This window comes from Tiliqua scincoides, chromosome 1 (genome assembly GCF_035046505.1).
Source record: "Tiliqua scincoides isolate rTilSci1 chromosome 1, rTilSci1.hap2, whole genome shotgun sequence".
Classification (NCBI taxonomy): Eukaryota; Metazoa; Chordata; class Lepidosauria; order Squamata; family Scincidae; genus Tiliqua; species Tiliqua scincoides.
This window is the reverse complement of record NC_089821.1, coordinates 133,973,222-134,097,216: the sequence shown is the minus strand read 5'-3', so window position 1 is coordinate 134,097,216 and position 123,995 is coordinate 133,973,222. Positions and strand designations below refer to the sequence as shown.

At 42.9% G+C, this 123,995-nt stretch overlaps 4 protein-coding genes and 2 pseudogenes across 7 annotated transcripts; 3 read left to right on the top strand and 3 right to left on the bottom strand.

Moving 5' to 3' along the window:
* Nucleotides 1–2,607: 2,607 nt before the first annotated feature.
* Nucleotides 2,608–13,689, bottom strand: TNFSF13B (TNF superfamily member 13b). The gene is made up of 7 exons (XM_066637607.1): nucleotides 13,340–13,689; nucleotides 13,154–13,250; nucleotides 5,380–5,436; nucleotides 4,141–4,253; nucleotides 3,897–4,047; nucleotides 3,235–3,348; nucleotides 2,608–3,094 (listed from the first exon to the last, which is right to left on the bottom strand). The coding sequence occupies exons 1-6, from the start codon at nucleotides 13,652–13,654 to the stop codon at nucleotides 3,236–3,238; spliced, it is 846 nt and encodes a 281-aa protein (XP_066493704.1). The 5' UTR covers nucleotides 13,655–13,689; the 3' UTR covers nucleotides 2,608–3,094; nucleotide 3,235.
* A 10,844-nt stretch (nucleotides 13,690–24,533) lies between these two features.
* On the bottom strand, nucleotides 24,534–33,127 carry ABHD13 (abhydrolase domain containing 13). Its single transcript, XM_066637594.1, has 2 exons — nucleotides 33,040–33,127; nucleotides 24,534–26,055 (listed from the first exon to the last, which is right to left on the bottom strand). The coding sequence occupies exon 2, from the start codon at nucleotides 26,018–26,020 to the stop codon at nucleotides 25,007–25,009; it is 1,014 nt and encodes a 337-aa protein (XP_066493691.1). The 5' UTR covers nucleotides 26,021–26,055; nucleotides 33,040–33,127; the 3' UTR covers nucleotides 24,534–25,006.
* A 277-nt stretch (nucleotides 33,128–33,404) lies between these two features.
* Nucleotides 33,405–40,573, top strand: LIG4 (DNA ligase 4). Of its 3 annotated transcripts, none has more exons than XM_066637582.1 (2): nucleotides 33,405–33,422; nucleotides 36,743–40,573. In XM_066637582.1, exon 2 carries the CDS (start codon nucleotides 36,758–36,760, stop codon nucleotides 39,497–39,499), a length of 2,742 nt encoding a protein of 913 aa, XP_066493679.1. In that variant the 5' UTR covers nucleotides 33,405–33,422; nucleotides 36,743–36,757; the 3' UTR covers nucleotides 39,500–40,573. The 3 variants fall into 3 exon arrangements, with proteins under 3 accessions (XP_066493679.1, XP_066493670.1, XP_066493661.1); XM_066637573.1 differs by lacking the exon at nucleotides 33,405–33,422 and adding an exon at nucleotides 33,435–33,525; XM_066637564.1 differs by lacking the exon at nucleotides 33,405–33,422 and adding an exon at nucleotides 33,435–33,540.
* Nucleotides 40,574–50,276: 9,703 nt separating this feature from the next.
* On the bottom strand, nucleotides 50,277–75,806 carry HTR2A (5-hydroxytryptamine receptor 2A). 2 transcript variants are annotated; one of them, XM_066639074.1, is made up of 4 exons: nucleotides 75,785–75,806; nucleotides 73,165–73,590; nucleotides 64,026–64,226; nucleotides 50,277–51,076 (listed from the first exon to the last, which is right to left on the bottom strand). In XM_066639074.1, the coding sequence occupies exons 1-4, from the start codon at nucleotides 75,801–75,803 to the stop codon at nucleotides 50,277–50,279; spliced, it is 1,446 nt and encodes a 481-aa protein (XP_066495171.1). In that variant the 5' UTR covers nucleotides 75,804–75,806. The 2 variants fall into 2 exon arrangements, with proteins under 2 accessions (XP_066495171.1, XP_066495163.1); XM_066639066.1 differs by lacking the exon at nucleotides 75,785–75,806 and having other exon boundaries at nucleotides 73,165–73,579.
* A 20,244-nt stretch (nucleotides 75,807–96,050) lies between these two features.
* Nucleotides 96,051–96,166, top strand: LOC136637754 (5S ribosomal RNA; annotated as a pseudogene).
* A 103-nt stretch (nucleotides 96,167–96,269) lies between these two features.
* Nucleotides 96,270–96,389, top strand: LOC136638289 (5S ribosomal RNA; annotated as a pseudogene).
* Nucleotides 96,390–123,995: the final 27,606 nt, after the last annotated feature.

Genomic DNA, 123,995 nt, shown 5'->3' with positions numbered 1-123,995 from the left:
TCCTACTCTCACACTTGAGAAAAAGTCCCTCGACAACAAAGGAGCTTATGTTTGAGTTGACATGCATAGGACATGTCAGCTCATGACATGATGACATCATGTTGACCTGATGGACATGACTTCTGATAAACTTCATACTTCAGAATAGCATCAGAATGTTCATCAGAACCAGGTGACCAGTTCCAGTCAAAGACCATGTTTTCTTCTAGGCTGAATGTGATACCCCTGTAACATATTGCCTTACACAACTGCGTTGCCCAGGATGACTTTCTCAAAATTGACTTAGAGCCCAATCCTGAGCTTGACGCACCAGCTTACTGCCTGCGCACACTGTTGCCAACGTGCTGTAAGGCACGTTTGCGAGTCCTAATGCCAGGCAAGCACCCGTGCTAGCCCAGTGCTGGGCTAGTGCTGGGCATGCACTATATATATGTTATATATATATATAACATGATGGGATTATTCCTCCACACTTTGATTTTAGTGACTTTGAAAACTTGTAGTCTCTCTCACACACACACATGTCAACTTACTAACACCTTATCTCAGCAGTTCTCAAACTTTTAGTACTGGGACCCACTTTTTAGAATGACAATCTGTCCAGGACCCATTGGAAGTGATGTCATGGCCAGAAGAGACATCATCAAGCAAATTAAAATAAATAATTATAAATAATTAAATTAAAATAAAAGAAATAAATAAGGGGGAGCCAGTCCTGTTCCACCAAATGAATCTGAAGTAAGTCCTATTGTGGTCAATGGGGCTTACTCTCAGGAAAGTGTGGGTAGGATTGCAGCCTGTGAGCCCAATCCTATGCATGTCTACTCTGAAGTAAGTCCCATGGTGGTCAATGGAACTTACTCTGTAGTCTGCCTGCAATAACAACCCCCAAAAAGAATCAGTGAGATTTCCAGCCCTCCCCAGTGCCCAGTTTAAAGTTCTTCTATTTCAAGCATATCAAGATAAGGACCCACCTGGTTTTGCAAGTACAAAATAAAAAACTTTCCCCTTACCAGCTGAAGCCTCTTTTCTTTGTTCTTTTTAGGGGGGGGGAGGCTGCCTTCTGGAGCATTTGTTGTGCTCCAGTTCCATCAGATTGGGACCCTTCTGGTGGCCTCACATTCCCCTTTGCCTGGCCTGACCAAAAGGCAAGGCACGTCTGCCTACTCATGAGTAAACACAACCACATGGCTGAGTTTGCTTTCCATAGTGCTCAATAGACTGCAGGAGGGAGGGAGGGACTTCCTTCTCAGATGTTTTGGGGGCTGCATTCGTTGGATCAGGACCAGTCGGACGTCCTTGGATTCCTCTCAGCCTGCCCTTTCCGACAGACTATGGCAAGTACGCCTACTCATGAGTAAAGGCGTGATATGGCTCACTTTCACTTTCCATAGGGATCCATGCATTTTTTCCTTCCGGTTTTTTGGGCATAACTTTTGAAGGAAAGGAGCGATTTCAATTGTTTTTGCATTGCATTCCACTGGACATTCCACATCCAATAGTGTATGGCATGATGCAGTAGCTCCTAAAGTTGCGATGTTAGCATGTCCTCCCCCCAGGGCTAATCGCCCTCTCTGGCGCATCATCCGGTGTGGCCCTGCACCCCCCTAGCAACACCAGTGCGTGTCCAGTTAAGGATAGCACACACTTGTCCATCAGATCCATGCAACCCATTTAGCTCAAAGACCTCTTTGATTGCTTCTAAACGAATGGCTGAATGTGTTGCATCATTAACTTATTGCTTGAGACATGTGCACAGCCTAGAATGAGTTTAGATGAACAGCTGAACAAATGACTCTAGACCAGTGGTGTCAAACAGAAGGCCCATGGTCTGGATGTGGCCCCCAGAAGCAATTTATCTGGCCTCTGTTATAATTGAGTTCTCCCAGCGTGATGATTGGGCTCTCTCATACCTTAAAATTATGAACAAGATTTGCAGTTTCTCTTTTGTCATTTGCAGCTAATGAGTTTCCATGTAAGAACATTGTGCTTATTTCTGGCCATCATGTGCTTAATGATGTCACTTCCTGCTTAATGAAGTCACTTTCTGCTTAATGCCGTCAGGAGGCATAGCATGAATAGAGCTTGACACCCCACTCTAGATGGACGGCTGAATGTGTTGCATCGTTAGTGCCTGAGTGAGGGTGAGAGAGTTGTCAAGGGACTTACTCCTAGGTAACTGAAGGATTGTGCCTTCTAAGCCAGTCATGTGAAGGTGATCCTGGGAAGAGTAGAGGTCTGAGGTGCTATGTTACAGGGCAACATGTTCAGCCATACAGCTAAGCTTATACAATAGTATGCTGGTATTTGATATGCTTGGAGATTAGAGTGCATATGTCATCTCTGAAATAATTCTCAAAATTGTGACAGCATCCAAATAATACAACACATATAGTGGACCTGTTCTACATTACAGTGGGTTTCTGAAAACAAATCTGCATTTTATCAGAGAATCACTAGAATTAAGTGGATTCCATTGTAGTCATTTTAGGATACCTAGAAATGACAGGACAGATGCAAGAATGAAATCTATCATTTGTCATTTTGATTGCTCAGAACTGAAAGAAAGCTCAATCTTTATTCAAATGGGAAATGAAAAGCTGGAATAATTCTTAAGATCACATACCTGTACCTGTTCGAAACGACAGTGGGAAATAAATACAGTATGTAGACAATGTTAGGATACTCTAGTACTTAATATTCCTTTAAGTATTGGTGTAGATGCAGTACTGGTGTGGATACTTAAAATTCCTTTATTGGTATAGAATAATTATGTAGTGACTAGTCAAGTAGAGATTACGAACAGCTAAAATTAAAGAGATTACTGAAAAGCTGTAAAGTTAGGTTATGAAGTTGAATTCTATTGATGGCATATGTATTAATTACCTCTTGTTGTGAAGACCATACACAATTATAATTTTTGATAACATTTTTAAAAAGAAACAGGAGTTTATTAGATGGATGCTTAGTCTGATCCAGCAGGGCTCTTCTTAGGTTCCTGTGTAACAGCTACTATTTATATCCTTCTAAAACAAGTTTCATTTCTGGTAATCCACATGAGAATGGTGTACCACAAGAACATCTGTTGCGGTTCCTGTTTTGAATAAGTTAAACAGAAAAGTACTCCGTAAATCAACCAACTATTAAAAAAAATACACAAGTACTACTACTGGCAAAAATATATTTGTCTGAAGCATCAAAAGAATATGAAAGATTGAAGAAAAACAAAAGAACCTCAAAGAATTCTGACTGCACCAAAAAAAGTGGCATCTCCATCCAAAGCTATGTTGGCTCCTCTCCGTGGGATGGTGAGGTGAAGTTCATCTCCTTCTTCTAATTTTGCAATACCTGGCAAGAGATTTGGATATCTGTAAACACATTTTATTCACAGCTCTTAACCATAACAACACTTTAAAAAAATTCATGTATGCATTTGTTGGAGTTTGGGTTGGAAGCCTCTTGTAAGCCACCATGAAGGTTGCGAATTTGCTGATATCCCAATCAAAAGTTCAATTTAAAAACGGATGACGAAACTTCATGATGTGGAAAGACAGCTCAGCTCGTGAAGCAAACATCCAGTATAATGAATGTATCAGATGTGTGCGCTTTCCAAAATATACTGAGAGAAATTTCCAGGATTTTGATGGTGTGAAGAAGTGATTGACATCTTCTCTTTAGCAGGGGAGAACAACAGTTCATGTTTACTGCACTATAGTGCATTTTCAGAGGCTGATGGCAGGTGCCTCTTTTGCATCAAAGGAAGGAAGGAAGGAAGGAAGGAAGGAAGGAAGGAAGAAGACAGTGAGCCCTCTTTTTCTTTACTTTGTAATATAAAATGGTTTGTCGACTTTTTCCCTGAAAAGTGGTCTATACAGTACACTTTTAAAAATATTTACCAGCTGTGTAACAAGAGTTGTTGGGATTAGCATGAGGCATGTTTTGGACGCAACGAAATAATGTAACCAAGCTGAGATCATCCCCAACTACATGGGCCTTTTTCCTCTGGATTAAGTGTCCCATGACAAACAATTCATCTGTATATAAAACCTGAATAATAAAAGATAGACAGATTGTATGAAATGTTGAACATTTCAGGAAAATAGAATTAAATTCAATAGTTTTATTGAAAAATATATTTACCTGACCATATATGAAAAAGTAGCCAGTTTCTCTGACCAGTATTTTATTCCCTTGCTCCTCCAAAGCTGTTCCTCTTTTAAAGCTAAGCAGCCAGGGAACTATACTTGAATCATCTTTAAAAATAAAGAATTTCTCATAAGAAGTGAGTAAATATATGCCAAGAGCCAGTTTTTGAAAGGGAACAATAAAAATAGCATCTGTGTTGGTTTTCTTGATATCAGTAGTTTTAGCACATATGATGAGAGTGAACCAAAGAACTGTGGGTGGAAGTCTCTTAAGCGGGCCAGGTTTTTTGCAGGTTTCCTGGGACAAATACCTCTCTTCCCATCATAGCCACCATGGAAAACTTGGCAAACCACAAAGTAGCCATTGCAGCAAGAGCTGCAGAAGAGAAAATATGGACAGTCCTGATATGCCACAGAATGTTAGTATGTGTGCCATTGAATCAAACATGGCATATATGAATGAATACTGTGTTATAGGTACTATATTTGGAGTGAAGGCCAATTTACTCTTAGGTTCTGGCACAAGACTACACTGACAAATCCCTATTAAGCATTGGAATATAGGGATGTTACATACTCTTAGCAGTATTAGATTGGTCCTCCCCTTACATATGGCCAATACAGGATGGCACATAAGCATGTGCTTGTACCTCAACAACTGAAACACAACCACAGGCTGCACTACCCATTTGTTTACAACACTGGCTCTCAACCTGTCATCCACAAGACCCTGAGAAGTGGTCCATGAAGTCTCAAAGAAAGAATCCCCTTCAATCACTTTGAGCATCTCGCCAGGTGAGTGGTTCCCCATGGGCCACCAGAGAGGGTAGAGAATGGACTAGCCACAGTCACAGCTGACACTTCAGTGCCACCTTTGGTTGTGGGCAGTTCATTCGCCACCCTCTTTGGTGGTCCATGGGGAACCACTCACTTGGGTGACGCTTCCCCATGGACCCCCAGAGGGGGTTGAGAACAGACTTCTTGCAGCCGGCAACAAAAGCAGCAACCCACAAATCTTATCTATAAATCAGTGTAACAAATCTCTAATAAATCTTCTCTAACAACTCATAGAAAATTGTATTTTTGGTGTGCTCAGAGTGGGGGTGGGGTTGTATGTGGTCCACAACTATTCCAATTTTTGCCTCAGTGGTCTGCAAGCTCCTAATGGTTGGGAACCACTAGTTTACAAGTATTAGTTGCTAGAGTGCGTTAAGACAAGAAGATGTTGCATTACCTTGTTGCTGAATGTTACTTCTGCTGTCAGCCATTAATTGCAAACATGACTGTAGTACTGAAAGAGAGAGATTTTACATTAAAGGGGAAAAATGTTCCAAAAGGAAGCAACTAAAATATTTTCCCCAGCTCCTGAAGAAAACATAATTCCCCTGAGGTGCCAGTAGCCATATCATGACGTTCCATTGTACCCCCATCTGCAGTGAAATCCTTACCCAATTAATTCATCTCTAAGCCAAGCATTTGCCATTATCAAAAGTTTCCAGATAGTTTATGATTAATGTAAATAATTGTTGCTGTTGTTGGGCCTTTACTGCTTGCTCTCAGTAAATAATGAGAATTGGATAACAATTTATAATTTGTAGCATTAGTGGCACTTTATGACATTAGCTTTATACGGGATATGCACGGATGCTTTGGAATTGCATCAATAATTACACAGGCCAACAAAACTGAGGGTCAGAAAAGTTTTTCCCAAACTTTATGGTGGTTTGATATGAATTTGGGGTGCTGATTCAAAAAATGGCATCCATTTTGCCCTATCACATCTAGTTTTGGAGATATAGTATAGCCTCATTAGTGAAGGGCTCATGGTGTAGGCTTCCTCATGAGGACGCTGCTTGAACCATTCACTAAAGAGGTTATGACGTGTCTCCAAAACTAGATGTGATAGGGCAAAACGGATGCCATTTTTTGAATCAGCACCCCAAATATACCCAGGAATTGGTGTAACATTTAAGGAAGCAAAACGTGTGATGGCCTGTGTTATTTGTATTTTAAGACTGTTTAAGATGTGAATTTGTTAGGCATCTTGAGTTCAGGAAAGGTGGAACATAAATATTTTAAATAAATATTTCGTAAAATATTTCAGTGGTATTGGAATTGTAAATAGTTACATCTAGCATGAAATGAAGATAGCTGGAGTCTAAATCAAATCATTTTGTAAGTTGTATAGAATAGAAAGGTTAAAGAAATCACATGAGGCTAGGGTGGCAATTCTAAAAGACTATATTTAGGCTGCAATCCTATTCACACACCACTGATAGGAAGTCCCATTGAACAAAATGAGATTTATTTCTGAGCAGAAATGCAAAGGATTGTGCTGCTACAGAATAAGTCCCATTGGGACTTAGTTCTGATTAAACAGGCTCACAGCTCAGTCCTAACCTGTGCTGGAACAGGCAGGCCAACAGTCCTGTGCCATATCCACCACAGGTTAGGAGGTGGCTGTGGCACAACTTTATCCCCTTACCCTGTGTCATGTGCCAGACACCCCATGGGGCTATTTGAATCTGTGCCAGCCAATTAGACAAATTCATGGAAGAGGAGAGATCTATCACTGACTGTTAGTCCTGTTGGCTATATGGAACCTCCATGTTCAGAGGCAGTATACCTCTGAGTACTAGTTGCTGAAGAAGGAGCAGCAAAGCAGGCTGTTGTCTTCATATTTTGCTTATGGGCTTCCTGAAGGCTGGTTGACCACTGCTGGGCGGAATGGTGGAACTGAAGGACCTTTGGTCTGACCCAGAGGGGCTGCTCTCATGTGATCTTTCTGAACTAAATATGGCCTAACAATACATTATGCTTGTCTCCCCTCCCTTCCCCTCCATCTCACAAATTACAAATGGAAGCATTTTTAGCAGGCTCAGAAATAATGATTTTTTTCTACCCCCTCCAACTTTGATTTTTTTTTTTATACTATCAAACAGCATGTAGAGTTTTGGGGCACTTGAAAATTTCTCTTCTACTAAGTGATGTTGGGCAACCCAATCCTAAGCTGCCTGGCACGTGGGGCTCCTGCAGCACCAAAAATGGCTGCCACGGTATCCTAAGTGAACCAGGCAGACAACAGTGGGTCCTCAGGAGAAGGGGACATTCGTCCCCTTCACCCAGGTGAGGAAAGTAGCCCCGCAATGGGGCTACTTGATTCTGTGGCAGCCCTTGGGCTTTTCCTTGGGCTGCCACAAAATGAAGAGCCTCCATGTCAGGTCTTGCGGCCTGACACGAAGCTCAGCATCCAGTGAGCTCTACAGGTCCCAACCTCCTCCCACCCTGCCCTGCCCTCCCTGGCAGTCTTCCCGCTCTGGAACACCCCCTCCCCACCTCTCCCCATGCCCCCACCTACCTCTCTACAGCCCTGTGGTTCAGGTGACTGCTGAGCAGTGAAGTACTGGCTTTCCACCTCTGGGCTAGCTCCGGTGCTAGGCTGGTACTAGGGGCTCGCAAACATAATTTATGGCACATTTGTGACAGTGTGTGCCGGTGGCGAACCAGCGCACACTGTTTAGGTTTGGGCTCTTAGGTGGTTCTAATAAATTGTCCTCCTGTTACTCTGCTGGGATGTCACATTGGTATTGCCTGGCTACTGTCAGCCCATTTTTCCCCCTAAACTTTGGCTTAGTTCTCTTGTGACAAGACACTTCCCCCTGCTGGACTTATTTAGAAACTGCTATTTCCTCCTGAAACACGTTTAATGGACTGACCTGTCCTCTTAATTCTCAGTCTGTAACAAGCAGCAAAACTATGTCCCACTATTTTTCCTCATATGAAACTTTCTAGTTTTGTGGTTTTGAGCTGTGCAGTAAAATGGGACAAAAGACAGATATGGTGCCGTTTTTGGACAAAGGACTCCCTGGGCAAGCAGAAAACTTAAAAGATAAACAAAAAGAAGACTAACCAGCTCAGTGAGGACTTGGCATGCTCAGTGTAATTCTGAGCTAATGCTAATGCTAATGCTCAGTGTAATGCTAATCATGTAATGCGGAGTGCAATGGAGTGTCAATATTTATTATTATTATTTATTATTAAAAATATATATTACCACTTTTAAACGAAAAGGAGTTCACAAAGTAGTCTACATAACAAAATAAATCAATAAATGGTTCCCTTTTCCTAAAACACTCACAATCTAAAACAGATGCAGAAGAGACACCAGCAACAGCTACTGGAAAAGATGTCATGCTGGGGTGAAGAGGGACCATTGCTCTTCTTTCTGCTAAATAGTGCCTTCTCAGTTGTGACGCCATGACTCTGGAATCAGCTGAAAGTACATCTGAGGACAGCCTCTTCAGTATATGGTTTCTGGCAGGGTTTGAAGACCCATTTGTTTTGCCTAGCCTTTTGGGAGAGAGGCATTTCTTAGGGACCCCTCTTAACTTTTATGCTGTTGACATTTTAGAGCACAATCCTGTGCTGGGCTAGTTGAGCAGTTGGCGCCCAGTGGTCTCCAGCTTCCGTGGGCACAGTAAGCGGGGTCAGGGATGCGTGCAGGGACAGGGACGGGGAGGAAGCATTCCGGGGAGGGGGGGAGGCCGGTGCGGGGTGGAGAGAGGGCAGGGGCAATGCGTGATGTGGAGGCGTGATGTGGGGAGGGGGGTGGGCTGGAGGCGTGCTGGGGGAGGGAGGGAGGTGGGTCCACAGCGCTCTGCTCCGCAGGATCCAAGGCACTCGTGGAGGGCTTGGTGCCCTACACAAGCGCCTTTACTCTACTGCCGACCTTTTGGTCAGCGGTAAAGTGAGTAACCCCTCTGTGGGGCTGCTTACCTTACCCGGGAGAAGGGGATGAAAGTCCCCTTCTCCCAAGGCGCCTTCCCTGGTAGCCCAGGATGTGCAGGATCCAGTGGTAGCCATTCTTGGTGCCGCTAAGCCTGGGCGCCTAGGGCAGCTCAGGATTGGGCTGCCCATCTGCTCTTTTATTGTTATCTTTTAAATTGTTTTAATGTTTTTTATTTTAATATTGGATTCTAATGTATTATCTTTATATGTTTTTTGTCTTTACACCATTTTGGGTTTTTAGAAAAGTGGCACGCACGCACGCACATATGCACATATGCACATACATACATACATACATACATACATACATACATACATACATACATACATACATACATATAGCCTGGTGTAATGCCAGGCTGGCCAGGAAGGGTTTAGGATCTGGCCTTATTTGCTGAGACTGGTAAGCAAGAAACATAGAATGGACTTGAAAGGCTTGCTAAGGTTCCATTTTGCTATATAGCCATAAACCAACAGCTTTAGAAACCTCTTGCCCTTTTGAGAGATCACGTGGGGGAGTTAACATGGCGGGCCGAACTTTCCTGCTTGGGAAAGCACCAGGAGACTTAAACCCGGCTGCTGTTGACAACTTGCAGCTGAGGACTTCCCTGGATCAAAGGGATAACAAGAGATTACCTACAACTCTTCAGAGGTTGCTCCTTTTGGGGGGGGGGTATCTCTGGCGAAGGCTGGGGAACCCTTCTTTAATTTGAGCGATGGAAGAGAAGGGCAGAAATCTAGCTCGAGTCTTCAGTGGTGAGACAAAGCCTGACCGTTCCCCCGAAATTTATTACTTTTACTTTGGCAAATTGCGGAGAAATATTGTAATTTATAGAAGTTGTTTGGACATTCAAGATAAGACTGCTAATTAAAGGATCTTGAAACAATTTTAATGAGATTAAACTCTTATCGGTCGGACGGAATGGAACGTTGGGAATGTGCAGCAGGCGTGGTGACAAGATGTGTTTCAAAAAATTTTAATGGCCAAATGGTCTCCAAGTGCTTTCTTAGGATGTTTTTCTACTGATTAATGACTTTTTATGGACTTTAATGATTATGTTATCTAGGGTGCTTATATTTTACTTTTATTTGATATGTCATAGCTTACGAAATTCAAGTAAATGAACTATAGTCCGGAAGAACTTTATTTCAAAACCATAGAGTGTGTAACCACAGAGTTCTTGAATTGTTTGAGTTAGAAATGACATCTGCTAGTGAAAACTGAAACGAAGAGCCAATACCATGGAGCAAACAAAGGAACAAACAAAACAGCCAAGATTACTAATACAGACTCCCAAGAGAGAACTTAGAATCCAATCCTGAGCTTGGCACCATGGCTTCGTGCTGCCACGCACTGTCGCAAACGTGCTGTAAGGCACATTTGCAATACTTACTGCTGGGTTAGTGCAGGGCGGTCGCCCAGCCTCCACTGCCCAGCCTCTTGGACTGCCACAGCACAGTAAGCGGGGGCAGGAAGGAGACATTCTGGGGAGGGGGGAGGCTGGTGGAGGGCGGAGAGAGGATGGGGGAGGTGTGACGGTGAGGCGGGGGTGGGGATAGGGCGGGCAGGAGGCGTGCTGGGGGAGGGAGCAGGGAGGCAGGAGGCGGGTCCGGTGGAGCTCTGCTCCACCAGATCCTGTCCATTCATGGAGGGCTCGGTGCCCTACACAAACGGCTTTACCTGTAAAGTGAGTAGTCCCGTGGTGGGCTTGCTTCCCTTACCCGGGAGAAGGGGACAAAGGTCCCCTTCTCCCGAGGTGCCACCTGCGATAGTCCAAGGCGCACAGGATCCAGCGGCAGCTGTTCTCGGTGCCGCTGAGGCTGGGTGGCCTGGGCAGCTCAGGATTGGGCTGTTAATGTGGAATTTCCTGTTTCAGTAGTTTCAGGATAAAATTGAATTAAAAATAGACTTAATTGAGCAGGAGCTTAAAGACCTGAAATTTGAATTGAGACAAGATATGGCTCAGCTGGAAGAATCTGTCAAACATATTAAACAAGAGACACAGGAGATCCAGAACAAAGTCAGTATCACTGACTGTAGAATGGAAGTCCTGAGTTCAGAACAAGAGAAAACAATGGATATGATATCTTTGATGGAACAAGTAAATAAAGAAAAAACATTGAGACTAAGTGCCATACCAAAGAATTTCGGAGAAGTTGGAGAAGATTTGAGACTACGAATGGTACAGGTCCTAGTTCAGGTATTTACAAACAGATGAACAAATCATTGACTCAGAAGTTAACCAGGTTTATAACAGACAAAAAAACTACTGGCTGGATATGGTTCGAAAGGCAAGAGACTTTATGCAGAAATTTAAAGAACAGGAGGGTTTAGGAGGATAAGAGGGAAGATTAGAAGATCAATGTCAGGAGGAAGAGGTTTTGATGGATAATGGATAAATTTTATTTACAATTGTTGTTAAGGACAAGTCAGTAAAAAATTTTATGGATAATTGGAAACCATTCATGAACTTACTGTGCACCGATGGGAAAATGAGCTAAATAACCCATGGATTTGATGAGTAGATAGGGGAGTTAATTTTCATGTTTCTCATTTTTCTTCTTGTGTGAATTTTTAGTTAGACTGTTTAAGATTTGATAATTTTTTTTGTATGATTTTGTAGTAGAATAAAGAAATGTATAATATAATGGGCCAAATTATGGATTTGATGAGTAGATAGGGGATTTAACTTCTATGCTTTTTTCATTTTTTGTGTTGAAAATGTATTTTTTAATGTGTAGATTGTTTAAAAATTGATAACTAATTTTTTGTATGATTTTATAGTAGAACAAAGAAATGTAGTTTGAGATTTCCGCATTTGCCACACAACCTGTAATATCTTTATTTTTTAATTTTTTCAGTTTATATTTGGTTTTAATATAATAAAATAAAAACATTTAAAAAAAGAAACCTCTTGCCCTTTTAGACGCATGTTGATAGTAATTAAAAATCTTTAGATTCTTATGGCAATGTGGAACTGCTTGCTTACTCAAGTTTACAAGGCTATGGGCCCAATCCTAACCACAATTCCAGCACTGGCAAAGCTGTGCCAATGGGACGAGTGCTGCATTTGGCAGTTGGGCACTCATGGACGCTTCCTCAAGATAAGGGAATATTTGTTCTCTTACCTTGGAGCTCTACTGCCCTTACCTTGGTACTGGAAAGTTGGTTAGGACTGAATCCTATGTAGTAGTAAGTTAATTTCTAATGTATCCAGTTCTAGGACTTATACATCTAATCAAATTTTGACTGGTTATTTTGAGCGTGAAAAATATTACAGTTGTCCACCTTTACAAATCATAGCTACCTCTCTTCTCTCTCTGGCTTCCTTGCAAGTACAGACTACAACTGGAAAACATGTAAAAATTTAGGAACTCATTTTCATCTGCATTTCAGTTCTAGTTTGCACAAATCCAAAATGGAAGATTACTCTCATGCAACAGTATACTCTCAAAATAATGCGAGGCTTTTGGGACACAACTTCTTCATGGCACTGAAGTAAGCTACTTACATTCCTGTTACGAATGTGAATTAACTTGGTTAATACTTCTGATAATGTAGCAAAGCAAACTTTGAGCTGAATTCCTCTATAAAAGGGAGCTGTTGTGAAACGATTCTTGCTCATTAAGTGGTTAGACGGAATCAAAAATTCAGTCTTCCCAAGTTGTCCCTTTGGATAAAAACAAACACAGTTGCGAAGCAAAAGTAACTTGACAGAGGCCTGCATCAGAGTTGCAGAATTAATGTGATTCTAATACAAAAATTAGAATCTTGCATAAAATCTTGCTAGTCTTGCATAAAAGTAAAAATAGTTCTCTAGACATACCTAACATCAGCTTGGGATCAGGGAATGTACTGATCTATTTTTCTCTTTATTTGAGCAGATTAGTCATCATTTTATGCTATATTGTTGGCAGATTTTTCAGATGCTTTAATAAGAAGTGGCTGCAGATATAAACTGTTGCACATTTCAAAAACAAAATTGTATCAAATTATAGTTTTACTGGTTCTAGATAATAAGAAACATCATTTTTAGCATTGTCATTGTAAAGTGCCCAGTAGGGCATTTGAGCCCCAATTTTGGTCTCCACAATGCTAAAGGAAGCAAAGCAAGTTCTTGGTTATCTGTACATTACAGATGGTCCTTTTACAGTTCTTTATCTCATTGACTCTCTGGGTTCTTCCCAGTTAGCCTGTCTAATCAGGTCTCTTTAATTACCTGCCTCATTTGTATGCTGGGAAGATCTTCTCATTCTGTGTTTGCCTCCACTCCATGTTACATCTTGGCTACTTCGGTGTGGTCCAGAAGTTATACCCTGGCAACAAGTGCAAGCAATCACAATTTGTGCTATGGCTCAGTCATTCCAGAAAACCAAAGTTGCTCCCAGAAGATCTTGTAACTCACCTGGCTAGAAGCACTTTCTGACATCTTCAGATAGGGAATGTAGGGACGAACCTCTTTGCTCTTTTCCTGAGATCTCAAGGACAGAGGAAAGGAGGTCCTTGTCTGGACCCTGCAGTTCAGCTTGCTCGTCAGAAGCGCTAGTTCTGCTTTTAATTCAATAACGTAGTAGAGAGAGACTGCTGCAAGACATGATGCCACAGTCATTGCAAGTCCCAGAAAGAGCAATAAGAAAAGGCTCTTGTGGTCCAAGCCATTAAAAGGATGGGAGGCAGAGGAAGTATAACCCTTTCCCCCACTGTGGCTGAAAGATTTCATGTCTTCTTTAATAAGGCCAGACAGAAGCTTTAGCTACTTCTCATCCTGGGGAATTATAAATACATTTTGCCAGTTGCATCCAACATGTATGGCCAAAATGCCCACAACATACACTTCCTGTCATGTGGATCTGTTGATGCAAACATTAAATGTCATGTATACTGTTTCCGTTCTGCAGCTCTACAATTATCACTGTTCCTCAGTCTACCTTCCTCATTTCAGTTTCAGCTCCATTTTACAGCACTTTGGCCTGGCTGTTGTCTATGATAACCTACGTTCAGACACCATGACCTAGACTGGTTGCCTTGAACTGTTTTGCACTCTGATTCATTCCAGACAGCAGATAGAGCAGGGTGCTCATGGCAAGGTGCAGCAAATACAGTTTATTTGTTCTTTGTACCAAATGTGTTGTAGCTTTGATATTTTCAGTTTATTCTTACATTTACACCTAGGGGGGAAAAGATTCAGAGCATGGCAGGATTCCTGTGAAGGCAGCAAATTGCAGGGTTTAACAGAAGTCAAGTTTTATTGCAATCATCATCACTAATGGTCTTGCGGCTCCAAGGTATCCCAAGTATTCCAAGAGTCCAAACAAAAGTTCAAATCGTATGGAAATTTATTCACTTGGGATTTGTTCTGTGGTGGTTTTTCATGTGAAAATATACTAAAAGTTCAGAGAATTGAGTTACTCAACCATGGAAAACCTCAGGCGGGTCCCTCTGCACCTGTGTTAATTCTTGTGCTGAGATTTTCAGGTCTGCTTTGCTAAACACACTTGCATGTGTGTTTAATTCTGCAAAAAATTATTTTCCAAAAAATAGGACACTAGCCTTTAACTACATAATTTCATAACTGCAGGATCCCCACTCCACGTAATTAACATGATAATCACAACTCACAGTGCTCTGCTTCATTTATAAATAAGGCATCCCTTGACCAGTTTCCTCCATTATCAGGTGTGCTGCTTCACATCCCCACTATAATATTTATATGTTGAGTTTTGAACAGTGCTTCACAAGATGGCCAACAATGGTTGAAATAAAACTGCACCATTCAATAGATTAATAAAATCATCAACTTAGGTGAATGTATCTTAACAGGGGACAGCATAAAACTAAGACAAAATGATGAAACAAAATTATGAACACCATTTGAAAAGAGCATGGGACTTGGTGGATTTTCCTCAGGATGAAATTAACAGAATGGAAACCACTGATGAGGTAGATTCTGGCAGACGATATTGCCCCTGGTGGTGGCGGCGGCACTTCTAGGAGGGTCTCTCACTGGATCGCAATTCTCAGGGGATGGGTGAGAGAAATTTCACTTCTAAGGACTCAAGTCTTTAAAGCCCTCAATTGTCAAAACTGGACTTTTGAATTTAGCTCAATGGGTTCTCAGAGAATATACGCAACATGATCTCTGCAAGCAGCCCCAGAAAAGAGCTATGCTGCTGCCACATTCTGGATCAGATAGTTTCCAAGCCATGTTCATGGAAGCTCAGTGTAAGACACATATTTACAACAGAGAAATTGAGAAGCTAGACCTTCTCTCCACTTGGCACATCTGAGCGAGATTCATACTAATTTGTTTTAATTCCATGGTGTTATGAGAACAGACGTTTGACACAACAGGAATCACCTACACAGAATCAGTTTAGATGACATTCTTATCTGATTAGCCTCATATGGTAAACAAGGAACATGCTCATGTCCTGATCCTTCTCCTTGCATCTGGGGAAGTTTGAACAGCCCCTCTATTTGCACTCAAAGTAGGCTTATCAGAAGGCAGACAGTTCGCCCAAATTCTCACTTCTGCATTATTAAAGAAAACACCCCAGAATTTTCTCCGGATTGAGGGGTGGGGCCAGGGTGCATGCATTCTGTGAATGTGCACTTCTTTTACCACATGGAGCCTGTGGGACATTTAAAGTATCATCAAAACTGGCAAATATTCTTATCCAGAAGTCTTAGATGAGATTAGTCCTTTAGTCCTTTTAAATACTGGAAAGTTCCAGCAATTCCTGCATTGGAAGAATGGTGGCTAAAGGTATTGGATTTGGCAGAAATGGATAAACTTACAATTCTTCTTAAAGATAAGTCAGTAAAAACTTTTATGGACATTTGGAAACCATTCATGGACTTCCTGCACGTTGAGGGGGAAGTGGGCCAGATAAGCTATGGATTTGATGAGCAGATAGGGGATTTAACTATTATGTTTTTCTCATTTTTCTTTTTGTGTTGAAAATGTATTCTTTAATAAGTGTAGACTGTTTAAGATTTGGTAACTAATTTTTTGTATGATTTTGTAGTAGAACAAAGAAATGTTGTTGGAGGTCTCCGCGCTTGGCACACAACTTGTAATATCTTTGCTTTTTTATTTTTTCTATTTGCTTTTAATAAAACAAAAAAGTATGTAAAAAAAGAAAGAGATCAGTCCTTTAAAACTGGTTTCTGTATATTAAAGTGCAAAAGTCCAGAATTAGTTTACAGCATGGGCAGCAAACACCAAAACAATAGCATCAGCAGTTTATTATTTCCTCTCCGCTCTCCCGCCCCAACACAGATGGGTGGCTTTTATGGGAGCAAACATATTGAAACCTGCATATATTATCTGAGAAACTACAAGAGGTTCCTCCATTCCTGAGAAATTAAGAAGTTCCTCCAGTCACATAATTTAATATTTATCAGGCCACAATGAGGCAGCTGGGGCACATGATGCATGTCACATGTCTAAGGCTGTTATTTTACACAAACCTGCCTGGGATTGAGCCCCACAGAGCATAACAGGACTTTGGGTCTTTCCACACAACATGCTTTGTAACATGTAACGGCATTGTTACATGTAGGAAGCAGGCAATCCTCACCTCTATTTGTCAGGAGTGGTATGGAGCAGTGGTTCTCAAACTTTTAGTGCTGGGACCCACTAAAATGTAGAATGAAAATCTGTCAGGACCCACCAGAAGTGATGTAATGACCGGAAGTGACATCATCAAGCAGAAAAATTTCTAACAATCCTAGGCTGCAATCCTACCCACACTTACCCAGGAGTAAGTCCCACTGACTATCATTGTTAAAAGCATATACATAGTAACCTGTAAAAAGTACAGAGCTGTCACATTTTCCCAAATGCAGTCACATAACATGGTAGCATCAAGTCGAATATATTAAAATAAAACATTGAAATGAATGGAGAGCCACCTGAAATTGGCCCGCAACCCACCAAATGGGTCCTGACCCACAGTTTGAGAAACACTGGTATGGAAAATAAGCACCCAGCCAGTAAAGCAAACCAGTGCACATGAATGGCAAGTAATTGAGTTTGTTTACTATGAATTCTCGTTCTACTCGTTTGTCTCTTTCTACTTGTTTGAGGTTGATGCAATGTTATGCTTTCCCTGCTCCTGTACAGTATATTGTATGTTCAGAAGGGTTCATTTGTTAAGATATAGTGAAGGACTAATACACTTCTAAACTCAAGTGTCAACCTGATGACACCACCACCACCACCACCATGTCCTCTGGTTTCTGAGAAAGACAAATCAAGTTGATGATGAAGACAAATCATTGTTGAAGTTAACCAGACCAGATTATTTTTTAGCACTATTTGTTCCAGCTTGTCTTAGAAAACCTCAACAACAATGATTCAACTCCTAACAAAAAAGTCATGATGTAATTATTTCCAACATAGAACTTAAACAAGCCAGCCTGTGACCAAGCACACATCAACCCCCAGCTCTTCCACTTCATCTCACCTGCGTATTTGCATTCTGTAACCCCCTTCAAATTAAAAAGGCATGCAGACTTTTCAGTGACTTCAAAGAGGTAATGGAGAGAAAATAAAGCGTGCTTCTAGGTCCATATTTGACAATATTTCTAGATTTCCTTCATAAACACACCAAATGAGAATTCACAGTTCACATACTGAAAGGGCATAGACAGAGTTTCCCTGTTTACATACAGCTAGCACTTTGATTCTTCTTTCTGAGGATACTCAAACAGAACAGGGCTAAAAACAGTATAATAGTGGACTCCCTAGCTCCACAAGACAAGTTTTATCCCATTTAGGCTGCAATCCTATGCACAATTGTCAAGGTGTAAAAGTCTACTGAACAGAGTTTTCTTCAGAATGAACTTGAAAAAGACTGCAGCATTTATACATTTTGCTCCAGTTTGAGGAGCTGGACAACTATTTTCAGTAACTGCTGAACATGCTAAATAACAATGATTTGTGTCAAGCAAGCAGCACCCAAAGCAGCAACAGATTCTCTTCTTACATGCATGGGAATATCCTTCTGCATGCACAGAGCATGCTACTCTGAACATGGGGAGCTTGGAACATGAATCTGAGCAAGTGGCCAGTGTAACAGTTTTTCTTTAGTTTACTCCCTCCTGCCAGCCTGATGGCTTAATTTAGAGCTTATACCCAAAAAGCAAACATGCCGTGCAGTATGAAGCATAATTATAATGAAAGCAGACCACACAGAGGAAGTGGAAGTTCATAGCAACTGTAGATGTATCAATTTATTGCATATGTACGTACATAAAAATAGAAGTTTTGCAAAAGGAAAATCAATGTATTGTAAAAACCAGATTGGAATGAAAATGTAGGTGTTTCACATAGCCTATAATATTAATGCTTACATTTAAACACACACAAAGTTATGAGCATAGCTTTCCCTTTTTTTACCATCTTTAGAAAAAAGCACACATATACCTTGAAACATTTGGAACCAAGTCTGATCCTAATCATGTTTCCTTGAATGTCGCATCAAATTCTAGGCTATCTGCTAGATCAGGGGTGTCCAAACTTTTTGGCAGGAGGGCCACATCAATTCTCTGACACTGTGTCAGGGGCTGGAAAAAAGAATTAATTTACATTTCAAATTTGACACATAAATGAATATATTAGAGATGGAACTTATATGAATGAATGAAGGTCTTGCAGTAGCTCAGGGCGTATAAAAGGCCTTGCAAAAAGCAAGGCCAGCCTTTCCTTTGCTGCCACTGCTGCATCACAGATGTGAGCAAGCTGTGGAGGGAGCCCTCATCCCTCTGCTCATGTGAGAGGTCAAACAGTTGGCTGAGAGCTGAGAGCAGTTGCATCAGGCCAGCGCAGGCTCCGGCAAGTCTCCCGAGGGGCAGAGGCTCATTGGAGACTGGGGGCTCCCTGAGGGCCGGATTGGGAGTGGTCAGAATATGTGGGCCTGACAGACCAAAAGGCATGGCATAAATTTGTATTTACTGAAGGGGTACTATAAAAAGACATCAAATGTTTCACCCCTAAATATGTTTGTTTGGATTTCAATGAAATTTTCAGATAGATAATGCTTAAAATTGCAGCCTAGTTCTGACATATACAATTATTGTACTCCAGATCTTTCAGGAGGGTTCCATGTACTATTTCAGACTAAGTGGCTAGTAGATTGGACTCATCATATTTAAATTCAAATCAATATCTGCCAATATAATTGGGTCAAATCAACTTGTGCTACTGTTTTTAGCTTTACCGGAGAAGTGCATTGCAATTGCCTGTTTTAGGAGACAAGGTAAATAGCGCAGCATTTTATAAGTAGAGGCAGTCTAAAATTGTGAGTAGGCAACCTTGACGTGCCTTGGTCCATTGGAAAGGGCAGGCTGAGAAGAATCCAACACCCCCAGAATGGTCCTGATCCAGTTGCTTTTATTTTTTCATGGATGGTGGTGTTATTCTAAAAAAAGTTAAAAGCCGTTTTACATGTTTTTTATTCCAAATTAATACTTTAATCAATTTTAAAGCATTTTTATCAAGTGTAATCACTGTCATATAGGTGCTGTGTGTGTGTGTGTGTGTGTGTGTGTGTGTGTGTGTGTGTGTTTTATGACTGTGGCTATCAGCAGACAGCCACAGGATAAAACAGGCAAAAAACACCACTCTCTTTCTCACACTCACTCACAGTACATAATCAACTACTTGAATTAAACTTATAGGAACCATTTAAGATTTGCATGCTACTTGTACAAACAACTACAGTGAACCTAAAGCTGCCAAACACAAACAAATTAAAACACTGAGAAGATAGCAACTTGAACCAACAGAATTGAACATAGCATCGAATTGCTATGGAAACAAACTTTTAAAGTGCAGAAAAAAACACACCAACATAGCAAGGAACTATTCAGCATTTGCATTTGCATTATTTGTGAGTAAGTGCAACCATGTTTCATTTTCCATATGGTTCAATACAGTTATCAGCTTGGAAGGAGGGACTTCCTTCTTGAGCAGTGTTTCTCAAACTGTGGGTCAGGACCCACTAGGTGGGTCACAAGCCAATTTCAGGTGGGTCCCCATTCATTTCAATATTTTATTTTTAATATATTAGATTTGATGCTACCATGGTATGTGACTGAATTTGGGGAAATGTCACATATTTGTACTTTACCCATTGCTATGTATATGCTGTTAACAATGATACTCAGTGGGACTTAATCCTGGATAAGATTGCAGCCTAGTATTGTTAAAAATTTTCCTGCTTGATGATGTCACTTCCAGTGGGTCCTGACAGATTCTCATTCTAAAAAGTGGGTCCCGGTGTTAAATGTGTGAGATCCACTGTTCTTGAGTGTTTATGGGGCCTGTCCCCACTGGATCAGGACCATTCTGGGGGTGTTGGATTCCTCTCAGCCTGCCCTTTCCAATGGACCAAGGCATGTCAAGGTCGCCTACTCACAAGTAAATGCACACTGTGGCTCAGCTTTGCTTTCCATAAGGCTCCATGCATTTTCCTTGGCAGCTTCTAAGCATGCTCAGAAGACTCTACAACCGGTTAAAGCAACAGTGCTCTGAGGGAGTTAGGAGCTCAGAGACACAGTCAGAAACACTTGGGACAATCCACAGATGCTATGCAACCACTTTAATAGGTACATGTTGGTGTTATTTCATTAATTGAGAAAGATATTGGGTTTGATCATTTTATAAGCTAAATTTCGTGTTATAGTGGTGTTATTTTTTTTCTCATTTCAGACTGCCCCTATTTATGAGAGTTTGGCAGTGTGCTACTTAGTCCAGTTATTTTGACACAATTCCCATACAATGCACATAAAAAAAACACGTTAAATTGAATCTGAATATCAGGCTCTAGCCCAGCACACATACAGATCCGGCCTTGTTATAGACTGATTTTTTATACACAGATTTGACTCAACATGAATGGCCACTGCAAAAGAGAAGGAATGTGCTGATCCCTGGAGAAGGGGAAAAATGCATCCCTTTAAAATCAGTTTTAAAAACTGAACAGTCCTTTAACAATAGCCTCCTTAAGGAGAGAGAGAGAGAGGGCAGCTGGCTGACAATCCATCAATCCTCCTCTCTCCAGGGGACCCCTCCCTTTCCCCTGAGCAAGTGAAAGAAAGGTGATCACTTTGCATTGGTGAAGAGAGGGGACTGAGTGAAGCGTCTTTGTAAGTGCTTGGAGGAGGACTGATTGATGGATTGTCTTCTTAATGACTCTTATCTTACATCACGAAGGTCAGCAAGGCTGTTTTTAAATCACTGGAGCAAAGAAACTTTGTTTTTTAAATAGATTTGCTATAGTGCATTTTTTTGCCATCCAAGTGAGTGCTTGGAAGGAACCCACTCGAATAATGAGGCTCAACCTGTACTTACTTTTATGCATGAGCTTCAGTTCCCTTTAGGCTCATGGGAACCAATGAGTCATTTTGTACTCAGAAACAGATAATCCACAACAGAGTAGGTACTTCTCGAAAGCACCATGAATTCCAAAAGTGAGGTTTCAGGCTATTGTCTCATCAGAAACTGCCCATATTATAAAAGAGCTTCAAAACTTTTTTTTTTGGACAAGCTTCAATCAACAAAATACACATAACTCAAAAGCACATGAAAAAACAAGGACACATTCACAAGTATCTTATCAATAAGCTGCACTATTGTGGCAAACTTCCCATTCAAAATAATTATCACCCCAATCATATTTCATTCCTAAACATCTCTAGCTGGGATGTTCTAAAGTTCCTGCATTACTGTTAATTCTTTTGTAGCTGATGACCTAATAGTACACTCCATGCTGCGCAGTCTTGGAATCAGGATGGTGAACAGATAACTGTTGGAAGACAATAACTCTAGAACAGTGGTTGCCAAACCCACCAGCCAGGGAAGCACTCTGCTCTGGCCCGTTAAGGGGCGGGACAGGAGGATGGAGGCAACTCGATTCCCATGATCATACTGCTGCAGGGCAGATCAGCGGAGGGGGTTTACATACCTTCTGCAGGGTGCTGGGAACCCCACAGAGCCCTCCACAGGGCTTCCCAAGCTTCTGTGTTTAAAAAAAAACATAATTGGAAACCACTTCTGGTTTCACAATCAGAAACTGGAAGTGGTTTCCAACCACATTTTTACACTTACAGAGGCTTAGGAAGCCCTGTGGAGAGCTCCGTGGGGCTCCCTGCACTCCCCAGAGGCTGGCACTGTGGAAATAAAAAGAAACCAGATCAGCCCCCAGTAGCAACTCAATCCTGGGGATCATGTTGCTGCCATCCCCCAACCCTGCAAAGACTTAAGTGGTTTCCTCCTCCTGAGGAGAACTTTGGGAACCACTGCTCTAGAACAGTGTTTCTCAAACTGTGGGTCAGGACCCACTAGGTGGGTCGCAAGCCAATTTCAGGTGATCATCCATTTCAATATTTTACTTTTGATATATTAGACTTGATGCTGCCATGATATGTGACTGCATTTGGGGAAATGTTACAGAAGTATACTTTTAACAAGCTACTATTTATATTCTTTTAACAATGATAGTAAATGGTACTGACTCCTCGGTAAGTGTGGGTAGGATTGCAGCCGAGGATTGCTAAAATTTTTCTGCTTGATGATTTCACTTCTGATCATGACCCACTGATCATGACATCACTTCCGGTGGGTCCTGACAGATTCTCATTCTAAAAAAGTGGGTCCTGGTGCTAAATGTGTGAGAACCACTGCTCTAGAAGGATGTTCCCCCATCAGATGAAGCTGAACATCATGGCACAGAAGAGAAAGCAAGTGTAAATGCTGGAGCTGCTGAGATATATAAAATATTTCTATGATATGCTTTGATTACATCATAGAGAAATTGAAAGAAGCTGGAAAAGACAGACTACATGTTTACTTGGGAGTAAATCCCATTTAACTCAATGGGGCTTTTTCTAAGTAGACATACATAGGATTGTGCTGTTAGAGAGTTAAATTAAGATTAAAATAGCTGTTCCCAAACATACCATGGTCATGGTGCCCTTCTTTTGTGGTAACCTTCCTGGCTCTCCCAAGCACTGCCTTCTTGGATCTTGTGGGAATCATGTGAGATCCAAAATGGCAGGAGAGCTGAGAAGAAAAGGCAGGTGGGGACATCCCTCAGTGTTTGCCATAGCGCCTCAAATGGCATGGTACACAGTTCAGGATGCACTGGACTAAATAACAAACAAGGGGGGGAAAGATATCCCCATTTAAACATTATGTATTTTTCAAAAATGTTTACACTTCCTGTAAATACATGCAAGTGCATATCTTAATTTCTGCTCTCTCCAAACAAGATGCTGAAATTCTTACCATTTCAGTAAGAATTTATGGAAACAGACTGCCAAGGAGTATGCAAGTGAAAAAAGGTTGGGAACTACTGCAGTAGAACCATTAATCAAATCCTTCTTTAAGGTGCCTGGTGTATTAAGCCAGAGGCTCTACATATAACATACAGTTTATAACGCATAACTGGGAGTGTGCAATTGCATTCACAGCAGAGAGACAAGCAACAAGAAATGACTTGAGCAAGCGCAGCTGCACATAGTTGCAACCTTATTTACACAGAAGTAGACTCATTGCTTTCCATGGGTGTTATTCTTAAGTAATGCTGCACTGAATTGTAGCCTGGGACTTCGTCTCAGATGGAAAGGTTTACTTCCTGGTGTTATTTTAAAACAGACCTCTGCAAAATGCAAGCATTTGCAGAATAGAATGAGGCTTGCTTGATTTCAGTGGAAGCCTTTAGCCCTTTTCTCAGGAGAATAAAAGGTTAACTTTGTCTGGAGTTTCCCAGGGAAGTTACTGTAGAGATTAACAGCCCTCTAATGATCTCTGTATTGCTTCTCTGGTGCCATGACTTAGTTGAAAAGCCGTGACCGCTTAGCGACCTCAGAGATAAGATGAGGTGATCTAAGCTTCATTTATTGGCAGAAATTTCTCATCCTATAGGTGGGTATCTATGGTAGCTTAGTGGAACTCCCTTCCTGGTAAACATACTTAGGATTCTGATCTTCACCAGTAAGAGTATTTTATATTCATGTTAAACTCTGGAGGCACAGCATAGTCATTTACAACCATATGATTAAGCAAAAAAATCTATCTGTACACAAGTCCCAATGTCCAAAAAGTGCTAATGCCCATTGATTATTCCCATCAAAGAAAGTGTTCTTAATAAATTTTGCATGGGAAATGCAGAGATAAATGTAACACAACTGACCGAAAAAGTTTCCTTTCTCCCATTTGACTCTAGTTTAATGAGATCCATGTTTCTGCAGTCTCAATGTTGAATAATATTTCAACTGGACTGTTAAGCAAGCTGTATTTGCTACATCAGGACTTCCAGTGGAATTTTTATAAGTGGTTCAACCCATAAGCTTTTAAAAGAAAAGCAGTAATTCCTCCAGTATAAGGAGAGCAAACCTAACAAACCAGAAACAAGAAATGTCTGTCTTTGTGACTGGAAGTCAATAAAATACTATAACAACTTGAAGTGCATTTTCCCCCTTTTGTCCTTAATGTGGCTATAAAAATTCAGTTATTCCATATTGAATGAAATGCATTTCCACTAGTGCTATTTACAGTCTTAAGCACATTACAAGATCTTAGTCATGCATAACGTAAGAGTTCAGGAATTTATTGTGCACATAAAAATCGAGCTGCAGAATAGATTTTGCTTATGGAACCAAAATGTAAGCTATACTGTACTTACAGTGCAATCCTATACATATTTACTCAGAAGTAAATCCCATTGTGTTACCTACTCCTAGGTGAGCATGCAGAAGATTGCACCTTTAATAACTTTGTTCATTTCTTAAAATCAGTGTAACAAAGCTGAACATGTTTATTAATATGTTTTGATCTAAGAAACAACTACTCTTATCAAAGGTACGCAGAAGTGTTAATTCATTTACAGTGCAGAGTGTAAAAACTATCTGGATCATAAGTTATTAGACCTCTCCATGTTTAATTTTCACTCTTTAGAGAAATACAGATACAATATATATTTTTAAAAATGGACATCCTTTGCAACTTCCCACAAGTCCAGGTACAGTACAGTCGTAGCAGAATGACAGGCTGGAATTAATGTTATATTATTGTTACATTAGATGACATCTTTGCCATTTCTTCAGGGGAGTGGCTCTTGATCACTTCTTTGATGAACTGTTCAAGTGCAGTGAAGTAGCCCTGGCACTGCCAAGTGTCATTATGAGTTCCATCGGGAAAGATTGCCAATCTTTTAGTCCGAGCAGGGGAAAGTTCATAAAGCTGCTTCATCATGACTGGAGGAATCAACTGGTCAGAAAGCCCAGAGATGAAAAGGGAAGGCATTCTGCACTGAGATATTTTTCTGTAGGACAAAAACTTGTTTTTATAGCACCACAAAGGAAGGTACCTCATTGGGAAGAAAGAAAACAGTGTACTGGCCATGTGTGGGATGCTCAGAAATGTGTTCTCCACCATGATAGCAGAAATCCTATGGGAGTTCTCAGATGCTAGATGAATAGCAACTGCTCCCCCCAAGGATCGGCCAAACAGAAAAATTTTAGTCTTATCAAGATCAGATCTAGTCATCACATAGTCTAGGACAGCTTCAGAATCTAAATAAATACCTTCTTCATTTGCTTCTCCTTCACTTTTTCCATAGCCTCTATAGTCAACCAGCAATATATTTACTTTCAAGTTTACCAGCATCAACAAAGCATTTGGTAGTCGGTGACCAATGTTTCCTGCATTCCCATGGAAGTAAATGATAGTAGGCGAATATGAGGAATTGTCCCCAGTGAATCTCAGAAGAATTAGATTGAGCAACACACCATCTTTGGTTTTGATGAAGATATTTTCATGTGGAATACCAGTAGGCATGGGAACATAAAGCCGTGATGAAGAAGGTTGCTCAGGGAAATAAAGCAGCACATCCTGGAATTTATATAGTATACCTGCTATAGATATAAATATCAACAGAAGCAGTATCATTCCTCCATACAAATGGAAGGTTACTATCAACGGTAACAGAGAAATACGGCAGAGACCCCAGGACCAAGACCCCAAGATGAGTAACCATTTTTCAATGAAAGTCCAAAGCATCCATGATTTTTCCATTATAGTAGTCAATTAGTCTTTAGTCCATATGACTCCTGAAAAAGAGAAAATAATAAGGTTGTCAAAAATTTCCAACATCTTTTTTTTACAAAAAGAGATAAGATATTTTATCATATAATTATATCTCAAAAAAGTACGAGTTACTCACATTGCCCAATCCTACGCACTTTTAAAAAACAAGTGCTATTAATATCAATTTAACCAAGCACAGAAACGCAGCCCTTTTATCGATAAATTCATGGCCACTTTACTTCAAATGGTATGCAAAATAATCACAGAGGTGGATCCAACCCAAACACCACAATTTCACAATGATTACGAAGCCTATACAAAACATACAGGATAACATCCAAAGTGTAGCTACGCATCCTAGAAGCCACGCTCACAGAAGCCCACTTCTCAACTCCCTCCTCAAGAAATTCAGTCACACTTTTTGGTAGAGATTTCAGTTCTAACAGGGACGTTTGTCTCTCACACTGGTACATTTTCCAAGTACTCCGGTAGAAAATGAAGAGTGCACTTGACTTACCTGGATAAAATCTAGTAGAAACCTCCTCACTATATTTTAGAAGGGCTGTCATTTCCAGCTTGTTTGGTTTCTAGTGAACAGTGTGTTCTAGCATTTAATTCATTTACAAAGCACAAACTAAAATAATCTTGGAAAGAAGTGTACAGTCATTCCCATTTCTTTAGCAGGGGTGTCCAAACCTTTGGCAAGAGGGCCACATTTCTCCAACACTGTGTTGGGGGCCAGGAAAAAAAGAATTAATTTACATGTTACAGCAACACTCAGCAGTTGCTAGCTAAGGGCGAAATCCTTGCTGTAGGAGGCAGTTATGCTTCATCTGTGTAGGTTACAGAATACTTCATGGATGCTTTATTCTCTCTTCCTCAGAATTAGAATAACAAGATGCAGTAAAGCGAGCTTTAGGCAATGACAGTAACAGTGCAATCCTAAGCTCCACTATGTTCAACACTTACATTCAGATAAGTCTGTATAGCAGTGGTTCTCAAACTGGGGCATTGCAACGCCCAGGCAGAGAACCCTGGCCTCTGCCCCCTTAAGGGGTGGGGGGAGGAAGCAATGCAATCACCAGGATCGCGTCACTTTGAAGGAGTGCAGGGGCTTGGCTGGACTAACCACAGCCTGTTGCAGCCTCCCAGGGGTGCGGGGAGCCCCAGCTCAGCCTCCACAGGGCTCCCCAACATGCGGTTAATGCAAAACTAACAAGCGCAACCCACTTCTGGTTTGTGATCGCAAAACTGGAAGTGGGTCGCAATCGTTATTTTCACAGTCTCTGTATGTTGGGGAGCCCTGCGGGGGCTGGCACAAGGCTCCCCACACTCCCAGGAGGCTGCAGCAGGCTGTGGTAATTCCAGACAAGCCCCTGTGCTCCAGAGACACGATCTTGGTCTTACAGGAGACTTACAGGACTTGAGAGACAGGACTGAGACTAAAGTACTTACAGCGGAGCTCGAACTTCCTGGGAGTTTAAGAACCACTGGTGTATAGTATTGCAACCCAAGTCTTAGTTGCTATTTTCTTCCACAGACTTGCTGGATGGAACAAAATACCATTCTCACCAGTCATAAAAATGAATCAAAAGTTGCCAATAAGGATTGCACACTTCTATCCGAAAAGAGACCTAGGTTGCTAATCACTCAGCATCTGGGAACTAGCAATTTTTTAGCACTCTTGTTTAAAAATTGATCCCAGAATAGCAATTAAATAATAGGCAAGCCCCAAACTGTTTCTCCCACAATTAAGAGGTGTGAGTAGAAACATCACCCAATTATCCCTATCCCTGAATTCACTACATCCCTCACCTCACCATGTGACTAGCACAATGTAGCATGTTCTGTAATTGCTGCTTTGTGAATAACTCACAAGACTGAAACATTTTTAATTTCTAGAAACTAGGTAATCGGGCATGTAGATTTAATTATAAGTGACTGATGCTATAGCTATTAACTTTTGGCTACAATTAGCAGTCACAAGAACAAAATGTGCCCAGAAGACTATCAGCTGCCAAACAAATGCCTACTTCTGCAGAAGTACATGAATTGGAAAATTAAGAAATAAAATCTCAACAAAAATGGAAACGGGGGGGGGGGGGGAGGACTGCATACGTGCAGGTTCATGTGGGAGAGGAGAAGTATGCAGAACCCAGTGTCATGGGCTTGCTGAGTAAGGGCAGCCACTACAGAATCTAACTAACATAGAAAAAGTTAAAATAGAAGGTGGTGGGGAAGGGGAATGACTGCAGAGAATGAGCAAATATTAACCAACTCACGTCACAAAAGATACACAGAGGGGAGACATCAAATTGCAGATAGTGAGTAGGTGGTGTGACAGACAAAACAATGTCCTGCCTGCTAATTGCCACCCACTCAGGAATGGAATGCACAGAGCTTGAGAGTGGCCAGTCTCATGAGGTGCCATCAAAGCTGAGGTGGGAGAAAGGAAAGAGCAGGAAAAAAGAAAAGTTATATGGAATTTTAGATCTGTTGGTGTTAAGAGGAATGAGAGAGTTTTAGGTCTGTTGAAACTATGTGGAAACTAGAGTTAGGGAGGCTCACCATTGTCAGAGACCTAGACTTGGACTGGTCTGATACTGTATTTAAGCACAGACTTAAAAGCCCAGGAACTGCTTTTTGGGAAGAAAACCAAACTATAGGGTTTACAAAACTGTTTTCTATAGAAAAGAAACAAAAAACTATTTTCCACATCCTGGAAAACAGTCTATTTGGCTATAGCACTATGAGGGACAGAGATCTTACCAGATCTGTACATACTCTCAACACAAAGAATGCCTGCACAGAGATCCACATCAGCGCAGCTTGCCAAACAGAGACTCCTTAACCCTTCAGGGCATATTTACAGATGGGTCTCAATACCTCTAAAGCTCTATGCTGTTTAGCCTGACACAAGAAAAATAATCTCCCTATTTACAGGATATTTTTAGTATGATGGTGTTACCCCCTCCAAATGTATATGCCAGTGCTACAGATTCCCAGCAAAAGAAGTTTTAAAAGCTCAATAAGGGAATTGGCAAGAGTTGGTAGTAGCACCAAGGGATTCAGATCTAACAAAGTTTTACTGAAACAATTATCAATGATGACTACAAGATAGATGGAGAAACAATTAACTTTTGCAAAACAAAAATATCTTGAACATCCATATAAACCAATTTTTACTTTACAATTGGCTCACGTGGTGGTAAATGGAGATTAAACTAAGACTTTAGAGCAGGGCTTTTCAAACTGGGGTGTTGTGATGCCCCAGTCTGTGAGCCCTGGCCACTTTCCTCTTAAAGGGAGGGGGTGGGAGGAAGGTAGCAACGCAATTGCCAGGATTGCATCGCTCAGGGGACTGCAGTGGGATGCACTCACCAGTCCCTGCAGCAGCCTTCCTAGGGTGCAGGGAACCCTGCGTGAGGGTCTGCAGGGCTCCCCAGGTCTTGAAAAGTGAAAGCGCAGCTATTGCGCTCCACTTCCGGTTTTGCGGAAGGTCTTTTCAAGACCTGGGGAGCCCTGCAGATGCTTGTGCAGGGCTCCCCGCACTCCAGGAAGACTACTGCAGGAACTGGTGAGTGCATCCCAGTCCCTGCAGCCCCAAGTGACACAATCCTGGCAATCGCATTGCTGTCTCCCCCCCGTCCCCACAAAAACTTACTGCAGTTCAAACACTCCCTGAGAGTTTGAAAACTGCTGCTTTAGAGATACAAAAAGGATCAAGACAAGTATGTCCAATGTCACCACTTTTATTTATGTTGCAAGACCAGTCAGAGTTGATGAACAAGACATGCTTCAAAGTTAAAAAGAAGGTTAAGTACTATTTGACAAGTAATAATTGTATGTTATTTCAAAATAACTATGTTAAAGTACAGAATGAAATCAAGAAAGGATGTTACAAGATGGGAAAGACTGAACTTGCCTTTCATGGGAAGAATCTCTGAAATTAAGATGAATGTCCTTCTGAAAATGTTTTTATTTCAGTCAATATCAGTTATATTATCCAATACCCCATTTAAACAATGGCAAAAAGATATTTCAAAATACATCTGGCAAGGTAAAAAAGAGAAATATAAGATTTTGCAGGATGAGGAGAATTAGGTGTACCAGACTTGAAAGTATACTATGCAGCATGTGCTTTTCTTTGGTTGAATTTATGGTTATTGTTACAAAATAAGAGACTGTTGGATTTGTAAGGGTTGAATATAAGGTTTGAATGGCATAGGTTCTTATGGTATGATAAACTAAAAGCAAACTTGATAAAACACAAAATCTGTTGATAAAAGAAAATCTTGATAAAAGAAAATCTGGAGATAACAAAGTTGGGGATGGTTAGTTAACAGGATTCAAAAGACTCATTGGCACCACATAAACAAGATAATGTTCAATGGAGACAAATGTAAAATCCTACACATAGGTACAAAAAACACACACAGATGCAAAAGTACAGGATGAATGTAACCTGGCAGGCATACACATGAAAACGATTTAGGGCCACCAGAATGGTCCCGATCAGATGAAGCTCATTTGTTGAGATGAGCTCAACAAATGCTCCAGAAGCCCCTCCCTCCCGTTCTTGAAAAGGATAAGAGTAGAGGCTTGAGCAGCTGGAAATGCTAAACTCCCAATAGAGTGTCATTTTAAAAAACGGGTTCCAGTGCGAAAAAGTTTGGGAATCAGCACTACTCAGATTTCAACTGCAATACTGAGTCTAGTTTAGGGCATCACATTTTAAGAAAAAAAAAAATTGGGTTGGATCAGAGGTGATAACAAAGAGCTTGACAAAAAATATTTTTCCTGTAATGATTCACTTTGACTTTCCAAATTGTGTATATTTCACACACATTGCAAAAAGGCACTCTGAGTAACAGTGTAAAGGTAACTATTTTTAGGTCATTTTCCAAAAGGCCACCATTTAAAAAATTGCTTCTAACGATTTTATGTATGACTGAGTGCCTGTTGAAGTCAAGAGATTTTTAGTCCTTACTTTTCAAAGTCACAAACAGCTCTTTGTACAATAAGAGTACACTTAGCAATAATTATATGCCAGTGTATTCTAAGAAAGTTAAAATCTCATTTAAAGGCAGAAATTGGATACAGTTAGTTTCTGCTAAACTAACTTGTGATGATGCTTTTAACTGCATAAAAGTGACACATTAGAAACAAGAGCTGGCTTTTTTGTAGTCTTCATGTTGATGCTGTCTAGCCATCACATACTGTCAAGCAGGGTCCAGCACCTACTAGTCAAGTATTACCTTAGAAGACTATGCATAGGCCACTAAGGACCCAATCCTATCCAACTTTCCAATGCCAGTTCAGCCGCAATGCAGCCCTGAGGAAAGAACAAATGTTCCCTTACCTGGAGAAGACCTCCATGACACAGACCATACTGCAGGATGTAGTGCTCAGCCCACTGGCAGGGCTGCACTGCAAAACTGAATAGGATTTGACCCTAAGCTGGCAACTGCTGAGTGGTGTTGTAGCAGGTAGTTATAGTTCCTCTGTGTAGGTGACAGAATACTTCATGGATGCTTTATTTTCTCTTCCTCAGAATTAGGTTGAAGTGTGGCAGGAGCATGTTTCCTGTCACCAGCATTTGGGGAGGGGGGGGTTAACAGTAGAACATTTAATACAGAAGTCTTGGGGTTATAGTAGAAGACACACTGAAAATGTTAGCTCAGTATGCCATGGTAGTGAAAACACAAACTCAATCTCATAAAAGGAACTGCATCAAGATGTTACATAAATAAGGTGCGACTGAATTTGAAGTACCATGTACAGTTCTGGTTGTCCCATAAAAGGAAACTGCACAGTGGGAAGTGTTAAGAAGAGGAACCAAAATGAAGTTGGCACACCTTCCCCACAAGCACTTGATGCTTTTTAATGGAGAAAAGCTGACAGGAGAGAGGAAGGAAGAAGGACATCGCAGGAATCTGAGTTCACAGTAAGGAGAGATGAAAATTCTTCCCACCGAGGTGACCTTGGGCCAGTCACTATCTCTCAGCCTCACCTGCCTCACAGGATTGTTGTGAGGACAAAAGGAGGGAAGGAACCACGTACCTCTCCCCGAGTTCTTGGAGACAGTGCAGTTTAGAAATGTGAAAGACACATACAAATAAACCAGCACCTCCCTTACGTTTGCAGTGTAATTTCTTCCAGTAAAAACAATTTTTAAAAAAATATCTAGAATAATCTTTTCCTCATTCCTGTTATTACCAAGCCCAGGTCCTACCAATACTAACCTGAGAGGAAGCCCCATGGAAAGAAACAGGATCTGCTTCCAACGCAGCAAATGAGACTGTAACCTGCATTCAAAGCACTCTGGACTGGAATTAAATAGGGTCTTACAGCCCAAACCTCCCCACACTTTCCCGGGAGGAAGCCCCATTGACTCTAATGGGACTTACTTCTGAGTAGACATGCATAGGGTTGGGCTCACAGGCTGCAATCCCACCCACACTTTCCTGAGAGGAAGCCCCATTGACCACTACGGGACTTATTTCAGAGTAGACATGCCTAGGATTGGGCTGCCACTTGGCTAGGATTAGCCAGCAAAACATCTCTGCGCCAGTACTCAAGTCCTGCCAGTTTCCCTTCCATGCAGCACACCTCGCTGCGCCTTAAGACGCGTCCAACACGCAGCCAGAAAACGTCAGGTGGCAGCAGGGCCCCGGAAGCCGTGGAGTGGCTCATGCTGGGGACGGAGTGGCCTTCCGCCAGGCGGGAGGTTACCGCAGCGCGCCGGGATCAGACTTCCAGGCGAGAGGCGGTGCGCTCCCTCTAGCTCCGGGCCCCTGCTGGGTACCGGCTACCCTCGAGATAACGAGGGCTGCCCGGAGGCCTCCAGCCGGTCGCTTGGCTCTCCCTGCACGAAAACGGCGCCTCAGAAGTGCCCGAGCAGGGAGGGGGGGCGGCAGAGCAGCCCGGAAGCCCGGCCGCCTCCTCCGCCTGCCCTGACACGAACCTGGCGGGGCGAGGGCTCCCTCCCGCCCTGCGCAGCCTACCTGGGCCTCCGGCGCTCCGCTTCGGTTGGTGGAGTCCCCGCACACCGGCCGCATCGCTCCCCGCCGAGCCGCCTCGCCTCCCCTCGCCGGCAGCGCGCCCGCCCGCCCGCCCGCCCGCCCTCTCAGGCCGCGGGCCCCCTTCCGTTGCCAGCCGCCGCTTCCGAGCGCCCGCACAGGGATCAGCCGCTCACCAGCTGCAAGAAAGCACTTCCGGAGCGCAGCAGGAAGGAAAGACCCAGGAGGCGACCGGCTCCTGTGACGTCAACGCACCTCCGGCACCGCGGGGCCAATCGGAAGGCCCTTCGCAGGCCGGCCCTCGTGGTGGGCGGGACTTCCGCGACGCTCAAGCGGTCACGTGAGCTGAGAGGTAGGTCACGTGAGAGGTAGGAGCGCCTCTGGGGGGAGGCGGGTTTGTCTCTATGGCAGCGCCTGAGCTGTTCTGAGAGGGGTGAGCCGCGCCTTGGCTGCCCCAAGCACTGCGCACGGGTGAGCGGGGAGCAGGTGCGTGTTAGAGCGCGGGTGGGGGGAGGGGCGGCGGGTGCTGGTGCTGCTCTTAGCTGGCAGCCAGCCAGCCAGCCAGCTAGGCAGGCAGGCAGGCAGGCAGCCAGCCTCTCTCGAGGCAGAGCGGCTCAGCTTTATACCAGACCCGTCGATAGGGGGTGCGTGCTGGGGGAGTGGTGGTGGGGAGGAAGCCCCCTGGTAGGCAGACCCTTGGGGGCCGACCCAGCCTCTGCACTGGGCCTCCTGGCAGCCAAGCCCTGTACCTGGCACAGTCGTGCAAGCGCTTCGCGGCCTGGGCCCCCTGAAGTAGCCTGTCTCCCTTTATGAGACCTCAGGCAGTTCCCTGGTAAGGGAGTGGAGGGCACAGCTGAAACTCCAGGGCCCCAGTCCTCACCCACTTCCCAGCACTGGTGTAGCACCGCCAGTGGGGCACGTGCTGCATCCTGCAGGTGGGGGCACTCAGAGGCCTCTTCAAAGTAGGGGACTGTCTGTTCCCTTCCCTCGGAGCTGCAGTGCCCTGATGGTGCTGGAAAGTGGGTGAGGATTGGGCCCTGGGATGAGTTTTGTGGGGATCTGTCTCTGTGCCGCTTGATCATGCAGGATCTTCATTGTCAGTGTGGGTTGCTGTTACAACTTCCTGCCCCACAGTTCAGTTGCAATTGTTTTAAAGTTGCTGTTCTAAATGTAGCTTGAGAACAGAAGAGGCTTGCGGATCTGGCCAAGTGTCCATGTATCACAGTGGCCCACCAAATGTCTCTGGGAGCACGCAAACCAGATACCTATATCCTCCCTTGCATCTGGTGTTCAGAGATAGGTTGCTTATTGTTAACATGACTAGTAACCTGTGATGGGCTTTCCCTCTGTAAATCTGTCCCATTCCCTTTTAAAGGACAGCAAGCCCTAATGCCATCCTGTGGCAAGGAGTACCATATATTAATCACACACTGGGTGAAGAAATATTTCCTTTTGTCTGTTCTGACTCATCTGCCTGAATTTTTGTGAATGACCCTGCGTCTGGTATTGGACAAGAGCAAAAAGAACTTCTCTCTATCCATCCTATGCATAGTTTTATATGCCTCAGTCATGCCCCCTTGCAGTACCTTATTTCTATACCATTGTTTCTTACCCAGTGGTATGGGTCTCACCAGTGATACGTGAGGTGGTGTCAGGCCTTGGGACCCCTTGACACCTGCTGCCTGGCAAGAGACCATGAACATGACATAATAAACAGCTCCAAAGCATGCTTTTCTGCACTCTAAAAAACCCTCCCATACACCCTGAGCCTCTTTCTGGTGTTTGTCACATTGCATCTGGCCTCCCAACCCAGAAGTAACTGGCAATGATGTCATCGCCAGTTACTTCCCATGGTACTTCAAATATGTGGACCATGTGAAGTGGTACAGTGGAGGACAAACTTCAAGAAACACTGTTTTAGACCAGGGGTGCCCAAAACCCGGCCCGGGGGCCACCTGCGGCCCTCGGAGGCTCCCAATCAGGCCCTCGGGGAGCCCCCAGTCTCCAATGAGCCTCTGGCCCTCTGGAGACTTTCTGGAGCCTGCACTGGCCCAATGCAACTGTTCTCAGCATGAGGACAACTGTTCAACTTCTCATCTGAGCTGTGGGACGAGGGCTCCCTCCACTACTTGCTGTTTCATGTCTGTGATGCAGCAGTGGTAGTGAAGGAAAGGCTGGCCTTGCTTTGTGCAAGGCCTTTTATCAGCCTTGAGCTATTCCAAGATCTTCATTCTCTCTATAAGTTTAAGTTCCCTCTCTAATATATTCATTTATGTAAATTTATTCAAATTTTAAATTGTAAATTAATTCTTTCTTTCCTGGCCCCTGACACAGTGTCAGAGAGATGATGTGGCCCTCCTGCCAAAATGTTTGGACACCCCTGTTTTAGACCAAAGAGCATTGTTCCCTCTACGCACCTCCCAGCCAAGCTCCGCACAGTTCAGAGCTCAGCAACCTGGAAGTTCAGTGATACATGATTATGTCATCACCAAATTTCCAGAGGTGGTACTGTGACGAGTCATGATGCCACGCAGCTGCACAGGTCCCTGAGAGGGAATGTTGCCAAAGGGCCCAAATGCTGTAGCCTTTTCTTGTAAGGTAGGTGCCCCAACCCATGCATCGTTTTGGTCACTCCTTTTCCAGTTCCACTGTATACTTTTTGAGATGTGGCAACCAGAACTGGACGAAGTATTCCAGATGTGACCTTCCCATCAATTTGTTCAATAATACTGGCAGTTTTATTCTCAATTCCTATTTTTATTATTCTAAGGATGGAATTGGCCATCCTCGCAGCAACAACACACACACCAAGTCAACACTTTCATCAAGCTATCCACCAGCACTTCAACTGATCGTTAAACTGGTAAAATTTGCAGGCTGGCTTGAAGTGAAAAGAACAAACAATACCAAAATTAATTCCCTGAATTAATTAATTCCCATATCTATCTAGAAAATCCCTACATGTGTTTTCCAAAGAATCCCAACCCCTGTACTTACTGAAGAGCACATAGTTGTGCTTTCTGCAAACCAGCAGCTAGTTCCAGTGGCAGCCCTGACAGAACACACCCAGTCACCCCTGTGCTTGAACTTAAGAAACCTATGGTGTTGATGTTATCAGATGATATGATTAGATGACTGGCATATATCTGGCTGCTGCATTCCACCCTTGTACTTAGGTTTGGCTGCCCAGTTGGTAGGCACATACCAATCTGACAAGCTTTGGATTCCCCAGACAGAGAGAAACACATGACTGATTTGGAATGGGGTTTTAAAATGTTTTAAAACAAAAGAAGCTGCTGAAGGAGGGTGTCTCAGCAGCTTGGTTGCTGAACCAACACAGAAGTGCACTGCCTCTGGGAGTCTCAGACAACCCTCCAGAGGAGAGGGGAGCAGAGCTTCCCTAGCTTTCGGAAGGTTGGATGTGTGCCCCTGATGACCACGTGGCCACACATAGTCATTGGTTATGCAGTCCCAGCGTAAGCCAGAATGTTACAATGTAGTGCACACCTGTAGTCCACAGCACAGCTAGGTCCAAATAGTAGCTACTACTGTGACAGGCTAATAAAAATGGCATTTTAATTCATTTCCATTGTGAAGGCATTTGACTAGTCTGAGAAAAATGTCCAGAAGTAGGGTGGGTTTTACTGTTTTGCAAGTAAAGATTGGTGTGCATTTTTCACCTTTGCAGTGAAAGAGAATCAAGATGTCCTCCATTCCTGCTTCACATTCTCCTTCCCAGCTAACTGTGGCATCCCAAGTTCCTTTTGCAGATCTCTGCTCAACAATGGAACGAATACAGAAATGCAAATCCCGTCCAGAGAAAACAAAATATTTCAAAGATTTTTTAGATTCTTGGAGAAAATTTCATGATGCCCTTCATAAAAAGGAGAAGGATGTGACAGATTCTTTTTATCCTGCAATGAGGCTTATTCTTCCACAGTTGGAAAGGCAGAGGATGGCTTATGGAATTAAGGAAACCATGCTTGCCAAGCTCTTTATTGAACTGCTTAATTTACCCAAAGATGGAAAAGATGCTTTAAAACTTCTAAATTATCGAGCACCTACTGGTTCACGGGGAGATGCTGGAGACTTTGCTTCAATTGCCTATTTTGTGTTGAAACCAAGATGCATCAAACAAGGTCAGCTAACCATACAACAAGTCAATGATCTTTTAGATTCTATTTCTAGTAATAATGCTGCCAAAAGAAAGGATCTGGTTAAGAAGAGTCTTCTTCAGTTAATAACACAGAGCTCAGCACTTGAACAGAAATGGTTGATCAGGATGATCATAAAGGACTTGAAACTTGGTGTCAGCCAGCAAACTTTATTTTCCATTTTCCATCCTGATGCTACAGAATTGTATAATGTTACAACTGACTTGGAGAAGGTTTGCAGACAGTTGCACAATCCCTCTGTATCCCTTAGTGATGTTTCTATTACATTGTTTTCTGCCTTTAAACCAATGCTTGCTGCTATTGCTGATGTACAACAGATTGAAAAACAAATGAACCACCAGAGTTTCTACATAGAAACCAAATTAGATGGTGAGCGAATGCAGATGCACAAAGATGGTGATGTTTACAAGTATTTTTCTCGAAATGGGTATGATTACACTCAGCAGTTTGGTGCTTCTCCTCTGGAAGGTTCATTGACTCCATTCATTCATAATGTTTTTACCAACAATATTCAGAACTGCATACTGGATGGTGAAATGATGGCATTCAATCCCACCACGCAGACTTTCATGCAGAAAGGAAGCAAATTTGATATCAAGAGAATGGTCGATGATTCTGAATTGCAGACTTGCTTCTGTGTGTTTGATATTCTAATGATTAATGACCGAAAGTTGGGTGATGAGAAATTGAACAAAAGATATGAAATACTGAATAAGACATTTACACCAATAGTTGGACGAATGCAGGTTGTTCTTAAAAGGCAAGCTAACACCCGGAAGGAAGTAGTAGATGCTCTAAATGAAGCCATAGATAATAGAGAAGAAGGAATTGTGGTAAAAGATCCCATGTCAACTTATAAACCAGACAAACGTGGGGAAGGATGGCTAAAAATCAAACCAGAGTATGTCAATGGGCTAATGGATGAGCTAGACCTTTTGATTGTTGGGGGTTACTGGGGAAAAGGTCTTCGTGGTGGCATGATGTCACATTTCCTATGTGCCGTTGCTGAGACTCCACCATGTGGTGAAAAACCATCTGTGTTCCATTCAATTTGTCGTGTTGGCTCTGGTTATACAATGAAAGAGCTGTATGATCTTGGCTTGAAATTAGCCAACTACTGGAAACCATATCGTAAAAGGGATCCTCCTTGTAATATCTTGTGTGGGACTGAAAAGCCGGAAGTCTACATTGAACCGTGTAATTCAGTCATTGTTCAGATTAAAGCAGCTGAAATTGTCAGTAGTGATATGTATAGAACTGATTGTACATTGCGCTTCCCTCGCATTGAGAAGATAAGAGATGATAAAGAATGGCATGAATGTATGACTCTTGACCTTCTCGAACAACTCAGAGGTAAAGCTTCTGGGAAGTTAGCAACTAAGCATCTTGACATAGATCATGGTGGGCCACAAGAAAAGAAGCGTAAAATTGTGCCAAAGGTTAAAAAAAGAATTGGTGTAATGGATAATTTTAAAGCCCCTGATCTTTCTAATATAAACAGAGTTTCCAGTGTATTGGAAGATATTGAGTTTTGTGTTATGACTGGGACAGAAAACTATTCAAAATATGAGCTAGAGAGTAAAATAGCAGAATATGGTGGCACTGTTGTGCAAAACCCAGGTATAGACACTTATTGTGTGGTTGCAGGATCTGAGAATGTCAGAGTGAAAAATATTATTTCTTCCAATAAGTATGATATTGTGAGAGTGGAGTGGCTTCTACAGTGCTTTCAAACCCAACAGTTTGTGCCCTGGCAGCCTGCTTTCATGATTCATATGTCTCCGGAAACAAAACAACACTTCGCCTGTGAGTATGATTGCTATGGTGATAGTTACACAGTTGATACTGACAGGGCCCAGTTAAAGGAGGTGTTCTCAAGAATGACTAACTTTAAGGAAGAGATCCCTCAGGGTGTCATTGCTGACATAGAAGCACGTTACTCATGGGAGAGCTCTCCACTCTGTATGTTCAGGCAGCACACCATTTATCTGGCCTCCTCTGCCAGTGCGAATGATTCCGATACAAAGATTAGTCAAATAAGACTGTCAACTAGAGCTTTGATACTTCGCTTTCATGGAGCAAAAGTAGTCTCACAGCTTAAGGAAGGTGTGTCCCATGTAATAATTGGAGCAGGTGATCATGATCAGCTGAAGGAGATAAAGACAACCAGAAGAATGTTTCAAAGGAAGTTTAAAATTTTGTCTGAGCAGTGGGCAAAAGATTCCATAAAGGCAGGAAAGTTACAAAATGAAAACGATTACTTAATATAAATTCAGTTTTATTTGGTAAGATGGAGGAACATTGATTTGCTTCACATCTATTTTAGGAAATTCTATGAGAACCTTTTAAATTATTTCATGTCTACCTGAAATTTGTACATTAAAAAAATAAGTGCAGTAGTAAAATGGAAAGCTTTCAAATACTGTGCTTAAAGATGGGGTGGGGTTGTTTTTAGTTTTCTCTGTTTTAACTTTATAAAAGATCCAGCTGTTCTGCTTAAATATTTGTTAAAAATATTCTTGGACTGCTTAGAACCTAGTCCACAAATGAGTTAAGCATACAGTATGTGAACCTGGAGCAATTTAATCCAGCTAAATCCCTTTGGGACTACTTGGGCTTCAGTTCAAGTACTGTGATTTAACCAGTTAACAGGACGTTGGTTCAAAATATTAACCTGTAGTGTTTTCTTATGAGACAACTTTTAAATTAATAATGGATAACAAATATAAAATAGTTGCCCACTATAATGAAATTTTATTTGAATTATAAACTCTGTCATCAAATGAAGTGGCTTGTCAGGCATACTTTAAAAAATACTCAGGACTGCTATCTCTTTAATAACTTAGGCAAATACCAGTTTTTATTAATGTTTATAAATCCAAAATGGAACCATTAAAAAATAGAGTTCATTTTTTATATATGGTGTCATAATTATATAGGCATGTTTAATTAGATACAGGAAAACAGGGCAGTTCTTTCTAGAATTTCTAACCTGTGATTATTTTGTACTTCTGAGATAATGTACTGATCTCTTTTGTGGCCTTATTTCAGTGGCTAACTTGGTACAACTGCAGGATATTTCAAAGCTTCAACTTGTAATCTTAAAGGCACTGATAAAGTCATAGAGACTCTTCCGACAAGGAAAGTTTAGGTGTTCTAACCTGAATTTGAGTTTTAACAAAAGAGGATCAGGACATTCATCTTTGAGACTATGGAGGTCTTGAAAGAAATGGTTTTAATTCTGTTTCCACGTATAATGTACCAGATTGTATTTCCAGATTGATTTGTAATTTAATAGGTATTCTGTACAGAGTTAAACAAATAAAACATTTTTTAAACATTAATTCTGTTTGAACTTAGGAGTGGAATTTATTATTCACATTTTTATACTATCCTTCCTCCAAGGTGCTCAGGGTATGTACATAGCTCCTCTCTTCCTTTTGTCCTGTGAGGTAGGTGAGGCTGAGAGATGATCATTTGAGAGAAGAATACTTTTTGGAATGTGTTCTGAAACATTTGCAATTCTGTTGGTTTTTTAGATATTCATTTTTCTAGTAGGTGACAATGTTATATAGTGCTCTTAGTAGGGGAAGATATGTATTGGTAGGCCATGTACCACAAAAACTTCCTAGTGTACATTGTTTATCAAATTATATTCCATCAGCAGGATGGTTGTGGGAGGATGATCCCATTTGACTCTTGCAACAACCCCATTCATTGAGAGAAATGGGTGAGAGAAAGTGTTGAACCCGTGGCCATCTAATGAGCTTCAGGGCTGAGCAGAAGCCCCAAACTCTCTGGCCTGAGTCCAGCAATTCTCTCATTTACAGGCACAGTCAGTCTCACAAGTGCTTTTGTACGTGTGGGTATGTGCCATGCACAGACTGCACACAAACATTTATGTACAGGAGAAGCAATGGAACTGGATCAGTGATCTCTTCCTAGGCCAATCAATAGTTTAAAGATGTGGTAACTAAGGTTACAGAATTTCATCTACAGTGGGCACTCCTCATCCAGGAGTTTGAAACCCAGGATTTGATTTACCATTTATTCTAAATCTTCTGGTCATGTCTGGGAGGTCATCTGAGGCAGGCAGAAGTTGGGCGTGGCCTCCACCACTCAGAATATGTCCTAGAGGCACACTTGCAACTGGAAGTGCATCACAGAAGCCTCTGGTACATATTCTGAGGTACCGCTGTTCTTTGAATCCAGTCTTGGGCAGGGCAACCGGTTCCCTCTGGAAATCTGGGTGCAGAGCTTTCTGGTGCAATGTGCTGTGAAAGCAGCTGCTCAGTGTGACTCTCTGCCAAACCTGGGTGTGAAGAACAGAGGGTGCAATGAGGAACAGTAAGTCTTCATTTTGCAGGTGGGAGCACCATGGGCTGCAGTTTGGAGACCACTGCTCTAGGCCATTCCATTGTCTTGTTCAAAAGTTGTGGAAGAAACAATATGTTGTATTACAGCTACAATCCCTGTGCAAATTTGCCAGAGAGTAAATCATATTGAATAGCATGCATAAGATTTCACTTTAAGATACTCGACGGATCTGGGAAATTACTGCAGATACTTGCCTATAAGTTGATCTCCCAGGGCAGGTTTTTGAGACAAAAATCATGAAATTTTCTATGACCCTCGGATAAGTTGGGGGTTAAGGGGGTGTCTGACTATTGTCTGATTTTACCTGAGGCCTTAACAGTAATTGTTACCTAAGAACTGTACAGTCTCTAATTTATTTAAAAAAAATAGTAAAAGATCATAAGATACATTTTTGTTCAACTTTTTAAATTCTGAACTTCACAACCTTTCTGTAAACACTATTACTATTAAACAACATACCAGTAGAACAGTGGTTCCCAACCTGGGGTACATGTACCCCACAGCGGCACTCGACTGGATTTGAAAAAGAATTGAGTAGTGGCAGAAAAAGACAAGGTAGTGCTGCAGAATGCCTTGCAGAACCAGCAAGACAGGAAGGGAGGTAGCTAGTTGGCTGTGAAAGCCCCACCAATAGCTAATTTTTGGTCATCAATTCATGTATGAATCAGTGATTGAAAATCAGTACAGTAAAAAAGCTGAAACATAATATGAAAAGTGACCAATCACCAAGGACACTTCTGGTGCAAAACAGTGCAAAGTCTTAGTCTTCAGTTCTTCAAACAGATAAAAAGAGAAAATACTGTGATGAATACATGAAGTATGAGTTTTCATAGAGAAGAGTTGAGGGCTTATATTATTCATATTAATTACAAACATTTAGCTAATACAAGGGGTACAATTTATAGAAACAGACCGCCAAGTAGTATGCAAGTGAAAAAAGGTTGGGAACCACTGCAGTACAACCATTGAACAGATCCTTTAAGGTGCCTAGTGTGTTAAGCCCAGAGGCTCAACATATAACATACAACTTATAACACATAACTGGGAGTGTGCAATTCAATTCACAACAAACAGACAAGCAACAAGGAATGACTTGAGCAAGTGCAGCTGCACATAGTTGCAACCTTATTTACTAAGTAGTAGACCATTGCTTTCCATGGGTGTTATTCTTAAGTAATGCTGCATTGAATTGTAGTACTTAGTTTCAAAGTACTCTGTACTTTGTTTCAAATGGAAACAAGGATGATTTCCTGGTGTTTAAACAGACCTCTGCCTAGCGTTTGCAGAATGGAATGAGGCTGCAGCAGATTCTGCTAAAGAGAAGAAGGCTTGCTTGATTTGAATGGAAGTCTCAGGCACAGTGAAAAGATTAACTTTGGCTGGAGCTTGCCAGGGGTTGCCTCGGAGATTAACAGCCCTCTAATTATCTCTGCATTGCTTCTCTGTTGCTGCTTGGAACCTAACTTCTCTGAAGTTGGTTGAAAAGTCCTGACCTCTGAGCGACCTCGGAGATAAGGCCAGGTGATAATCTAAGCTTGATTTATTGGCAGAAATGTATCACCCTATAAGCAAGTATCTATTGTACATTTATCTGGGATACTTTTAATTGATTTTAAAAAAAATTTATATAGTACTTTTGTTTGAAATGATTGTAAACCACTCTTAAGAGTTGAGGATGAAATGAGCTGGAGCAATAGGGCCTTTTATTTTCCTTGTCAGCAATCAGTTTCATTACCCATCAACAGGTCCCAAGCACAATATGGGAGAGACTGAGCTAGAGCTTTAAATTAAGTATACTAATGCTGCCATTGTATACACACTTATCTGACAGTAAGACCCATTCAGTTCAGTGCAGCTTACTTTTGTATAAAAAAGCATAAGATTGTATTGTAAATGTCTAAGTGGCAGGAGAAGCAGACACTTAAATAAGGAAGTATTCAGTTTATTTTTTTCTATAGCTGTAATGATACGTGGCCTTAATAAGGACATTGTTATGGGAGATATGATTAGTGCCTACAGAAAGCATAGTATTAGAATCAATTTTGACTGTGGGCTGGTGTTACGGTTTTACTTTTATAACATCTACCAGAAGATGGCACTGCAGTAAAGCAGTTCATATGTCTTTTTTTACTGAACTGGCTTGTGAAGGTTGAACTGCTATAATGTATATTGTTTATGTGTGAATGTCTTCTGACAATATACATTGTTCATCACAGCATCTCCCATTGCCCATGTATACACAATAAAAAGATTAAGAACTAATCATTATTCTGAAGTCGCTTCTTGATGAAGACAGTAATTATTTAGTATAAAGCCCCAGATGATACAAAACAGACATTCCCCCCACCATTTTGCCAGTTCCTCTTTGTCATTAAAAACTGGGCTGCATCTTGAAATAGTTGTTCATGCAGAAATATTTATCATACCGATAGTTCACACTTCAGCTTAATAGTTCACTGAAAACAGATGTCTGTTTGTCCTGCTCATTGTGAATAATCCAGTCCTCCATTTTGTGCTGCAACATACAAGGAAGATTACACTGTGTACACAGTGCCTACAAAGTTCTTTTAATCTTTTGGAATTGGATGGGAGCAGGGGAGGGAAACAGAAGTTAGTACAAATCAGAGTTGCAGAAATCCCCCAAAACTGTCACCTTCAAGTGACTGATGGCAGTCACTGTAAAATCTCTCCACTGTGACAACAAATGCAGCAAAATATTTTTTTTCTCTAACCCTTCTTCATCTCTAAAACTTTGCAAAAGCATTTTTTTCTCTTCCAAAAGTTACCCCTCAGTCAGTGGCGGACATGGGGTGGGACAAATGGGGTAGATATCCCAGGCACGGGGCCAGGCAGCCTGGAGAGGGGTGCTGCTGCGATCCCCATTCTTGGTTCTTTTAAAAAAAAATTTGTCGCATCAGCTTCTTCATGGCCTTTTTTTAAGAGCTGCAGTTTGTTTGGGGGGGCAATTTGGCTTTCCCCCACTCTGTTAGCCCATTGACCATCACCCTAGCCCACTGACCTCATGTGTGGCTGTTCCTGGCTGCTCTCAACCACCTCAACCTGAGAATCAAGCTCTGTGGGTTTTTTTTTTCTTTTGAATTGTTTTGCTAAGCTCTAGGTTTTTGTTTTTTTTAATTGTCTAGCCAGCTTAGCCAATAGTAATCTAAAAAGCTCCCCCCCCCCCCCCACTTTTTCCTTTTGGAATTGTTCAGGGCACTTCATTGCCTGATCATCAGCAAATGAGCTGACCTCCTTCAGTAGCCCTCCCCCCGTCAGCCATTCATGCTCTGACCCCATGCTGCTGGCAGTTTCTTACTTCCTGGTCAACACAGTTCAGCTTTTTTTGGCATGAGGGTCTGGACTGTAAAAGGGAAAAAAAGCATCCTAAGACTGTAAGTACCACTGTGTTCAATTATAATTGATGTGCTTATGTAGTTTTTACCAAAAATAAAAAATAATTCTTTCTTGGGTAGTGAGTAAAGGCAAGGTGTTGCAGCCAGCAGCTGCTAGCCAGTAATAGAGGCCAGTAAACATTTGTAATTTGGTGGGAGGGGGAGAATTGTGTGTCTATTATATTGTTATTGTGTACTGCTATTAATAATTTAATATTATATGCACTAGAAAAATCATTACATGAACTTAATGAGTACTGCTGTTGATGCTTTGTTCTAATGCTCTAATTCACCTTACTGTTGTTTAAAGAACAAGTCCGTAGAAGCCCAATCACGCAGTTTTGCAAATAATAAATTTAATTAAATGGGGGGCAGCACCAAAATTTTAGGTTGTTGTGGGTGACAGATGGTCTAGGTACGCCACTCCCATTTGTTCATTAAACAGTTTCCACATTAATTTAAGAGAAGCTTACACCATGAACATGTTGTTTGAAAGTTTTAATATGTGCTTCTGTTCTCAGATGTAAAAGGCATTATTACATGTTACATTATAGTACAAAATGCAGCAAATATTTCTTTCTGTGATGCATACAGTATATACAGAAATGTTTATATTACATGTATGCAAAATAGAATGCATCTTACCACTTTGCAGCAGGGTTAGGGACTCGACACGGATGCAAGTCGTGAAAATGCCTGTTTTTGCTGACTCTGACTTGTGAGTCGTGCATGTAGATGACTTGTAAAAACACTTGAGTGAGGGGCCCCCTGACTCAGCACTACATCCCCACGCGTAAAGATTCAAGTCTGCCAATGTCTGCACTTGCTTACTGTTTTCACGTGAAAAACCTCTTGGAGCCTTCATTCAGACTGGGTGAGCAGCAGGGCAGTTCCAGCAGTGAGGCAGGGAAGGGTTAATGTTTCCTTTTGCAGGCAAATGGGAGGGGGGAGGCAGGAGTGGGCTTTTTGCCTGTCTCTGATAGGAAGGAACGGATGATCATTGGACACAGGATGGGAGGTTTGGTATTTTCTTTGGCTGAGGGAGGACAGAAGGAGGAGCCAAGGGTGTTCTTGCCTTATGATTGACTGGAGAAGCCCAGGGAGGGTGAGGGAGGTGGGAGAAAGCTCCTTTCCCCTTCTCTGACAGGAAGGAAGGCATGGATGATCATTGGACGCAGGATGGGAGGTTTGGTATTTTCTTCGGCTGAGAGAGGGCAGGAGGAGCAAAGGGATTCTTGCCTTATGATGGGCTGGAGAAACCCAGGGAGGGAGAGGAGGCAAGGAAGGGGGAAGGAGTTCATAGCAATTATGCTTTCCACTGCACGGCTGGTGGGAAGGGGAAGCCCCACTGAATGACCGACTAGGGTGGGACTACTTCTGAGTAGAGTTGCAATGGATTGGGTTGTCCTGGAAAGCCTTGCAGCTGCTGCACATGACCCTCCTCCCTCTTGCCACTCCTTTCCTCTCTGTCTTGCAGTCCCGCCCACCCCTCGCATGCTTTTTACAGATAGGATGGGACAGCAGAGGAGTATCAAGGGGAGTATCAAAGGAGAACTCTGATGCACCCACCCACCCACCTCAGCAGCAGCCTCTTTTTTTTTTTTCCACAGCTGGGTTTTAAAAGAGGATGACTTTACTAGAGTCCTTCAGAGTTGCAAAAGGGTGACTTGGAGACTCAGAAAGTGCCCCCATTATGACTCGTTTTCAAGTCATGTTGCAGGGGGGTGATGACTCTAGACTTGACTCAAGTCAAGCCATGCTGGACCTTTCCATCCTTGCTTTGCAGTAATTATAGTACATACATTACTTAATAAGAAAGGGGGAGTTGATTTGGGGGACTATCTTCCTAATACAATATAAGACCATGATCTTTCCCAGTGATGGTACTACACTTTTACAGACAAGAACTTAACACAGCCCTCTTCTTGCATCTTGTGCTCTTGCACATGCACAAGGTGGCCCTGGCTATAGGAACCTGTGTACACCCTCCATATTTCCATGCACCACCACTCTTTGCTTAGTTTGTCAACATTAGCTCTGGAGCTCATGCTCCTTTATTGAACAGAGGCAGGAAGCCTAGGTGGGGATACAGGAGATGTGTACAGAGTACCTGCTCCCTCCCAGTGGCTTGCTGTGCTTACGATATAGAAATACATGCAAGACAAAAGAAAACTGGGCTTTGTTGCGGCCTTAGAGCAGGGGCCTCCAAACCCCGGCCCGGGGGCCAGATGCAGCCCGTGGCCAGCCTCTTGTCCCCTGAAAGCTTCTGGTCCACTCAACTGAACACGACCAGAGCTGTGCTCTGCTTGTGTCTGGAGGGTGTTCTGAGGTCCAGAGAGGTTGAATGAATGAGCCCATTCATTCATTTATTCACTCATCTATGTTCCATCTCTAATTTATTTATTTAAACATTTTTTCTGACCCTCAACACCACACCAGATATTTGATGTGGCCCTCTGGCCAAAAGGTTTGGAGACCCCTGCCTTAGAGGATCCCTTTGAACCGAAGCAGTACACATGCATAGGAGACATTTGTGACATAAATATAAACAATAGTAATATGTACAAATGCTGCAAACCTACCACATAAGCAGGGCAGGAAACATCTGAAAGTGTTTGAGGATTCTTTTGAGATCTTACAAGATAGCAGTACAGTACTTCATAAGTTCTAATCTTCAAATGGTCAAGTCCTGGAGTCAGTAACTTTTTTTACAAATATATAGCTGACTCTTTGTTGTCTCCCATATCAGTACAGTGAATTTTCCAACCCATTTTTCTACTATGTCATCTTTAATCTGGCACTGAGCACTGAAATGTGTTTGTTTCATTGTTACCTGTGGAAGACTGCAGAAATAAACACTGCAGGAATAATAAATGAGAGAAAACAAATGTCAATGTTACTGTACTGTTAGCATACAGTGAAGCAACCAGGCCAAGAACTGGAATAGCTCAACAATCTGTGCTACTACCCCATTTGATTAGCCACAAAACTGCAGATTACTGAACAGTGAAGTATAGTTTTCTTAGGCCTGAGACTGACCCTGCTCACTCTGGCTTCCCATAGGACCCCCCCCCCCCAATGTAAGAAAGGCTATAAGAACTTCCAGAACGTGGCCACCCGTGTGGTTGCTGGGGCTCATCGGTTCGACTCAGTCGGGCCACTGCTTCAGCGGCTACACCGGCTGCCAGTTCATTTCCGGGCTGAATTCAAAGTGCTAGTTTTGACATTTAAAGCCCTACACGGCTAGGATCCAGGGTATTTGAGGGACCACCTCCTTCCATACAATCCAACCCGTCCTCTCAGGTCATCAGAGGGGGCCCGTCTGAATGTGCCGTCACCAGTGGAGGTGAAGGGGATGGCGGCAAGAAAGAGGGCCTTCTCGGTGGTGGCTCCCTGTTTGTGGAACTCCCTTCCCCTAGAGCTGAGAACAGCTCCTTCTCTAAAGTCCTTTCAGTGGGGGCTTAAGACCTTTTTATTTACACAAACCTTTTAATGCTGACACAAGGGGCCTTTTCTTCTTTTTTGGGGGGGGGGAACCAATTGTTTTGTTCGTGTTTATTGTTTTTAAATGTTTGATTTTATACTTTTTTTCATGGTTTTCATATTTTATTTGTTAGCCGCCTTGAGTGCTCCTTTCTGGAGTGGAAAGGTGGGATATAAATTCTATTAATAAATTAATAAATAAACTTCCCTATTTGTGCTAGATCTTTGCCTGAGCAATGATCCTGACAATAATGCAAGTTGCCTCATGTATCATTTGCTTAATTTGAACAAGTCTTTATGAAAAATCTCCATTGATATATATTTTTAACTTGTATATTTTTAACTGAAATGGAACAGAATTGAAGTAGCAATTTTCACACCTTTTGAATATTTAATAATTAACAAAACTGAACATTTGTGCTTTGAACCCAATATGATTGCCATGATAGAAATGTTACAAATGTTACAGTTCATCTCCTCAATTCATACAATACTGGTCCCATTACTGAAATTAAGTGATACAGCTACTGGGGGTGAAATGTTAACCCAAATGTGAATTCATGACTGCCATCTTATTTTTTTTTTTACAATACAACATTGGTAATTTCATTTCAACAAAAAAAAAGAGAGAGGCTTTTAAGTCCATGCAAAATTGAAACTGACCACCCATGCAAACCTGATTGAAGAAGCAAATCCAATTATTGATTCTTGATTGTGATGAAAAATAGATATGGTCTGAATCTGAATTTGGAGTGAGAGTCACAATTTGTATCATCATCATCAACTAGAGCTGGGGTGTCAAACTTATATATGGGTCCAAATAGCATAGATTGCTGAGGGCAAGAAGTGATGTCCTTAAGCAGGCCATGACCAAAAATAAGCACTTTTATCTCACTTAGGAATTCATTGGCTGACAAAAGAGAAATGACAGAAGAGAAAATATGCAAATCTTGATTTTCAAGATATAGGAGAGTCCAATTATCATGTGGGCTGCCCTTTGGCAGCTGACAGAGGTGCTTGAAGAGCCCGAAGTCTGAATAAAGAGATTCTGGGAGCCACATTCAGCCCACTGGCCTTATGTTTGACATCCCGAAACCAGAGCCTCCACAACACCTAGGTTGCAATCCTATATACATTTACTTGGGAGGTACCATTAAATTCAATGGGACTTCTGAATAAACATGCATAGGATTGCACTGTGACTTCCTTTATTCTGTAAAACTGTATAAGATGTTCATTCACTTTGTAGTAGCATCATTTGCAAATGTTATACCAAATCCAATATGTAAGTAAGTGAAGCTCTGAATCCTGCAAATCCCTTTCAAAGTTGCCTATGATCTCTCAGCTTCCCCCAGCCTCCAAAGCATACACTGTTTTTTTAAAGCTCAGGGGAGTTTAAATTACACTTTGGATGAGGCACCAAAATCCTTCCATGTAGATTTAATGAATGACAAAAACTTTAGGCCTATAGCTTCACATTTAAAAAAAATTCCAAAGAATTTTTCATGGTTTGTACTGCCATCATATACCAGAGTTTCTTTTAAGGAATATATTATTTATGATATTTAAAAAGTAAATAAGAAAGCCTGTTCTGAAGCGTAAGTATTATATAGAAAACCTGCATTTCACAGCATTTAAACACAAGTTCTCATTAACCACAGAAAATGGTTGATTTATGATTATGTCAATGGTTCTTTTACAGTGGGCTGTTCTTCCTAAGCTGGTAAAACATAGGTGAAAATGTCTTAAGGAACATCATATGGTTGCCATGGTAGCTGTGAAGAGGCTCATGCAGTCATAAGCAACTAACCTTTTCATTCTGTTGGCTGACATTGCTCTCTAAGGTTCCATCCAAACAATGTATTCCGATTTGCATTGTAGAGTAGTCCTTGGTCAGCAGTTTAGACTCCTTTTTAAAACATTTCATTTGTGCTAACTGAAGTTGGCTTGAATTATATGCTATAGCAGGAATAGTATTCACTAAGATTAATTGCAATGGTTTCTTTTCCTCTTTGTAGTGACACTGGATATAACGTGAGAAAGCAGATCTGTAGGTTTTGTTGAACAGAGTGTATACTAGTGGGTTGACAGCTGAAGAAAGGTATCCAATCCACACAAAAATGTTAAGCAGCCCTCCAATCACATCTTCATTGCATGATTTCTTGCAAATGACTGCCATCACATTTGTGATGAAAAAGGGGCACCACATCACAACAAAGAGAAAGAAGACAATCCCAAGCACCTTGGATGCTTTTTGTTCATTACTGATTGTTTGCATCGTTCTCCTTCCAGAGGTTCCTAGTTCTTTACTCAGTGAGCGCTGGAAGAGTTTATCTGAAGAAAGAGAACTTTGAGGGAAGAAACTGAATGAAGTAAACTTGGTCTTTGAACTAGGATCATTAATGCATAACGTCGCTTCTTTTTGGAGTGATTTTATGGTTAAAAAATAGGAGATCACCATGATAACTAGTGGAACAAAAAATGCCACAAAGGAGCCAATGAGGACAAAATTATCATCCGCAAGTAAACAGCTTCCATTCTTGAAAACTTTAGAATCATCTCGCAATCCAAACACAGGAACTGGCATTGAAATACCTAGAAGTTTGGTTAGGAAAAAGGAAGAGGCAGCTTAAGGCATGTCTTTTAAACACCTACTTCTGAACTGATGGCATGCTTCATATGTTGCTTAGCATGCCATGTATTTACTGTGCAACATTTGCACTGGAAAACAATGACCCAAAGCAAATTGAAACCACACCAACCATTACAATGAGTGCACAGCTATTCACAAATAACATTCCGGGAAATCATGGAACTTAGGGAGTCGCTGTAATGGGTCAGTGCTGCTGTCTGACAAGCTTTCATTTGGAGTGATCCAAAGTAGTATTTGCCTTCATCCTACCAGTAGCCAAGAAGCAGAGCAGGGGAGCAAATGCTGACATTCAGTATACTGTGTATAGTATTCAGTATACTGTATAGCTGCCATGACACACGAAGAGTCCAAGGTCCCAAGATAATGCTGATGTACAGGGTAAGAGAAAGTATTAGTGCTCAAGCAACTCATGGGCACTCTTGAGTTATTAGCACACAGTACGGTTTGGAGAATCACACTATAGTTACACGTAAGTAATGTTCCTGTTTCCCAGGTGACATTTGTCATTTTTTAATGTCCCCAGAATATCTTTTATTTGCAGAAATGAACTAGGTTGTGTCCACTCTATGGTGGCAAATTCAAGCATACCTATCCCGCTTAATAGACTGACAGCATAATCCTATGCATGTCTATGAAGAAGTTAAGTCCACTCAGTTAAATGGGACTCTCAGCCCATATAGAATTTCAGCCCAAGAATAATATTGAACCTGTTAATAAAATGGTTGCTTTGAATGGTAAATACTGAACATTTTATATTACTTTTGTTCTGCAGCATATTTTATCTATAGCTCCAAATACAATCCTAACTTGCAGAAGTGTGCTGCTGTTATCTCTGTAGAACACACTGCAGGCAAATTTCTTTTTATGGCAATGCTCTTATCTCTATTGCACTAACAGACATAGCTGAGCATTCAAAGTAACTGCAACTGTAAGAGGGCATCTAGAGAAGCTACGGGTTAGTAACTTGCATACCATGCCACACCACCAGCAACATGTCTAGTTTCTCCCTTGTTCATTCTGGCATGACCACCAATAAGCCTCATTTCCTTTGAGCATAATGAGCAAATATGCCTAGTCCCAACTTCTCCTGTTTCACCCCCTATTTCACTCCTATTTCACCTCCTTCAACAACAGGAGAAAGAGCAGCCAGAACATAAATGGATTCTGCCATGCCATTCCAGCAACAGGTTCCCATTGGTGGTGGTGATGGAAAAAAATATGGAAGGTTAGCAGAAAGCTGAGATGGGAATATTCTTAAACCAACAAAGAAATGGGTCCTTCATATTTATGCAATTAATTATATTATGAACTGAAAGGAATCCTCCCTCAGGTTAGATTGCCTAGTGTTTTGCCTTCCCCTGTTGGTTCAGTTGCTTGAAGTAGCATAGCTGGGGGAGTGGGTACCCTGGGCTGGGTGACACAATGACGCCCTCATATCATTACATCACTCCCCATGCCTGAGCTGTCACCCCCCCCCCCTCCTCAGCACATGTGCGGCCCTGGCCCTGGAAGCAGCTCCATTTGGAGCCATGCAGGGGGAAGGGCTTTGCCACATGTCTCCAATAAGCGCTGCCACCCCAGTGGAGACAACAGAAAACTGCCACTCTGTCGTAAGGGACAAGGTTCCTCCCCACCCTGGCTTATTTATGCCACTGGTAGCTTGAGTCTTCTAGAGTTATTTGCTCTCATGACATGAAACTTCATAGAAATTCATAGAAAACCAATGTCACAATTAAAACTCTGCATTGTTCATTTGGGCAGTAATTACCCATCTGCTTTGTTTCCTGTTGGCAACATTTTGAAATCTGATATCTTAACTTCAGATTTCTTCATTATGACTGAATAGACATCAACTTCAGACTGTATTTGCATATTCCATTAGCTTCTTCCCAGGGCTGCTTCTTAAATTAATTTTGTCAAGTCAAAGTCATCCCAAATTACTTTGAGCTCTTTGGGTGCTTTGAATTAAACTTGATTTGGCAAACATAGATTCTGTTATGTGTGTGGGGGGGTTTCTGGATGTCATGTAGTTTTCCTCTTCCCAGGGCATGCTAGCATAGTATGCCAATCCTCTAAAGCTGAATGAGCAGTGTGAGTGAATCTAGATGTCAATGTGGGACTGAAAAACACAATTGCATCCTGTAAGTATTATGATTTCTGTGCATCAACTATGAATTTGTGAGTGCCTGTGAGACTCCAGGGTACAGTACATCTGAACCCTCAAGTGTCCTGACCTTGACACTTGGTCACTTGACAATAGTCACTGTATAAAGTATCATTTTAGCATCATCTGATGGTTGAAAAAAAAGAAGTCTGCATATAGTTTCATTAATATCATAAATGTTTTCAGAAGCTAGTAATATGGCTCTCTCTAAATAGAATGTTGGAGGGTGCCTGAAACAACAGGAAGTAGATGGAGTTTTGTATTGTTGCCTCTAGCATAGTTAAGCACCCGCCTCATGATCCCTTAAATGCTATATTTATTAGGGGAAAATTTTCTTCAATAAAAATAGTGTGCAGGAGGTGCCATCAGGCAACTGCAGCAGGGACAAAGTGTTAAAGCTCCCTATGTCTCTGCTGTGATTCTGCACTGTTTCAGGCCCCCTTTGGAGCACTACTTAGAAAAAAAGAAAACAAAGGATCACACATTCCAAAGGATATCAAGTTTGATTGCAATTTGTCATAATAGTGTCTATCTTTAATACTCTTGTTTAAAGATCTTTAATACTCTTGTCACATGGTGGTGACAAGGGCTGAAAGAAGGGCAGATTGGGACAAGCAAGTTGGTGGGTTCAGTGGCAGTGGTGCCCACTGAATCTAAGCCCCCATCCCAGGCTCAATCTGTTTTTATAGGTCCATGCAGATTTCTATAATAGCAAATGTTCTCTTGTGCGAAGGAAGCTTCTGATGGCTGAAACTCTCCGTATGCTCCATTGATGCCAATGCATCAGGGAAGTTGTACTTCAACAGTGAAGTTGAACTTCCTGTTAGGGAAGTTGTAGTAGTTGCTTGCACTACTATGCTTGCACCATACAGGACTCCATTAGATTGGACTGTTAGAATTATAGACTGTCATCTAGTACAAACCCCTGCGTAGTGCAAGCAACTACTGCAACTTCCCTGACAGGAGGACATCCAGCCTCAACTTGAAAACATCAACAAAAGAAAACTCACAGTTTTATAAGACAGATTGTTCCAGTGCTGGCCAACTCTTCCATTTAAGAAATTATTCCCCGTACCTTGACTAAGGGTACGTACCTTGACTAAGGGTCTTATCATCCTGCAGCACCAGTCTTGGGCATACTGCCAGTGAGATGGCCATCATGAAAGTGCCATGACAGCCAGGAAGAGGGAGGCACCAATGCAGAGGCTAGCATAGGCAGGGGCTGGGCATCCGTGCTGATTGGAGAAGCCCCAGGAGCTGATGTCTGTGAGTTTGCTGCTGAGTGGCGCTGGGGCATTCCAGGGTGAGGAAGGGAGCGGGGGGGGGTGGATCATGCCCGGGAGGATCCTATCCCCCGAACTGAGCCTGAACGCCCTACATGGGGTTACTTAGTTCTGCGCCATCTGCTGGGACATGACATGGCATATGGGAACACATGTTATCTCAAGGAGATTTCCTGCTTCCTCTTTGCCAGCACCAGATTCAGCAGCGGCAGTTTTGGTACTGCTGTATCATGGCATGGTCAGCCTGTTAGAATTGGTTTGTTATGTACTGGGGGCAATTCATTGCTGAATACAGGTTGAGTATCCCTTATCAGAAATGCTTGGAACCAGAAGTGTTTCAGATTTTGGATTTTTTTAAACTTTGGAATATTTTTGCATATGCATAATGAGATATCTTGGGGATGGGAACCAAGGCTAAACATGAAATTCATTTATGTTGCATAAGCACCTTATACACATAGCCTGAAGTTGATTTTATACAATATTTTAAATAATTTTGTGCATGAAACAAAGTTTGTACTTTTGACTAACCTGTCACATGAGGCCAGGTGCGGAATTTTCTATTTGTCATGTCAGCACTCAAAAAATTTCAGATTTTGGAGCATTTTGGATTTGTGGATTAGGGATACTCAACCTGTATTTTCTAAAACCCCAGAGTGAATCCATCAGATCTTTAGTTAGTTTTCATTTAACTGCAGCCTAGTTAAAGATGGGATATTGAGATCATTCAAAAAATTCAGTTTAGTTTATTTAAAGCATGTAATTTCTCATCACAGTTAACAAATTCTATTCCAATGTTCTCTGCTTGAGTTGCACAATCACCCTCCTGTCTCAATAATCTGAGCAATATGCATACTGCTATTTCCTTCTGCCAAAATCCTTGATAATGTCTCTCCTGTCTTGTTTCCATATTAAAATATGTTTTGTTGTTGGGAGATTGTGTCTTTTGTGAATATGCCCTCAATACCTCCTGCATAGCAGAATGTTGAACCAACTCCCTTTGATTCTTTAAAGAAGGGCCCATACTACTAAATAGCCCTCTCATGTAGGCTTTAAAGCACTGATTCCAGGGACAGACTGCACTTGCTCCCGGTGTGGAAGGGATTGTCACTCCCGGATTGGCCTTTTCAGCCACACTAGACGCTGTGCCAGAACCACCTTTCAGAGCGCGATACCATAGTCTTTCGAGACTGAAGGTTGCCAATACTGAGTCTGTCCGTGAACAGATGGTCTACAAGACTGGAGAAGTGGTCTACAAGATCTCAGAAAGAAAGAAAAAAACAGTCTTTGATTACTTCCAGCATCTTGCTGAGTGAGCACTCCCATATAGACCACCAGAGAGGGTGGAGAACAGACTGCCCACAGCCAACATTGAGGTGTAGGCTGTGGCCATGGGCAGTCCATTCTCCACCCTCTCTGGTAGTCCATGCGGGAGCATTTGCTTGGAAGATGCTTCATTATGGAGCACTAGAGAGGGCAAACAGACCACCCACAGCCACAGCGGGCAGCAAACGCAGCAACCCACAAATCTTTTCTATAAATAATTAATAAATCTCTAACAAATTGTCTCTATTTTAAATTGAATTGTATTTTTTGTGTGCAGAGGAGTGGGGGGTTGCATGCGGTCCACAACTATTCCAATTTTTGCCTAGGCCACGGGGTCCTAAAGTTTGGGAACCACTGCTTTAAAGCTTTCCCTTACTATAATCAAAGCTACTCCTATGTCACTGTGGTGCCCCCTGCAGGTGGCTGGTGATGTGGGAAGCAGAAGCAGACAAGGCGGGAGAAGAATGGAGGGGGAAGAAAATGAGAGAAGAGAGGACCTATTTCACCCCACTTTTCTGCAGGGGCCTCAGATGACTCACGGGGAGGAGGTTGATTCAGCACTCTGTCCATCAACCACAAAGCGGGTCAGTTAGGCTTGACCAGGGTTTCTGGTCTGCTCTCTTTGTCTGCTGGAGAGGGATGGTGCCTGCAGCTTGCCCTTGGCCCTTGCATCCAGCTGCTCCACCACCTCATCACTGGCTGGCAGCAACGCTATTATGCCCAGCAGTCTGACCTTTCCCTCTCACTGAGTCTGGATAGGGCTGTAGCACAGTCTCTTCTCTTCTGGAGCAGGGAAGGATCTCAAGCCATGCAAGGACAACTGGCCAGAAAGCCTCAGTGGCCCTTCATAGTTGGGGCTGCTCATCCCCCACATTTATGTCATAGAATTGTATTGCCTGCTCCTTAAATTCCTCAACTACTTGATCTTTTTTTTCCAATAACAAATTATTCCATCTCCAATTTTTCAATGTATTCCTTTAAAAAATTGCCACTGCATCATAACTGATGCATGGTCTGCATGAAGCATGGCACCTATCTCCAATTTTTCAATATTTTAGATATAAAAGAAAGCAAAAATGTGTTTATTAGAGAAGTATGTATAATTTTTCTCCTGCACTTGAGTCTGTCTTGAAGCATCAAATTTATCCCATTTTTCTTGAATCATTATTGCAAAATATGAGGAATCTGTAGATGATATAAAGAGTGAAATGCTGTATAACTAAAGAGTCAATCCAAAGCATCACTGAAATCTTTTGCAAGAGCCGGATTTCCTTCCAACTCCTTCTTCACCTCCTCAATCAATTTCTTACAAAATATCTGCTCTGGATTAGGAGCTTTAATACTGCCTGGCATTTTCAGCTCATTTTCCAGTATCCCCTTGATGAATATATCTCTCTCCTCTTTGGCATTCTGTTGATATGAATTTGCAAGGGTAACATTAAGCCCCCTCTTTTTTTCTTACATCCACTCTCTGCTTGCCTGCCTGCCTGTCCCTCTCCTTTTATATCCACTGAAGTGTGATAGAGATCTCCAGGGGGAGAAAAGATTTGTAAAAAATCATATTTTTCAAATGCTCTGATCCCTCAGCATCACCAAAATATTTCACTTAGACACCACACTTATTAAGTGATAACCGTTTTGTAAAGCAAAGCCTCCAAAAATATAATAACCCAATTTTAATAATCAGTTTAAGCAGAGGCAATGAAAGCTGTGGAACATCTGCAAGGCAAGTGAAACACAGTCATCTAGCAGATTTGCTTTTCCAATGCCATGTAACACGAAAATTGCTTCTTGGCCCCTCTTCTCATCCCATTCAATGCCATGAAAGTGCCCCTGTGCATGAAAGGAGAAGGCCACAAGTTCCAGCAGAAAAATGCCAATGGTCTCCAATCAGCCAGGACAGTTTCCTGCCCTGTCCTCCCACGACACCTTCCCCACCCCCCACCAACATACCCAGACTATGAGTGTTTGGGTATAAAAAGCTCGGTTACAGACCACTTGTGTTACTCATCAATTCAGTGTGTGTCAGTCCTTCATTTGTTTGTTTATCTGCCAGTGCTGTGTCAAGTAGCCCCATTCCATCTCCTACTCATGATCATGATCCACTGTGCCAGCCAGCACCCTGGACAGATCTCAGACTGCTCTTTTCCTTTCCAAATTTTCTCCCTTCTACCCTGTTTCCCTTCCCTGACCACAACTGAAAAGCTGCCGCTTCAATGCCTGCTGATCAGCCACCCGTCTTGTAAGTCACTGTTCAAGCATTCCCTGAGCTCCTTCACAACTCACTCCTTCCCGAAAGCAACCTTGGCTCCCTCACTTTGCTTCTCTCCTTGGAACAAGCCAAAGCTACTCACCTGGCTTTGCTTTTCATGCCCTTTTAAAAAGGAAAAAAATTAACCTTACCAGCTCAAGCCTCTGTTTTATTCTTTTTATGTGGGAGAGGCACCTTCTGGAGTATTTGTTAAACTCCACTTTCATCAGATTGGGACCATTCTGGTGGCCTTGCATTCCTCTTTGCCTGACTTGACCACTGGCCAATGCACATTTGCTTACTCGCTAGTAAAAGCAAACATGTAGCTTAGTTTTGTTTTCCATTGGGCTCAATACATTTGTTAGCTTGGGGGTGGGACTTCCTTCTCAGATGTTTTGGGGGGCTGCATTCATTGGATTGGGACTATTCTGGTGTTGTTAGATTCCTCTCAGCCTGTCCTTTCCAAAGGATTAAGACAAGTTCACCTACTCATGGGTAAACATGTGATATGGCTCCATTTCACTTTCCATAGGGCTCCATGCATTTGCCTTCTCAGCTATCAGCTTATCAGCTAAAGTTTTGTGACCCACCAACAATCAGATCATGACTCACCAAGTGGGTCGTGACCCACAGTTTGAGAAACCCTGGTCTAAAGCCGCTATAGCTCTCATCTGAAACCTTTCCATCTTGTAAACAGAACTGTGTTGCCCATGGAAGCAGAGGACAACAGTATTCCAGATTGGTCATGATAATAGTGAAACTATTATATCTCAAATTTTGGAAGTAGGGGTCCAGTTAATGTAGAATGAGAGGACAGTCTTTTGTATTACAGAATCCACATTGCTCCTACATTTGGTGTTTGCTACTCACTACAGTCTTTTCATAGCCTCTCCATATTATTTTGTCAATCCTCAGAAAAACCAGCTTAATAGACCTGGAAGGGACTGCAAAACTTTCATTACAAGTAAAGATCTCCCTGGACCCATTTATTTCTCAGATATAACTGTGCTTAGATACAGATAGCTGTGACAAAAAGGAACTTGAGAAGGTGAGATTAATGTCCCTGTTGTACGTCTGCTTGTTCAATCCTGTCTATTATGTAATGCCCAGTAAGTACAAGGAGAATTTGTAGCATCCCAGGAGTTATCATTTCTGCATTCATTTGCTTTTTCTTTTCTTAGATCCATCAAGCAACTAGGTAGAAAACATTTAGAACTTTATAAACAAAATTTTAAAAAGGCAGCTTCATTTGTGGCTGAACAAACTCCAGAGACATACATTTCTTCTGCTAACAGATGAAGTTTTTTTCAAATACATGATGACAAAGCTTATGTTTTAGAAATAGCTGCAGAAACAGCATAGTTAGGGAGATTACTGCAGCATAACATAGAAATTGTTAAGAAAAGGCTTAACATGTTCCACCCATGGAGTTTAACTTGTATTTATTCTTCCCAATACATTTGTCTTAGTGTTCTGATCACAGAGATTATACCTATACACAGTGCTTTTTTTGTAAAAAAAAAAAAAAAAAAAAAAAAAAAGTGCAGGAACTCACAACTTGTTAATCTTTTATTTATTTATTTATTTATTTTTAAACTGAACTTTGAGGAGTTTTGCAGCCTCAACTGGCCCCCCTTTTGGCAACTGGCAACCAACCTTTATATTTTGCAGCCATGGAGCACCTCCCCTCCTAAAAAAAAATTTCTTCCTCATAGGGATTTGAACTCCACAGACCAGCACTTTAACAATTGAGCCATAGGAACTCTTAGACTCAAAGTGTTTGGAACTAATACTTGAGGCACTGATGGCCGCCAGCTGGGCTCAAGACCTTATATATTAGTTCTGCGCACTTTGACTACAGGCTTTCCTATAGCCCAATGGAGAGAGTGCTGGGCTGTGGAGTGCTGGGCTCAGAGGTTCAAATCCCTCCCTAGCCTGCAGTTTTAAAAAAAAGGTGGAACACAAGGTCAGAGCTGGGAGTGCCCAAAAAAAAAGGTGGAGCACAAGGTCAGAGGTTCGAATCCCTCCCTCAGTGAAAGGGGGGGAAAAGGTGCTGGAACGCCGTTCTGGTGCATTCTATTACCAAAAAAGCCCTGCCTATACAGACAGTAACAAAAGGATGCTCCATTATGGTAAACTGCTGTATTGTTACCCTGCACATGCCCAATCTCGTCTGATCTCGGAAGCTAAGCAGGGTCAGGCCTGATAAGAACATAAGAACAGCCCCACTGGATCAGGCCATAGGCCCATCTAGTCCAGCTTCCTGTATCTCTCAGCGGCCCACCAAATGCCCCAGGGAGCACACCTGATAACAAGAGACCTGCATCCTGATACCCTCCCTTGCATCTGACATAGCCCATTTCTAAAATCAGGAGGTTGCACATACACATCATGGCTTGTAACCCATCATGGATTTTTTCCTCCAGAAACTTGTCCAATTCCCTTTTAAAGGCATCCAGGCCAGGTGCCATCACCACAGACCAACCACATGCAGAGTGAAGAAATATTTTCTTTTGTCTGTTCTAACTCTCCCGACTCTCAATTTTAGTGGATGTCCCCTGGTTCTGGTGTTATGTGAGAGTGTAAAGAGCATCTCTCTATCCACTCTGTCCTTCCCATGCATAATTTTGTATGTCTCAATCATGTCCCCCCCTCAGGTGCCTCTTTTCTAGGCTGAAGAGGCCTAGTACTTGAATGGGAGACCGCCTGGGAATACCGGGTGCTGTAGGCTTATACCATAGTCTTTCGAGACTGAAGGTTGCCAACCAGGCACAGTGGTGGGGAGGGATTTGGGGTGAGGAATGGTGGCAACAGGATTGGAGTGAGTGAATCCGACCCAGGAGTTGGTGGGATTGGTGGTGCTGGTGTATACTGTATCCTATCCCCCTTCAGAGGCCTGATTTGCTGACACAGATCAACTTGGACTTGCACCAGTGATTTACGTAGTGAGGGTCCAAGTAGACTCATTGCATAGGGTGGGGCTTTACCCAAGGCAAAGGGACCCTTTACTTCAAGGAGACTTTCCACCTGTAAAATTCCCCGGGATGCAGGGCCAGCATGGCTAGCAGTGTGGGGGAACTTAAGATAGGATTGGGCTGCTTGTTTCAAATTGCCCAATGGCCAGGCCACTGACAATTCTTTTCAGAATCCTACTCCAAGAAGTCCCTCCTATGCCAAGACGTTTCTCCCATCAATGACCTGAGCCTGACACAACACTTACCCTGCCATGCCTTTTGTCCCTCAGGAATGTCTCTGATTAGGGAGCAGTCAAGTCTTTGTGTGCTCTTTGAAGGACACACTTGGCTTCAATCAGGTCTCGGAAACCAGTGCTGCATCTCCAAAGAGAAGCTCCAAAATGCTTTTGTTTCCTTTGTGCAAAGTCCTATAAGTGCTCCTGCTTTGGAAGCAGAATTTTGTCACTCCTAAACTCTCTGGAACAGTGTTTCTCAAACTAGGTGGGTTGTGAGCCAATTTCAGGTGGGTCCCCATTTATTTCAATATTTTATTTTTTATATATTAGATTTGATGCTACTATGGTATGTGACTGCATTTGGGGAAATGTTACAGACCTGTACTTTTAACAACCATGTTAATAAATGGGACAATTCCTGGGTGGGTAGGACTGCAGCCTAGGATTGTTAAAAATTTTCCTGCTTGATGATGTCACTTCCAGTCATGACATCACTTCCAGTGGGTCTTGACAGATTCTCATTCTAAAAAGTGGGTCCCAGTGCTAAATGTGTGAGAACCACTGCTTTGGAGGTGTCCATGCTGTGCTTTGAGGCTTTTTATTTCTCCATAGAAACCTCTTCCATTGCAGGTCAATTCTAAACCCAGTCTTGGTGTAGTTGCTGCTGATCGTTTTCTTCATCTTGCCATTTGACAAAGAGCACCTTTTTGCTGCATTTTTCCTCCCCTGGAACCTGGAATTGTGCAGCCCTGCCCTTGCTGCTTAGACAGGACTTCATACTCAAAACCTATAGGATTGGTAACATTTCCTTCCGTTTTCTCTCTTTCCTCTCCCCTCTCCTAAATCCTGCCATTCTCATGTGCCCATTTCAAAGCTTTCTGCTAAATTGCCTTCTTTTGCTGGCCCACTGGGGAGGGAACCCAGATTAGCCCAACCTCACTCAGTCCAACTTGTCCAACCTACTCCTGCTGTCCAAATGCAAAAATGTTCCTTACAACCATTTTAAAGCTCTGTAACTGACATCCTAAGCAAAGTAACTGAAAGTAATATGACTTTTACTTGTTATCTATATTTCTTTATTAAAGTTGATCTTCTTTTGAAAAGCTCTGTCTCATGGTTCCTAGTAGTCTAATTTTGAAACACTTTGAACTTGTTTTGCACTGCTCACCCACGTCAGCGATCCTAAAACTGTCAGACACTGCTAAATTCAACCTCTTGCTCCAGAAGTATTGCTAATTCCCCCAATTTGGTTTGATTTGTGTTATTATATGTGTGTGCATGACACATGTAGGAACACACATGTGCATGTGAATGAGCAGTGTTGGCAACAAAGCCACTCCATGGGTGTGTGCCTGACAGGAAAGAGAAGCAGAGTACTGAACTAGAACATGGGAGAGGATGGTATATCATCAGGAAAGGGGACAGCAGTTGGCATGCTACCTCAAGTGTCAGGTCTTGGGCCTCCCTGGAATCAAATCTATGCTCACTTAGATGTGAGCTCCAACAGAATTTTTTTTTGTCAGTTCTTTCATACTTGGGGGGGGGGGAGGGAGAATGGAAAATAAGTCCCACCTTCTAGCTTGATAGTCTTGATTCTGTATACATGCCCCGAGGCATAAGCACCAATGAAATCAATTGACTTATTTTCATGAACTTCTGTTCTGCCATGGTTGGATTTGAAAAGGACGAAAAAGACCCATATTCTGGGCAGGCTTAAAGAAGGGAGCAGGGAGCAGCACAGCAACAAAATGGCTGCTGTAGGAATATGCCTCTTTGCCAGCCTCCTTTGGGCTATAAAAGGAAAGAAAAAGGAAGATGGACACTTAACTATGCAAATGCCGGAGTGTGCAAACAGGTCCCAATCCAATCCAATTTTCCAGTGCCGGTGCAGCTGTGCCAATGGGGCATGCACTGCATCTTGTGGTGGGGCAGCAGTCACAGAGGCCTCCTTCAGGTATTGGAATATTTGTTCCCTTACCTTGCGGCTGCATTGTGGCTGCACTGGTGCTGGAAAATTGGATAGGATTGAGCCCACACTTTCCTTATCAAGCAGCCATGGTCAGAGCCAGGAAGTCAGTCTTCAGCACTTGCACTCCCAACTCTGCCCTCATAACCTTAATCTTACAGAACTGACAATCAGTTGATTAACCTGCTATAATAAAGTCTTCAAAGGCTTACAGCTCAAGAAGTGCTGAATTGATTTTTTTTTCTTGAACAAAAGCATGTATTACTCTGTGGACTTGAATTTATTTAAAAGGGAAAAATTCATTTAAAAGGGAAATAAAAATTGAATTAATTTAAAAGGGGGGGGGGGAGAAAGGTCTGTTACCCACAGCAGAAAATAGGTCATGAGAAAAATTAGCTTCTTGGGGCCAGTTTCCAAATGGATCTATCTCAGTCATTTTTTAAACAGATCTGCATGAAATTTCAAGCAATGGCAATGCCAGACACCTAGTTACTCTGTGCACATGTTTCAAGAAGACTGGATGGATGGTTTGGATTTTATGACCAATACAATGTTCAAGGTTCATGATGACAGAATGCAGTTTTTATCCGTCACCTTAACTACACAAGCGCTCTTGTGCGTGTATGGTAGATACGAGTAGGTATATTATTCTTCAAAAACCAGATGTCCCCAGTAAACAGGTGGCATATAAGGAATTACTGCTCTACTCACCAACTGATATAGTCCAAACAGCAATGATTTTTGCAAAGGCCTTTGTTCTTGAATTAAAGCGGCTGTGATGGATGGGGTTTCGTATGGCAATATAGCGATCCAGAGAGATGGCACAGAGATGCATGATTGAGGCAGTGGAGAAAAGCACATCTAAATAGATCCAAATGGCACAGAGGTTTCTAGGTAGAGGCCATGCATACCCTGTAACCAAGGAAAGTTATTAACTGCATAATCTGTTCCGCACAACAGAGTTTATCGGGCCATTTATCAGAATTTCATCAAAAATTATTCAACACTTATTTTCAGTGTTGTTCTTTAACTCAGACAACATGATCCATCATTGTTCCCTGTGCAAAGAAGGAACAAAGCTAAATATCACAAACATAAGAGGCATTCCAGAATTGAGACAAATCTGCAAATAAAAAATCCATGGATAAATAGGCTGTACCTGTACCACTCTACAGCTTCAGCCAGTATTGTTCTAGCAATTGCTTCATTCTCACAGCTTCTTTCCCCAGTAACACTGCCTTGATATAACACAGAATTGTTTTAATGTTGACAAAATCGTAACACATGCAAGAAGATGTCTAAAACCATACAGATGGTTCAGATGTAATGAGAAGCCATAGGGCTAAATTCTATCCAATTTTCCAGCACCAGAGCAGCCATGCCAATGGAGCATGCACAGCATCCTGCAGTGAAGGGGCAATCATGAAGACCTCCTCCAGGTAAAGGAACATTTGTTCCCTTTCCTCAAGGCTGCATTTCAGCGGCACTGGCACTGGTAAATTGGATAGGATTGGGCCCATAGTTCTTACTCTGTGAATGCAGCTTCTCTGCCTGGCCTGCACACACCCCATTCCCTTAGCTCCTTGCTCCTTGAGAATTGCAGTATCCACATCCTGGTTTATTTAACCAAGGCTTTGCAGTTTGTGTTTAATTCAGGCTCCCGGACCAGGATGTGAAGCCTGGTTTATTACCCAGGTTTCAAAGCCATAATTTAAAAACAGTTCCCAGGCTGGAATAAGGACTGCAATGCCATAGTTTAAACAAGCCATGATGTCGATACAGAGCCGAGGAGGTGTAAGTGCATGGGGTCAGGATAGTTAGAACAGAGTAAAGGGAAGTAAAGAGAGGGGGGAGGAGCATATGGATAGATGGGCATTTAGAAGCCATATAACAGAAAACCATGGTTTTCTTCTATATCTGAACTAGCCCATATATTCCTGGCATAGTTCTAGTCATTTCTTAGCTTGTCCCAGTAAATTCAGTAGGCCCTTTGGGGGCCCATTTGTGGGGGTTTCATCCCCCTGTGGATGCCAAAATCCATGACTACTCCAGTCTCCTTTAAAAAGTAATGTTTCCTACTTGTGGGGCATGAACGCCATGGTTGCAGCATTTCGGGACAGTACTGGGGGCTCCCGGAAACTGCTTCCAGGTCATACCAAGGCCCATGACCTGCTCTATTGGCCCTGGCATGTACCTGAATGCAACGCTGCAATGTTTCAGAAGCCAATTCTGGGTTGCACTGAGGCCTGCAACCTGCTCCGTTGGCCCCAAATACATTGCAGGTACTGAGTCATCTACCCACTCTGAATGGGATTACACTCCCCCTGCAAAGGTACACAGTCTGGGAGTGTTCCTGGACTTGCAGCTGTCTCTGGAGAACCAGGTGGTGACAGTGGCTAGCAGTATGTTTGCCTAACTTTGATTGGTGTGCCAACTGTGACCATACTTGAGTTGATCAGACCTGGCCATTAGTGACCTCAAGACTGGAGTACTATAATGCGCTGTACCTTTGAGGACAACTCGGAAGCTGCAATTAGGCAGAATGCAGTGGCCTGGTTGATTACAGGTGCTAGATGGCAGGATTGGGAACTCAACTTGGATGACTTGGATTTGAGTAGTGAAAATGCGCATTTTTCGTGGACTCATGAGTCGCACACATGAAAAACTCAGAAAAACACTCAAGTCAAGTCAAAAACACTCAAACCTCTTGACTCAGCACATGTCCCCATGCATGCAAACTCGAGTCTGCTTGTGACTGAGTGTGCTTGCTTACTGTTTCTGTGGCGTGAAAAAGCTCGTGTGGCCACCATTCAGACCGGGCGAGCAGCAGGGAGGTTCCACGGAAGTGTATACCACAAAGGAAGAGGGGCTCAACTAAGTCCAGGAGGGTGCCCTCATGGCTAACAAGCAAAGTTAGAGAGGCTATAAAGAGCAAGGTAGCTTCCTTCTGTAAATGGAAGTCTTGCCCTAATGAGGAGAATAAAAAGGAACATAAACTGTGGCAAAAGAAATGCAAGAAGATGATATGGGAGGCCAAGAAAGACTTTGAGGAACACATGGCCAGCAATACTAAGAAGAAGAATAAACACTTCTTCAAATACGTTAGAAGCAGAAAACCCGCCAGAGAAGCAGTTGGCTCTCTGGATGGTGAGGGAGGGAAAGAGGAGATAAAAGGAGACTTGGAGATGGCAGTGAAATTAAATGAGTTCTTTGCATCTGTTCATGGAAGAAGACCTCAGGCAGATACCGCTGTCCAAAAGGCCCCTCTTAAGCAAGAAATAGAGGTTAAATAGAAATAGAGGTCAGATAGAGGTTAAAAGAGAAGACATTTCAGACCTAATTGACAAATTAAAGTTCAATAAGTCACTGGGCCCAGATGGCATCCACCCAAGAGTTATTAAGGAATTGGGTTCTGAGCTGTCTGTGATGGATCAGGAGAGGAATCTTGGGGTGCTGATGGACAGCTTGATGAAAGTGTCAACCCAGTGCATGACAGTGGTGAAGAAGGTCAATTCTATGCTTATACTTATAACCCTACTTATAACATACAACTTATAACAAATAACTGGGGGTGCGTAATTCAGTTCACAGCAGAGACAAGCAACAAGTACAGTGTTGCGCTTCCATAGTTACTACTCGTACAGACTACAATTCCCATAAGTGCCTTCATTTCTCTTCCTCTATGAACAAGCTAAAATGGCTGCCTCTGAATACCGTAATTACTAGTAAAAATTATCCTTTTTCCTCCACCTGTGTCCAACTTCTCAGTTCAATCCCATCCCCCACCTCACCAGACAGCTGCTAAGCTTCCCATAAGCTTTTCAGAAACTCCCAGAAGCTCCTGCTTTATCCACTGCATTGACCCATGTATAAGTCAACCCAGGTTTTCAGGCTCATTTTTTGTATAAATTTTTTGACTTATAGTCGAGTGTGAGGAGTGTTTCTCAGTTTGTGAAATCCTTCTGTAATGCATTCAAGGTACACACCAGGGTCAACGGAGAAGGTCAGGGTCCTCAATGTGACCTTCAAGCAGCTTCTAGAACCACCCAATACTGCCCAACTGATCCACAGAGGGTCAGATCCACAGTTGTGAAACCTGCAAATGTGAAAAGCCCACTGTAGTGGCCTTATCAGTGAATGATGGAAATAAAGGTATGGTTTGGTCTTTTACTCCAGGCACTCTATTGACTTTGAGATGCCTGAAATATTTGTGTGGTAGGATTTGGTTTGGACGCTTACAAAAGATTGACATGTTGGCCTTTACGAGTAAACAGTAAATGGAAATGGAAATGAAAAATGGTCATTTACTGAGGTCATTCAGTGAAGTAGACAATAGTTCATGAAAGCTTATGCTGAAATAAATGCCACGATACGCCATTATTTTTGCTGAGGTCTTTTGGAAACACTTGAGATTTACTAGTACATTTTCTTCCAGACTTCCAAAATGTAAGGCTTTATCAGCAAACACCAATATTCATCACACTTTTGCCATTTACCATAACACGCACACATTCATACACAGATAAACATGGGCCATTATTCAACAATGTCTTTTTATGGCATCTAACAAACGGCTCCAAGACAGTGGTGTGGCTCGGGGGGGTGCCGCACGCAACAGGTGATGCACTGGGAAGGCCCGACTGCCCCCTGCCACCATCACTACGTGCTTTAAAAGAACCTCTGACCTTCATTTGGAAGGGTGGTCCCCTCTGAACATGAGCCAGAGGTTTCTGAGACATCACATGCATAAGTGCATGTGTGAGGCTTGAGCATGTATGCAATGCCTCAGAAACCTCAGGCTCATGTTTGTACTGTTGGTAGGGAAGTATGAGTCAGGGACTCAAATCTAGCAGGTTTGCCACTGCTGTAGTTTTGAAGGCTTTAGCAGAGAGTGACACAGTGTGTGTTTAAGCAGAGGTTGGATAGCCTCTATATAGGATGTTGTAGTTGTGGACACTCTGTATTGGCAGGAGGTTGGACTTGATAATCTTGAAGAATCTTTGATTTCTATGATTCTCCCTGTGACATTTTGTGATGACTCATCACATCACATTGAGCATTTCTTATAGTGTGATTCACACAGAAAGCACTGAAAACCAGAATATGTCTGTGTGTGTATACAATGTGTGTCCTTAAGCCAGTAGAGCAGGGGTGCCCAAACCCCTGCCCTGGGGCCACTTGCGGCTCTCGAGGACTCTCAACGCGGCCCTTAGGGAGTCCCCAGTCTCCAATGAGCCTCTGGCCCTCAAGAGATTTGTTGGAGCCCACACTGGCCCAACGCAACTGCTGGTAGCGTGAGGGCAACAGTTTGACCTCTCACGTGAGCTGCAGGATGAGGGCTCCTGCCACTGCTTGCTGTTTCACATCTGTGATGCAGCAGAGGCAGCAAAGGAAAGGCCAGCCTTGCTTTGTACAAAGCCTTTTATAGGCCCTGAGCTATTGCAAGACATTCATTCATTCATATAAGTTCATCTTTAATATATTTAATTATGTAAACTTATGTAAATTTATTCAAATTTTAAATGTAAATTCATTCTTTTTTCCCCCGGCCGCCGACACAGTGTCAGAGAGATGATGTGGCCCTCCTGCCAAAAACTTTGGACACCCCTGCAGTAAACCTGTTGAAGCCAGCATTTTAGAAGCTGAATCAAGGTTTGGTGTCAGAAGAGTGTATGTGTGTATGATTTTGTAATTTAAAGTTTCAATTTTAATGATAGGGTGGTGGTGGTGTGATGATATGGGGGGTGAGGCAATGATGTGGGGATGGGGCAATGATGTGTCACCATGCCCACTCCTATGGGGCATTGCCCCACCCACTGCATGGGAGGAGGTCCATTATGGAGGTGACATGCTGCCCCCCCCACCGGGTGACACAAACCCTAGTGATGCCACTGCTCCAAGATTTTATGGAAAGCTGGAAAGTGCATGCATTTGTGAAATATGTCTCCACAGACACATATTTCTTGACTGAAAGCTAAAACCCATTTTGATGGCACCCTCCACATCTGGATGTCCCCCTCCACACCAATTTAAGCATCACCACCACATAAAAATACATTCCTTTAAGACATTATTTGAGGCAGTAGATTCATTTAGAGAAAGTATTCCACCCAGATTAGGGATGGCCAAATTCTTAAGCCTGCTGATGACACCCTTCTTTCCATTTGATTCCAAGGGGAAGGTCAAGGTCTGGAGGCAGTTGGAAGCTGGATGTGGACAAACAAGCTGAAATTGTCCTGATAAGACAGACCTCTCCTGGTCCAGAAGTCCTTGCTGAATACAAATGAATGTGTGGAGGGGGAATTTAAAATTGTATCTGCTGTCCCCCACCTCCAACTTCCATGTGTTCAAGCTCCTGTTTGTGCAGTAGCCTTTGCGTGTACACCTGAGCACACATTCACTCTCTGCAGTTGATCTGTACTCTGCAAAAGTACTCTACACATAAAGAACTTCTGCTTCAGTGGCAAAGCTACCATTCATTCTATGGGGCAAATGCCCCAGGTGAAGAGCTTCGCATACCTTTAGGAGCCCACGGAAGCTCTCTGAGGCTCCCTCTCTGAGGCTCCCAATGGGATAGGAAACTGCTTCCAGTTTTCTGGAAGCACAGTTTAAAGCGTTGGGGAACCTCAGAGAGGTTTCCCCAAAGTGTCTTGGAGTCACATGAGGCTCCGTGAGCTCCAGGTAAGTGGAAGGGGCAGATTTGTGTGTGAGGGTGCAGCGACATTCCATGGGGGGGGGTGCCATCGTGGACCTTTGCCCTGGGGTGCAAATCTGGGGAGGTCCGCCACTGTTCTGCATGACTTCTGTTTTAGCTTAGTTTGGGACAGAGCTTAAGAAGCTTTAACAGAGCTTGAGAAGAACCCGTTTGCTGAGAAAGAACACACTAGGGGCCCAATTCTATGCTTGCCTGATGCCATATGATAGAGCAGTGCTGACACAGCCACTACTGTATCCTGCAGGGCCAGAGCAGCAACTGGAGGTCTCCTTGGGGTAAGGGAACATCAGTTCCCAGTGATGCCAATGGGCCTACTTGGATCTGTGCAAGCTATTTAGCACAAAATGAAGGAGACTCATGTAAGGCTCTGAGGCTTGGGAGGGGAATGGCATTTGGTGGCACCTCTGCTGCTGTCCCCTCCCCATCCCCGGCCTGAACTACCCTCTGGCCCACCCTTGAACCATCCAGTTTGCTCCTCCCTGCCCCCCAGCCTTCCCTACCCCCAAATCCCTCTCCTCTGAGCAGCATGGCACTCATCCCTTGCATGCTGCTCTTTGGTACCCTGCCAACAGGAAGGCCCAGCACTGACTGGTGCTGGCCTCTTCACTGGTGACACTCATTGCCTTCTGGCTGCAAAGTGTCTTATGGCACTTTTGCGACAGGCATTGATGGGGCTGCTCATGGGCTGTGGCACTGCTCTGGAATTGGATTGGACTGTACATTTTCTTGTATTGTCTTTTATAAGAAAAGGGCATTGCATAGAAGCTCTAGATACGTGCTTAAGCTCTTGGGATTCTTCTGTTCCCAGAGGTCAACACACACACACTAAGCGGCTGCTGTTACTTCCCAGATATAGCCAGCACTTTTTTTGCTGTCTTTTCTTCCTGTGTGTCACAGTTACACTGCAACTGTAGGACTGCTGTTTCTTTTAAACAGCATTATTTACCTTTCTAAAGACATTCACTATATAGGAGAAAGTCACTGTTGTCAAAGGCATATCTTTCTTTCCCCCTTCATCCCTGGGTTGTTATCCAGAATACAGTGATAAATGCCCTTCTTTTCTGGATTCTGCAACTACCCTCTGAGAGTAAAGAACACACAGTTCAACTCCACACAAAGAAAAGGCAGGTTCATCATTACAGAGGTAAGCAGTCAGGAAGCAACTGACCAGCAGGAGTCTCTCATGTGCAGCCCCTGAAGAACCTTATCTACATTTGCGATCTTTTTACCAGGCAGCTTGTGCTTCCGGAGCTTATTCTATCCTACTGTTCAATCCCTATCAATTCTTTAGTAACAGAAAGTCAACCATATCACTTCAGAATGCAGGTGGGGGCATCAAAAGATACAGCAGTTTCCCATGGAAAAGCAAAAACACCGCTCCCTTCCATTTGAAAGCTAGTATGCTATTTTAAAAGCTAGCTAGCAGGGCTAGCCCAAGAACTCCTGGTGCCTGAGGTGGTGTGCCAAATGCTGACCCCAAATACTAATTGGTGATGTGCTGACCTCTGCTTTGCCCAGTCTCTGGATTGGAAAAGGAAGATGGGCGTGGAGGAAAACAGAAACCGGTAGGCTCAAGCTACCATTACCCTCTCCTCCATACTCCCACTGCATTTCCCTCTTCCCTTTTCCAATTCAGGAGGCAGAGGTGCAGTGGAGGCAAATGGGTGACCAGAGTGACCTGCCAATCTACTCCCGGAGGAGTAGATTGCAAATGGGTGACCTGACCTGCCAATCTACTCCCGGAGGCAGCCATCTCAATCATCTTCATGGATGGGGGATGGAGCCACATGCTAGCTTTCCCATGCATTCTGCACTGCATTCAGAAGGACCCTACCATATGATTCTTTGGAGTATTAAATCCAAACTTTGGCCAATATCATACATAGTTTGGGTGCAAACTTCAGAAACTGAAAGGCTTTCACAAACTGTAGTTTTGTAAACCACAGAAAACAGGGCCCTTCAGATATTAGAAAAGCACAGCCCATGAAACTAACATTTAATATAGTTCTTTTTTCACATTACAAGCCTGATCTACATTCAAATCAATACTCAACTATTATTATAGTCCATCTTGCTATGTCTCTGTTCTCTTTCTACTCCTGAAACAGGTAACAGCTTCAGTTCGTATTGGAGGACAAGCAGATTACAAATAAACTCTTTCCTTAAGCTCAGTATTGCTCCTCAGTGATCTGAGCTTCCTTTCCTTCTGGCCACATTGTTCAAAGGTGGTGCTCTGTAAACTGTGCTGCAGTGAAAACAAAGTGCTGGTTCGGATAATACTTTCTTCACCCAATTGGCCCCATATGCTGCCATGGGCATGCATGTCATCTTAAGTGCACATCCTGGCCTTGCCTTTTGGTACATATTCCAAATAGCATTGGGGGGAGTATGTTCTTTAATAGTAGGTTTGGAATCATATGTAGGGAAGTGATTCAGGTGAATCACTCTCCCATGCAATTAGGAATACTTATCAGGAAATTGAGGAGGGAGGCCAGGACACTCATATGTTCTAACCACTCATCTTTTTTACCATGGTTGGACAAAAGCTACAATCTGAACTTGACCTAAATACCATACATCAAATATGTGGCTTGTTAGAATCATATAAATGTATAGCAACAGTCACATATTCATGCCCACAAAGATCTGGGCACTTTCTTCCATACATGCACATCTCTTCTTAAAAGGAGAGAGTTTAGGAGCCTTGGCAATCCAGGGTATATCACTGTTCATGCAAAAACCCATTGGGTGCTCATTCTTACTCAGCCTGAGTCCTGCAGATGTAAATTTGAATTGTCATGAATATCCCTTACCCTGGAAATTGCATATATTTGAACTGTGGGATATCTTATCACACAAATGTTTAACATAATATACAGTACATTGCTCGTTTTAGAAAAAATCAAATCTTCATAAACTAGACTTTCTTTAAACTGAGCTCCTTTAAAGATATCCACAGTCAGAAAATAAGAACAAGACACATTAAAAGTGTATTACAGTATTTGTCATTGAAATGCAGTTTGCCATTCTCCCATTCTACAGAGCCTGGGACCCGTTTCAACTGAGCTTATATTCGTATTTGTTTGCATTAACTTAATTGCATGGAGTCCTGAAAGGGCTGCTGTTGATACTCACCGTACAGTATGGTCAGCATTGACACAGGCATGACAAGGAAACCCAACAGCATATCAGCTATTGCAAGTGACATCAGGAAATAGTTTGTAGCATTCTGTAGCTTTTTCTCCAGTGATACAGCCATGATGACAAGTATATTTCCAGCAATTGTTACAATAATCACAAGAACCGTTAGCAAGGCAGGCCAATTTTTCTCATGAAACTGAAATAATGATGTGTTGAACAGTGAAGCTGGGGTCCCCTCACAAGAATGATTCATTACATCTTCGAAGACCGAAGACAGATTGCACGCGTGAGACCTGTTCATCTCTCCAAATGTAAACACATTTCTGCAGAGTTTTCTGTCTTGGTTTAACTGCAGTAAGGGATTTGCAGTTGGATTCACAGAACTCTCCTCTTCAGAAAGAATATCCATTTTTATGAATTCTGAAACCAGTGAGGATATACCATAAAAATGCAAATTGTAGCTTTGTTATTATCATCAGTTTTCATATTTTTCATTATTGCAGAGCTGGGAACAAGCAGGGGGGCTTGGTTGCTTTTTCATTCTTAACACAATGCATTAGAACTGACAGAGTCATTCAGAATGTTAAAACTCATTATTAAATCCATGAATGATCCAATAAGCGTATTCTAAGAAGCCAGTTGAAGAATCCACTCCATTGTCTTGAGACTTAAAAGAGGGGAAAAAGAATCCCACCCCTCACCCAACTTATTCAGCCATCATGAGCTTCTATCTCAACTATGTCTTATTTCTATTGGCACTGCAACTTTAAGGAGTATCAGTAATATGAAATCAACCTGTCCCACAAAGAAATACATCTCTCTGTATTCTAAATTAAGGAAGTTGATTAAAGGCTCCAGGCACAGCATGCTTTTTCAATAGTACACCAATACTACTGTATGCTACAATATGCTTTTATACTATACAGTATGCTTTTTCAGTTCTATTGCCCATGTCAGACTTCGGTCCTTACAGCTTTACTTCTAAAGTGTCATACCAGGGATTACAAGTAATAATGCATAAAAATTGAAATAATTAGCTGTAACCATTATTTTGTGCCTTAAGAACATGGAATTATTAATTATGACAATTTTTAAAATGCTGTAGAGAGAGACTTACATGGTACTTGCGATCCCACATATTAGAATTCATGTTCTGCCTTGATTTACTTTGTCCTTCATTCTATTCGCCAGCATGAGATATTCTTGTCCAGTTTTTACAGAACCCCTACATTTAGCTGACAGTTTTGTTGACTTCTGAACTATCCACTACAATAAAGCTACTTCCTTGTCTGTAATTCTTGCTCTTTCCTCCTGACAGATAGGCTGCTCCTCTGACACTTCCCTTGTGTCTATTTTTCCCCTTAAGGCAAGTGCTGTTAGGAAAAAAAATCTCTGAACCCTGTTCAAAGGGACACCAGCCGTTTACAAAAAGCCGATAGACCTTCCGCAAAGGGGTTTAAAGAGATTCCAGCAAGAATGTCTTTCTCACAGATTTGATCATTTAGTCAGACCTCCCACTGCTGATATGACATGCACAGTTAAAGAGAGCACAAGTAAAGTGTGCAGACTAAATCAGGCTGGATTTGTTTCATCTACGCTGCAGCAATGCACGATTGAGCATCTGGAGCTTGTAGTTAAAAAAATAAGCATTTCCCATTCCCATCGGTTAAGGCATCCTGTAGAGCAGCTCTAGGCAGTTGAAATATGCTCCTTCGTGAAATCAAGAGAGGTAGAAAACCAGGCCTGGAATGGCAGGTGCTGGATAAACTGTAAACAGGCAGATTATACCATTTTAGAAACTGCTTGCATTGTAACCTTACACTGAACTGCTGATATGTCGCCCAGTGTTAATTTGGGGACAGTTTGATACCATTGGAAAGCAATTCTGCTGATGAATACTTACATGATTTTTCAGCTGATGAAAACTGTATGCTACAGTTTTCCCTATTAACTTGCCTGAAATAAAATTCATCATACTTCAATAAAATCAACACAGCCTCTAGAGCAGTGATTTTCAACCTTTGTCATCTCACAGCACACTGACAAGGTACTAAATTTGTCAAGGCACACCATCAGTCTTTTGATAATTGACAAGGCACACCATGCTGTTGGTGAGGGGCTCACATCTACAAATGGCCCTACTAATAAATGATCCTCCCTCAAACTCCTGCAGCACACCTGCAGACCATTCGCAGCCACGGCACAGTGGTTGAAAACGGCGGCTGTAGGGTCACAAATACAAAACACATATGAAGACTTTTGTTGTGCAAAGTGCATATAAGTTTTAATATCTATAGGGCTTCTCAAGAAAATCTACACACACTTTATAGTGACAAATTTATTGTGCTAAAATTCATATATGCTGTATATGGTGTATGCAGAAGCAGTTGACCCTGTTTAGTCACACACAGCCCAATTCTGAGCTGCCCAGGGCGCAGCGCTGCAGTGGCGCCAAGAATGGCTGCCGCCTCATCCTGTGCACTCTGGACAGCCTCCGACAGCTCCTTGGAAGAAGGGAACTTTTGTCCCTTTCCCCCGTGTAAAAAGAGTAGCCCCAAAAGGTTGGTGGTGAATCAAGAAGCTCCATTTTAGGCAGCGAGCCCAACACGGAGGCCAGTGGAGCTTTGCTCCATTCCCTTCCCCCAGAATGCCTCCTCCCCGTCCTCTTCCCCCTCCCCCCGGAAAGCCTCTTCATCACCCTCTCCCCACCTCCCCCTCCCGTAACGCCTCCTCCCTGCCTTCCTGCTCCCCTGGAACACCTCCCCTCTGCCTCCCTCCACGCCTCCACTTACCTCTCTGCTGCTTGGTGGTCTGTGGAGCTCCAGTGGCCGCACGGCAGTAGCCCAGTATCAGCCAGCGCTGGGCTACCACCAGCGCTCGCCCGGTACTAGGACCCACAAACATGCCTTACAGCATGTTTGCAACAATACACACCAGTGGTAAGGCAGCGTGCACTGTTCAGGATTGGGCCCTCAGTCAGTCAGTCCAAGTGCTCAAAATGTTCCCCATATACTGCAGACATTGTTGACTAAGGGATCTAGAGACATCCACCAATCTGTGTGCTGGAATGGTTCTACATATTGCTTCCATTACATGTTTGCATATTGCAGGTTTTCTACAATAAAGTAGGTATAAATTAAAATGTGTGTACATTTTTGAGGCATCTTATACTGTGTCAAGCAGAGCTAGTTAACTGCAGCTTTCCAGAAATTTTCTAATTTTATATTACTGTTTTTAATTCCTAGCCTGCCTCATTAGAGTTCAATTTTCCATTTACTTTGCTTGCTTGGCTGGCAGCACTATCCTACTCTCCCCTAGTTCCAGTACAGCAACTGCCATAAAGTGCTCTGTGACCCCCTGAGCATAAGGAATGCTGATAGGAAGGCAAACAGAGTGTCTGACAGCACTGGCGTACCTAGAGGGGGGCAGATGGGGCAAATACCCTGAACGCCGACCCCACAGGGGCGCCTCCTCAAGCCTCTCCTCCGCTGCCTGCCCGTCCGCTTTTTTCTTTAAAGGGAGAGAAGCTGGCAGCTCTGCCAGCTTCTGTCCCTTTAAGAAAAGCCTCCTCCCAATGGAGCGCTCCTGGAGAGGCAGCAAGAAGCTACCTCTCCGGCAATGACTCAGTGCTGGACTGGGCTGCCCCACCTCCTCCTTTATAGGAGGAGAGGGCAGGGGCGCCCTAGAGCGTCAGCGCAACTTCTGTCATGCTGATGCTCTGACCCAGGCACCTCACCCTCTCACTTCCTCCGGAGGCCTCCAGAGGCAGCGAGAGGTTGGCCTAGAGTGTCGGCACTGACGCTCTGGCCCGGGCGCCTCACCCTCTCGCCGCCTCCTGGGAGAGGCCTCCGGAGGCAGCAAGAGCGTGTCCTAGAGCATCAACGGACGCTCTGGGCTTCCCGGACTCTGATGGAGGCTTCCATGCCGCTTCTAAGTGGCGCAGAGGTCTCCTTTGGAGCAGTCTGGGGCTGCTAGAAGGAGCGCCCCAGACAGGTGGGCTGCCAGCAGCCCCAAACCGCTCCCATGGAGAACTCCATGCTGCTTACAAGCAGCGCGGAAGGCTCTGTCAGGGTCACAGCTGCCTCCTTCGTTCCCCCTTTTTTCCAAAGGGGGAACGGAGGAGGTAGCCGATTGGAATTGTGGTGACAACAACGTCACCGCAATTACTTCTGGGTCATGGGTGGGGGGGCATAAAAGGGGTGGAGGGGCAAGGGGGGGCAGAAAACCGGGTGTCGCCCCAGGTGCCGGGACCCCCAGGTATGCCACTGTCTGACAGAGCAGGTAAGCTCCCACCAGGCAGCAAAGGAGCAGGGGAGGAGTGGGGAGGGGGGATGTAACTGGCAGGGGAGAGCAGGGAGGGTGGGGAGGACATGGATCAGACCTGGGAGAGGGCAGGATTGACAGCAGCAGCAGATGCTGTAATGTATTCCCCCTCCTAGGCTTGAAAGTTCAACGCAAGTCTTCTTGGATTTGCACCAGCAATTTCACTGGTGCAGATTCAAGTAGCCCCATTGTGCAGGCTGAGGCCCCTATCCTGTGCAGGCCCCTTACCTTGAGGAGATCTCCAGTCTGTTTCTTCCCAGCACTGGATACAGCATGGGCCAAGTGGCCCCGATGCCTTGACGTTAGGATTGGGCTGCCCATACTTCAGTTTTTTACTATTAATTCATTAAAAATGTAGGTTTGAAAGACAACACCGGAAGAAAGATTTTTCTCCTCCTTGGGGGTATGTCATTTTTCTCTTTATGAGATCTGCATTCTGCTAAGAAGTACTGTGCGGTGATCCTGATTCATCCTGACAATAACTGCTTAGTAGGTTAGGCTAAAATTCACATCGGCAAAGCAGAGATTTTGAACTCAGTTATTTGAGTCCATCTGCCACATCAGAGCAGCTTTCAAAATGTACACTGATAATTCTCACTCATTCCTGTATGCTTTGGTGAAATGGGTGCTGGGATATCTGCTCAGAAATTCATTGACATCATGAGATGCATGTAGGGCAATGAGAATTACTGGTCCATCTTCTCCCTCAAACCTCCAGCCTTCAATGTGGATTTAGTCTGAATCTTTAGTGCACCAGGGCAAGTAGGTGGTATTACCGAAAAGTCTCAGTTTGTTCCTGCTTCTCTTGCCTGCCATAAGATAATTTTGAGCATATGTTCCTCAACTCTGAACTAATCACAGCATACAATCAAGATTATAAATATAAGCACATCTTTGCACATCTTTACTCATCCAGTCAAGGGCTTCCAGGTGCAATTTGAGCCCCTGCCTCTCTGTTTTTTAGAAATTAACTACTAGATTCATAGAACTTGTTCTCCACTGCCCCAGAGAGCAGGACTAGATTTACAGCCTACTCCTAAACTGCCTTGGCACCCAGAGGAGGAGCAGCACTGAAATGGCCACCGCTGCATCCTATGAGGCCAGGGCAGCTGCTGGAGCCTAATCAGGGTAAAGGCACTGTGGCCCCACTGGGTCTCATCAGAGCTGTGCCAGCTATTTCGCTAACCAAGGTCTGTGTCAGGTTTTCTGGTCAGGGAGGGGGATAGGATTCAGTGGCAGAGTCTGATACTGTCTCCGCCCCTTTCCCAGGCCCAATCCTCCCTCGGCTTACCCTCCCCCCACCCAGTTCTGTCCCCTCCCTGCTGTCCTTCCACCCTCCCCTATTCCAAAAAGCCTCATGACCTGCCGGTGGTTCCACTTACAGTTGGCCTCTCCTGCATCTAGCCTTTTTGGCACTGAGGCTCAGCACTGACTCGTGCTGGCACCATGTCCTCTCTGCCCTACGGCACTTTTGCAACAGCTGGAGTTGGCAGCGCCGGAAGAGTGCTTGTACAGAAGTCTATAAGATTGGGCCTTATAATGAGCTTAAGCTGCAGGAAGAGAGATTCCAGTTGAATGTTAAGAGAAATTTCTTAACAGTAGGAGTGGTTCAGCAATGGAACCAATTACCAAGAGAAATGCTAGGTTCTCCTTCACTGGCAAACTTCAACCAGACATTCAACAAACACCTTCTGGGAAAATTTTGAAGTGGGACTAGATTGTCTTGAAGGCCCTTTCCTAGTTTACAATTCTGTTATTCTAGAGCAGATCAGATGTTAGTTTTCCATGAAACAATAGTAAAAACTTTAACAATTGCCACATTAATGTGCACATAGCTTCATTTATGTGGAGCTGTTCAGCTAAAATTGTGGTTTTCGTTTGCTGCTGATGAGAAAACAACATGGCTCCTAAGGCAAAATGTACAGCCAGTCCTAACTTGCTGCCATAATGCCATTCCATTCCAGATCTCACTTGCCTTTCACTGGATAGGAGTTCACAGCATAGTTGGGGGCAGTCACTGAGCAATTTGCAAAGCAAGAACTCTGCAGTGCTATGAGTGTGCAAGAATATCCATTACTCCTAAAAGGTCTTATCTTTGTTTTCTTTCAGCACTTTGCACAGAAGTTTGGGATCACAAGCACTAAAAGTTTGGAGACAACTGTACCAGGGAAGTTGAACTCTCACCTGCTGCAGCAGTCCCTGTATAGAGACTAGAGGTGTGCAGTGGCATCACTAGGGTTTGCGGCACCTGTTGCGAGAGGACAGTGCATCAACCCCATGATGGACCTCCTCCCATGCAGTAGGCGGGGCAATGTCCTGGACAGTGGGCGTAGTGATGCACCATTGCACTGCCCCCATTGGTTTTTTGGCTATAACTTTTAAAAGAACAAAGATTTTTCAACACGGTTTGTTTCATTGCATCCTGCATGAAAGTATGCATCAAATGATATATAACATGATGGTAGTATTTGAAAATACCAAGATTTTTAATTCCACCTGCTCTCAACCTATAGCCAAGTTTCATGCTGTCAGTCTTTCCAACTGTCTCTTCATACACTTTACCTCTGTTATTTTGTACTCTAGCAGCCAGATTAACATAATCATTTCACCACTTAGGTTCACCTTTGAGACAGGGAGAAGAAAAGGTGTGTAAAAATAATCCCAAAATGCACTGGTTGTGCACCCACCCTAAAAACCAGCCATCTCAAATTTCCACAAACTCATCTCCTTTGGGGGACAGCGAGGGATTAAAATGGCTTGGGGGCAAAAGTGTTTCCACCCCCAGCCCCCACGCGGGGCCACCCAGTCAGCTTCTCTCATAGAGGCCTTCAGGAGCACAACTGATTAAAAGCTCTGCTTGCTGGCCAGTACGCATCAACCACCCTGGGCGAATCACCCGGTGTGGCCCATACCCCCTGCCCCCCCTAGCGATGCCACTGGAGGTGTGGCAGTGATAACTCAACCTCCCCTGTGATTGCACAACCATTCAGAAACTGGGTGGAGTTCATATACATAATGTGATTCCCTCTACCCAGTTCTGTACTGGTTGCGTGGTTGCAGTGGAGGTTGAACTCTTAACTGCAGCAGTTCTAATTCTAGTGGCAGCAAGAACTCGGCCTCCCCTGTGATTGCACAACATCTAAGAAAGTGGGTGGAGCACCCACACAGTCACAGGGGAATCTATTTTCCTTGGACTCTGCCTCCCCGTCTACACGTTCATGTTAATAATACTGAAAATAATATTTCAAGGAGCTCAGGGAGGACAGGAGGGCTTTTTCAAGTGTGGGAAAGCATGCTTTGGTGCTCTGCCTGTCGAGTATAACTGTTTGTGTTCCATTCTTGGTCTTGCTGCTGGGTGGCAGGTGTGCAGGGGTCCCCACTAATACCAGACACCACCTCCACTGGTAGTACCATCTCCACTGGTTGAGAAATACTGAACTAGGTCAAATGTGTTGTTTTCTTTGAAATATGTTAAGATTTTACAGGATCTTGAAAGATATATTTTAGACTTTTGGAGAGTGACAGTACTAAAATGGGTGGCATTTCTTTGTCTCAGAAGATTTAACCTACTTAAGGAAAGACAGGAATGTAATTATTACTATTTTGTAAAAACTAAATGTACAGTTAATCTAGCAAGAGAAGGAGAAATATGGCAGAAATTAAATCATTAGAGTCCCAATGTCAGCTAATCTAAATGCAAACAGCATGTAAAAACCAAATCAGTGAGGATTCTGATTCAAGGAAGCAATTGAATTTCAGACTGGAATAAGCAGGTGCAGGTCACAATTTCAGATGCAAATACAACAGAATAATCAACAAAAGGCCTAACAATCATAATTGAAAACTAAAAAAAAAAACTAATAGCAAAACCTTGATACTTGCCAAAAAAAATTTTGTTTAGCTTTTCTGTCTAATCACAGTCTGTGACAGAAGGTTTTCTTTGTAGTTTCATCAGACAACCATACAAGAAGAAAGTTGTGGTCATACTAGATATAACATTAAATGTGTTATTTAGGGGCATTTTCTCTTTAAAATAGCAGCCCCTCTGATCTCTGGTTTGCAGCACAGAGACAGGGGATGTTTAACCCTTTACCTCAAGTAATATTTCTATTGAAAATTCCTCTATGAGCCACTTGATTTTCCTAAGGTACCATGGAAGTAAATGGTGCCTTGTGAATTCGCAGCAGCTTTGGCAGCAGAGTGCTGGGGGTTATTTTGGAAAACAGTGAAAGGTACTGTTAATACTCCTTCCTTCCACACTGCAGTCCCACTCTGAATTAGGCCCCAGTGTTCCTGTTATTTTAAAGAGAAAATGATTCATTGCCTGGTTCAGATACTAATATAAGTGCTATTGTTGTCTCTAGGGCAGTGGTTCTCAAACTGGGGGAAGGCCAAGGGAGGGCGAGGGGAGGTGCTTTTGACTTACGTTATGTAGGCAGGGCTTACCTACAGGCAAGTTTGGGGAGCCCTGCACAGCCCTCTGCAGCACTCTTCGAGGCTTGGAACATTCAGAAACAGCAAAAGCAAAGCATCTCCTGCAAAACAGAAGTGCTCTGCGTCCAATTTTTCTGAACATTCCAAGCCTTGAGGAGCGCTGTGCAGGGCTCCCCACACCTCCTGCAGCCTGCTGCAGTCCTGCCTACATAACATAAGTCAAAAGCACCTCTCTCACCCCCCCATATGAACACGATCCTAGGGGTCGTTTCCCTGCCTTTCCCCTTTCCCCACCTCGTAAAGGGATGGGGGAACCTTTACATGAACTGGTGCGTCGCAACCCACCAGTTTGAGAACCACTGCTCTAGGGGCAATAGTGTATATATTCTCAAAATATTAACACCTATACATGAATATATATTTAAAATAGCTTTATTTTTGCCTAACGTCTAACAATGTGTATTAGCCTCTGAATCCAGACTAAAAATTGGAGAATTGTAGTATATGTGTCATAACAAAAATCCTTTGGAAAACTGTACTGCATTTTTAAAAATTGAAATTTAAAAATAAATACAACATAGACCTCCAGTTTGAACTCTCAACGGTATAACACCAGTTTATCCTCTACATCTTTTATCTAAATCTTAGCGAAGCTACCCAATCAATCAATTCCTGAGACACAGCACAAATCAATGAGTAAGCCACTCACACCTTCCAAATTCAACAAAATACTGTTGTTAGAGTTACCCTTCAATAAACTTTCATAAACGAAAGTCTCAAAAGATGCCAAATCTGAATGACTGAAGCCCCTTGTAATATTTTGTTGCACATAACTCTGCCGCCAAGAATCATAAAAGATAAACACCATATGAAATATGTTCTTGATGGGCAAGAACTTTAGTGACATCATTTTGCTGTCAATTAAGAAACTGAGGGCACAATCCTAACCAGGACTACTCAGAAGTATGTTCTATTTTGTTCAATGAGGCTTACTGTCAGGAAAGTGTGGTTAGGATTGCAGCCTGAGACTAGAGAAAGCATACCAAATATTGATGTGATGTAAACATGGCCTAACTGGGACCATCAGATTGATCTCCCAAATCCTGCTTTCAACACCTCACATATTAGAAGTGAAGAAAAAAATCACATTTTGAATTCTGCATTTAATCCTCAGACTCCCAAGGTAGTTCACAACAGATCACAAATATAATAATAAAACATATACTAAAACCATAAATTTTTAAAATAAAATTAAAATTTATAGCTAAAATTAAACATATATAAAATCCAACTTATCTCCCTGTGCAGAGGAGAGGTGCCAACAAGGTGCCCACTGAAACCCATGGGAGAGTTTCAGCCTATGGAGGTCTTTTGGGGGTAAGGAAATGTTTGTTCCTCTGGCATGGGGTAAGTCTGCTCTGGCTCACTGGATATACTCAAACCTGTACCAGCTATATAGCTGGTGCAAGTCTGCATGGACCCAGGTTGGGAAATCAAAACTGGGAAGGGGGTTAGTATATCAGTGTGCACTACTGCCACTGATTCTAACCCCTTCCTGGTCCTGATCCGCTCTCCTCCCTGTCCCATCTCCTCCCTGTTCTTCTCTGTCATTGCCCCTTTCCACCCTTTCCCTACCTTGTTGCCTTCTGCAACAGCCCTGAAAGGTCTTTCAGCACTGGAACAAGCATTCTGGTAGCACAAGATCAGGTTAGAATTGGGCCATAAGTCTGCTGTGGCAAATAGCAACAACAATCATTAACATTGAATAATCAGCCTGATCATTCAACATTAACATTAATCAGCCTGAAGAGGCTAAACATGTGAGATAAATTACATATGAAAAGAACAACAGCAGGAAATGAGGTAAGAACTTATTGATGTGTCAGTAAAGAGGAATCCCTTTATTTAATAAATGTCAATTTCTTATCTAGTGTTTTTATTAATATAAGGCAATGGCTAATAATAGCTGTAATGTGGCATGTAGCATGGCCCTGACACAGAGAGATGTTTCTTTCTGACAACCAAATCAGTGACTGTAGAAGGCAGCCTTTCATTTAATTGTTAAATGGAAATGTATGCAATCCTGAGAAACATTAAAGGAGATGGGTGGCTCTTAAATTTTCCAAATGCTCTTAATGCTATATTAAAAAGACCCATCAAAACCCATTCATTTCATGTCTTAGATGGGCAGCACAATCCTAAATCCGCATGGTGATGCAGTGGTGCTGGTGCGGACTACACTGCATCCTGGGGGGATTTTCAGCTGTTGGAGGTCTCCTTGGGGTAAAGGGAAATTTGTCCCTTGCTCCAGGGTAAACCCCAGCAGTCACTATGAGTTAACTTGGAACTGTGCCAGTGATATTGTTGAGGGTGGATCAGGCCCAGGAAGGGGATTTGGATTCAGTGCATGCCACCATCACTGAACAGATCCTCACAGGCCCATTCCACTCATCTCTGCCCCATCTCCTCCACGTTCCACCTTTCCCCTGCTCTGTTCCACCCCCCTCCCTGACCTCTCCCATTCCATTCTGCCCCTAAGCAGAGTTTGCCTACTCTGGTGGGCCTCTCCACTGTTCAGTTTCTCACCACTGTGCTGGCTTCCTTCACTTCCACAAAGTGCTTCATGGAGCTTTTGTGGCAGCCTGCACCAGCAGAATGCATGTTCCACCAGTGCAAGGGTTGGACAGAATTGGAGGGTAAAGGAGAAAAAAGTGGAAGGCATATAATTAAGGGTAAGAACTTGTTCCTTTCTATTTTTAATAGGCCTGTATCAATTGGTGATAAAAGCCATTGCAATGCATTAAGTATTCTGAAACAGCCACCTGAGTTCTTCACTACCTTGGCATTGTAAAGCTCCAGAAAAACCTGAGATCTGGTAACCCTATTGGGGAGAACACTCAATGTTCTTGTTTATTTTGTCCTTTGTCTTATTTGGCTCTTCCTATAGAGAGGATGGAGACTATTAGTCATATGTAATCCTTGCTTATACAACCATCATGACTTAGCATTTCCATACTAGTGGCCACTCTCAATGAAGTAAAAGAAACGGTAACTGGAACTGCAAAATACTGTACATGTTTAAACGTTTCTAAAATTGTGTTTCTTGTTCATTATATGCTCTCAGTCCCTTCCCATGTTGTGGGACACTGAATGACGAAAGTGGCAGTACAGACCATCAACTGGTCACAGCCTCTAACAGATAAAACAGAATTGATATTATTATTATTATTATTATTACTACTACTACTACTACTACTACTACTACTACTACTAACAGTATTTATATACTGCTTTTCAATAAAAGTTCACAAAGCGGTTTTGTGAATATGGGAAAAGGTTTCTTTGAGACAGAATATCACAAGAGTTTAGATTAACATTGAACAAGTGAGATCCCATACGATGAGGAAGAGGGGCAATGCTCTGTGGGATGTGGGTGTGGGGTGAGGAGCTGAATAAATGCTCGCTGTCCAGGATGCCTAACCTTCAAGGATCATCGTATTTTTCTGGCAATATTGCTGTACATGTTTCTTCACAGCAGCACATCAGGATTGCTGACTAAAATCACAGAGTAGAAAGTAGACAAGTCAGTTACAGCTGAGTACATTGCACAGGGCAGGACTTGGAATATACGCAATAAGAGATCAACTAAAAATAGCCCACAAGGAGATAATTTCTGTAAGGTGAATATATTTGCTAGACATTGTTTCCAGCGCTAGAAGCCATTATTCTGAGAATCACTGAAGGCTGCAAAATGTATTCTAAATTGTATTCAGAATGTATTCTAAACACAAATGTACCAGTCATAATAAAACTGAATTGCTACATATTCTTTGCAATAAAAATGTAGTCCAAAGAAAGATATTGGCTTCTGGGCATGCTTTAAAATGTACTGCTTCACTTCATTGTAAACCTAATGAAAAGCCACTAAGGAATAATATTGTAAAGATTATTTGACATTATTTGTTCAGAAACTACAAAGAAAGATAGTTTAGTATGCTGAAGAAGGACATATGTATCTCTACAGGGGACATCTATGGCGTAGATAATAATGATCATTGTTAGGCAGTGATGTGGAGGGGGAATTTTCCATTTCTAAAGACATAAAATAATATTGGCAACATATGGATACCAATATAAATTGCACACATTTAAATTGAAATTAAATTTTTCCAGGTCATTTTCAAGTGATTATCCCTATTGATGCGTGCAGATGTGCATGCACACACCCTTATTGACTTGTAAATGGGGCCAGATAGTAATCCAAACCAAAAATCAAGGCATGAATTCACCTGATTAGAATTCAGCTTCTGCGGGCCAGTGCGTGTCCCTGCACTGGCACAGCCAACTCTAGATGAGGTGTGAACATGCTTTATGGCACATTTGCGACCCTCCTGGGGCAGTGCAAGAGACTTGCGCCAGCCCAAGGTACACTCTGGATTGCGCCCTAAAAGCAAATCTAGAACACTTTGTTGAGACTATGGAGTAAATGTGTAAGTAGATTCTATACAAAAATACCATTATGGATCTCTCCACAAGAAGCTTTTTTTGGTTGTTGTTTAGATTCTACAGAAACTTGGTTATCATATAGAAATTTAATAATTTTTACACACTGAATAAAGGATGAAGACAAGAAAGGTGATTTTAGAAGAAGGATTCAGTTGTCAATGGTTTCAGTATATACAGCTTTTGGAGAGATTCAAAATGGATAAGAAAATGTATGGTTTTGAAAATTGTATGTCTCTATTGGAGAGTCAACAATTTCTGGTAGAAGAACAAGCCATTCCCAAAATGTATAAGGGCCCAATCCTATGCTTGGCGGCACGGCTCTGTGCCGCCGAGCACTGTTGCAAACATGCCATAAGGCAAGTTTGCCAGCCTCACCGCCGGGCTCTCGCCAGTGCTAGCCCAGCACTGGGCTGGCTGGTGCTGGGCTAGTGCTGGGCGGTCGCCCAGCTTCCGTGGCTTGGCAGTCTTCCAGACCACCAATCTGTGGAACGGTAGGCAGGGCAGGACGGGGCAGGGAGGAGGCATTCCGGGGAGGGGGGAGGTTGGCAGGACATGAAGAGAGGGCAGGGAGGAGGTGTGACAGGGAGGTGTGATGTGGGGAGGGGGTGGGCTGGAGGCATGCCTGGGGACGGATCGGAGGCGGATCCATGGAGCTCCGCTCCGTAGGATCCAAGGTGCTCGGATAGGGCCGCATGCCCTACACAAGTGCCTTTACCTTACTGCCAACCTTTTGGTCGGCGGTAAAGTGAGTAGCCCCATTGTGGGGCTGCTTACCTTACTTGGGGGAAGGGGACGAAAGTCCCCTTCTCCCTAGGCGCCTCCCACAGTATCTTGGGAGGCACAGGATCCGGTGGCAGCCCTTCTCGGTGCCACAGAGCCCGGGGCTGTAACTTATTGTTAAATTATGAGGCAGAAGAGGAACAGGTTAAAGCAGTGGTTTTCACACATTTAGCACCAGGACCCACTTTTTAGAATAAGAAACTGTCAGGACCCACTGGAAGTGATGTCATGACCAGAAGTGACATCATCAAGCAGGAAAATTTTTAACAATCCTAGGCTGCAATCCTAGCAACACTTACCCAGGAGTAAGTCCCACTGTCTGTCATTGTTAAAAGAATATACATAGTAGCTTGTTCAAAGTACAGGTCTGTGTTATTTTCCCAAATACAGTCACATGCCATGGTAGCATCAAGTCTAATATATTAAAAATAAAACATTGAAATGAATGGGGACCCATCTGAAATTGGCTCAGGACCCACTAGGACCCAACCCACAATTTGAGAAACAAGGAGTATATGATATATTGGGTGAGAAATGTTGGTCATGAGATATTAATGGATCAATGGAAGAGCTTGTGAATTAAAGGATTAAAATTTACATTAAATGTAAATCTTAAAGAGAACTTTTATAAAATGATGTATAGATGGTATTTGACATCAGGTAAATTGTCAAAAATGTATGAAAAATTATCAAGCAGATGTTGGAAGTGTGTAAGACAAGAACAAACATTTTATCATATGTGGTGGACTTGTCCAAAAGCGAAAAAATATTGGGCTTTGATACACCAGCAAATGCAGCTGATACTTAAGGTAAATTTACAGATGAAATCAGACTTTTTTTGTTGGGAATATTGGATGATTCGATTCAGAAAGACTATGAAACTATGTCTTTATATATGACAACCGCTGCAAGAATATTATATGCCAAATACTGGAAAGTTCCAGTGATACTTGCACTGGAAAAATGGTAGCTAAAGGTATTGGAACTGGCAGAAATGGATAAACTTACAATTCTTCTTGTAGGGCAGGAGGTCTGGTCTAGAGGGTAGAGCCTCCATTTGCCTGAAGATAACATCCACAAGGTCGCCAGTTCGAGGCCACCAGCACCATGCGACCTTGAAGCAGCTGACAAGCTGAAGCCAAGCTATTCCATCTGCTCTGAGCGTGGGAGGATGGAGGCCAGAATGTGAAACCAGATCAGAAGGAAACATCTGAATGTTGTGGTTCTTGAAAGAAAGAACCTTCTTTCAATTGTAAAAATCCCTACGGGGATTTAAATAAGCCTGCCTATGTAAACCGACTATAAAGTCTTGAATAAAGACCAAGAAAGGTGGTATATAAATACCTGTATTATTATTATTATTATTATTATTATTATTATTATTATTATTATTATTATTATTATTATTAAGACAAATCAGTAAAAACTTTTATGGACAACTGGAAACCATTCATGGACTTCCTGTGCATCAAGGGGATAATGGGACAAATAACTTATGGATTCAATGAATAGATAAGGGATTTAATTTTTATTTTTTTCTCATTCTTCTTTGGTGTTAAGTAATAGACTGTTTAAGATCTGATTGCTAATATGTTTTATGATTTTGTAGTAGAACAAAGAAATGTAGATCAAGATCTCTGCACTTGCCAAACGTAATATCTTTACTTTTTAAGTTTTTTATTTGTTCTTAATAATTTTTTTTTCAAAAATAGCTTCGTTAATGTGGGAGAGGGCAGCCGGCAGACAACCCATCAATCATTCCTTCTCCAGGCACTTAAAACAGCTTCAGTCCAAGGCCTGATCCCTCTGTCCTGCATTACAAAGGATCAGCAAGGCTGTTTTTAAATCACTGAGCAAAGGGACATTGTTTTTTAAATGGATTTCCTTTAACACAATTTTTGCAACCATGTGGGTTCTGGGAACGGACTCTGCTTGTACAGGGAAATACAATGACATTTTCCTTTAAACTTTTATAAGATAAGAACAGCAATATGATGACATGGAAAAGAGCTTAATACTATGGAGCAAATCCAGTGCCTCCTGCGCTACTGCGGGAGGCACCTCGGGAGAAGGGGACATTCGCCCCCTTCCCCTGAGTAAGGTATGCAGCCCTGCAATGGGGCTACTCACTACCCTCCACGAGTGCCCTGAATCCTGCGGAGCAGAGCTTCGCGGATCCTCCTCCCTCCCTCCCTCCCCCCGGGCAAGCCTCCCACCCAACCCCCGGCACACCTCCTTCTACCCTCTCTCTGCCCCCTGCTGGCATTCCCCCTCCCTGGAACGCCTCCTCCCCGCCCCCGCCTACTGTTCTGCAGCTTGGCGGTCCGGGAGACCACCGAGCCGCGGGAGCTGGGCAACCACCCTGTGCTAGCCCAGCACCAGCCTGCGCTGGGCTAGCACTGGTGGAAGCCTGGCGGTGGGCCCCACAAATAAGAACATAAGAACATAAGAACAGCCCCACTGGATCAGGCCATAGGCCCATCTAGTCCAGCTTCCTGTATCTCGCAGCGGCCCACCAAATGCCCCAGGGAGCACACCAGATAACAAGAGACCTCATCCTGGTGCTCTCCCCTACATCTGGCATTCTGACTTAACCCATTCCTAAAATCAGGAGGTTGCGCATACACATCATGGCTTGTACCCCATAATGGATTTTTCCTCCAGAAACTCGACCAATCCCCTTTTAAAGGCGTCTAGGCTAGACGCCAGCACCACATCCTGTGGCAAGGAGTTCCACAGACCGACCACGCGCTGAGTAAAGAAATATTTTCTTTTGTCTGTCCTAACCCGCCCAACACTCAATTTTAGTGGATGTCCCCTGGTTCTGGTATTATGTGAGAGTGTAAAGAGCATCTCCCTATCCACTCTGTCCATCCCCTGCATAATTTTGTATGTCTCAATCATGTCCCCCCTCAAGTGTCTCTTTTCTAGGCTGAAGAGGCCCAAACGCCGTAGCCTTTCCTCATAAGGAAGGTGCCCCAGCCCCGTAATCATCTTAGTCACTCTCTTTTGCACCTTTTCCATTTCCACTATGTCTTTTTTGAGATGCGGCGACCAGAACTGGACACAATACTCCAGGTGTGGCCTTACCATCGATTTGTACAACAGCATTATAATACTAACCGTTTTGTTCTCAATACCCTTCCTAATGATCCCAAGCATAGAATTGGCCTTCTTCACTGCCACCGCACATTGGATCGACACTTTCATCGACCTGTCCACCACCACCCCAAGATCTCTCTCCTGATCTGTCACAGACAGCTCAGAACCCATCAGCCTATATCTAAAGTTTGGATTTTTTGCCCCAATGTGCATGACTTTACACTTACTGACATTGAAGCGCATCTGCCATTTTGCTGCCCATTCTGCCAGTCTGGAGAGATCCTTCTGGAGCTCCTCACAATCACTTCTGGTCTTTACCACTCGGAAAAGTTTGGTGTCGTCTGCAAACTTAGCCACTTCACTGCTCAACCCTGTCTCCAGGTCATTTATGAAGAGGTTGAAAAGCACCGGTCCCAGGACAGATCCTTGGGGCACACCACTTTTCACCTCTCTCCATTGTGAAAATTGCCCATTGACACCCACTCTCTGCTTCCTGGCCTCCAACCAGTTCTCAATCCACGAGAGGACCTGTCCTCTAATTCCCTGACTGTGGAGTTTTTTCAGTAGCCTTTGGTGAGGGACCGTGTCAAACGCCTTCTGAAAGTCCAGATATATAATGTCCACGGGTTCTCCCGCATCCACATGCCTGTTGACCTTTTCAAAGAATTCTATAAGGTTTGTGAGGCAAGACTTACCCTTATAGAAGCCATGCTGACTCTCCCTCAGCAAGGCCTGTTCGTCTATGTGTTTTGAGATCCTATCTTTGATGAGGCATTCCACCATCTTACCCGGTATGGATGTTAGGCTGACCGGCCTATAGTTTCCCGGGTCCCCCCTCTTTCCCTTTTTAAAAATAGGCGTGACATTTGCTATCCTCCAATCTTCTGGTACCGTGGCCGTTTTGAGGGACAAGTTGCATACCTTAGTCAAGAGATCTGCAACTTCATTCTTCAATTCCTTAATAACCCTTGGGTGTATGCCATCAGGGCCCGGTGACTTATTGATCTTTAATTTATCGATCAGGTCTGAAACATCTTCTCTTTTAACCTCTATCTGACTTAACTCCTCGGTTAGGAGGGGCCGTTCGGGCAGCGGTATCTGCCCAAGGTCTTCTGCCGTGAAGACAGATGCAAAGAACTCATTTAATTTCTCTGCCATCTCTAAGTCTCCTTTTATCTCCCCTTTCCCTCCCTCACCATCCAGAGGGCCAACCGCTTCTCTGGCGGGTTTCCTGCTTCTAACATATTTGAAGAAGCTTTTATTATTCCCCTTAATGTTGCTGGCCATGCGTTCCTCATAGTCTCGCTTGGCCTCCCCTATCACCTTCTTACATTTCTTTTGCCACAGTTTATGTTCCTTTTTATTCTCTTCATTAGGGCAAGACTTCCATTTACGGAAGGAAGCTTCCTTGCCCTTCACAGCCTCTCTAACTTGGCTGGTTAGCCATGCGGGCACTCTCCTGGATTTAGTGGAACCCTTCTTTCTTTGCGGTATACACCTCTGCTGGGCCTCTATTACTGTTGTTTTAAGCAGCCTCCATTGCACTCTGGAGAGACTGGACTCTTTTTACCCTCCCTTTCAACCTCCTTCTAACCAGCCTCCTCATTTGAGGGAAGTCCGCCCGTCGGAAGTCAAGGGTTTTTGTTAGAGATTTGCCTGGTATTCTTCCCCCAACGTGCACGTCAAATGTGCCTTATGACACGTTTGCGACTGTGCTCGGTGGTATGTAGCCGTGCCGCCGAGCACAGGATTGGGCTCTGAGACTTTTGAGATACAAAAAGGAATGAGACAAGGATGTCCATTATCACCACTCTGATATATATTGGTATTGGAAGTGCTGAACAAAGACATCAGATAAGGGGTGAAAATTAAAAATGAAGCCTTCAAATTGAGAGCTTTTGAGGTTGATATGGTAATTTCATTAGAAAATCATTTGAGAGATGGCAGAGCTATTGATGATTAAATTGAAAGAATCTGGAGCATTAGCAGGTTTTAAAATTAATAAACAGAAAAAATTTTTAATAAAAAATATGAGTATTCAAGATCACGCAGAGTTGCTGAACAAGATAGGTTACAAGATTGAGAAGAAGGTAAAGTATTTAGGTATTACTTTGACAAGTAACAATTGTATGTTATTTCAAAGTGAATGTATGGAATGAAATTTAAAAGGATTTTATAAGATGGTAAGGATTGAACTTGTCTTCGATGGGAAGAACTTCTGTAACTAAGATGAATGTCTTTCCAAAAATCTTTTTATTTCAGGCAATATCGGTTATATTATCCAATGCCCCACTTAAGCAATGGCAGAAAGATCTCAAAATATATATGGCAAAGTAAAAAACTAAGAGTCAAATTTAAGATTTTGCAGAATTTGATTAGGTGTACCAGACCTGAAAGCATATTATGCAGCATGTGGTTGAAAGAATTATGCACCTGGTTGAAAGAATGGTTGTTATGAAATAATATTTGGTTGCTATCTTCTGCACCTTTCCAAGTTCTATTATGTCCTTTTTGAGATGTGGCAACCAGAACTGGATGCAAAATCACTCATCAAGCTGTCCACCATTGAGCACCAGCACACCAAGATCTGATCCGCCACAGACAGGTCATAGACACAGACAGTAACTCTTCATAGACTGAGTCCTGCATTTTCATCAATTGTTTTCTTTTAGCCATACTTTTTCTACCTCTCAGACCATCAGCATATAATAGTGAACCCTTCTATACTTTATTTACTTCTCTCAAGAATTTTAGCACAATCAAACAAAAATTCAGCTAAGATTGCAGCATATTACAATGAGCCAAAATAGGGAAGGTAACTGTCAAAATATGGCAACCAAGATTGAGCCCTATATAGACAATAGTTTCTGAATAATAGAGCCAACATGTTGTGAATTGCACAGTCCTCTCTCATTTCTTATGGTGCTGGTTTTACTACCATGCAGGCAAGCAATGTTTTAGGACAGTGGTACTCACACTTTTTAGAATGAGAATCTGACAGGACCCACCAGAAGTGATATCATGACTGGAAGTGAAATCGTCAAGCAGGACAATTTTTAACAATCCTAGGCTGCAATCCTACACACATTTACCTAGCAGTACCATTTACATAGTAGCTTGTTAAAAGTACAGGTCCCCAAATGCAGTCACATACGATGGTAGCATCAACTCTAATATATTAAAAATTAAAAAATGAAATAAATAATACTATTATTATTATTATTATTATTATTATTATTATTAATATTATTAAATGGGGACCCACTTGAAATTGGCTTGTGACCTACCTAGTGGGTCCTGATCCTCAGTGTGAGAAACACTGATTTAGAAAAAGTGGATGACGTGTGAAGGCTGGAGGAAGCTATCAAGTTGAACATTAATGCCCCAAATCCTTAAATTTGTATTACCAGCAGTGTCAGTTATACACATTTTTCATCTATGAAACTATAAGTTTCATGCTTATCATGTTGTTTTATGGAAGCACAAGGGAATTTTATAGGGCACAGTCAGGTCAGGAATAAATTCTGCTCAAATGATGAGATCTACTGAGCTTTGCTAGAATATCCACTCCCTTTTTATCAGGTATGAGGAACAGAGCTGGTATATTCTTTCAAAAATATCTTAAGGATTAAATGGCATGTAACTAATTTCCCTTGCAAACACTGGTATCCAGACAGCAGTAGAAAACTGCATGTAACCCCCCCCCCCCACACACACACACACCTAACTAATCACATTGCTTGAACCTGGTTGTTTTTTGTGCATCTTGTCCCTGCAGAGCATGCAGTCATTAAAGTACTTCCAAGGCTGGAATAAGATGGAGGACATGCCCCTGGACTGAATAGAAGGAGTCCAAGGAAGGAGGACATGGCAAATAGGTGTGGCTTATGTCATCTACTGTGTGTGAGCAACACCCTTCTTTTGTAAACCTGGATTCTATTTCATCCAAACAAAAACATTAACCAAGATATGCCCAACTTGCAGTGGGGAGGTTGGAAGGGCGTTTCAGTGATCACACCAGCCTCTAAGCAGGGCTTACACTGTCCTGCCTTGGACCATTTTCCTCCCAGAAGTAGCTTCAGGCTGATTCACTTTATGCCAAGGCTGGCACAACATTGAGCTGTCAGCTTGACTCAAGCATGGAACAAACAGATGAAAGACTTTTCCAAAATGCATGCTGACAAACACTTTTAATATTTGAAAAGACAAGAGATAAAGGCCTCAAAATGTAGCACCCTGTGAAAGCAGCACTGTGCACACGTCAAACTAACTAAAGATACACAAGAAATAAATCTAAACCTGGGGCAGAAGGGTCGGATTACCACCTGACCATACTTTTAAATGAACAGTCATACTTCACCTGACCATATGCCACTGTGCCACTGACTGTACAAAGGATCACACGTGAAGTCAACTCCAAAGCTACTATGGTTTTAGCAAGCCCAGTTACCTGACTTCCAAAGAGTGCACTATCGACCCAGAGCCATAGGGATTCCTATCACTATGCCACAATGGTGTTAGGTGTGGCTATCCAACTTGCTGCATGGACCTGTACAATTGCAGCCACCCAGTTTCAGCAGCCACCCAGTTTTGGACACAGTGATGATGTCATCACCACGTGTTTGGAAAATAGTTGGCAGAATTCTCAGGGAAGGGCAGGGCAGAGAGGGGAAAAAATAGCAGAAGGGTGATAGAAGGGAGGAGACATGGAAGAGAGCATAGTGAAAAGGATATCCAGGAAAAGGCGGCTGGTGGCCGAGCAAGAAGGAGAACAGTAAGCAGGTGAGAAGCATGACAATGGAGCGAAAGAGTTTGTCAGGAGAAGGAAAGAGAAAGGAAGGAGATAGAAGATGGACGATACTGGGTAGAAATACAAATGACAGAAGAAAGGGAGAAGGAATCTCTCCCACTGCTGGCTAGGAAAAGGGACTAGATGTCAGGGGGAAAGTGGGAAAGGACAATACTTACAGCTCCAGGATGGCTGAGCTTAGTGGCGTAGCTAATGATCGTGTAGCCTGGTGCCAAGCTCAAAATGTTGCCCTGGAAGTGATGTCACAACTGGAAGTGACGTCAGGCTCAAGCTTTTTAAAAAATAAAAATGAGAAGGAACCCACCTCCCCCCCCCCAGCAGCTCACTACGCACTTGCTGTGCTGCCTCCCCCCAGTCAGTGGCATAACTAAGGCATCTATGTGCTACTTGGGGTCAAAGAAGATTTGTAGCCTCCCCAGACAAAATCAAATTTAATTAAGTAAATAAATAAAAAGTGTGCACCTTATTGGTTCGAAACACTGTGCTGGGGTGAAGAGGGGTGAAGAAGGGTGAAGAGGGATGGTTATATTTAGCATGAGGGACACCACTTGAAAAGGTGCCTTTTTACCAGTGAGCACGGGTAACTGTATTAAGATACATGGAAATGTGAGTTGACTCATATTAACACCTTATTAGTTTCAGGCTGTATCATGATAACATGTCAATGACATTATAACATGTCATTGGCTCTCAGAACAATCAGTCTCATAGGTCAGTTTTGAGTTAAGAAAATCCACTTTTTGTTCCATATGATAGTTGTGTATTCATTTTCTGGTTAACTGGCCATAACTTTTGATAGAATACAGATATTCCAATGCAGTTTGCTTCATTGCATTCAGCATTAAATTATCTTTCCAATGATATATAACATGATGGTGTTATTCATACATACCAAGATTTTCACAATTTTGGTCACTACTGTCAAGCTTAGTTTGTTGCCTTGCACATGCCTGATCTCGTCTGATCTTGGAAGCTAAGCAGGGTCAGGCCTGGTTAGTACTTGGATGGGAGACCGCCTGGGAATACCAGGTGCTGTAGGCTTATACCATAGTCTTTCGAGACTGAAGGTTGCCAACCAATCAATCATAGCCTATTCTCCACTCTGAAGTCTCTCAGAGCACCAAACAATTATAAGACACACACAGTTAACAGCAACTGTTACCCTGCACATGCCCAATCTTGTCTGATCTTGGAAGCTAAGCAGGGTCAGGCCTGGTTAGTACTTGGATGGGAGACTGCCTGGGAATACCGGGTGCTGTAGGCTTATACCATAGTCTTTCGAGACTGAAGGTTGCCAACCAACCAACCAGTTTGTTGCCCCCCTAAAGCTTGATGCCCAGTGCAACTGCTACCCCTGCACCCTCTTAGCTATGCCACTGGCTGAGCTAATTCCCCAAAGGGGTGTGAGTGTGAGAACCTCTCTACAAGCCCTCCACAGGAGAAGACTTTAACCCTTAGGGTAGCAGTTTTCAAACTCTCAGGGAGAGTTTGAACAGCAGTAAGTCCTTGTGGGGGCGGGGGGAGGTAGCAACACGATCCCCAGGGGGCTCATGGACTGGGATGCACTCACCAGTCCCTGCAGCAGCCTTTCTGGGGTGTGGGGACCCTGTGCAAGGGTCTGCAGGGCTCCCCAGGTCTTGAAAAGTGAAAGCATAGCGATCTCACTCCACTTCCAGTTTTGCGATCATGGGAATCATGTCGCTACCTTCCCCCTGCCCCTGCAGGAGAAAGTGGCTATATCCCCTCTCTTTGTTTAGGCAGACACTAGGGCAGCATCAAACTCCCAGGGAGATTGAGAAACACTGTAAGTGCGTGCAAGGGAGAAGGGAAGGCAGTGGAGCCAGGGGAAAGGTGCAGGGGCTGGCATGTGCTTACCAGTCCCTGCAGCAGCCTCCCGGGAGTACAGGGAGCCCTGTACGACACTCTGCAAGTCTCCCCAACCTTCAGAAAATGAAAGTAATCACGCCCCACCCCCGGTTTGCAATTGCAAACTAGAAATGGGGCGCAATAGCTCCAGTTTCACTTTCTAAAGCTCGGGGAGCCCTGCGCAGGGCTCCTTACACCCCTGGGAGGCTGCTGCAGGGACTGGTAAGTACATGCCAGTCCCTGCACCCCCCCCTTAGAGATGCAATCCTGGGGACTGCGTCGCTGCCTTCCCCCCGCCCCTGTCCTTTAAGGAGGCAAAGTTCAGGGCCCTCAGGCCAGGGCATTGTGATGCCCCAGTTTGAGAACTACTGCACTAGAGCCTTGAATAGCTTAGTGGGCTACAGCAGTCAATAACTGCTTGGGGTTAGTGATAGGGTCACAGGTACTAAGCTCTGCTGGTGCCAACAAATGAAATAAAATAACAACCATGATGCAATGCAAAGTAAAGTTGGGCTGCTTAAATCAGCTTCCAGATCACCTATAGGTCTTTCAGGGCACCGTGGAAGCAGCAAAAAAAAAAAAAGTAACCAACCTCACGCACACGCACACACAGAGATACCAAGCAGAGTGGTGTCTCCAATTGTTCTTGAGAAAAACTTTCGAGTCACTTTTGCTTTCAAAACACATGTGACTTGAGTCTGCACAAGTCACCAAAAAATTTGGCAACTTGAGCTTGAGTCTTCTGAGTTGAGTCACCCATCTCTGCCATTGTCTTTTTCAAATTTGGTAAATACTGTTATGACTGCAGCATTAGGACACCTTATCCTATATAATCCTATATACCATATATAGTCATCTAAAGGGATTCTCCTTCTCCTGAAGAGCACAGTGCTCTCTGAGAGAGAAGTAGGTATTTCTGTCTATTAGTGTTTGTCACAGCACAATTTATCACTCACAATAAGTGAGTGCCAGCCTGAAGTCTCTCTCCTCAGGAATCAATCAGCCTTGTTCTTGATGCTCAGTTTAATAACTGAATGTTTTTGCTTAGCCCTTCTTCCAGCACCAAACAAAGCTTCAGTCTCCCAAAATAAAAAAAGAGATTGGTAGGCAAAATAAGAAGAAAAAATATTTCCATGCCAACCAGACTAAGTTTCATGCTACTAAGCTGTGTGTGTGCTTGGTCTGTAAACCCTGAATACAGAGCTTACAGTTTTGGTGGTGACAATGTCCAGTCAAAGACCTTTTCTATGTATTCAAGGCTGCATTGCCAAAAAAAATTAAATTAAATTCTATAAAAAGAGACTGTGTGATTCAATAAGAGCATTTCTTGTGGTTAGATGCCCCAGAAAATGTTCATATGTGAGTTATAAAGCAAATGGGATTCGAAATGCAAGAGCAAAAGAAACAGCAACACACACACACATATTCCAAATTTCACCCCTTCACCCTGAAAATCTAGGCATTCCTTTCACTATGCAAACTCCTACTAACCAGCAAGATCTTGATGATGTGTTCACCTGCTCCCTTCCACCCACATCTTTTTCCTCCAATAAGTGTCTCATGCACATGACACATAGCTTTTCGGTTTCTGACCATTTTGGGGTCTGGGCAATAAATTCTTCCATGTTCAAATCTTTAGGCTGCAATCATGCACTCACTTGGGAGCAGGTTCCACTGAACTCAATGGGACTTATTTCTAAGTGGACATGTATACGATCGGGTTGCTATTTTTTTTCCTTTAAAGCTAAAGATACTCACTTCCTGAGGCTGAGAGGAAGTGGTTCCCACTAAGTGAGTACATGGCAGTGATAAATTTCAAACTGGGGAAGTCCTGACTCAGTCTTAACCACCACACCAGCTCTCTGAGAAAATGCTGCAAACTAGCTGTAGCACCATTTGGGGCAAAAATCAGTGGCGCACAAGCACATCATACATGGAAGTTTTCAGTCTGTGTCTGATGGACAACAGAAAGAGCCAGCCTAATATCTTTCAGGGAGCTTCCTATGGGGGGAACACCATTGTAGCGAAGCTCCTCTTTCTAGTCGAGACCCACCAAATTTCTGTGAGTAGCATACAAAGGGCCTCTCCTGAGTATATCAAAGGATAGGCAGGTTCATATGGGAGTAAGTGCTTGTTCCAGCCTGTTTAGAATTCTCAAGGTCAAAAACAATGGCAACAGCCAGCCCTGACAGGCATGTGTCATGATCTCTGGCTGTCTTAGGAATCCACACAGCCCCTTTCAAGTTGATGATCCAACCCCAACACTATCACTGAAAGCCCCCAAGCAGTGAGACCACCCTGCATCCAATCCTGCCTGTGCTGGGTGATCCCCTCTGCTTTGGGCAGGCCGAATGCACCTGCACATTGGCACTTCCTCTTCCTCTTTGTCATATGGTGCATCAGCATGAAGAGTCATCAAGCATGATATGAGCATGAAGAGCATGCTCTTCATATGAGCATGAAGAATCACCAAGAATGTTGGTTTGTAAGCGAGCTGGTGCCAGGCTTAGCAGATGCAGCCCCACATCAGACAACTGAGGCTAGCAGCCCGAAAAAGAAAGCACTGTCTTGGGCAGAGGTTGAGAGGTAGACCAGGCTGCTGCAAGCTCCATTTCATCACATCAGCATCAAGAATGGTCTCACAGAGAAAGCCAGGAACTGGGGAGAAGTCATACAGTAGAAGCATGTGGCATGCACTCCTGTATTTTATTTAAGTAACCCTACCACCACCACAAATGACTTAACTTTTGACTAACACAAGATTGAGTAGTATCATGCTCTGGTCCCATCATAGTTTTGAGTGACCCATATTGAACCCAAGTGGCCCAAGTACATATGCACTGGATGCCACAGTGGTGTAGTTATGAAGGGTGTGGGACTGATCACATAGGGTTTGGATCCCTTGTGGATACTGAGTGCCAACGGTACTAGAACTTCTTTTCAGTTGTGTGAATGTCATCAAGTTGGCCACTGGTTTTTTTGCCAGTTACTGATTTGTTGGGTAACCTGTAGAGTAAAATAAATAAGTTAATGGAGGGTGACATCATGAGTTACCACACTGGAGAACACCAATCCTAGAGATGCCACAGGTGGGACGTTTCAGTGTTGTTGGTCACTGCATTAGATAATTTTTAAAGTGGACCCCAGAACCTGGTGGGGGTGAGATCATGCAGAGGGAGACATGTGGGAGGCTAATATGGGGGTGGAATATTTCTTATGCTGGAAGGAGGAAGACAAATAGATTGCAGTGGGTGAAAGGATTACTACTGGGGGGTTATTAAGTGAATTGTGAATTCTGGTGGGGATGGGGACTGGGAATGGGAGGAGGGGGTTAGAATAAATCTGTGAAAGTCTAACTAGGTAAAGTATATAATCATTGCAGAAAAAATGTTTTCATGGGTTTGACTGAAATGCATAGTCTTTCAGGACACACAGCGTTTCTGCAGCTTTTGTTGAAGTGGAGGAGGAGGTTGGAAGTTAATGTGAGGGGATGAGAAATTTTGATGCTGTTGGTCACTGGCTTAGGTGACTTTAAAAGTATATTCTAAACATTCATGATAGGCTATAGATGGCAGAGGCAGAGGGCAGATGCCCCTCCAGATGCAGGGGCAGTATGTCATAGGCCACAATCCTAACCAACTTTCCAGCACTGACATAAGGGCAACGCAACTCCGAGGTAAGAGAATAAACATTGCCTTGCCTTGAGGAGGCCTCCCTGACTGCCCCCCAACGGCAGGATGCAGCACATGCCCCACTGGCACAGCTATGCCAGTGCTGGAAAGTTGGTTAGGATTGTGCCCATAGAGTACTACGCGCAGGAGAACAACAGCAGGAGAGGGCACTGACTTTAATCCTGCTTATGAGGAAATGTTCACTGTGTTTATTTTATGACATTTCATGTCATGACTATTACTGAAAATAATGTTGTCATATATGGGGGTGTGTGTTAAACATTTGTGGGCCCCAGGTGCCAAATGACTCTGCCTGAATGTTACATGTGTCCTACAGCACATCTGTCTAGTCCGCTACAGACCTACGGCTTGACATCTCCTACGTGCAAATACCATTCTAATTTGTGGGGCAATATTTTTCATCACTTTATGGCAACGAGAACCTTCCTGGTTTCCCCTTATTTTGCAAAGGCTTTAGGAACATAAGGGAATGGTTCCCTTCACTAACAAAGGATAGAGAGAAAAGTTACAGCCCAATTCTGAGCTGTTCGGTGTGCGGGGCTGCCACGGCACCAAAAATGACTGCTGTGGTATTCACTGCGCCCTGGACAGCTGCCACCGGCTCCTCAGTAGAAGGGGACTTTCATCCTCTTTCCCCAGGTAAGAGAAGTGGCCCTGCAATGGGGCTACGCTTGAGCCACCACAGAATCAAGGAGTCCTGTGTCAGGACACACGGCCTGACATGGGGCTCAGGATCCAGTGAACCTGAGCTCTGCCAGTCTACCTCTGCCAGTCTCCCACCCCCTACCTGCTCCCTTCCCTGCCATGCCTCCTCCCCACTCTCTCCCCACCTTGTCCCACCCCAGAACACTTCCTCCCTGCCTTCCACAGTGGGGGGACGACGACACTCACCTCTCCACTGCCCAGCAGTCCAGGTGAGCACCAGGTAGCAGATCACCAGCCTCCCACCAGCACTAGCCCAATGCAGGCTTGTGCTGGGCTAGCTCTGGTGGTCAGCGAGTGCTAACCCTTGCAAACATGCTTTATGGCACATTGTGCCCGATGGTGCAAGTTGGTGGTAAACCGAGCTCAGGATTGGGTTCTTAGGGCCCAATCCTATCCAATTTTCCAGTGCCAGTACAGCCATGCCAATGGGGTATGCACTACATCCTGTGAGGGGGAAGTAGTCACATAGGCCTCCTTTGTTATCTTGGGGTTGCATTGCGGCTGCACTGCGGCTGGAAAATTGGATAGGATTGGGCCTTTAGGGCGCAATCCGAACCAGCAGTTATGCCAGTATAAGAGCCCCTGGAGGGTCGCAAATGTGCCGAAAAGCATGTTTGTGCCTCCATGGGAGGAAGCTGCGTCGGCACATCCAGATGTGCCGACGCATGGAGGCCGGTGGAGGCCTCCGCAGTGGCTTCCTCCCCACCACTTGTGCCAGCACACCTGCGCTGACACAAGCGGCGAAGGTAGGCGTGGGGGGGTGGGGAAGAGGTGGGAGGGGGCATTTCTGGGCAGGGGAGGGCATGCGATGGGCGACCCCAGGGTCGGGTGTGCGGTGAGCCGGGGGCAGGGCTGGGACCCGGCAGTTATACCGGATCCCAACCCCCATCCCTGGGAAGAGCGGAGCGGCTTTGAGCCACTTCGCTCTCCTCGGACTTGCGCCACCTCCAGAGGTGGTACAGGTTCAAAGAGACCCATTGGGGTGCGCAGCCCTTACCCAAGGGTAAGGTGAAGGCTGAGCCGCTGCACCCAACGAACCTGCAACCTGCAACCTGCACCCAACGAACGAGCAGGAGGCTTGCCTGCTCTGGCGCTGGTTTGGATTGCGCCCGAAGTTAGCAAGATATCAAGACAACTTGAACCTTATTGATGAATGTTCCAATGACTCTAGACACATTAAAGAGAGATGAGAACTGTGTTCAAAAACTACCACCTGTTGATGGTAGTACCATTTATATACCGAGCCTATTGAGCTTTCAAATTGATCTCTAAAATCAAGCAGTTGGCCTGCTATAATTAGAAAGAGAATTAGCTCCAACTACTATCAAGTTCAAACACTCCAAATTAGGTACTTCAATAATTGCAGAGCACTCCAGGACTGCAATTAATTTACCTGCTTTCCATAGGTAAAGGATGCACACCATTAAAGTTAATTAAGAAGAAAAAAACAAGTATGTTTCAGCTTTATTGGGCAATTTTCTTATGCAACTGACCTTTCGGGATTGCATCAGCAAGGACACTGTTTTGATGTTGTGCAATGTTCTCTCACAAGTAGCAGCAATAGCAGCTACTTGAGAAAATGACTGCTTCCTATGTAGAGAGACAATTCCAAGTGCTATATATGGTTTCTCTTCCCCATGAAAAGGATACAAGAGATATTTTTATCTCAGCACTGTGAGGGGAAAAAAATAATGCCCATTGATTTTTGGGTGGGTATCTTTCAGCTCTGTGTTCTATATAGCTCTCTCATTTGAAGTGCAATTATGGTATGAAACATTAAGATATAAACAGCTGAGTGAAAATTAAATAAAAACTCATGTTGCACTCATTACTTTTCGTGAGCTGCTTAGTCATGACTGTTCATCACAATGCAAGTTGAATCACATATGCGATAAGAACTACTGAATAGTCACCTAAGTAAAAATAGTGTTGACAGCATTTGAATCAGCTGGAGGGGGGAGGAAAAGCTTCAAATACAGAAAGTAAAAGTGTTTTGACAGAGCTTTCATATGTTATTTTAAATTATTAAGATCTGATTTCTTTCTTCAAATATAAACATTTCTTAATTCATATAATTCATATTTTTACAGACTCTTAAAACTGGGGATAGAGGTGGCTCTAAAAGCTATGTAGCCCAGACTTTTACATTCAAGCCAGAATCTCTTATACTCCCACATGTTAATATATTAGCCGAAGGTGCGCAGATCATAAATGTCCTTCAAACCAAAGTTTGTAGTGTTTCCACTTCTCCCAAAGGGTGAACACTTGTCATTTCTCATACATATGTGCATACATTAAAATAAAAATAGGTTTACATAAGTCAGCTGGCAACAGTATGCCATTAAAATCAATGTCAAAATTTCCATTTGTACCTACCGGTCCTCTAATACAAGTACAATTTAGAGTTCCTACCACTCAGATGTCAGTGAAGACTCAGTTGCATCTGGGGTAAAGGATCTTTGGTCCAAACCTGAGAACACTTTTCTCTCCTCAGCAATCCACGCTATTTGCAACGTGGAAGAGTTGCATAAGTTTGTGTTTGTGCTTTCTCTTGGGGGCAGAATCTGATTTTTAGTAGGTGGTGTGAAAATGAAATATCAGCAAGTGATAGTTAATGTTTATTTAGTTAATTATCAGTTAGTTAATGTTTATTTTTAATAAACACAGGGAGATGAAGCATGTGCCTGGTTGAAAGAATAGTTGTTATGAAATAAAAGATTATTGGATCTAGAAGGTTTGGATATCAGGTTTGGATGGAATGGGTTTTTATGGTATGACAAATTAAAAGCAAATTCAGAATTTAAAAATCATTATGTTAAACATACATTTTTGAGACTATGAAACAAATATAAAAATAGGTTACAAAAATACCATTAAGGGTCTCTCCACAAGAGGCTCTCTTTGGTCATCATATAGGTTTGACAAAAACTTGGTTATTATATAGAAATTTAATAATTTTACACAAGTGGAATACAGGATGAAGACAAAAGAGAAGCTATTAGAGGAAGGATTTAGGGCCCAATCCTATTCAATTTTCCAGTGCTAGTGCAGTCGTACCAGTGGGATGTACACTGCATCCAATGGTGGAGGGGCAGTCACTGGGGCCTTCTCAAGGTGTGGAAACATGTGTTTCCTTACCATGGGGCTGCATTGTTGCTACATCGGAGCTGGAAAGTTGGATAGGATTAGATAGGACAGTTGCCAGTGGTTTCATTATGTACAGATTTTGGAGAGATTCAAAATGGATAAGAAAATACTGTATATGGCTTTGAAGATTATATGCCTCTATTAGAAAGTCAAATCTTTAGAAGTACAAGCTATCGCTAAAATGTATAAGAGCCTAGTCCTGAGCTTGGCACTTTGGCTTTCCGCTGGAGCACACGGTCGCAGACGTGCCATAAGGCACGTCTGTGAGGCTTACCACTGGGCCAGCACCCATGCTAGCCCAGCACTGACTGGCGCTGGGCTAGCACCGGGTAGGCGCCCGTCCTCCACTGCTTGGCAGTCTCACGGACTGCTGAGCCGCAGCATGGTAAGCCGGGGTGGGGAGGGGGGTGGGGAGAAGGCATGCTGGGGAGGGAGGAGGCATGGGGAGGGCAGAGAGAGGGCAGGCGGGAGGCATGACGGGGAGGTGGGGTGGAGAGAGGGCAGGCGGGAGGCGTGCTGGGGAGAGGGAGCAAGGAGGCAGTAGGCAGGTCCAGTGGAGCTCAGCTCCACTGGATCCTGACCGTTCATGTAGGGCTCGGCGCCCTATGCAAACACCTTTACTTTACTGCCGACATTTTTCTAGATCGCTTGATCTAGATAGCTAGATTCTAGAAAAACTTGGCATTTTTCTAGATCGCTGCCCTCACCCCGCACCCTCCCGCCTGGCCAAGCTGGGTTGCACCCTTGCTCCCTGCCATGCCCGTGAAATGAAGGGGGGGCCGGGGAGGAATCACATGGGGGAAGGGAAGAGGTTGGCACATTCCACGCTGCTGCTGGAGCGGTCAGGGATGGCTAGGGAGAGTTGAAAGGGAACACCCTCCGGCAGCAGTCCCGTTTCCCTTCACAGAGCCATGGTGGACTTTCTAAAGGGGGCAGGGGATCAACTCAAGTCCCATCGAATTGCAAAAGGGTGACTCAGTGTCTTGGAAAGTGCCCTTGTAACGACTTGTTTTCGAGCAGCAGGGGATAGTGACTCGGACTCGACTTGAGTCAAGCCGCACTGGACCTTCATATCCCTGATACTATCATTGTGACAATGTCCATCAATTCCCCTAATTTGGTGCAGGTTCACTAACAAATAACTGAGATATCGCATTTTTAAATAATTGAGATATAGCCAGCTGTTCAAGACTGCAGAATCTTCCCTCCCTGATTCCTTCCCTGCTTTCTAAAAAAGAGTGGAAAACAGATCAAAGTACCTCCATCCATGGCAGTGGCGTCGCTAGAGGTGTGTGGGTGGTGTGGACCCCACAAGGTGACGCACACTGGGGGGTGACACACACCAGGGGGTGACACGCTACAATCACGGTGGTTAGGAGTAATACCATCATGTTATATACTGTTGGATGTGGAATTTCCAGTGGAATGCAAGGCAAAAGACCAGAGTGAACTATCTCATTTCCATCAAAAGTTATGGCCAAAAAACCGGAGAACAAAAAAATTCATGGAGTCCTATGGAAAGTGAAACTGAGCTGTATCGTGTGTTTACTTGTAGGTAGGCAAACATGCCTCAGTCCATTGGAAAGGGCAGGCTGAGAGGAAGCCAATGACACCAGAATGGTCCTGATCCAATGAAAGCAGCCCCCAAAAACACCTGAGAAGGAAGTCCCTCCTTCCAAGCAGACTAATGTATTGAGCCCTATGGAAAGTTAAACTAAGCCTCTAGTGTACAACAGCAGCCATGACTTTACCTGAACGGAGGTCAGAGATAGGGGAGAGAGAAGACTGTTCAACATTTTCTCTGTATTCACCCCAAATCACATCCCACAGCTGCTTTCTTACCTGATGGGAAAATAGTGGTAACAAACAGAAACAGTGCAAAACACATATTGTTTTGCACTGTGCTAGTAATCAAGTGCTCAGAGACCAGTACCTCACCCCATTGTCAAGAATTAAAAAAGGTCTCCCTGAGAACGCTTTTCTACAATTTTTGCTGGCCGGTGATTCTAAATTCGTGACCCTTCCAGTTGATAAATTTTTATACCTGAGCAACTTGAAGCGGGCTAAGCTGTTGATCCTAAGCAACTTGGAGTAACTTTGCAAGTAAATTGCTGTGTTTTAACCTTTACTTTTATTTCTCTTTTTAACATATATTTATATATTGGACAGTCTGGAAATATTACCTGTAAAACTCTATGCCTAATAAAGGTTTGTTGAGTGTGCATACTGTCAGGTTTCTAACAATTGACACCATGCTGCCAGTGGGGGGGCTTACATCTCAAATTGGTCCTACTAACCTTCCCCCAAATTCCTGTGACACACCTATGGACCACTCACAGCACACCAATGTGCCATGACAGTGTTTGAAAATGGTTGTATAGTATCTGAACAGAATGAATTTTAAATCATTTTTGTTTGCAATTTCTACTTCAAAAGTCTCTTTCAGGATTTATGATCTTTGCAACATTCATTTTTGCAAACAGGTTCATCAGTGTATAACTACACATATTTGATCACACTATTGATGAAATTATCTTTACAGCTGAATTAAATTTCCATAGTAACAAGTGAGGAGAAAGCACCAAGCTGCCCTACAGTATCAAAAGGGATCCACTTTCATATCTAAAACAGAACATGCAGACAATAGTGTGTCTCTAAGGGCTGATACTGAAATACACGCTTGAAGATTTTTTTTTACTAATGATTCATTGGCAACTAGAGGGGCTTTTGCACTCACAGAGGAATTATTAAAATTTAAAATGACGGCTATGGAAAGTGAAGTAATTTAGTGCCTCCTCAGGATTCCTTGATTATGACTCTTTGACTCCAAAGATTGTTAGCTGTTAAAAAGAAAACTCAATGTGATTTACTGTGTATGGCAGAATTCTTAACTAAGAGCCAAATCCTATCAAACTTTCCAGCACCAGTGCAGTTACAATGCAACGCTGAGGTAAGGGAACAAGCATTCCCTTACCTTGAGGAGGCCTCTGTGAATGCCGCACAACACTGGATACAAAACATACTCCATTGACGTGGCTACATCAGTGCAGGAAAGTTGAATAGGCTTGGGTCCTAAATTGTTGAGTGAAAGAATGAGGGACAGAGTGTTTTAGAGCCCAATCTTGAGCTCTTTAGCACCAGCGGTACAAGCATACCACCAGCAGTGGGTATTGCAAATGTGCCATAAGGCACACCAGTGACACCTTGTGCCAAGTCAGCACTGAGTTCAGTGCTGGTTGGATGCCACCCAGAGCTAGGTAAGAGTGGGGGGGAGGCATTATGAGGGGTGAGGTGGGAGGAACCGGGGCTGGAGGTAGGTGGGACCGGTGGAACCCTGTTCCACCAGATAGAACCATAGAGTTGGAAGGGGTCTAACAGGATATCTAGTTCAATCCCCTGCCTGTTGCAGGAAATCCTCCCAGAGCATCTCCAACAGGTGCTTGTCGAGTCTCTGCTTGAAGAACTCCAGCGAGGGAGAAACTACCACCTTCCTCAGCAATCTGTTCCTCTGCCGAATTGTCCTGGAACAGATTGCTGGAAGGCTCAACACAGAGTCTATCAACTCTGCGCTTGCAAAATAACTGGTGCAGACTTGAGAAACCCCATTGCGGAGCTTGGAGCTTTTCCTGGGAGAAGGGGACTAAAGTCCCCTTCCTCGGAGGAGACAGCCGCAGGGCTGCAGGATGATATTGTCTGACTGGTTTTTGCTTCTATATGATTAGAATATGAGTGCTTTGCAAGTGCACATATCCTGCCCTCTTCCTAGTCTGCCATGACTTAAATTTAAATTTACTTTAATGTAGAATTTAAATCATGTTGGGGGGGCAGTTCAAACCAATTGCTCCTGTATACAGTTAAGCAGTGGTATTGTGGCATCTTATGATGAAAAAGTGTACCTGTATTCCTGAAATATTGATATTTTCTACTGCAAAAACCATTGAGCCTAGAGCTCAGTAGATTAGGTGAATAATGAAGGTCCTGAGACTGAAAAAAGGACATGGACTTCTCTTTCCCAACAGAATTAAGAAAAGGAATCTTTATGGCCCTTGTTAAAGACAGAAAGCAATCAATTGTTTGGGATACGTTTATCAGCGAGCCAGTCCAGGCCATCAGGTTGGACAGTTTTTCTGCCCCTAGCAAGATGGGATTGGATGCTAGAGCCTTGATTCAGTTCTTGGAACATACGAGGGTCAGAGCCTGTTGCTCGCAATTCCCAGTTCAAGAACACAAGACATATTTGGGAAGTGCCAGGGCCCATAGAACTCCACACTGGCCAGCTACGTCCAGCTACAAGCTGGCCCCTGCCATCAGGCCTGAACAGCTTGTTCTGTCCCTTGGTTTCCATTTGGAAAATTGAGGAAAATGCTGGGCATGCCTTGAGGTTCTAGCTATTCTCTGTCAAATTAGACACTCTTGGTGACATGGACATATTTCTTTAGCACATCTGCCACACATGTGAGACAGTAGCTTATATCAGCAGCATATTAATGTGAACATGATGTTTTTATTAAGTGCAGGCAGAAACAGCAGCGGGCCTTCCATTGATTCAAAGGGGCAAATGCCCCAGGCCCGAAGTCTGTGTGCCCTTAGGATTGTGTCAGAAGCCTCACTGAGGCTCCCGATGAGGTCGGAAACTGTGCCGGAAGTACAGTTTAAGAACCCAGACAAGCTTCAGTAGGTTTCCCTGGAGTCCTGGGGTAGCACGAGGCTCCATGTGCTCCAGGTAAGGGGGGTGGTTTCATGCAGGTGGGTGCCATCATGGACCTTTGTCCGGGGGCACCCTAAGGAGAGGTCTGCTACTGGGTAGAAATCAGTATTTTCAGCATAATGGCTCAGATGAAAACTACTTTTAAGACACTGCAATAAAGTTCTTTTGTTCATGCCGTAGGATGTAATTTCTTTTGTTTCCTCTTGGTACCAAGATGATGATGATGATACACTATCCAAATGAATTGCCTCCAGTTTCTATCTTTCCCATTAAAGTTGTGATAGACTTGCTATCACAAGTCATTCTGTTTCACTTACTTGTCAACTTCTTCCTCTAGTCATCTATCAATGAAGACCTGAGATTGTGTTAGAATGTGTAAAAAAAATCTGTCTAGAATTCTTCTGCTCATACTTTCAGTAAGAAGCCATTATTTTTGTTCATTCTCTGAAGAAAAAAAAAGAGAGAGATAGTGCAGTAAGGGCAAAAAGAACACAGCATGAGAAAGGTTTTATACATTAGCTCAAATCAACAATGTCTTTTGGAAAAGCCATGGGTTTCCTAAATATGTTTTATGCAGAACTTTACAGAGGCATCTGCAGAGCTGGCTACAAGGGCTCCAGGAGTATATGTGCAAGATACAGACTTTTTCCCCCCAAAGATTTCTTAGTTCAGACAAACAGACAACAGCAGATACTGAAAACCTGGAACCAGTGTAGTTGATGGTGAGGACCAGCCCATCAGGCCTAAATATGAAAAATGAAAAGTTAATCCCAAACAAGCAATGCTCTTGTGGTTCCTATAAAGAGAGTCAGCTCACCTTAGCATGCCAGAAGGTGTGTTGAAATTAGCTGACTCGCTTTGTGGAAACAACAAAACAAGCTGTGAAAGAATTATCCCATGGAAATAAAAAATTTCTTAAATTGCTGTTCGTCTTGCTATTTTTAAATATTTTATTTACACTTGTTTTTATGGTAAATGCATTATAAAGTATATGAAAAGCAATGAATAAATAAAATACAAACAGCAGATTGAATGTGTGAGAGTGTATTACTTATTTGTACTATACCCAGTGAAATTACAGTTGGACACTGAGTTTGGAGCCTATGTTAATTTTTCTGATGTTCAGTCAATGTTCTCAGAATTTAATGGCTTACACAAATTATTAGCCATTGGATAGGTAGATTCTGGGTGGTCAATCTATCTCTAGCTTGAATAAAATGTATAACACAGATGAAGTCTGCCACTAACAAATCCAAAAGGAAGTCAGTAGTTAAAGAGCAGAAGAGATCTAGGGTGGTGTAGTGGTTTGGGAGGTGGACTTAGACCTGGAAGATCCAGGTTCAAATCCCAATAATTTGCAAAATAGATTTAAACAAATTTAAAGTCAAATTCAAACCTATGTAAAAGAGACATTTTTCTGTCTGTAAGGTGGAAATTGCAAATATGTTAAGTGAATTCTGTACTGCAGTTTAAATGACAGATGACGTTAGATATATATCAAAGCACAAGGCTGCTAATAATTAAAAAAAATTCAACAAGTAACTGTTTTAAAATGGTTATGGTATTGATATGGTGCTCAAACATGAAATGTAGAACAGTGTATTAAACTGCCAAAGAAACTCATTTCCATTTCTCTGTCCTGAAGGCAATTTTGTATTGCATTGTATTTTGCAATGTATTTTCTATTCCCATTGAAATCAGATGCAAGGGCTGAATTTGTATTCAAACATCAAATATAAAATTGTGTCCTGAATAAATATATATAATTCTGTAATCTTGATTTTTAAGTGGTTACAACAAACCAGCCAACCAACAGAGAATGCCAAATGAATGCATTAAACCAAATGCCGCCTTCATTTGGCCAATAAAAACTGCAGATATTAGTAAATATATACATTTACTATTTTTGTATTTTGTATTTTTGTATATACTATTTTGTGTATATATATATATATATATATATATATATATATATATATATATATATATATATATATATATATATATATATATATATATATATACAATTACTATTTACATATACATTTTAACACATTAAAATCGTAGGCTATCCAAAAAGAAAGTCTTACCACAACTACATGAAATGGAATCAAGCAAAATTTCACTTCCACAAATTATTCAACAACTTGCCAAGTTGTATTGAGCTAAATGTAGCTCTTCTGGCATGAAATATTCATAACCAGGAGAAAAGAAAAATGCAATAATGATGGCTGTGAATTCATTACTGAGGGAGGAAAACCACTAATTATAATAATTAAATGCACAATTTATCATAAGAATAGGGAAAGATGTGTGGTTTAAACGGCCTATACAAATAAAGAGGCACCCAAAAATCCTGTATTAATTAGATGCAGTAAAAAGAGAAACAAGTACAGAATGCTTCACACTTTCAGAATAGGGCAAAGCAAGCAAGATTAAGCAAGCTCTACAAAACACTGTCCACAATTCTAAGCTCCTCCTCCCTGGGGCTGTGTTCCCAAGGTTTGTCAGCCCTCCGGAGGAGCGCCCTGAGAGTTAGAGGCTAGCTCACCCATTCCACAGGCAGTGACAGGCTGACACCTGCTGGCTCTACCACGCAAGGGGCCTCAGAGTGAGGGGAGGGTTATACCACTCTGTCTTCTCCTCCTTCTCCTCCAAGGGTCCTCCTCATTGGAGTGCAGGACTTCCTCACCTCTCCTGCAGGTTAGACACACAGATCCATCTTTGGCCCAGGGTGTCTTCTGAGCCTAGTGTCCTTCCTCCTCCTTCTGTGACTTTCAGTCCTCCTCCCCTTCCCTAGCATGCTTCTATCCTCCCACCTTTTTCTCCTCCCCCAGATCTGTGGCGTGTGTCATACTGCATTATCACGTGAGACTGGCTTAACTGCCCTTGCAGAGCACATCGCTTGCACTGCAAGAGAAGAAGCAGGAGCAGAATGAGCAAAGAGATACTAATCTCAAATGTCGCACCATTGGTAGGGCTGGAACTGAGCCATAGAGCCACAGTGTCATTGCACAGCACTTCTTCCAGTGCTGTACACTCCCAGCATGAAGTATCAGTTGGAATCAGACAGACTCAAGCCCTGTGAGTTCTGTCTGCTGAGGGGGGCAACTATGAGTTTGAGTCAGGGCACGTCCAGCTCAAAAGAGACTTTACCTGACATGAATTATGAATGCCTTCATGAACGGCATCAGGGGTTGTCCAAGTTGAGCAGCAGCTGAAGTCCCATGCTCAAAGTTCAACACTCCGACACTGATCCCTCAGGTTTGCTACCAGCCTAGTGCTTATGGCGCATCCCTCTCAGCCATGTGCAGCAGAGCTGAAAAAGGAGCTGCTATTGTGAGCTGATTTTCCCCTCCCTTGCCAGCTTGGAAAAGCTCATCAGGCAACTGTAGCACCTTCTTGTTCAGCATGCGTGGAGCAATTGCTGTTTTCCAACTGCACTGAACAAACATGACCCCATGGGGGGGCGGGCAGGCACAGGGACGTAGTCCTATTCTGGTACCAGTCCTGGAAGATTTATTCAAGGAGGCAGGAAGTGTGCATTTTGAACTCAACCCCTCAAATACTCCCTCCCCCTCCAACAGCAAGGCTATGGCCACAATCCACAGAAGCGATGTGCACACAGTGGAGAACTGTGCAGTAACAGCTTTATTCGATTGTTTGACACAACAGTTTCTGTTGCCAAAGAGATAAACCATAATACAGGTACATCCTAATCCAAAATGCTCCAAAATCCTAAACTTTTTGAGTGCTGACATGAAGCCAGAAGTGGGTTACTGAGATAGTGACACCTTTGCTTTCTGACAGTTCACAAAGCTATTAAAAATATGGTATAAAATTATCTTCAGGTGATGTATATAAAGTGTATATGAAACAGAAATGAATTTCATGTTTAGACTTGGGTTCCATCCCCGGGATATTTCATTATGTGTATACAATTATTCCAAAAAAAAAAATTTAAAAATCCAAAATCTAAAATACTTCTAGTGCCAAGCATTTTGAATAAGGGATAGTAGTAGTAGGTTTGGGCTATGACTGAAAGTTGCTTCTGCAATTTGAAGGGAACTCTTCAAATAGCCATTTAAAGAATTTTTGTGCCAAACCCAAAATTGCCTTGAAACAGGGGGAATTAACTATTTGTAAATGGAAGAAACCAATCACTTCCAGTAAAATGCTTTAGAAAGAATCAGGTTTCAGACTGTGTGCATAGCTGATTAACAATCTGCATACCAAAGAGAGCTTTCCTTGATGAGTAAGAGGGAAAACACATCCCATTCAGCTAGCTTACTAACTATATTGCCCCTTGACGTACAAAGTGGTTGTGTCGTGGTTACTGCACTTTTCTCCACTTCCAACACAAACACTGTTGGAGTTATTGAAACTTGCACCTTCACATTTTAATCACATATAAAACTGTTGCAGCTGCAGATATCCAAGCCAGAGGATGATATCCATTCCCATTTTTTCTTTTTTCCCCCATTTTCCTTCCTTCCTTCCCCTGCTTTATCTCCTTACAGACATTCATAAACTTTTGATAATTTCTAATCTGAATGTTAGCCCAATCCATTATTTCAGGGAAACACTTCACACTATTTGACTTCTAGACCTGAAATGGTTAAAAAGACCAGGAGGGGAAAAAAAACTCAATCTAAAAACTGTGACTGCAGGAGACCAAGGAGGTGGTAATCTTCTCTCACTTGTCCTAAACTTGTAAGGTAGGGCTTAAGAAAGGATTGTCAATAACTTTATTTAGCCTGAGGTTTTTGTGTGTCCATAAGATTTCTTCTAAAGAATATCCCTCTCCATAGCTAGCCTCTATGTTGTTTAATTTAGCAGCTTCAAAACCTGCCTCAGCCAAAAGCCATCACAGTATTAGGAGAACTAAATTAAATTAGGAGAACTAAAATGTCCCTTGTCTTTGTGTGATCTCAATGTAGCTGGTGATAACCTTGGTTTCTTTTGCTCCCATATATAAAATTGTCTAAAAAATGTTTGCCATTCTACCATATAGTGTTGTATGTATGATAACTGGGACAGTTTGAAACAAAAATAAGAGCCTAGGTAAAAACATTTTAATTACATGGATTCTTATTAGCCAGGACAATTAGTGAGATTGTCATCCAAGTAATTCTTTTTTAACTTTGTATGTAAGCAAATTTTATATAACACTGTTGTAGAAAGTTTGTGTAATATCTGAATAGAGATACCCTACAAGATCTTCAAAATCTTGTTGTCTCATTTCATAAGAAGCTGAGAGAGAGCTGCAATCTCCCAAAAGTATGCTAGATGTTGCACATTCTGATTTGGAATCATTGATTTGAAGCTCAGATTGCTTGGTAGACTATTAAGATTTCAGTAACTTTTGTCAAATCTTTTTGGGGGTCAGAGAGGTATAGCATGACATTACTGTATCTGCAAAGTGACTGAAAACATCATGCTTCCTATCAATCTCCACAGCCTTCAGCCCACTGCACTTTCTTATTGCTTTAACCAGCAATTCTACCATCGAGGCAAAGAGGAGCAGAGAGAGTGGGCATCCCTGTCTGTTTCCCTAGAGACTGGGAAATCATCTGAACCCATGGTTTTCAAACTGGCAGGTTGTGACCCACCAGCCAGGGAAGCACTTAGGTTTGGCCCCTTAAGGGGCGGGGACAGGGGGATTGCAGCAAAGCAATCCCAGGATCAATAAAGGGCACCTCCACAGGGCTCCCCAAGTCTGGGGGGAAAAAGTGTTCAGAAGCCACTTCCAGTTTCCGATAGCTTAAAAAAAAATTTCCAGGCTTGGGGAGCCCTGCAGAGGTATCTGCGGTCCTGGGGGTCGCATTGCTGCAACCCCCCACCCCCACAAGCACCTAGGTGGTTCCCTCCTTCTAAGGAAGACTTTGGGAACCATTGATCTGAACTGTACCCATGTATTTTAACATGTGCAGTAGGACTGATAAAAAGTGTTTCAATTGTCTGGAGAATCCTGCCCCGCCCCCCCAGCATACTTTACGCAGAAGTACTATCAGGTACATTCTCTCCAAATGAATGAAGGTTTTCTTTGCACCCACTTGAAGAATTAGCAATAGATGATTTTTTTGTCTTAAATAATGTGCTATATGGAATGTTCTTTGCATATTGTATGCTATCTGAGAGGTGCTCATAGTAAATTAAACAGGGATGGTTGTGGAATTCTTACCCTATCTTTGTCTTGTTTGCAAGTCTTGGAAGTACATTTACATAGCTGCCCTGGAGAAAGTAAAAAGAAAAACTAATAAGGAAAAAGGTAAGCCTCTTAATCTTATTCGTAAATTGCTGAACATTACAGCTCCTGAAGAGACAATATTGTTAGAGGATTAGCAGTCATTCTCCATAATATTTTTGTACAGAAAACTAATGGCACTTTTTCTGTAGCTAGTTAACAGTTGAATGCATAAAAATTAGCTACAGAAAATTGAGACTTTTTCTTACTTTTCACTGACAGATGTTGCTTGGCAGATGTTTCCTGAGTACCATGGCAGTCCATTTCATCTGTCTAAACATAACAGGAAACAGAAAAAAGTCTTAAAATAGCAAATTGATTTATATATGGTTCTATGTCTTCTCTGTTGATTTGCCGAATAGGAGAAACATAAATATCAGCATGACTTACATGTAGGCACATTTTGCATCCTTAGAAGGTTTTGGAACAGCACAGTTAATAATAATAATAATAATAATAATAATAATAATAATAATAATAATAATAATAATAATAATAATAATAAATACAGGTATTTATATACCGCCTTTCTTGGTCGTCAGATTTCTCCTCAGACTTTAATTCAAGGCGGTTTACATAGGCAGGCAATACTAAATCCCAACAACATTTCAGATGAATCTTTAATGATCTGGTATCACATTCCGGCCTCCATTTTCCTCCCACACAGGCTGACAGCGGCCAAAGAGCAGGTGGAATAACTTAGCATAACTCGGCTAGGCTTGTCAGCTGCTTCAAGGTCTCGCTGCTCACGGTGCCGGTGGCCTCAAACTGGCGACCTTCGGATAACGGAGGCTCTACCCTCTAGACCAGACCTCCTGCCCATCTTACAATCCATCTACACCTAACTTACACTTTATCCATCTACACTTAACTCTCAACTCTGTCTCTTACTTTTGGGTAAGGAAGTCTTTCCTCTTTTCCTTGGTCTCTACTAAGATGGCATCTAGGGAATCTCTGAACAATTTGGATATAGCAAAACATACATTTGCCAGTTGCCAAGGTCTGGGACCTTGCACTGACTTCCCACTATCAAAGTCAAGTGATATATATAAGCAGATTCAATGGAGCCAATTGGAGCCAATGAAGATATAATAGAGCTGAATTACCAGCTCCTAATTGCACTGAATCATTGGAAAAGCTGCTGAAAAGAAGATTTTATGCAGGTTGTTCATCTCCTTAAGAAAACTGGTCTCTGTTGGTGCCATTTTGGCAAACATTTCTGGCAAAGAGAAATTTAGGTGTAAAAACCCACAACACCAAAACTGTTTCACAAAGCCACCTCTATGTGCTTCTCATTGGCAGTTGGTACCCTAGCACTGCGGTTTTGAGTGCACATGGGGAGAGAAGTGGTGAGAAAGGCTGGACTGGAGAGGGAATTGGATATCCTGGGTGCTATCTTGGCACAGTGGTCTTTGAATTGCAGCTGGTAGGGGCTCACAAGAAAGGAGGATGGACCTAACACTATGCAAAAAACGTTGAAACAGAAGAAGTTTATCTGAAGTCAAGGGCTGATCTGTAAAAAGAAGCCCCTTCCCTTGTGGCAATCATTTCCTTGGCTGGTTCAGACTGATTCTCAGATAAGACACTTCCAAAACATCAATGACTAACTCACGCTGTACCCTCCAGAGCAGTGGTTCTCAAACTGGTGGGTCACAACCCACCAGTTCATGTAACGCTTCCCCCTTCCCTTTAAGGGGTGGGGGAAGGGGAGGGAGGCAGTGACATGATCCCCAGGATCGCGTTGCTAAGGGGGGTGAGGGGGTGCTCTGGACTTACTTTGAACGATGTAGGGCTGCAGCAGGCTGCAGGAAGTGCGGGGAGCCCTGCACAGCCCTCTGCAGTGCCCCCCAACTCTTGGAATCTGCAATAAAAGTGGGCGCAAAACACCTCCTGCAAAACGGGAGTGCTTTGTGCCTGCTTTTACTGAAGATTCCAAGAATTGGGGAGTGCTGTGGAGGGCTGCGCAAGGCTCCGTGCACCTCCTGCAGGCTGCTACAGTCTTACATTGTTCAAAGTAAGTCCAAAGCAACCCCCCTCCCCCCTTAGCGATGCAATCCTGGGGATCGCGTTGCTGCCCTAGCCCCTCCCCCACAAGAATGTACTTAGTTTGAGAAAAGTTTGAGAAACGCTGCCCCAGATGATGTTTAGTAATTGTATAAGTAAAAATAACTCAGAAGAAACACTGTCTTGCTTATGTGTTTGCTTGCCCACTATAATTTTGGAAACAATGGTTGAACTCTTAAAAAAATCACTTAGGATGTCTTACTTGAACTGAAGGTATTGTTTACAATTCCAAAAACATTGTTCAAGGCTCCGTTTCTTGTTCTTGTGCTGGCCTTTCTAGTAACATGAACATGTGCTCCCCTCTACCCACCAGTAATCATGATATGCTTAAAAGTTACTTCTATCATGTCTTTAGTGAGCATGCGTGGTTCCCCCCCGCCCCAGCCTCCATAAGCACAGAAATTGGTGCTAGCTAGAACTGTGATTGCTCAGATCAGACGTTGTGTGTTCTGTATGAGATAAAAACTACTTGTATGAGTAAGAGATGTGTTGCATGAACAATGTGGTCTGGGTTCTTACTAACACTGCAATGATAACAACATGTTGCTCCCACAAAGCCAACATAAAAAACCACATACTGCTGCTGTCGTTGAGGTAATTACTGTATGAAAGAGAGTGGTATTGCTTACTATCTCCAGAGGGTAGTGGCCAGCTGGATTAGAGCCTGACTGATCGCAGTGACGCTACTCAGCGAGCAAGGGACTGATAGGAGAAACCAGGGTGCCATAACACCCTCCCCTGGACTGGTCAGAGGCCAGTTAGATTATGCTGGGGTGTGTCAGCCCTGCCCAGAAGTATGCTACCACTGTAGCAGTTGACAAATAATTGAGGGGGAAGGTTTATCTGGTTATGAGCAGAGATTGTGCCAAAACACCCTGCCAAGCTCACCTCCCTTGCCCGAGCCAAAATAAGAAAACCGGGGGGGGGGGAGAGATTAGGGGAGGGTCCCAGTGGCAGCATTGCAGATCAGGTCTTATCTCCCCATCTTGACCTGGACAGGAGCCTCCTTGGCCTTAAACAAGCAAAAGAGCTGGCATAGGTCTGAGGAGATCCATTAGCAGCTAGGCAGCCTATGGCATGGTAAGTAAAAAAATGTTTTTACTTACCTCTCCTGGGTCATTTGATCCCCCCTCCACACCACAGAGGCAGCATTCTTTCTGACAGTGTAGCTTATGGGGATAGGATTGGGTCTTTATAATCTCTTCACAACGCCTTAATAATTGAGAATCTTCAACACTTATTTCTGGTTCTTTTCTGTTAAAGAATTACAGTATATTACTTTACACACAGGTGGCCATGTGTTATTCAGAGTTCTGAAAGAGAGCATTAACACAACTTCAGGGATTAAGAAGTGTAAGAAAATAGTATAGAAAGTGTTCCGGGTTCATGTTTTGCAGAGAAACTTGACAGCTGGACTAAGTACATGCTGTGACTGTTGTCTGACTTAATTGTCCATTCACAGCATGTTCTGTTTGATATTATCCCCATGTTATGTGAAGGAGATTCCAAGGTGACTAGGGAGAATATCAAAGCTGTGTCCCTAATAAACTCCATGGTAAAATCTTAGTCATATATTTTTGCTCAAATCTTTGAAAAAGTTGTCTTCAGCAAAACAAAAAGAAGAATCTTGCCTAAGGATACCAATACTAGAAAATACTCAGCACACTGGTAGGCATCAAAATGAACCTGAGCCCAGGAGACATTTCAGAAAGGGACATTTAAGTGAATCAAAACTGAACCTGAATCAAAAAAGCCAAAGATGCATACCTCCACCTTTACTTTTGTATTCAAAGAAGAAGAAGAAGAAAGCAAATTGGACATCTCTCAATAGGGAGGAGAAAGACAGGCTCTAAATATTTTTAAACAAACAAACAAACAAGTTCTCACAGTTGCCTTGTTCACAAACAAAAAATACAGAAACTGGTTCAAAATAAAGGATCTAATAATTACATGTTCAGATTTGCTGGAGCTAGAACAGGGAAAGATATATTCACATTATTTTTATGTGTTTTACAATTAAAATACATTTGCTTACAAACTAGGAAAGATGGGGAGATAGGGGGAAAACAATAGTGAAATGAAAAAAGCATATCTAACCTACCCTGGATGGTGAGGAAATTACTCTGGAGTCTAGGGACACTTCACTGCCAAAAGAACAATCTGCCATGTAACTCTAGTGCTTCCCCACATGAGGCAGCAGTACATAGGTCTGTGAGCGGGTTCAAATTCCCCCACCAAAGGAGCTGAAAACTTAACACTGGGCAGGTTTAGAGTTGAGGGTCTGAATAAAACACTAGACCAGTAGTTCTCAAACTTTTTAGATCAAGAACCACTTTGTAGAACGACAATCTGACTGGGACCCACCAGAAGTGATGTCATTAACTTGGACGTGATGTCATGGCTAGCAGACATGTGACATCATCAAGTAGAAAGTGCTTTCCTGAAAATGCAGCAAGCCTTGAAATCCCACATGGCAAGCACTGAAATTGTGCCATTCACCCTAAATATGCAGGTTATAAATAACACAGGTCAACACACATTTTGCTTCCTTAAAAGTTACACCAATTCCTGGATATATTTGGGGTGCCGATTTCAAAAATGGCATCCTTTTTGCCCTTTCACATCTAGTTTTGGAGACACGGCATAGCCTCTTTAGTGAATGGTTCAAGCAGCTTCCTCATGAGGAAGCCTACACCATGGCTGGACTCACAGTTGAGGAAACACTGACTTTGAACAAAGTAAGAGGAACTAAGTAAAAACTGCTCACATCATGACATACACTCCCTGTTCTTGCCTATCCCAGGCCATTTTGGAGCCATTTGCTGCATGTGTGGTTGCCATTTTAAAGCTATTGGCAGCCATTTTTGAAAATCCACAACAACTTCAAAACTATCCACAGCAACTCTGAAGTCTCAGCACACATTTTAAAGCCATTGGCAGCCATATCTGAACATCCAAAGCCAGCTTTGCCACTTTCCAGCTTCCAAGATGGTGGTGCCCAGCTCATTTTCCAGCATCCAATATGGCAACGCCCAGCTTTCTGTGACCCACCAGGAAACAGGTTGTGACCCACCAAGTGGGTTCTGACCCACAGTTTGAGAACCACTGCACTAGATGATACCATTGCCTCTGAGGAAGAGTTTTGTTTTGATGTAATTGAAATATGCAAAATAAGTGTTTTAGCACCTAAGTGTTTAGCAAAGTGTTATTTAGCACCTAAATACGTGCTTAGCACCTTTAGCAACTCCTTTCTCTTTTGGTGAGAACTGAAAGCCCAGATTTCTGTGGACTGTGGCATGTTTATTTATATGACAAGAGCAATTCTATTACCGCAATCTGTATGAGGTATACCAGTTGAAATCCAGCTCAAAGTGATTGAATGGCTTACCAAACCACTTTAAAGTTAGCATCTGGAGAGTTGGGAAGCAAAGATGAACCAGACTTGAACCCAGATATTTTTACATTTTGATTCCCCAAATACAGGAAAATTGATACATACCACCCACATTACCCATGGATTCGGGACCTGTGGATTTGATCATCCATGAGTTCCAATTCTGCCTGACATGGATGCTCCTGTTGTCTCTGGAGGTTATTTTGAGGGATGGGACCCTCAGAACACCTTCTAGTGCCTTCGGGAGGCCTTACAATATCACTTCCAGTTTTCCCGAAAAACCACAAGTGACATTTAAAGGCCTCCCAAAGGCCTTAGAAGGCGTTCTGAGGGACAGAGAGGCCACATGTGGCCTCCCCAGCCCTCTGAATATCCTCCAGAGGTGACCAGAATACAGCTCTCATTGCCTCAGAAAGTTTATAGGGCCCCTGAGACCCATGGATTTCAACATCCACTGGTTTCAGTATTCCTGGAACCGAACCCTTATGGATGATGCAGCCCACATGTAATCATTTTCATGTGACTGGTTGATGATCCACCAGCTAACCACTTGATCAATATCAGTGCTGTGTTCAGGCTGCAGTTATTTTCTTTCCTTTAGTTTCTTTGGATTATTAGAGAAACTTGTCGATACAGAAACACATCCTTTTGCATTATAGATGCTTCCCGAGGCAAGCTGGTAAAAAAACACATTTTATTTGTTAAATGCAGCTGAGGCTAACTTCTAAATATCATGAACAAGGAACTTCTCTAGCGACACACATCAGCTCTTCAGGACACATTACAGGTCTGGCTTGCCATGGAGGCTTGTGTATAATATTTGGGTTGTTCCATGAATGTGATTAATATCTGTAAGCAGGCCAGAACAGAGGGGGGCTAGTGGGGCCAGTTGCCAGTTTTGAGGGGACCTACACCAAGAGCATCCTTTCGCACTAAATATTAAAATTTAAAAGAAGATTGACAAAAAATAAACCAATGAATGCAAACAACAGAAATCAACTCTGTGCTAGTGACAATATATGGAAAACAAAGGGGGTACAGAACAATTTGGCAAGATGTTTGGTATTGAATATTTGGATGTTTCTGCCTCAGATGTTTATGAATTGCAATGTTGAACAATCGGAAGGTCCTTAGTGTGTGGAGATTCCCATGGTATTAAGTTCAATTTAATACTGGTTAATGGCTTGATAAAATATTTAGTAGACAACCCAAGACAACAATACTCTAATTTAGTGGTTCCTAAACTGGTGGGTCACAAACCACCAGCCTGCTAAGCACTGGCCAATGCCCGTTTAAAGGGTGAGGAGGGGGAAGGCAGCAATGCAATCCCCAGGATCATGCTGATACCAGGGATTGGAGGGGGTTTTCTACTTACTTGCACCCAGCGCTGCAGTCCTGGGGGGTCTGGGATGTGCAGGGAGTCCTCCGCAGGGCTTCCTGTGCCTGCAAATCTGTAAAACAAAACAAAAACAGGCACTTCCAGTTTTCACAATGAAAACTCTGAAATAATTTTTCTGATGTTATTCATGAACTTGAGCTTTACTGCACTTCTAGAATTGTCTTAGTGGCTGAATTTGCACTAAGTTTGCTGGAAACTGATTGCAAGGTTTAAGAGGGAGATATATTAAGCATTTGGGGGCTGGCATTTTGGCAAAATTTACTTCTGAGTTAATCTTTGTATTTTTGACATTGTTTGTATTTGGGTTTCTTGGATCATATAGTTCTAATAATAAATTGCTTAATTTTTTGTAAGTGGTCATGATTTTGTGCCAAACGAGCAGCTCCTTAGCCGTTACAGTTCTATTTCTTTTATTCTGTTCTGTTACTTGTAAGTATAGGTATAATCTAATTATCCACAGATTTTTCACCCACAGTTTATCTCAACGCAATGAGAAGGACCCTTTAAATTAAAGGGAAAAAGACATTTAACAATAGCCTCGTTAATGTGGGAGAGGACAGCCAGCAGACAATCCATCAATCATTCTCTCTCCAGAGTTTAGAACAGCTTCACTCTGAGGCAACCTTTCGCTTTCCCTTCCCCCTGAGCACCTGAAAGAATGCTAACTGGAAGTGATTATCACCTCCTCCACTCTTTCCCTGTGCTCCAGCTCCTGGTGAAGGGAGGGGTGGCTGCCTAGGAGTGAAGCCTTTCAAAGCGCCTGGCGGGAGACTAACAGCACAATCCTAGACATGTCTACTCAGAAGTAAGTCTCATGATACTCAATGGGGCTTACTTCCTGGTAAGTGTGGATAGGATGGCAGCCTAATTCTCTGCCTGATGCATTACAAAGGTCAGCAAGGCTGTTTTTAAATCACTGAGCAAAGGGACATTGTTTTTTAAATGGATTTGTTCTAACACAATTTTTGCCATCTACGTGAGTTATGGGAGCAAAACCCTTGTGGATACCAAGACTCAACCTGTGTATAATACACCACATGTACATGTGTATACCCCTACATAAATCATATGTACACAGCATTGATTACAAAAGTATTTGAAAAGTACAGTTTGAAATGGGGCCTACATTTCTCATCTGGCCTGGGCCTATATCCAGTTCTACACAGCCCTGTCTGTAAGGACAATTGGAGAAAATAAAAGGACAGGAGCCTCCAGAATGCTATCTCAACCAAAGTTGTGCAGTACCATGTCATTGGTGAAATATGTCATTGATGGAAACACAAGCATCACTGATGTTCCTCAATAGAAATAGTTGGTGGGGAATCCATAATAGGATCCTCATTAGCCATCAGCTGTCCAGCTGTCATAGTGAGTAGACAGCAGTCATGCATGGGCTGATGGCCTTGTGTATTTAAAAAAAAATTTTTATTTTTATTTTAAAGCAAAAAGAATTAACAAACTCAGAAAAATAAAAAGCAAAGCAGGTATTGAAAGCTGTGTAGCAAGTGCAGAGTTCTAGGCCTAAATTACTTAGTTCTTCTTCAAGATCATATGACATATGACTGGCGCAATCCAGAGGCACCCACAGAGGGTCGCCCAGGAGGGTCGCAAACATGCAATAAGGCATGCAATAAGGCATGTTTACGCC

Excerpts from the sequence above, each read along its gene's own strand:
- TNFSF13B (XM_066637607.1), bottom strand. The coding sequence starts at position 13,654 with ATGAAATCTTTCAGCCACAGTGGGGGAAAGGGTTATACTTCCTCTGCC. Across the intron at positions 4,254-5,379 it reads AAGTAACATTCAGCAACAAG|ATGATTCAAGTATAGTTCCC; the intron begins GTAATGCAACAT and ends TTATTTTTAAAG. Across the intron at positions 3,349-3,896 it reads CAACTCTTGTTACACAGCTG|GTATTGCAAAATTAGAAGAA; the intron begins GTAAATATTTTT and ends ATCTCTTGCCAG.
- HTR2A (XM_066639074.1), bottom strand. Across the intron at positions 64,227-73,164 it reads AATGCTGACCATACTGTACG|GGTATGCATGGCCTCTACCT; the intron begins GTGAGTATCAAC and ends CCTTGGTTACAG. Across the intron at positions 51,077-64,025 it reads TGTTTGGACTATATCAGTTG|GTATTTCAATGCCAGTTCCT; the intron begins GTGAGTAGAGCA and ends CCAAACTTCTAG.
- LIG4 (XM_066637582.1), top strand. The coding sequence starts at position 36,758 with ATGTCCTCCATTCCTGCTTCACATTCTCCTTCCCAGCTAACTGTGGCA.
- ABHD13 (XM_066637594.1), bottom strand. The coding sequence starts at position 26,020 with ATGGAAAAATCATGGATGCTTTGGACTTTCATTGAAAAATGGTTACTC.